The sequence below is a fragment of the Mesoplodon bidens genome, assembly GCF_964165515.1.
Source record: "Mesoplodon bidens genome assembly, chromosome: 4".
In the NCBI taxonomy this organism is placed as follows: domain Eukaryota; kingdom Metazoa; phylum Chordata; class Mammalia; order Artiodactyla; family Ziphiidae; genus Mesoplodon; species Mesoplodon bidens.
The window spans coordinates 29,545,325-29,664,725 of NC_138160.1; the positions used below are offsets into that span (position 1 = coordinate 29,545,325).

Here is a 119,401-nt window from a genome sequence, read left to right on the forward strand (position 1 = left end):
AGGGACAAAGGAGAAGTCACATTCACGTTTATATTATAAAAAGCTTTTACTTTTCCCTTTTCATCGCTCCTCAGTTGCCTGAGCTGATTTAATAGAGCTCAAACACCTGTCTTTGGGGATCCGAATTTGTCTCTGACAACATCTCTATCACTCAGTGCTCCTAGAGCCACATCTTGGTTCTTCATTTAAGAAAGTATTTTTTCATTTCAGTCATTTGTCCAGTGTGTAAATCCTAATAATCAGCCAGTGCCCAAGGTATTAGCAGTGAGCAGTGTTCTGCTGTGGCAGGAGCACACACACACCAGTTAATCCAGTGGCTTGTCCTTGGACTGCTAGGCTTCCTCTCCTTCCTGGCTGCAGCCGCTCTCCCTCAGCTGATTCCCAGAATGCTTTAAGCTTGGCACTCAGGACTGAGGTCTCAGGTTGTGGCCCTGGCTGAAGGCACCTATATTCCATTGACCTTCTCTGCAGTGCTTATGAACTGGTCACCCAGTCGGTCACTGCAGATTTTAGCCCTGTCTGGAGATGGGACTACTGCTGTTCTTGCCCAGAATACTGAATTGACTAAGGCAGCCTCAGAAGAGTTGCTTCCCTTTTCACATATCCAGTTGAAAATGGATTTTCAATATTAACTGTGATAAAAATGAATTATCAGAAAGAAGTGGCCATTCAGACTCCATTTTTGGGTGGCACTAAAATTTTTTAAATTTTACTATTTTGTGAGACCCCAAAGTCTTAACATCTCCAAACTGACAAACCTATATCCAGAAAACAAGAGCACAAAGTATAGCACTGTAAAATAAAATGTTATGGTGTAACCCTCTTGTTTCATTTGAAACTATTTTTAATATTTCCAGTTTTCCTTTATTGACAGTATAAAATTGCTAACTGTCCACTTTCTGAGATTTTGACTGTAAAATGTTTTATGAAATGGTAGTCATAATGAATGGTAGTTATAGTTTTAATATCCTCATACCTGACAAAATAGAAAGTTGTCACCTATTTTCGTTCCAAAAGTTTTAAAATTTTACTATTTTGTGAAATCCCTAAATTTTAAGGAACTACATTGGAAATGTGCAGCACAACACAACTTACTACAAAGTTGCACCCGTGGCAGACTGTAGATGAGAACTAAACTACTTTCTAAGCTCATTAGAAAGTAATGGGAAACAGCAATCTGGATAACAGTCCAATCAAACACCTGATGTTTCTAGCTGACCTAGTTAATAAGGTCATATACAACTTTTACATGCTTTTAAATTAGCTACTGGCCACTGAAATTTGAGGTAGGTAAGGTGGGAAAAAAAAATCTAGCCCAGATCAACTGTCCCACATACAAATTTTAATAAACGTTCATTAGCAAGCATGCAAAGTTTATGCAACCTGTTTCATAAGCTCAGTGAAGCCTTACTTCTCTGTTTCGGCAGTTTACCCACCACTTTCCATGAAAGGTCCACTTAGGGCAAACCTGACAATATTCCAGAGATGGGATTGTCCTAATCCATTCAGTAACAAGCAACCGGAAATCTTTGGACAAAATGGCAGGAAGTAAGACCATTTAGGGGGGGTCAAGCCTTATACACCAGGCCTAAGGGTACAGGCTACAGGCCTCACTAGATTCTTGTATCCTTTCCATGCAAGGATGGGGAACTACTCTGAAATAATTTAGTTCACATATCCTGAATACCTCTAGTTTTACCAATGAGAGCCACTACTATTAGCTATTATACTGATCAATGAGCTATTAATTTCCAAAAGAAAACCTACTTCAAACATTTACTCTGCTAATTACCGAAACTTCTGGCCATGACTAAGACGTGGATGCCAGAAACACCTGTAACAGCCGCCTGTGGCATTTCTGATTAGAGCACGAGCTGTCCACTGCTGGAGTGAGAAACCCACGGTACAGCTGCCAACTGCCTGGCGCAGGGGTGAACGTAGCCTGACACGTGGATAAAAACGCTACTAACACATACTTGGGAAAAGAGAAAATACTATACAATTTCCCTAATTTCTCAGGACCCAACAGCTTTTGTTTCACGTGGGGACAAGGGCCAGCAGTGTGAAGACAGGAAGGGGAGAAGGGAGTCTACACTGTTCTGAAAACCCCTCACCCTAAGCTACATGGAACACCAAATGCTGCCCTTTCAGCAACTGTAACTAATTCTTAGCAGGACTACTCGATAGCACCACAGAAATTCTGTGGCTTCTTGTAAAAATGATTATGTTACAAGACTTATTTTTATTAGAACAATAGAATTTAACAAATCATTTTATTTTTATTGTTTTGAATCATTCATTCTAGGTGGAAACACATCATCATCAAGTAGGGAATAAACGAATTAAAAAATGGAAAAAATAGGGGCTTCCCCGGTGGCGCGGTGGTTGAGAGTCCGCCTGCCGATGCAGGGGACACGGGTTCGTGCCCGGGTCCGGGAAGATCCCACATGCCGCGGAGCGGCTGGGCCCGTGAGCCATGGCCGCTGAGCCTGCGTGTCCGGAGCCTGTGCTCCGCAACGGGAGAGGCCACAACAGGGAGAGGCCCGCATACCGCCAAAAAAAATAATAAATAAAAAAATGGAAAAAATATTACCTACCTATTCCTGGTAAGCACAATTTTACTGGAAAGAATATGAGATAAACTTCAAACAGGCAAAGATAATCTTAAAAATAAGATTACAGTCTTCTATATGTGACACATGAACTGAATTTGTAGTCACCAAAGCATCCTGCTCTGCCTGAGGAAGTGCTCCTCCTAGTGGTCTTTCATAGGAACTTGAACAAAGTTAAACTAGACAAATAGAGCATGCATAAAAAGAAAATTCTTTATTAAGTCACACCTTGATGTCAGAGTGATTTAGAAAGAATTAAATTCATTAGTTTCTGAATTCTAAATAACTCCAGATACGTGCAGCTAAAATAATAGTCTTAAATGTGCAAAAAAGTCTTATTAAGTTGATACATGTTTTAAATTCTTTACAGGTTCAACTTGAAAAAAATACATTAGGTCAAAATAAATTCAAACCGAAATAATGGAATTAAATAGTGACTAATAATCTGAAAGTGGAGGTTCTTTCACCTAACAAATATTATTGCATCCTAGGTACTGTTCTAGGTACTAGACGTGCCAATGAAAAAAAGAACCGCCCTATTTTAAATTTAAAGGAAAACTGTAGTCCTTGAAGTGTTTACTGATTAAATATTTTCATAATTATGTTTTAGACTTGTTTTGATCTTGTGTTTATCCAGACAAAAAATATTTGGACATTTAGTAGATTTAATCATTTCCTTCTCAAACATATACTATACTTTACAAAACTCCAACTTCTTTTGTACCAGCTGGGCACCCTGAGATTGCCTGGAAGATTTATTAGTTATCAGGTACTCACCCTGGACTAGACACCCAGAATTGCACAAATTATACACGTGCCTGGAAGCAGTGCCTACATAATGTTCTGGAGGAGCTTTTCCCTGAAGTGCTTTGCTGAAACACTCTCCGAAGGCCAAAAGTGCCTGGCCACTGAGAGACACTGAGCTGTTTTCACATGGTGCAGAAACTTCATTTTAGTTATATACTTTTTCTAATAGAAAACAAGTTAGATAATTTAGTGTTATATTTTCTTAACCTACATACCACAAAATTATTTCATTGAAAACTACCTAAGAAAGTATAAAATCACTTAATAAATGGTTTTGTACACCTTGGTTTGATTGAGAAACTCTTATAGGCAAACAGAAGGTATCTAATAAGTACTTACTACACTGAACAGTTTTCAGAACAAGATGAAAATCTGTAACTTTTAAGACTATTTTATAGCCTGTTCACAGATGTCTTCAAAATGTACACTTGAAAAATAAATCATATAATTATTCAGACTTGTTTGACGAAGCCTAAATTTCAGAACATTTGTGAAGAAATCACAGTTAAAAGCAGTCACTTTGATGCAATTAAAGACTATTTTTAAAAAAGTATCCTTTAAAACAGTGATTCTCAAACTTGAGCACTTGTCAGAATCTCCTGGGGGGAAGCTTTTTAAACTACAGATTGCCCACCCCCAGAGTTACTGACAAGTTTCCAGGTGATCTAGGCACAACACTCTGAGAACCGTTGCTTTAAGACAGATTAGCCAGAATTCCAACTAGGGAGTGATGCCCGTATGCCATTGCTTTTTCTAACAGTAAATAAATAAAAGAACATTTCAGATATGGCTTCACCAAACTTTAAATTTTTAGACACTTGGAATGCCCTGCTGAAGTAGAATAAAACATAAAACTTACTCATCTTGGCTCATAACGATTCCCATGAGTTCGAAAGACAGAACCACAGGCTAGTCCAGTATTGGATAATCTGTGACTACGTGAAAACATTACTTATAAAATATACAGCAACTATTAGGGGGCAGGGACTTAGCTCCTATCTCTTCCATGCTTCTTCCCCTTAGAAAATCCAATAAGAAATCACAAAGAGTGCTACACTCAGAATGAGAACATGACCAATCATGAATGTGTACATAAATAGCACAGTGGATTGCCATACTTAAGACTAAGATTCAGGAACTTCTTCATCAGGACAGCAGTAATATTCCACAAAACATATTTGTCCATCTTCATTTCTAATCATATACTGTAATGAGAGGAACCCTCGGTTATCTGTTCGAATAGATACCTTACAAGATAGGACTAATGCCTTTGTAGAGGGTTTCAGTAAAGAAATCTTGTATCTGTAGAAAAATAAATAAAAAGCTGTTATTTGGATACACTTAAAGCAGTGCTCATAATTCCAAGTAAAGGACAAAAAATAGCCAAGAACTACCAAGTAGCAAATATAAGAATAAAATCAAATACTTGTCCAATTTGCTAGTATTTTCTCTTCATTTTAAAAATTTCATCCACTATTGCAATCCAAAATCCCCAAGTAAACCCAGCAACCTACTATTTATTTTTCTTAATGCTATACTTTTATCTACACATTGAAAGTTTTAAAAAATTTATTTAATAGAAACGTGGTATTTAACCTCAGCTTCATCACCAGTGGCAACCTCTATATTAAGAACTGACCTGTTGACCTGGGTCTGATTACAGTGAAATGATTCCATTAAATCAGAATCTTTGGGATAGTCAAGGTGGGAGCTTCCTGCATTCCCAAAAGTAGATAACCTATAGTAGAAAATGAGCAACTCGTTTATTCATTGGTCCAACAATAAGCCACATTAGGATCCAAATAAGAAAACACTTCCTTAAGAAGCTCATTCTGGTGAGTGAAACAGGTATGTAAACACTTGTTGACAAGACACTATAACAATTACATAATAAAGATTCCTGTAGGATGCTGTGGGAATACAGGAGAGCTAGCAACTAATACATGGCTTTGAAGAAAGCCAGTCACAAAAGGAATCCATAGAGGTTTGCCTCAATTTCATTACCTGAATTCTACTCTGATACTGTCCTTTCCTCCTCCTGAAATCAGAACCATGTAACAGGAGAGAGCTGGGGAGTGACAGAAGACCCTGGTCTTCATCAGCTGCAAGCCTGGGGTCCTGTTCCCTGTCTCTACTGCCCCACCAAGCAATTAGGGCTTTTCTGTACCCCAGACTGTTCTTCAGGCTGTTTTATGGTTTTCTTTGTTTTTCTTTGTCTACAAACTGCTGATTTGTCTACAAATCAGCAGTTTGTAGACAATTTATGAGTGTTTATATGTTTACTTAATCTGCATGAACGTATTGATCATTTGCTTTGGGGTTAACATGTGGATGGATGAGCACTATATGAGCACAGTGATAAAGACCTAGATGCTGGCTTTCCCCAGGATCCACCTTTTCTCTCTTCTAACATCACCTCTTTCTCTCAGCTATGTTGTCCATGCCCAGCCATGCTGATGGTCCCCAAATCTAAATTTCCAGTCTAGCCTGATCTCCTGAGCTCTAGATCTATATATCCAACTACTCCCTAGTGTCACAGGCTCCTCAAGTTCAACGTATCCAAAAAAAAATATTTCAACTTCCAGATCCCCACCATCAAATAATTTCCTGTATGGGAGATGAAAGATATCATGATCCATCTAGTTACTCATGCTGAGAGATCATTTAGATGGGGAGCCTCTGGAATACTGTTTAAGTGCCTGGAATTTTAATTCATATCACTGCTTAAGTAGGGTTCCACTGATTTCCATTTTGATTAACATTTTAACCAATCTTGAGCCAAATTTTTAACTGCCTAACCTATGAGAAAGGCCTGCAGTTCTTCTAAAGTAGATACAAAAAGAACAATTACACCTCTCATACTATATGTATTTAACTCCTTTACTCTTTAATATTCTGAAATATTTCAAAAGAGAAGACATTTAAATTCTCTCTCTAAATTGATTCTAATCATGAAAAGAGTTTTGCCATTTCACAATCTGTTGGGTCAAAACATGAGAAGCAGCTTGATAGTTTTTGACACTGTATTCCTGATGAAAATTGCCCTCTCTTAGGAAGCTCACCTCTACCATTCCTGCCTAAGTGCTGGTTCCCTAAGTATTTATGTATACTATTTTGGAACTTAATGGCATGTAATTTTGTTCCCTCTGAGCTGTTTCACATATATCCTTGTCACCTTGATTTTAAGCTGTTCCTTCCTGTAGTGCTTAATAAGGCAAATGTGCACACAGTAGGTGATCAATAGATACTTAGAGTGAATGAACCATGTATGGAAAATACCTATTTCCTTTTGCATCCTGTACTAACTTGAAATGAAAGAAAAAGAGATGCCGTATACTACAAACACCTTTTCCAAAAGTTTAAGCCCAATTTTCCTCACAATGCAACCTATCTCCAACAGTTAAGTAGTACAACAATGAAAGGACCACTAGGTTATGAACTAGGAGACTGGGCTACTCTTCTAGAAACCAACACTACCTATGAAGCTTTAAACAGTGAGTTCATCTTTCTGGGTCTTCCTAGTGTCCTGACCTAAAAAAGTATGAAGTAAGAGTAAAAGCTCTCTGAAGTTCTGAAAATTCTAGTAACCTGGATAATAAAAATTCTGCATCCTAAGCAAGTGTGTAAGTAGGGAGATGGAGTAAACTACATTAACTATCACTATACTGCTTTCAAGTACCTGAAATACGGTTTATCTGGAGACATCGTGATCTGTAGGACCTCACTTGTCATATCCAATTCGGAAAACGCTTCACGGAGTCCCTCTGACTGCAGAATAATTTTATTAATGACATTGGTGCTGCAGAAATCAAAATCCAGAGTCTCCTCGGGCTCCTGAGTATTGATTTTACAGACTGTCACCACGCCTCCTTCTTCCAGAAACAGCATCAAAGGGTAACCATAACCTTGGTAACACATCCTAAGTGCAGTTAAAGTCCCTGCAATGGAAACAAACCATACTTGGGGCTTAGCTTTTTACCTCTGGGTTCAGCTTCTCCTCAAATGATGCCTAAAACTCCTCAAGAATATCTTATCCTGTCCATTTCTAGCATATATGTATGTATATCCTTATAAGAAGGGATCACATCTTCCCTGATGATAGCTGTCTGTAGACAATTCCAAAAATAACTGTAAAAAATTGGGAACAAAATGTAATGGAACTCTTTGAAATCGTTTTCCAGGTTGCCAAAAAACACCTCAGAAATAGTTAGCTGATTATATATATACAACTTCAGGATGGAGAATCTATATGGTCCAATACTTCATGTAATAACTGTTGTGGAACAGGCTATGCTATTAGTGAACGTTCAATTTGTGCAACGATGGATTGCTTTGATATTGTCTTACTATAACATCAGTGTATTCACTGTGATAAGGACCCTTCCAACCTTTTCTTTTGGGAGATAGTCTTTACATTTCCTCAAATTTTAAGGTCTAATTGGGAGAAAAAGGATGGTTACTGGTGGTTAGGGTTTTACCTCTGCAAACCACTAGAGAGAAGGAGGAATATGACAGGACACTCCAGTTCCTCTTCCTTACTGGGTGGAGAACCACAGTGAGGAATGGGGGAAGGCAGATGCTTTTATGGAAAACTAGCTGGGGAACACTGCATTAGAAAATATAATTTTAACCAGTTCCAATAATAATGGAATTGTCATTACAAAATTAAAATATATTTTCTAGAAGACCATAACTGAATTTTCCCTAGCAAATATCCAGATTCCTTTCCTATGAAATAAAAAATCATTCTTCTAGGGATTCCTTGTTGTTTTATATCTAGAGCAACCAAATTCACTATTCCTAAAAATATATAAATATTTTAAAGGAAAGCATTTAAGAAAATAAACATAATGTATAAATAGAGATTAAAGAAAAAAGCAAACAAATTTCGAACACAGTAAACTGGGAGTCAGGACAATTGGTATCTATTCTGCCACTAACTGTAATTCTAGACAAGTTAGAAAAAAGCAATTAAAACATATTTCTCAATGTTAAAGATATTTAAGACATGTTCAAAGTCTTCTTTTGATTAGTTCAAATTTAAAATCCTAAAATCTTCATAAATTAAAAAAAAAAGATGAATGTAAATACTTTTGCAAATATGAAAAGAACCGTAAGCACACTTTCTATTAACACTGTGAAAAATCAGAATCCATGATTGTGGCAAATGAAAAATAAATTGGCAGTTAATTTTCTAAACAAATGTTTATATTACTTATATTCTAATAACTTTGCCTGTATTTTTCTAACCATTCTATATAATGCTTTTATGTTATAATGATAATAAAATAGTTCACCTGGCATAGGGCTTGATCCAAAAATAGATAAACAGTCTAAAAGGATGGTTAAATTAATTCGAAAAGTAACAGACTCTTCTTGAACTCTAAACTCTTGAAATATTCCAGCCTATGAAAAAAAGTAAATGTGAAAATGTATATATATTAAAGAATGAGAACTCACATATAAGGTTCTAGATTTCACTTTATATGTTTTTAAAATAACAATATTGTGCTAACCCCATGAAAATAATTTCTGATTATCAATCAAAACATCTTAAACTTTTTCAATTGTGATCCATTAGAATACTGCTACTCAACAGTTGAAAGTGTAACTGATTTCAGTACCGTGAGAAACTTTATGAAAGGTCCTTCATCTAGCTTCTTGGAGCTAAACTATCCTCCACATGACTCTCCCTTGTCTCCATTTTGTGCCCATCAGTTCGGCGAAGGTCATTTGGAAAACAGCCAATTAGATACCGCATGAGTCATACTGGTTTTCAATTTCTTTTGAGGACAGGAACCATGTCTTATTTATCCCTCTGTACCTGAGGTCATAATGTGCACTTAGGTGTTCTAAAAAAATGCTGAATTAAATCTGAAATCCTATCTGAACCATACAAATATTACTTTGTAAGAACAAATAGATTATTACCACTACAAGGAAAAAAATTAATAATAGGAAGGTAGTGCAAAAGAGCATATACTATGGAAACAAATGTTCTGGGTTCTCATCCCAACTATGCCACTTGCCAGCTGCAGGACAGTTGGCAACATAAAACACTCAGAAAAGTGCTCGCCTATAGTTTAGCTTAATATATTTTACACATTATTATTATTAACCATTATCTCTGTAAAACACGATGGGGAAAGAATTTGTTACCAGAAGAGAAAAATAATTCAAATAATGATATTTTGTTCTCTAACTTAAATGATGTCTATTAAGACTCTCGGAATTCACTGAGCTGGGTGAAGAATATCATATGTCACAGGCTTAAAGGTGCCTACTTCCATACCTGAATAAAAGCATTTGCTTGTACACACTTTGCGTTTTCCACTGTAACCTTGATTCCATTTTTAGTAGCGAAACACGTGGCATGTTCTCGGAAATGAATGGCCTTCAAGACAGTGGAGAGATTCCTGACGTTGTCAAGGCTAGCCACTAAGCTGTAATCATTCTCATCTGGGATCTGCTGGGTTAGGAGGGGCATGGTCCACGGCGCATTCGGCCCCGAGGGATGTTCCAGGTGCCAACACCCGCTCCCGCGGGGTCACGAAACACCTGATGAGATGCGACAGATAAAACTCCGCGTCAGTGCTGACGAGGCCCGCGATTTCAACGGGCTCTGAGCCGAGTGCAAGATGTCTAGACGTTGGACTCGGCGGAGCAGGGACTGAACCCCACCTCTCTGCCACTTAACTGTCTCTAACTTGGGGGGAAATTACTGTCTGTAAGCTACGGTTTCGTCGTCCTTACTAAGGAGACAGTAACACACGAAAAGTTAAGAAAGATAAAAATAGGCCAACTAACATGGTCATTCGGGGCCAGCTTCAACCAAACTGGGGCTACGTATCCCCAGGGTCGGTTTTGAGGTGTCCCGCACCTCCAACCTTACTCCTAACAGAACAGGCGATAGAGGGGCGGCCTTGAGTCCTCGGAAGGTCCTCGAAGAGTCCTAGACAGCGCGGCTCACCAGCCCACGGCACCCGCTTACTAGTCTCGGGATCCCGAGCACCCAAACCTTACCTTTGCGCCGGGACAGGACGCAGCTCCCGGAACACTGGGGAAGTGGAGCGTCTCCCGCCACTCTTTTCAGATGGGCCGACCAGCTCGGCCACCGTCACCATAGAGATAGACGAGGCCTAGAGAGCCGAGCGAGCCGTACCACAGAGACGGGAAAGAGGCACCATAGAGCAGGAGGAGGACTGCCGAGCCCGAGCCCCGGGACCATAGAGATGGGAAAGCGGAGCGAGCGGCTGAGCCGGAAGGAAGGCCTAGAGTGAAGGCGGAGAGTAAGATGGCGGTGGCCAAGAGGAAACGGCGTGGAGGCCCGGCGTTTCAGGCGAAAAAGCTAAAAAGAAACGAAAAAGATGCTAAGACGCCTGCTAAGCCGAGCGACGTAGCAGAGGAGGCGGAGGAGGAAGAGAGAGATCGTATTCCAGGCCCGGTTTGCAAGGTTAGAGGAGGCTCTACGGCCGTGGCTTCACGCGCCTTCGTTGGGGCTGCTTACCACATGATGGCTCTGCGGGTTTCCGAGTTGCACGGGTGTTTCGGGAGCTCGGTCCCATGTCTCCCGGCGGGACCCCCTACAGCGTTTACATTTAACCATCGTGCACGTGGCCGCAGTCTTGGAGGCTGCGGGCTGAGCAACAGGGCGGACTTCTGAGCTCTTACCCGGCTCACAGGAAGCGACTTACGGGGACTCAGTTACAGTGTTTGGTCTTCCAGTTACTCCAGTTTTTGTTGTCGTTGGAGGATAGTACTTTTTCCCTAAAGTTGTTTCTCGCTCTCGAGTATATCCCTTCCAGTGATGAATTCCAGTGAATCCCTTCCAGAATTCCACATTCTGCCATAATGAGCTGCGGTCAGTTAGGGATCCTGAAGCTTGTTATGCGGTCGTTTAAAAGTTGCTCTTCTTTGGGACTATGATTTTGACTTGTTTGATCTTTAACTCTCAAGGGGTAACGAAAACTGGAGTAGATAGTATGACCTTTACGTATATTCAACAGAGTTTTAACGTGCCAGGCATGTAAGCTGTTAGGTTTCCCCTGCTTTGGGATTGCAAAACTAGAACATGACCACTTCCTTCTAACATGTTGGAGTTTAGAAGAAAACTAAGAACTCATATGAGTTGATGGTTTTTTTTTATTCAAAAGAAGGCGAACACAAGTTGTTGGACTTAACTTTCAGTCAACTGAGAGCTCTGTAAGCTAGATCAAGATACTGTGGAGACAAGAATTGTGTTTGATTTATTAATTTCTGTCTCCCCCCGCTCCCAAGCGTAAACCTCTTGTCTACCACGTAGTGAGTGATAGATCAGTGACCCTTTGTGGTGGAGTGGCAAGCACTGGGAAAGGAGTTAGCTTTTAGTAATGAAAGCTGAGCTTGACTTCTAGCCCTGATATTAATTATCAGGGACGTTTTGAACTCTTTGCTCACCTGCAAATTAAGAGCAAGGAAATGTGATTTACTGTTTGTGAAGAATAAGCTGGACTTCTTGTAGATTTTCTGTAAATGTTCGCGTTCTCACTCTTCCCTTTAAGAGCTAGAAAGAAATATGATAGTAGCAATGATCTGAGTCACAATATAAAAAATATTTCTGAAGTGCAAGAGATAAAGATTACTTTAGGATAACCAGGTAAGGGATCATGAAGGATTTAGCCTTTGAGCTGGATCCCAAGGTAAGGGCAAAATTCTGATATTCAAAAACGAGAGGGAACAATGTTAGAGGGAGAGAGCGAGAGAGAGAAAAAAACTAATCAAAGGTGTTGAAGTGGACGAAATGCTGACAGTTTAAAAAGTACAGCCAAATTGGCTAAAGTGTAGGGTTTATTTGGGGCAATAGTGAGGTAGAAATATAGATGTATTTTAGAACCCAGTGTTAAAGCTGTGTCATTTTGGACTTTGTTTAGAAAACCTTGGAAGGTAAAGATGTGATTGGAGCATGTAGGCGGTAGTCTGCCTTGTATGTTGGAGGAGCTTCTGGCTGGAAAGACCAGCATTTAGAAGATGTGCAATTGATATGAGATTAAGAATCTGAAGCTTGAAGGCAGTATCACTAGGAGAGGACTAAGTTGTTGCAAAGAGAGATTGGTAGCATTTACTAGTGCTTATGATGTGAGAGAACAAGGGCCAACAGAAGAGTCAAAGCATGGGGGACTGAAAGGATGGTGACATCATCAGAAAAATAAATAGCAAGGAAATTTACCGGATTTTAAGGGTTGGTATTCTAGAGTTGAATTTGAGGTAAGCCAAATACTTGGATTATTAGGGCTAGAAATAGAAAGAGTTCCTTACCTTTCTGTAGAGTTAGTTGCCAGTCAAAGCTGTGAGAATGATTATGAGAACTCTGTCTTGGAGAGATCAGAAATAAAAAAGAGGGCTAAGAAGGAATCTTTAGAGTCAGGAGGAGGAATTGGAGAGATTGAAGAAAAAAAAACAAAAAGAAGGGAAGCCAAGGAGATTTCTGGGTAGCAGCTGGGGTCAATGAGTGCTACAGAGATATTGGATTAAAGGTTAAGGTCAGGATTGTTTGGCTTGCTGCATGGATGCTTAATCTGTAAACAAACAAGATAGACTCACTATGAAATGTTAAAATTCATCTCACTTTTTTTTCTTTAGGGCAAGTGGAAAAATAAGGAACGGATTCTCATCTTTTCTTCCAGAGGAATAAATTTCAGAACAAGACATTTAATGCAAGACTTGAGAATGTTGATGCCTCATTCTAAAGCAGGTACCTTTATATCATATACTTTAAAATTTTGTATTTGTAAACTTGCCTGTTTATATGTTTTCACTTCGAGTCACACTTTGTTCGTTCACCATGTCAGGTAAAGAACCATGACTTCTCAGAAGTGTATGTTCAGTGCCAAGATTTTTCCAATTAATATTTTGTTAGAAATTCTTTGCAAAATTCATTAAACATTCTCTTCACTTTCTTAAACAGATATCCCAACTAGCAAAACATTTCTTAAAGGTCCAGGAATGCGTTCAGTGTAATGTTCTCAGAGGTCATGAGCTGGTTTGTCCTTCTAAATGATTTGGGACTGCCATGTATTGCTTTCTGTATTTTAAAAAAACTTTTTATTAAAAACCTTGATGCGCCAGGAGTAGGATTTCAAGCACCTTCAAGTTGGGACTCAGTCTGGTCCTAAGTGCCAAGCTTTTCTTTTTAGTAATGGGGTATCTTACAGGCAAGTGAAGAACACCTAGTTTGGGCTTTATAACTGTGACAACGCCCTCATGCAGGTGTTTTTGTGCCTGTGTTGGGAGGTGCTTTTGATTTTAATTCTAGGTAATAACTTCGTTCTTTAGTTCTTCAGTGTTTCTCAAACTGAGGTCTGCTGTTAATCTTCAGGCCTCTGAAACTAATGAGAGAATTTTAATTTATGAGCTCTAAATGTGGTTTGTGAGAATTTTCCCATTTTTGAAAGGGATTCATAGAATTCAGGCATGCCTCTTTTTATTGCGCTTCGCTTTATTGCAATTTTTTTCCGTATTTGAAGGTTTGTGGCAACCCTGTGTCGAGTGAGTTTCTTGGTGCCATTTTTTCAGTGGCATTTATTTGCTCACTTTGTGTCTGTGTCACATTTTGGTAATTCTTGCAATATTTCAAACTTTTTCATTGTTAGCATTTTTTAGCACTAAAATATTTTTAAATTAAGGTATGTACATTGTTTTTTTAGACATAATGCTATTGTATACTTAACAGACTACAGTATAGTATAAACGTAACATTTATATGCACTGGGAAACCAAAAAAATTTGTGTGCCTCACTTTATTGCGATATTCGCTTTGTTACGGTAGTCTGGAACTGAACCGGCAGCATCTCTGAGGTATGTCTGTACACAAGTAAGAGACACTGCTTAGAGCTTTATAATTCTTGAGGACTATTTTTAATCACTCATGTTTACATTTCTAAAGAACAAGATTTTTAAAGAGGTCATGTGTTTTCAGGTCTAATTATTTTGAAGATCAATAAAATCTCATTTAAACTGAAGATTATAAAAATACTTAATATTTAATTTCCTAGAAAGTATGTGTGACTTGATTGAAGTAGCTTTGAAATTTTTTGTTTACTTACCTTTTTTTCTTTTTATAGATACTAAAATGGATCGTAAAGATAAGTTATTTGTGATTAACGAGGTAATTTTAGTTAATTTTAATTAAAGTAAAATATTCTAGCAACATTGTATTTAGGAACACAATATTTGGAACACTAGAAATAGTTCATTTAAAAAACAAGTCATTCAGTGACGTTTAAGTTTTGTATAAGATACGCAAATTTTATGAACTTTAATTATCTGCCTTTTAAAGTTTTATAGTACTCGTTGTCTATTTCACACAGTTTAGTGCTTCAGTATATATTATTTCTTGATCATTCTTATATTTGTCTTCTCTCAACAAGCATACTGAAATTTCCTGAGGACAAGGATTATCTCATCCTTCTTTTTCTCATTATGTCTAGTACAGTAGTGCTAAATTCATAGTAGGTACTCATACAAATTATCAACGTAAATAAAATAAAAAGCCCATTAAATATTTTTAAAAACTCATTGAAAAGTATTTTGCCAGTTTTAAAAGTGGTGCATGTGATATTTGCTCTTGAGATATTACAAACTAGTAATATGTTAAATTTTCAAAGTATTGTTGAAGACTGAACTTGGGTTTTTAGAGCAGATTTTCTTTTAAAACTTAGAAGAATTGTTTTAAGTCGATTCTCTTTAGCTATTAGAAAGGCGTTATTTATTTAGCACAAATGTTTGAAATGCTGCTCTATCATGGCATTATTCTATAGACACAGCGTTTTTAAAAATGCCCCTGTCATCGTGGAGCTTACATTCTAATGGGGGAGACAGGCCGTAAACAAGTAGTGTAGTTTCAAGTGAAGATAGGAGAAATAAACAGGATATAGGTTGCCAGCAACTAAAGCTCACAACTTAGTGTGTAGTTGTGTTTATTGTAAGACCAGTAAGGAACAAAAGCATTGGACTAAAGAATTCTTAAACCTCAGGTAGTGTACATGTATTAGTTTTTGAACACTACAATAATATAGGACTTCATTCCTTTTGTATATTTCTCAATTGTGACTTTGTAAATCTTTAAGACGTTGAAGTTTAATTCAACTTGAAATGGGTTTTGTATACTTGCCTTTCACCAGCTCCTTAGTGATTTTACAGAACCAAATCACAGAAATGGTAGTACAGATGAGGAAGAAAAAACAGATTTCTTGAGCTTAAAATCAAAAAGCTAAAGAGTTAAAAATCAAAGTAACCATTATAAAGGATGTTTTTGGTTCTGTAAGGACTGTATTTTTCTACAGTTGGTGAGGCTAATTGTAATGTGCTTTATCCCTGGGGCATTTGTTTTAAATCTTTGTAGTTTGTACACAGGACCATGGTCAGAACAAGAGGTTCCCCAAGGGAGGCCAGTAAAAATGCTAGGCCAGAAAGAGTAGCTGCTTCCACCAAAGAGGTGGGCAGAGCACAGTTTACCTTGGACAGAACACCTAAGAGGAACTTTAAACGTTTCCATGAACAGATTTACCTTGATTTAGATCTTTGTAGCCTATTAACCTGCTTAAGTATTTTTGAAGGCATCTAAATATTCATTGCATTGAATTGCTTTAGATCTTATTTTTATTATCCACTTCATTTTTCTATACTTTGCTCCTTTCAGGTTTGTGAAATGAAAAACTGCAATAAATGTATCTATTTCGAAGCTAAGAAAAAACAAGATCTCTATATGTGGTAAGAGAATGTATTAAATAAGATTAGAGAATATGTGAATATTATTAGCACATTATGGTGTCTTCTAAACTGAAGTGGTAGTAAGCTTTTACTACGTTCTAAATTTTAATTAGTTGAAAAAGCTTTTATATTTTTTAGGCTTTCAAATTCACCTCATGGACCGTCTGCTAAATTCCTTGTTCAAAATAGTAAGTTGACTCAATTTAAAAGTTTTTGTGAGAAAATTGAAAACAATCTTTTGGGATAATCGTGCCAAAGTTATAACTATTTTTGTTGCTGTTGTAATTTTTCTAGTTCATACCCTAGCTGAGCTAAAGATGACTGGAAACTGTTTGAAAGGTTCTCGGCCCCTCTTGTCTTTTGATCCTGTAAGTTTCTCATTTAGTGTATGAGGTCTAATTTTCTTACTGTGCGTGGTTGCTTTTTGGTGGTTGCTTTTTGGTTGTATAAATCAATTTAGTTAATATAAAAACACAAACAATTTTAAACGAAACTAATGTTGTCAAGTAATATGTTCACTCTATTTTTATAGGCTTTTGATGAATTACCACATTTTGCTTTGTTAAAAGAACTCTTAATTCAGGTAAATATCTTTACTAGAAACTATTTTTAGTAAAATATTATAAATGAGTGTCTTCCTTTTAACTTAGCTATCTAAAGCACACATGGTATGTCATAGAATACGGAACTAATGTGTCCTTTTTCCCACTAGATCTTTAGTACACCACGGTATCATCCCAAAAGTCAACCATTTGTGGACCATGTGTTTACGTTCACTATTTTGGATAATAGGATATGGTTTCGGAACTTTCAGGTTAGCTTTAATTAACTTTTAATTATACTTTGAAATAAATTAGGATATATTGCTTTTATAGACATGGAAAATGCAAATGATAAATTCTTTTCTTTTCTTTTCCGTCGCTTTCTTTTCCCCACAGACTTGTAGTAAATAACCTTTATCTCATAACTTAGGTTCATGGCTATCAGCTAATATGGTGTATGGATTTTCTAACAAGCCACTATATATTGAGTAAAATATAAGTTTCTGTTCCAAGAGGTTAGAATCTACCAGGGGTGAGGTGGGGTTTAAGACTTTGAAAAACATAACCCCTGTAGGAAGCATTCAATGAGAACTATTAGATGAGTCATACAGTGGTTCATCCAGGAGGAGAGAGGTGATTCTGGAAATCTGTGGAGAGGTGGAAGAGAGCAGCAAGGCAAAATTTCAGACAGCTTATGAAGTAAACTGGGCTCTTTTCTGCACGTTGTTGTTATATTGGATACTTTGCAGTGTGAGTTAAACATATCCCCTTCTTAGCCCCTGAGGGCAGGCATACCTTAACCAACTATAGTAATATTTGTAGTTCAGAAGTTGTCTCTTAATTCCACAGTCAGTAACCATTCAAAAATAAATTTTGCCAATGTCTTTTTATCTGCCTTTTAATCTAATTTGAATTAAATTTATAAAAACAATTTAGGGGTTGATTTAAATTTTGAAAGGGTGCCCCATAGGGTGCTTTAATCCATTTTGTTATCATGGTTGCAGTTTGTTTGTTTTTATTTATTTATTTATTTATTTATTTATTTATTATTGATTGATTGATTGATTGATGGATTGATTGCGGTCCGCGGGCGTCTCACTGCTGTGGCCTTTCCCGTTGCGGAGCACAGGCTCCGGACGCGCAGGCTCAGCGGCCATGGCTCACGGGCCCAGCCGCTCCGCGGCACGTGGGATCTTCCCGGACTGGGGCACGAACCCGTGTCCCCTGCATCAGCAGGCGGACCCTCAACCACTGCGCCACCAGGGAAGCCCATGGTTGCAGTTTTAAATATTCATTTAACCACAATTTTTCAAGAAGATGCACATTGTGAGAAGCAAGATACAGACCAAATTGAAGTGACTCAATTTTAAAAACACGCTGAAAAAACATTTATATTTTCCTATGACAACTATCTGTAACCAGTAATGTATTTCAGAAAGTATCGATGATTTGGCACTTGTCAAGTTTCACTTCCACCTTAACTTCATTGGTTATCAGTTCTTTTAGGCACATTTGTAATGAGGATATAGCCTGTATACGTTTTAGGAGTAGTATATCCAAACCAAAATGAAATGTTTCCTTTTTATTAAAGATCATAGAAGAAGATGCTGCTCTTGTAGAAATAGGACCCCGTTTTGTCTTAAATCTCATAAAGATTTTCCAGGGAAGTTTTGGAGGACCAACTTTGTATGAAAATCCTCACTACCAGTCACCAAACATGGTAAGCTGTTTTTGTTCAGTGGTCCTTGATGTCCCAGAACTCTTGGGCCAAAATAATTCTGTCAAGTAACTATTCTGTTAACTGTGAAACTGAATTTGGTTTTTGCTGCATACAGTCTTACAAATTGCCTTTTTTTTGATGACACAGGGTGAAGGGAAGTAGGGTTCATAAGTGAATGTCTTTGCCATATATAAAATGTTTATTTTTATTTCAAAAGCACCTTTAATATTTTTTTGTTTCTAGCATCGGCGTGTCATAAGATCCGTCACAGCTGCAAAATACAGAGAGAAACAGCAAGTGAAAGATGTGCAGAAGCTGAGAAAGAAAGAACCAAAGACTATTCTTCCCCATGATCCCACTGCAGATGTTTTTGTTACACCAGCTGAGGAAAAGCCGATAGAAATACAGTGGGTAAAACCAGAGCCAAAAGTCGATTTGAAAGCAAGAAAGAAAAGGATTTATAAAAGGCAAAGGAAAATGAAACAGAAGATGAACAGTGGGAATGCAAAATGAATCGATGGATAACTAGTTTGTTCTCATTTGTTTTATATTTATTTTATGTTCAATGTGTAAGTACTTTTATTGTTCGGGACGACCTTATATCTAATTAGTGTGACATTTAAAAGAGAAAAATTAAGATTTTGTGGCTTCGGGGGGTCGGGTCCTATGTTTTTCTAAATAAAAGATCACCAGAACTCTTCACTTAATTTCTGTTTTTCTTTTCAAAGCTTGTTTGTATTATTAAAAACTTAGCACACTTAAGGTTTAGGCCTGCTCTCTTGGATTAAAATTTTGAGTTTAGCAAAGCTGAAATTCAAACATTTATCAGATCATTATTACATGTAAAACAGCATTAGGCACTTGGAGAGCATACTTTCAGGTGGTAAAGTTGGGGTAGACTGCTAGAAGGGAAAGCATCTTACTGAGGTTTGAGTCCCTGAGTCACAAATCAGTGAGGCCCCAGAAAAGCCAACCTCTCATCTTGTTTTCTTACCTTGAAAAGGTATGCTAAAAATACTTAGGTTTTGGGCTTCCCTGGTGGCGCAGTGGTTGAGAGTCCGCCTGCCGATGCAGGGGACACGGGTTCGTGCCCCGGTCCGGGAAGATCCCACATGCCGCGGAGCGGCTGGGCCCGTGAACCATGGCCGCTGAGCCTGCGCGTCCAGAGCCTGTGCTCCGCAACGGGAGAGGCCACAACGGTGAGAGGCCCGCGTACTGCAAAAACAAAACAAAACAAACAAAAAAAACCTTAGGTTTTGCAAATCAAATGAGTTAATATATGTGTTGAAAGCCTTTTGTAGATTACAAATTTAATTTAGAAGCAGTGCCTGTAAATTACTTATCCAATTAACAGTAAAAGGAAGAAAAACAGGACAGTTGTTAAGAGGGCACCAGAAGATTTGAATTTCTCCTGTTACGAAAGAACTTTACTTGAAGTAAAGAGCACTGGGCTTACCACCCTGGAAGTCGATTAGTAATGGAAAGACAAGATTCTGGGTGCAAGTGGCCAGGGATAGGGGTCATGCATGTGGTGTTTTGTCACCCACTAATTTCATGCTAATCATTTTCTCCTGTCTTTCTGCAGCGTGGTCAGTAATTCCATAGTATTCCACTCTGTCTAAGCAGTCCCTTGTTGGATATTTGAGTATTTCACTTTTATCTTTTTCTGGTATAGATGCTTGCAGCAAACTTTCTATAGAGAGTTTTTACAATATTTGTGGTTTCCTATAAGTAGAACTGTGGTCAAAAATTATGAACCTGTTTCCGTAAATATTGTACCTCACCAGAGGTTAGTGTTCATTTCCTTACACCCTTGCTGAGATAATCTTTGTCAATTTGATAGGTAAAAAATGAATACTGTTTTTTGGCTATGTACTGGGTTTTCTTTTGTGACTAGTCTTTTGTGTGGTAGTTACATGCATTTGTAAGGGCTCTTTTATATAGTGAGGTTTTTCTAGGCATCTTTCCTAGTTTGTCACTTGGGTTTTGATTTTGTCTTTATTTTAGATCTGTGTAGGTAGAATGATCAGTTTTTCCATTTCACTTTTTCCTAATTTTCTGCTAAGAAAGGCCTTCTTGAGTGTATAATTAGGCTACTTTATCTTGAAATGGTCTAAGTTAAGCTACTTACCTTGAAATTTAAGTAAGTCAGAGGTTCACTTGAAATATTCAGTACTTGTATGTGGCTAATGAAAGGCAAGTCTGGTTAAGTGCAGGGGAAAAAAGGCCATTATTTAAGCGATAGAATATAGGCTGAAAATTAGCTGTATATTTCCCTTTCGTAATCATTTATGTGGATAACTCATTTGAATGAGAATTCCTCATCTCCCAAGTCCATGTTCATTTAGAAGTCAGCCTGTTTAGTGAAGATCTTCTTTAGACTGAAATTTATATGCAGTGTAATTGTCTTTAAAGTTTGATACAATGTTATAAGTAAAAATAGATCCCTTTTTCCCTCAGGAGGAAAAAAAGAGGTAGCAAAACCAGATGGAGTTGGAGGAAGAAAAAAGTACTTTGTTTTTTCATTTTTTGTCCAACCCCCCCTTGCCTAATTCCATTCTCAGATGGGGAAAGGTCCTGTTTTTCATTGCACTCAAACTTCTCAATCCCTACCTATTACCAATTTACATTCCAAGACCATATAGTATCTTCCTTCTTTGGAAAAGAGGCAAGTATGAATTTTGAGTAGTGCGTTGGACAGTGTTGTGCCTAGAAACTTGATGAGGTTTAGAGTTGGTTGGTTTTGATTGTGCAGGGGGCAGGGTATTAGGGAAGAAAGGGACAGCTTCCTAAACTTTGGATACCCAACCCTGTACAATAGTTATTTGTTAGCAACAGAGCCAACCCTTCTCTCTAACCGTACGTGGTTGACAAAGACAACCTACATCTAACAACTGATACATGTAAACATTCCACATTACAGTGAAATATTCTGGTGTACTGAGGCATTTAAAAAACTATTTATTTATTTATTTTTGGCTGTGTTGGGTCTTTGTTGCTGTGTGCGGGCTTTCTCTAGTTCCAATGAGCGGGGGCTACTCTTCATTGTGCGTGGGCTTCTCATTGCGGTGGCTTCTCGTTGCAGAGCACGGGCTCTGGAGCGCAGGCTCACTAGTTGTGGCGCACGGGCTTAGTTGCTCCGCAGCATGTGGGATCTTCCCGGATCAGGGCTCGAACCCGTATCCTCTGCATTGGCAGGAGGACTCTTTAACTACTGTGCCACCAGGGAAGTCCTATACTGAGGCATTTTAACGACAATTAGGATAGTATTTTGACACCTTATCAAATTGCTTGCTTGGAACATTGTTCAGATCTTACATCCCATAATACAATGTATCAGTTGGATCAACCAAAACCTATTGGTTAAATACTATTTCTTAACTGCACTTTTTTCTTTTTTTTTTTTTTGGCGGCCCGCTGGTCTTGTGGGATCTTAGTTCCCCTGACCAGGATGGAACCCGGGCCCTTGGCAGTGAAAGCGCCATGTCCTAACCACTGGACTGTAAGGGAATTCCCTTAACTTCATTCTTAAAGTAAACCAATCTTGGAAATGTAGGTTTAGAGGCCAGAAAGTTAGGATTAAAGAGTGATGGATGGGTGGATCAGCACAATTTCATTCACATTGGTGGTAAAACATTTAGTACTATGTTACTTCAAAACGTGTTGATGCTTCCCTCTTAAATTGTTTCAGTTTAAGTCATTTACTCTTATTTCTCATGCACATTGGTCAGGACAAGCAATATTAGAGATCTCATTAAGTGGTAACCGAAGATATCTGAAAAGAGTTAAAAAACCTGGATCCGATCCAACCGAATCCTGCCACTGATTGGTTGGGGAGGCTTGAGCAAACCACTTGCCTGAGTGTCGTCCTCATCTGTAAAAGCGGGGCTCACATTAAAGAACCAGATGTTTTCCAGAATATCATCCCATGAGACTCCTATCTCAGCTCTCAGGTCGGCTGTCAAGTTGGTGTCACTCTTGACTGCCCCCTGTGTCCCTCACAATAACACCCACCGTGGCCCCGCCTCCCTCCCGCCGCGGCTCCGCCTCCCTCCTGCGCGGCTATTTCCGGGACAGGGTCCTCCCCCAGCCCATGGGGAGCCGCGGCCTCCGGCAACGCCCCCTCCGCGCTCCCGCGTGCCGCAACCGGCGCCGCCTTTCGCCGCCGCGCGCCACCGTCGCTGCCGCCGCGCTCTCTGGCTGGCCCGGTGCGGGCGCCGGGCTCCTGCCACAGGATCTGAGAACCACCAGCGCCACCACCACCACTTCGGCCCGGGCCCGGGCACCGGTCCCGCCCCGGGCCCCGGCCTGAGCCCCCCGCCCGGCCGGGCGATGGAGTGTCTCTACGAGGCGCTGGGGGTGCGGCGCGACGCCAGCGAGGAGGAGCTCAAGAAGGCCTATCGGAAGCTGGCTCTGAAATGGCACCCGGGTAACTACTCCGCAACCGCCTTGGCCCCTCGCAGAAGCCTTGGCCCTCGCGACCTTTCTCACCCCTCTCCCTAGGGTAACTCCAGGAACCTAGCTGTGCCCGAAGCTGCCCGCTCGGTAACTCCCCTCGCCCTGGAAATCGGGCCAGCGCCCACCCGGCTCCCGGCTAGGTGGCCCCTGCGCAGTCCTGGCGATGAGCGTCCTCGGCTCCTCTGTGGACGCAGCCCTCCACCCCCAGGCTTCACTCGAGCCCCGAGCACCTCGTCCCTTCCTAGACGCCCCCCACCCCCGGTTCCCGCGTGGCCACTGGCTGGGGAAAGATAAAGTCCTAGAGACTTCCCGGCCCCTCCCACTCCTTCGCAGACGGCCCCGAGCGGGGAGGAGTCGCGAGCTCTTAACCCAGTCCTGCCTCAGGCTTGTCCCTTGCTGGACTCCCCTGCAGCTCGGCTTCCCCGGGCTTCTCGGCGGCCCTTAGCTTCATCAAGGAATCCCAGCTGCTTAAGTGTAATTAAGACAAAGGAGCTAGTGAAATGTCTTCTAAATGGCTATGCCTTTTTTTTTTTTCTCTCTTTTGGTAGGCTGAGTGACCCTGTAGTTCACTTCGGATGTTCTGCAGATTAAGAATTTTGAGTGTCTTCCCTAGTGAAGTTCACGTGTTTACTTAGAAGTATGCTTCCTTTGGATGTTTTATTTGGTTGTAGTCTAGGCCTTTGTGACTGTCTTGAAGTAATTTGATCTTCTAGACTGGGGAACTAAGACAGAATTTGAATCTCAGCTTTTTGAGGTTTATAAGAAGCTTTCGTATTAGTACTAGTCCATAAGCATGTTTCTAGAGTCTCTGAAATGCTAAGATGGAAACCTCAGAGTCTTGTTTGGAAAACATGCCTTACACACACGAAAAGTTAAATACAAATGCAAACAAAATAGCATAGCATATATAATTGGTAGCTGTGTTGATAGAACAACTAATAACTGCCCCAGGAATTCAGGGCAGGGAGTTTTCAGTATGTACTGAAAGGCAGTGAGGCTCCCCCTTGGCAGAGGAGTCTAGCCATTAGCTGTATCCTGGAGGAATGGGATTGAGAGAAGTGAATATAACAGTATGGGAAAGAGCACTGAGTGGCCCAAAGATGGCCTAGGGGACAGTTCGACCGAAGGCAGTGTTTATCGGAAGTCTGAAAATATGGGTTGAGAGAAGAGCTGAAGGAAGGGCTCGGGACCCAAAGTCAGAAGGTAATGTTTATAGTTGATGGAACAGGAGGTATGGGTTTGTTGCTTAAAGTTGTAATGATGACCAACAGAGGAACTAAAAAAAATCTGATGTATATTGGAAGGGAAGAGGTAAATGAGCTAAATGTTCATTAAGAAGTCATTAGCTATATCCAAAATTAATAGGTCCAAAATTAATGTCGAAGCATATTCTTAGAGTAATAGGGGTTACCGTTAGAAACTGAGTTAAGAATTTGTTGACTCTGGGTGGGAAAGGGTGGGAAAGAGGATTACTGCTTGTTACTAAGTGCATATATCATTTTGATGACAGTATTAAAACGTTTTTGAGTAGTAGTTTGAGATTAGATTGTAAAGGGCTTTGAATGTTAGGCGAAGGACTGTGAAATTTGTTTATCCAATAGTGGAGAGTTGAGGCTGGTTTTATTAAGATGTCTTGGGAAGGTGCTATGAAGGCAGCTTAGTAGTATGAGGGGGGGTGGAGACAGAAGTCAGGTAGAGTCCGCCTTGGGCACTGATGGGCCAAAACTAGGCTTGGGGTCAGTGGGAGGGGTAAGGCCTGGGATGAAGAGAAGTTGCAAAAGAAAAATTACCAGATTTGGTGACTAGTTGGAAGTCAGTGCAAAGAAGAAGGCAAATGTTACTAAAATATCAGTTAACTACTTTGAAACCAAATGTGTTAGTAACTAAATGTGAATAGCTTCTTTGAATGTCATCAGAATTCATAACATCCTAAATATCTTGGTTTGAAAATGCCTATACATATGAGGGATAAATACTGTCCCAGGAGATGCATGATTTTGATATGCTTTGCTTTGCTGGCTCATTAATTTGTTAAGTCTGACACTTGTTTAATTTAAGTGTTAAGTCTGACAAATGTTCAATTTCATTCTGTGTGTAAGGTACTGTGTTAGATGTTAGAAGACATATGGGCTGTGCTTCAAAGACTAATATGTACCTCATATAGAAAGGCTGCCCATTTTCATTGTTGAAAAAGAAAGAGATTACTTTTATTTCTGTTATTGAGGAACTGAGAATGATTTCCAGTAGGGTCAATAGCACTGCGTAGTGAGGTCACTCCTTGTGAAAGCCAGGCTTTCAGTAATTCATCTGATGAGTGTTCCCTGAACACCTTACTGTGGAACGAGACAGGAGTGGTCCCTGCCCTGCTGGCCCTGCTGTCTTCTGGGAGACACAGAGGAAAGCAGTCACTTTTCATCCGGTGAGATAAGGGCAGTATGAGGGCAAATACAAGGTGCTTATGAGCACATGTACCAATCTGGACTGGGTTTTCTAGTGGGTGGGATAGATGTGCATCCCTGAAGAAGTGACATCTATGTCGAGACCTAAAGCGGGAACACAGGGAATACAGGAGGTGGAAGGCACGAGAGGGCACGGCAGAGTCTAGGAAGGGAAAGAGGTGAGCCTGCCCAGGTGAGCAGGGGCCCGGTCTTGAAGGTTGTGGTAACCTGCATTAGGCAGGTTGGGTTTTAACCTAAGGGTGTTGGGAAGCCATTGAAGGGTTGGAAGCGGGGGAAATGATAGGTTTGTATTTTTCTAGTATCTCTCTGGCTGTAGTGGGGAGAATGGATTGGAGAGGGCAAGGCTGGAGGTAGGGAGACCAGTAGGTCCAGGGACACTGACATGACTAGGATGACTATAGGACCTGGGGGTGGAGACTGAGTCACGTGCTAAAATCCTCAGTGAGTAGGGGGAGTAGTTGGGAGGCGAGTGGACAGTGAGAAGGAGGGGAAGACGGAGAGATGGCCAAATGGTCTGAATCTCGACGGAATGCTGGTTTGTCCTCAGGGGTGAATAGAGAATCAGTGACCAGGAGGATGTCAGCTTTACCACCAGACCTGCTGTATGACAGCTGTGCTGGAGCCCGAGAGGCCTGTAGGGAAGTGGTGTTCTCAGGGAACCTGGCTTCAGTCAAGGCAGGACTTAAAAGTCACAGTCCATGAAACGTTCTAGAACGTAGTGTAAAAACATTTGGGACAAAGTGGAAGACGGTGTGAATGGATCAAGAGAAAAGCACAGAGGATAGTATGAGAATGCCTTTTAAACTTTAATGACTGGATTTGCACTACCTGTGGCTTTTGCATTTGGCTAATAATTAAGGTGGACTTCCCATTTTTTATGATTGCTTGTTAACTCAATTACAGTCATGTTCAACATCCTAGTCAACCAGTTACAAGTATATTTAAGTGAAATAAAAAGCCATATGACAGATTGAAAAAACTAGTCAAAAAAGAAGCTCCAGCAAGTGATTAGATCTTACTTTCAGATGGTACATTGGTGGGTTTTTAGGTTTAAAAGCTTTAGCTCTTACCAGACTTCTTTGAGGGAGGAAGGAAGGGAGTGGGAAGAAACAGGACAACAAAGTACAGATGAAAAGGGGAAGGCAGCCACCATGTACCACCCCAAACGGCCACCTTTTTTGTCTCATGTCAGGAGATTCAGTTGCTGTCTTTCTCTGCCTTTCTGCTTTAATTTTTTTTTTAATTTCACATCTTCATTGGAGTACAATTGCTTTACAGTGGTGTGTTAGTTTCTGCTGTATGACAAAGTGAATCAGCCATACATATACATATATCCCCGTATCTCCTCCCTCTTGTGTCTCCCTCCCTCCCACCCTCCCTATCCCACCCCTCTAGGTGGTCACAGAGCACCAAGCGGATCTCCCTGTGCTATGCGGCTGCTTCCCACTAGCTAGCTATTTGAACTATGCTTTTTTTTTTGTTTATCTGACCAAAATGTTATTGATGATTTGACGAAGACACAGAAATCATGAGCTGGACTGTCACCCTGGAGGCATATCAGGATTTTGTTCAGCTGCACGTGACAGGAAACTGGCAACTGTGGTCAAAACAAATAGTCATTTTATTTTCTTCATGTAGCAAGAAATCCAGAGGTGGCCCATCTTGGTAGCCCCAGCTGCTTGATGAAGCCACCGAAGACCTGGTCCATCATCCTGACCATAAGACTTGAGTCCTTGCATCAAGTGTAAGCAATTAAGCCTCAAAGAAGTTCATTACTCATGTGGAGGTGAAGAGAGAGGCAGGTGAGCCCCAGTGTAGCAGGTCTCCTCCATGAGGTCCTTGGACTGTGCTCAGCAGCTGTCAGATGAGGCCACACTCACCATCTGAAACGGCAGCAGGGGATCCCAGGCAGCAGTGTGGAGGAGGAAAGATTAAAGCAGGGACAGTGTGTGTGCTGGTTGCCTTTCAAGGAAGTCTTAAAAGCCACCATAGAATACTTTTATAGATTTTATTGACCGGAGCTTAGTCACATGGTCATGCCAAGCTTCAAGGGAGACGGGAAATGGAGTCTTTATTTGGGGGATCAGGTGCCCCCATAAAATCAGGATTCAGTTGTTACCGGAAGAGGGGGATGAACTAGCAGTCTCTGCCTCAGGCCTCATAATCTGCCTGCAGGCAGTATACCTGGGCTTTGGGCAGGACACAGGGGATGAGTTAAAGGCATAAGGTGAGTGCCAGCCAGGCCCATCCCTTTCATCAGGAGAAACAATCTTCTCCTAGGAGCTTCACTTAGTAGATTTGTGTTTGTATCTGATTGGCTAAAACTGGGTCACCTGACAACCCCAAGAAAGTCTGGGGAGGTGAATTTTTTAAGTGTGTATATTACCACTGTGATCAAAATCAGGTTTTGTTAGGAGAAAGAGGGGAATGGATATCGAGTAGGCAACTAGTAGTATTTGCCACAGAGTAGTAATAAAAATCTAAAAGAATTAAATCTAAAATTATCAAAACAGGATACTGGGTGTCCTATGTTTAGAATCTAATTGCAGCAGGGCCACAACAAGATGGAATTTGATAGTATGCATTGGAAATAATGGAAAACCTAGCCACAGTGGCTTAGTAAGTTAAGAATTTATTTTTCTCACCACAAGGAGTTTTGGAGGTAGGTGCCTGCTGGCATTGTTTCAGTGGCTAAGTAATGTCACTGTGAATCTCTTGACTTTTCCTTCATGGTCTCAAGATGGCTGCTGAAGCTCCAGCTCTCATGTCCATGTACAAGACAAAAAGAGGAAGGAAAGAAAATACACTAACAGACTTCTGCTTTCATCTCACTGGTCAGAACTGTGTCACGACCCTTCCTAGCAGCAAGGGAGGCTGGATAAGCCAAAATACTTGCTTACTTTTTAGCTTATCCAGCCTCCACAGTAAAGGCTGCAAGAGAGAAAGGAGGGGGAGGTGTTGGATGATCTAACCTTTAGTATCTCCCACAGAATGGATTGAGTACTATGTTTAAGTTAAAAAAATATTTGTTATACAGTTATATTGGCTTGTCAGTATTTTTTTAAAAAAATATTTATTTATTTATTTAGCTGCATCAGGTCTTAGTTGTGGCAGGAAACTCTTAGTTGCGGCACGCATGTGGGATCTAGGTCCTGACTGGGGATCGAACCCCAGCTTCCTGTATTGGGAGCATGGAGTCTTAACCACTGTGCCACCAAGGAAGTCCCTCTTGTCAGTAATTAATATGAAAAATACTTGAAAGTTTGTCACCTATAAATTCAGTATGACTTACTGTGATATTGTTGCTAAAAGCTAATATAATTAGCCATAGTGATTAGAGTAGAATGTTAAGGGATTAATGAATGGCTCCTTGATGATCACTGTCTTTGACTGCATTTGAAGTAGAGGGTATTATAGTGTGCATAAGAAATGGGAGATTCAGTCCAGAGAAGAGCTAGGCTAGGAGCTGACCCGTGGGCTGCTCTGTGGAAGGGGAGTTAGACCAGCATTGTGTTACTTATACAGCTAGGCTCCTGTGATGGAGTGGTTTTTGTTTCTGTTTCTTACTTTTTTTTTAATTCCAGGGGAGCATGATTCTATATCTAAAGCTTTTTGTGTTAAAGCATCTTAGTAAAAAGAGCTATGGCAAATTGCTGCCCTTGAGAAAGTGTTGTCCGTGTCGGTTGTTGAGCAGAAGGCCGCTTGAAGGACTTGCGACTGTGTAATGGTATCTGAAAAGAGGAGGTAGGGTACCCTTGAGGGCCTTGTTTTAAGACTATTTCTGTCATATTTTTTTTCTTCGAGGCAAATATTGAGTTGTAGCTTAAAGAACATTGACGTACTCCATAGTAGGTTCAAAATATTTTGCTTTCTGAGTGTATTAGTTATCTATTGCTGTGTAACAAATTACCGAAAACTTAGGGTTTAAAAACAACAAACAGCAAATTTTTAGCAAATATTTTCATAATACGGACTCACACAGTTTCTGGGGATCAGAATCAGAATGGTGTCGCTGGGTGGTTTGGCTCAAGCTTTCTCACCAGGTTGAATCACCATTGTCTGGGAAAACTCACTTTCAAGCTCACCCCCACAGTAATGGCGGGCCTCAGTTCCTTGTTGGCTGTGGGCCGGAGGCCTCCATTCTTCACCACGTGGGCTTCTCATGGACCACTGGAGTGTCTATGGCAGCTGGCTACTCCCAGCGATCCAAGACAGAGCGAGCGCCCAAGATGCAAACTGCAGTCTTTCATGATCTAATCTTGGAAGTAATGTCCTGTACCGTCACCACTCCTGCCACCTGCTTTCGGTCACAGAGACCAACCCTGGTGACATGGGAGGGGACTACACAGGGCGTGAATGCCAGGAGGTGGGGGTCCTTGGGGGCCATCTTGGAAGCTGGCTACCACCCTGAGGCAAAGATGCTTTCTGAATTCCACGGTTAAGGAAGCACAACTAAGGGAAAAGTAATTAGTTAGCACATATTTTTTAAACTTTATGAGATTTATTTTGGTATATGCTGGTAAGAAAGAAAACCTTTTGGATGGTGGTAAAGATGGATTAAACATAATCTAGCACTGAATAGTAACAGCCTTTCTATAAATGATTGATTTATGTATTTTACTCCTTCTAGAAATAAAATGTGTAATACTCAGCATTTTCTATTTGTGGATATCCAGGTTGAGTGCTGCTCAGTGACGCACTGAGATTTAGAGAAAAGCATGAAATTTCTACTCAGGTTGACACTTACAACAGATCCTGATTATCAGCTGTCATCCGTTTTCTGTTTTTCCTTAGTTGTTTTTCGTTTTTGTACACTCATCTATTTATGGCATTTCTGATGGAAGAGGTCCCTTTTAGAGTCTGTCCTTTACTTTTTTGATGACTGAATTTCTATGCCTTTATTTTAACAGATAAAAATCTGGATAATGCTGCAGAAGCAGCTGAACAATTTAAACTAATCCAAGCAGCGTATGATGTGCTGAGCGACCCTCAGGAAAGAGCATGGTGAGCATCACGCTGTCCCTCCTTGTGTATCTTGTTGGGAAGAATGATCAACAGAGGGTTTTTTAAAAAATTAATATGTTAAATGGTTTGGGGTGTTTTCTAAAGCACCAGTCACCTATTCATTATATAAAGTGCAGTGTGTTGGTAGGAAGGAACCTTAGAGATGATTACTCCAACTCTGATATTATAAATGATGAAACACAAAGCTTGTCAATCGTAGATAGTTATAATTTTGATACTTATGAAGTGCCTTCTCTTTGAATAAGGTCTTTTTGATGTCTGACAAATTTACTGATGTCAGAAAAGGAAGAATGTTGACTTTTCCTTAAAAAACAGATATAGTGTTTTCATCAAGAATTGTAATATTTTCCCAAGAACTACTTTATATAAGAAATTGAGTTAAACTTCTACATCTATGACAGATTCTTTAACTCATGATGACCTGATCATTTAATGCCACTTCCAAACAAAAATTTCTACGTTTGAAGTTCTGGGTTTCCAGATTCTCAGTGAACTTTTTGCTACAAAGCCCTGACATAACTGTGCAAGATCCCACAGAGCAGGTGGGTGTTCAGTTCACCTGTGCAAGTCTTCTGTGTGATAGCATAGAAGCACGGCCAGCTGTCAAGAGAGAAAGGCTGTAAAGAAAATTCTTTTTTTTTTTTCACTTGGTCAAGATTTATTTCAAGGCCTGAAAACACTGACTAATCGAAAATGGCCCTACTGCAATTTCTTATAATATATAAATAATATAAAACTTAAAAAAATGTAGACACTATCAACTAACTCCTAAACCACACACTATAGGCTTTTCAAAAGCAATAGTTATTTAACAAAATGTAAGGTGACAATATCCAAGAATTTTCACACTTAATGAGGACACAATCTGTTGCAAGCTACTCACACAAACACAAATCTTTTTTACGCTTTCCATGTTTGTTTTTAACTTTGCTTCATAGAACCACTGATAATTGAGGCTTCTTTCAAGTATAGGATTTCTAACATTAAATTACATTTTCGAAGTATTTCTATAAAGAAGAAATGAAAAAGACACATACTACATTATTTGCCATAAATTCATACACCAAAAAGTCAAACAATCCAACTGAATTTATTCCTGCTTCCCCCTTCTCCAACATTAGCTTTAGATGTTCTTCTAAATATTATATAAACAGTTTTGTTAAAATCAGTCCTCTCATTTATGCAGATTAGGGGAAAATGGTTTTATAATGAGTTATCTTTAAAATTCTAGATAACACTCTTTAGCCTTAAATTACATTGTGCACACACAACTACAACAGTTTGCATTTGCTCGGGAACATATAATCACATTAAAAACAAATAACTTTGTAGTTCATAGTTTAGTTGGCTCTTAAATAGTTTCCCTGGGGGGGAAACAAGTACTTTGTGTTGTTTAAGAAACGATATAGATAAATGAAATGCTAGGTGTTCGTTTAAACTTTGAGGAAACCTACAGATGAACTTTTGGGTGTTTTTTCTAAAATGCAAGAGATACGCGCTTAATCGCTGTTCATATAGTGAAGGGATGGGATGGCAGATACAGACGCAGATGAAACTCTACATTTTGTAAATGTAGAGTTGGATATTCTAAATGGAAGAACTGACCCAGTTGTTTACAGGAAACAAAGGTTAAGAGCAATGTTGAAGAATATCTACTCTTAAAAAGAGAGAAGTGTTTTAGAACACAAAAATGAGAACTAGAGATTCGAAAAACACTCATTTTACTGTTTTAAAAGAGAAACAAAAAAATAATAGGGAGAGCGTCTAGACCGATTAGAACGGAGGCAGCTGTAACACAAATGGAACCCAGTGCATTGAGCCCTTAAAGGAAAGGACTGACTAAAATGAGAGTTCACGTGTCTTCATGTCTGTAATAATAAATAAACGTGCAAAATATCAAAAATACAAAGTCTGGATTTTTCCCCTTAGGTTTGTAATACACTGTCAAACCTCTGCTTAATATAGTTACTTTTTTTTTTTTTTTTTTTGCTGTACGCGGGCCTCTCACTGCTGTGGCCTCTCCCGTTGCGGAGCACAGGCTCCGGACACGCAGGCTCAGCGGCCATGGCTTGCGGGCCCAGCCGCTCCGCGGCATGTGGGATCTTCCCGGACCGGGGCGCGAACCCGTGTCCCCTGCATCGGCAGGCGGACTCTCAACCCCTGCGCCACCAGGGAAGCCCCTATAGTTACTTTTATAAGCCTTCTGACTAGCAGAGCATGCTATCCAGGTACATGCATGCTAGAATTTTACCATGAGAGTTCTAGTTCTCATCTCAAGCTAGTGACTTGCCTGTTACCCATATTTATATATATTTCATTCCCATTATAAAACACGGCCTTTCTAGTGGTACATTTTAATCAACATATTACATGAAAAAGAATCTTGATTTTTAAAATGAACTACATTGTACTGTTTAATGCACAGCTGTAGGAAAATGTTTGATTTTTAAAATATAACCAAGATGAGACTGTCGAGTTATGAGCAGTAAAATATTAGAAAACAGTGAATGAATAAATAAGATGCTTTTCCATCAGTGGCCATTCATTATTTTGCTTTTAGGAACCTGGAGGAAATTGTCTTCTTTGAGTTTCAAATGTTCTGATAAATCTAGTCCCTTCTTAGCTTCCTCAGTATCACCTTGAATTGCTGAAATAAGTGAGTCTCAGGAATCAGTTCTTTTCTGGTCTGAGGTAGCGAGAATTTCCCCATAGAAGTCCTCTTTGAAAGTATGCATGATATGAGCTTCCATGGACTTTCTTGTATTCTTGTAATATGGGTTCCATCCTATGCTCACCACCATCTTATGGACGTCTACACTTCCAACACTGGCCCAACCATGATATATGCCCGTGGATGCATCCGGAAGATTATCTACTACTTGTTCAGGGAAGTTAGCTGTAGGGATGCCCAGGTGCTTGGGGCCGCAACTGAAGCCCCGCACCACCTGGCCGCGGCAGATGTACGGCAGGTGCCTCATGACGCCGTCCGTCGGGGCGGTGCCCGGACCCCCCGGACCAGCCGGGGGACACGGGCGGGAGCTCCGCAGGCCGGGTGGGCGGGCGAGCGCACGGGCGTACAATGGGCCGAGCAGCGCGGACGACACGCCTCGGCGAGACCTTCACGCCGCTGACCGAACAGAAGGTGCGGGCGACTCAGAGGCTGCGTCTGGAGGAAAATTATTATTAAATTATCTTTTATATAAAAATCAGAGAATCCTAAATTTTTCTCCTCCTGAGGAATTTGGTGATCTGGCCTTAGAAATGCTTTTGCCTTCCTTTGGAAACTTTGAAATTCTTTCCTGCCTTCCTTTTGCTCTAGCTCTTCTCTAGATCTTAGGTTGTTTTCTTGTCCCAAGGATTCCCTTGTCTTTTTGTTTAAAGGCCCTGCCTATTAACTCTCCTGTCATCTGGAGGCAGTACTGCACAGTGGCGAGGAGCGTGGGCCTTCTGGTGCAGGACACGTGGTTTTGAATTCTAGCTCTACTGCTTGTTGGCTTTATGACTGTGGACAATGTTATGTAATATTGCTGAGCTTCAATTTCCTGTTATATCAAACGAGGGTAATAACTAGCTTTACAGAGCGAGGGGCAGTTGTATGTGTGTGAAGCTCCTAGATTGTTTACATAAACATTAGAAGAGTTTTATTCTGGTCCATGTTGGTAAATTCCCAGATCCCAAATGTGTAATTAGTCTGTGGACCAGGTGATGTCCACTACTGTCTTATATAGTAAGGTCTCTTTCGTGTGAAAGTGCAGCTACCTTTCTGGGAGAGTCATGGACATTCCCTGGCTCATTAAATTCCCCTCTTCGTATTGGCTACTACCGTATACTGCCTGTAATGTACTGGGAGTTGCAGTCATAGTGTTTTTTTTTTGTTTTGTTTTGTTTTGTTTTGTTTTTTGTTTTTGCGGAACGCGGGCCTCTCACTGTTGTGGCCTCTCCCGTTGCGGAGCACAGGCTCCGGACGCGCAGGCTCCGCGGCATGTGGGATCTTCCCGGACCGGGGCACGAACCCGTGTCCCCTGCATCGGCAGGCGGACTCTCAACCATTGCGCCACCAGGGAAGCCCGCAGTCATAGTTTTAATCAGTACTTCTGTGAAAGATTATTAAGTCTTTGCCTGTTGATACTTTTCTTCAGATTGTTTGGCTGTGGGTTGACCACGTTAAAATGTACAATAATTATATTTTGACTGTTTTAGAGTAAGGAATCCTTTTGAATTCTTATTTATTCAGCCTTCACTGATGTCGCTAACTTTTTGTTTAGGTATGATAATCATAGAGAGGCTCTGCTTAAAGGTGGACTTGCTGGAGAGTATCAAGATGACAGCTTAGATTTGCTTCACTATTTCACTGTGACCTGTTACTCTGGTTATGGAGATGATGAAAAGGTAAGAAATGAACTCACTGATAATTTCTTATCAAGCACTTAAGTAAGACTCTCCAATGCAAAGAGAATTCTTAAAATTATTCTACGATAGAAGGTGAAAGAATGTTCATTTTGGAAACTGAAAAACAGAGCCTTCGTATTTAAACTGTCAGCATATAAAGACCTTCAGTTGAAAACTAAATGTACTTGCAGTGACCGAGCTTGGGACTGTAATTCTGTAACATTAAAGTTTTTCATGTTGCATTTTAAAATCTTATTCTATAATTAAACTACAAAAGTGTTAAGAATTTGTGTTTCTGTTACTGTTTTTTAGGGCTTTTATACAGTGTATCGTAATGTTTTTGAAATGATTGCCAAGGAAGAACTAGAATCTTCTTTAGAAGAGGATGTTGAGGATTTCCCAACTTTTGGAGACTCCCAGAGTGACTATGATACGGTAGAAGAAAATTCATTGCCATTTTGTAATTAGCATTTGTCAATGTATCTTTTCCCCATTTCTTTATTTAAAAAAAAAGTGTTCTAGTTCTCGGTCTTTTACTGTGACTCTCTTCCTCTCTTTTTTTTCCTGATCACCTCCCGTCTTTTCACTATTTAGTGATCATGGTCCCATTCCATTAATTTACTCATCAAATTCATTCTGAAGAGTTATTTTGTAAAGCCTTCAAAGGACTGTCTTCTCTGTTGATTAATAGTAAAGTTGTATATTTGAAGAAAGGAGGTTAGATGTTTTGCAGCAGCAATATTTGCTGCCTTACTAAAAAGGAAATCCAAATAAAAATCTAGCATTTTGCCTATTTTCTTTGTCACTAGGTAGTCCATCCTTTCTACGCTTATTGGCAGAGTTTCTGCACTCAGAAGAACTTTGCTTGGAAAGAAGAATATGATACACGACAGGCTTCGAACCACTGGGAGAAACGAGCCATGGAAAAAGAGAACAAAAAGATTCGAGACAAAGCAAGGAAAGAGAAGAATGAGCTTGTCCGTCAGCTGGTAGCTTTCATCCGTAAAAGAGATAGAAGAGTGCAGGCTCATCGAAGACTTGTGGAAGAACAGAACGCAGAGAAGGCGAGGAAAGCCGAAGCAATGAGGCGGCAGCAGAATCTAAAGCAGGCCAGGTACGCGGTGCTGGCTGGACCCTGCCTATAAGTAGGTGCCGGTCATGGGAAGCGTCAGTGGATACCTGACGTGGTGCTTTCATGGGGGGTTTAATCCTCATTCTGCCTTCATCCTTTTCTTTTACGTCCTGGCATTGGACGATGTCTTTTCATCTACTGTGAAAAAATTTTTCTTTTGAGTTGGACGTTTTCCTTCAGAGGCCCTTTATACTTGAGATTCTTTTCAGACTCTTGTAGTGTTTAATAATAACTAATGTTAATCGAATTCTCATTCTGTACAAGGCCCTGTTGTAAGTGCTTTTCTTGCAACAATTCTGTGAAGTAAGTTCTGGTTTTTATCCTTTCTTTTGAGGAAACGAGGCCCAAGATCACATAGCTGATAAATTGCAGAGGTGGGAATTGGACCCTAGAAGTCAGCCCAGTGCCCTGCTTTTAAGTACCACACAATACTCTGTCAGTATACCCTTAGATATTTAGTTCACCTCAGTGCCTTTAAAGTTTTGTTGTTTTGAGTCACCGTAAAGGCATTGTGTCCAGAGCATTACAGCATTCTTTAAAAAACTATTCACTTCTTGAAAGTTCTACCCACCTCATCTTTGAAAAATTAGCACTTTACATGACACGGTTTAAAACCACCTGAAGCCTTTTTTAAAAAAAATAAATTTTATTTATTTATTTATTTTTTGCTGCATTGGGTCTTCGTTGCTGCGCGCAGGCTTTCTCTAGTTGCGGCGAATGGGGGCTACTCTTCGTTGCAGTGTGTGGGCTTCTCATTGCGGTGGCTTCTCTTGTTGCGGAGCATGGGCTCTAGGCCCGTGGGCTCCAATAACTGTGGCTCATGGGCTCTAGAGCGCAGGCTCCGTAATTGTGGCACGCGGACTTAGTTGCTCCGTGGCATGTGGGATCTTCCCGGACCAGGGCTCGAACCTGTGTCCCCTGCGTTGGCAGGGAGATTGTTAACCACTGCGCCACCAGGGAAGTCCCCACCTGAAGACTTTTAGTAAGTTGCGAAGAGTTATATTTTTCAAAACCCACTGTCTAGTGGAGCAATTAAAATCAACCACATAACAGATAACAGATTTAAGTGACTTTGCCTGTTTCAGCCAAGCACAGGTTTTAAGTTTGTAGGCATGGACAATTTGGGAGGAAGAAGCTCTCCAGGGGATGGGTTTTAAGCCCCCAAAATAAATAAAACCAATGCAGAGACTGTGCTGTGTGTGTCTAGACTGGCAGAGCAGTACAAAGAGCAGAGCTGGATGACGGTGGCCGATTTGGAGAAGGAGCTCAGGGAGATGGAGGCGCAGTATGAAAAGGAGTTTGGAGATGGATCAGGTGAAGATGAAGCGGAAGAACAGAAACCCCAAGACGGACAGGATGGTAACTTCCTCCATTCATTAAGAAACTGTAGGAAATAAATGCTTTTGTGCTCAGGGGTTGTGCACTCAGGATGCTCACAGATGTTCGTAAAGGGCTCAGGTGTGAGACAACAACGAACGGGAGGGCAGGTGAAAATCTGGAGACACCTGGGTTCCAGCCGACTGTTGCCAGTTTCATGTTTGTTTGGTTTGTTTGTTTTTAAAATGAGGCTGGAAAACTGGATTTTTATGTGCCATCTCCCAATTTTTAAATATGGCAGATAATTGAAATGAAAAATAATTTGGCATGACCAAGTGAAGGTAGTCTATGGCAGTAGTATAATTGCAGTAATTTCATTAACAAACTCTGTTCTGACCATGTTTTGAACCATTTGGCTGCATAAATATATTGAGAAGTGGGCATATTGTCAGGTGTAACTGGTTATTTTTAAAAAATGCAGTTAAGCAGTAGGTCAAGTTTTAATAGTAACTCTTTCCAGAAGAGCCGATACTGTGCAGGACTCTTATCTGGTATATATAAATTGTCTCATTTCTGACTTGTAGAGGGGCTTCTCTTGGTGTCCTGAAATGTGTCTTTTCTCTTTCTCTATCATTAGAGCACAGGCATGTGACTACCTTAAAAGGAGAGGATTGGGCATTGTTGAGAATAGTGATTGATATACCTGACTTTCTCCACTGTCTCTGGCTGTTCCATGAGAAATAAAAGTAAATGATCTAAACATAGTTTACTTAATTTTCCCTTACTTACAAATGTTGGTTTTCGGACTAATAGCTCAAATGATAAAATGACAGACTTTTATTTATTCCACATGATTAGGAAATGAAATGTTTTCTTAATGAGTTGCAAGTCGTATGTGTGAACGTGCCTTGATAGTTGTGAAGCACTGTGTAAATGTGAGGTGGCATAATTATGTAGAGTTTTACAGTTTATAAGGTGCCTTCACATAGAAGATCTTGCTTGATCCTCACACTGTGGCCCTTATATGTAGGTTTTGCTCATATAGTTATCTCTTTGTTACTGAGAAGCTCTGGCATATGTCTGAGAACATATGAGAACAGTCTTAGATCCAGAGTTTGACTTCAAATCCAGCATTCTTTGTTAACTATTTGAATAATCAAACTATTTGAAAGTGTACACATAATTAGAAAGTATCTTATATGAAACATTGGAGGTATTTTGATCATTTATGATTTCAGTGAGAATGTCCTTCAGAATCATATTACCTTTACTTATTATTAAAAAAAATGTAGAATATAGAAGAGATACCTTGGGTTCTTTATCAGTCCCATAGTAAATCCAAAATGGCAATCAGTTTACTTGTTTATTTCTTCTAAAGATAGAATATGGGATTGTGCAAAGGCTTTCAACTGAGCTTAGATTTTGTGGTCTATATTGATAATTATTCCATTGTAATAAAGCTTCAAGTTTATAAAAGTCTGTAAAGATAATGTTAAACTTTACATGTAATATGCTATTTTATGACCGATCTTTCTAATAATGATGGAATGTCATAAACTAAGCTTATTTAAGCATTGAAGAGTAGATTACAGTTATACATGTGTTCACACCAAATCTTGCTCAAGAGGTAAACTAAAACACCTTTGTTGAAAAAACTGCTTTGTTGTAGAACTATGAAAGTGACATTTGATTTTCTGAACTTAGCTCACACCTAGGACTCTGAGAATTGTTTGAATTTTCTTCTAAGTAGGCTGATGAAAAGAACTTGAAAGGTAAAGTGATCTGTTTGGAAGCCTTCCCTTATAATTCAGTGCTGCTTTTAAAAGGCCAACGCAAATCCCGGTCACATTGTTTTTTTCTTGGTGAGGACGCAACAAATTTTAGTTTCTGATATGTGTGCAACTCTAGATACTTACTGAAGAGATGTTACTTGTTAACATGTTTTAGATTGATGTTCTAATCAAACAGGATTCTTACTGTAGGCTTCCCTCTCATAGGTAAAGATAGTGACGAGGCTGAGGATGCAGAACTTTATGATAGCCTTTATTGCCCAGCATGTGACAAATCTTTCAAGACGGAAAAGGCGTAAGTTTAATATCTTTGAACTCACCTCCTCTTTTGAGGTGAAGTGTAGCACTTTGAAAGTCCTAAAAAAAATGCTTGTAGCAGTTGGTCACTGGCCCTCACCTGTCATCTTGGGGGATATCTTCCCAGCAGGGGAGGAAGAAGGATTTGTACCAGCAGTTAAGCCTGTTGTACTGATTCTCATTCATGTGATGTTCCTGTGTGATAGCTGCTTTTTAAACGTGTACGCTATCTCCAGAAAGAAACGTTGCTTGCTTTGGTGAGGAAGGCAGAGTCACACAGGCAAGGAGGCTAAACTGAGGCTAGTCATCTTTCTCCACGGTTGGTGCAAACTCACTTCCAGCTGTCACGCTCCCGTGCAGACCGTTGCCACCAGCCCGAGAACTTCAGATGTGTCCTGCCTGTAGTATAGTTGCTGAAGTCGAAGGACTTTATCTTAGGGGAACCGTCACGAAGAGAGAAGTATTAAAAAGGATACTATCATAAGGCAGGCGGGGAGGGGCCGGCTAGAATGTGAGAAGAAATGAGAGTAGAATTAGCAAGGGGAAAAGAAGCAAAACACGTGCAGTAAAGAAGGAGGAGGCAAAGGATGGAAATGGAGCTTGGGAGTCCTAAGTGGTATCACTGTGTAACCCCAGGGAAGAGCAATAGCGTAGCCAGAGGAGTGGCGCAAGGTGGGCAGAAACAAGCAAGGAAACAAAAGCAACGATGAAGGAGGCTTTAAAAATAATTTTTGTATTTGGAAAGGACGTCAAACTTACCGACAAGTTGCGTGAATAGACTGTAGAGCGCCCGATTCACCTGTTGCTCACATTTTGCCCCATTTGCACGTGCTCGTTCTCTCTCCACACACACAGACAAGGTTTTTTCTGAATAATCTGAGAGTAAGTTACATACATAGTCTCCTTTACCTCTGAACACTTCAGTATATATTCCTTAAGAATAAGGACATTCTTTTACATAATCACAGCCGTCAACTTCAGGAAATTTATAACGTTGATGTAGTACTTTTATTCCATTTACTGCCTATATTTCGCTTTTGTCAGTTGATCCTGTATTAATGTCCTATGTAGCATTTTCCCAACTTCAATACAGGATCTCGTCTAGGATCATGTATTGCATTTATTTATTTAGTCTCATTTAATCTGGACCAGTTCCCTTTTCTGTGCCATTGACATTTTGGAAGAGAACTGACCTTTAAAATGTTTTTTAAAAATAGAATATTTCTCATTTGGGTGTGTCCATTTCCTCATGATTAGATTCAGGTTGTGCATTCCTAGCTGGAGTACTGTGTAAACATGTGTTGCTCTCAGGGTTTCTATCTGGAAGGACAGAAGTCTGTCTGCCCCTCATTGGTGGTGATCATTTTGATCATCCAGTCAAGGTGTTGTCTTGTTTTTCCACTGTATAGTTAGTATTTTTTCCCTTGCAGCATGTTTAGTATGTGGGGAGACACTTTAAAGCCATGCAAATATCTTTCTCTTCATCAAAGTTTCCTTCCTGGATTTAGCACCCACTGATGATTTCAGCTTGTACCAATCTTCACTATAATCATCTCAAAATGAGACTTTTCCGGTGCCAGTGCTCCTACATCATAAGTCATCATCTGACCTTCTGCTGTACATAAGAACATTTATCTGTCTGTTGTCAGTATGAATTTCACTTCAGTGTTTTAAAATTCATTGTTGCCCTTCTCGTGCTCAAATTTCCCAGATGTGGTTAGTGAGAATTCCTTCAACGTGGCTCCTGTGTCCTTTTGACATGTCCCAGCCATATTTTTGAGCACTTACTCTCTGGCACAAGATGTTCCGATTTCTCTAACGAACCTCGGTCTTAAGGAGAGAACTTTAGTGGGAATGAAAAGTAGGCAACCCCAACTAGAGAAATCCGGATCCGAACAGGATGAGATAAGGTGGTGACACACGTTTTCTACTCTTTAGTTCATGTAACTCTCCTAGCTTAGTGTTGTCAGTCCTGTTTTGTGCGGTGTTATTTCGTTGCCCATGGGGGCACCGAACTAGACCCTGCTTACGGAGTTTCACACAGAAGGATAGAGATGTGTCTTAGTTTACATTTAGGGTAGTGGCAGTGAGAAGGGAGACCCCTCTTGAAAAAAGCAAAAGGAGCTGAACTACTCTTGTGAATTAATCCCACTGCAGTCACTCATACCAGCTTGTTCTTTCAGCACGAGGAATCATGAAAAATCAAAGAAGCATCGGGAAATGGTTGCCTTGTTAAAACAACAGTTGGAGGAGGAGGAAGCAAATTTTTCAGGACCTCAAACTGATGAAAACAGCCTGAATGCCAATTCTGAAGAAGAAATGGAGGATGCACCAAAACAAAAGTACTTCTAAAAATATCACTACACCTACTTAGCACATTAGAGATTGCATTTAAATGCTGTTTTATCTCAAAGAAGTTATTCTGTTATGCTAATATTTTCTGCGTTTCTTCTAGTTAAGAGAACTTTATAGTATTGAAATGGTTAAAGACATGATGTCAGATATAATTTTTATAGACTATGTTATGACTATTAAAAGCGGTTTTATAACTGGGTAATTGATATGCTAACTACTATCAATTGAACCACTGTTCCATTTTTCTAAAATGATAATGTGGATATTTTTCTTTTAATGCTTTATGATATTAAATATGTTTTAATATCTTATTTCTATTTGTATCACTAGTATTTCAGTATTTTTTCTTTCCACTTAGTCAAGTATTTGACGTTTTGATTTATGTTTGTTCTTAGGCTTTCTAAAAAACAGAAGAAAAAGAAACAGAAACCAGCACAGGTATGTTGAAAAAGTTTTATTAACATTTAATATCAGATGTAAAGTTGGAGTGCTCTGGTTTATTCAGTATAATCTGTATTGAGGAGAGGGACTGTCGCTCCCTTATTTCATGTTGATTATAAAACAGATTAAAAGGAGTTGAAAATATTTTGGTTTTTCAGTGCTTTACCTCATCATATATATGTGGTCAATTTACCTAGTTATTGTTGTCTGTGTGTTTAAAAATTTTGCATGTGGAATTCCCATAATACAGATAAGCTGAGGGGACCATATTAAAAAAATATTTGGACACATGTGATGACAAGATTTTTAAATCAGTATAACAGTTCAACTCAGAAATATATGAAAATCTGGGGATTGATCATTGTAATAATGTACATGAAATTTTGGAAAGGGAACATTTGCTTACCCACTCCTGGGCATGGATCTGGAGAAAACTCTAATTTGAAAAGATACATACACCGCAATGTTCATAGAAGCACTGTTTACAATAGCCAAGACATGGAAGCAGCCTAATTGTCCATCAACAGATGAATGGATAAAGAAGGTGCAGTATATATACACAATGAAATATTACTCAGCCATAAAAAGGAGTGAAATAATGCCATTTGCAGCAACATGAATGGACCTAGAGATTACCATATTAAGTGAAGTAAGTCAAAGACAAATATTGTAAAATGCCACCTATTTGTGGAATCAAAAGAAATGATACAAATGAACTTACTTACAAAACAGAAATAGAGTCACAGACATAGAGAACAAACTTATGGTTACCAAAGGGGATAGTGGTGGGGGGGTGAGGCAAATTAGGAGTTTGGGATTAACATGTACACAGTACTATATATAAAACAGATAGCCAACAGGGACCTACTGTATAGCACATATCTTGTAATAACGTAAATGGAAAAGAATCTGAAAAATAATATATATATATGTATAACTGAATCACTTTACTGAACACCTGAAACTAATACAACATTGTAAATTAACTATACTTCATTAAAAAAAAGAAGTGGTTAAAAAAAGGAACATTTGCTTAGAAACTTGTAATGATTGTGACTCTTGAAAAAAAATATTTTTTCAAGTTTAAATATTTCACACTGGGGGGTCCAAACTTAACCTCTTATCTTAAGAATTATTATTAAATGAAAGGGTATTATGTTGTTATATGTATAACACAGTCTTGTGGAGTTTTTGAATCTATAAAAACAAAATGAACTTGCCCATTTTACTAAGGATATTTGGTGGTTCTACAGGGAATGGAATTGATTTCTGTGCTATTTTAATATAATCTAATTGTATTTGCTTATATTAAGTATTAAATGTTAAGTGTAGCTCTTTTTAAAAATTGGAAATGTTTTTAAGAAAACTTAGGTAACACACTAATAATTTTTCATAAATCTTTAGGTTTGGCTTATTTATCCAAATGGCTATAATATGTTTGATAATTTTGTCTTTCATATTCCAAAATAATACATGACACATGAGTTAATCACTATTAAAATTGTGACTTGGAACTTTTTGCCTCAGTTACAAAACCACATAGCAAATTATATGTTCCTTTTATAAAATGACTCATATCATCTTCCACCCAAAGACTCTGTAGTCATTAGTTTAGAACACTTTCTCTCTTCTTGTGTGTCAGAACCACTGGAGTAAAGACAAAATAGAATGGAGAGGGACTTATACCTGATAGGTCCTAAAGGTTGCAACAATAAGCACATGTATTTGTATTCTCTTACCAAGGAAAATGCTTCTGTTTACCAGCCCATTTTTTCCCTCCAAAGCTATATGTATTCCTTGATGATACCTCTTGTTTATGGTTTCTAATTATATCAGGGAGAAAGCCCCAATTCAGATCAAGTTTTATGTAGCACTTTCCCTGGATATTTTCTAAGCTCTTTTTGAAGGGGAAGGTAGTGTGGAGACACGTTCGGGTAGATAAAAGAGCAGGAAGCAGCAGATACTGAGACTCATGAAACTTCAGACTGGGAGTTTTCTGTATTGTCAAAAAAATTTGCATAAGCCGGCAAGGATTGTAAAAGAAAACCCCCAAAACTGAAATTGAATGTAAACAAACAAAACCCCCTTGGTGACAGCAAGGAAGAATTAACGCAAGTTTTGAATGCGGTACTCTGAACACCATCCTTGGGACATGCTCTAAAGACAGAATTAACTCTAAAAGAAGAAATCTTGAGCTTTACTTAGGGGATATTTTGGTGGTATTGGTGTGGTATTTCTGAAACTATTTTATGTGTATTGTAGGATAGAGCAAATATACTAATGTTGTTGGGAGCCAGATTCTCTTGTGGGAGAAGGGAAATACAGGTATCCATTGAGGGAAAGAGAGAGGAAGAACACTCACGTTGGACTGGAATTGGGGGTATCAGTATGAGCTCATGATGTAAAAAAATAAATAATACATGCATGAGCAGTATACACTGAGGGCCCCGAAGCAGTGATACCCAGGAGCAACGAGCATATGTAGTTCACACATCTTTGTTTCTAAATCCCCTTCCCCAGTAAAAGGAGTCAGGGTTTGGTCCTTGGAGAAATGGCTGTTTCTAGGGCTGAGACAGGGAAAATACAAGGTGAGCCTGCATTATCTATGCTAGAAATATAAGGGGTATTCAGAAATTGACGGGGATAAGTCAGAAGTACCCAGGAGTCAGCCTAAGGGCTTGCCGAATATGGGAAAATTTGAGTCATCAAGAAGAATAGTGGTCATAGATTTTTAGACATTGATTTTATTTTAAAAAAAAGTCGTGTGTCTATATTGAGCCTAAAAAAAGAGAGAGTTGGAGAAAGGAAGCAGATGGGAATGCTTCATTCCAAGAACATGAATTAACACAAATGCAAATGGCAGGACTAATAGAAGCAGAAAAATCACTGTTCTGTATCCACCAGTGTAATAAATGGTTCACATAAGAATCATCAGTAGATGCCAGATCCATTGGGTAAGTAGTTATTAGGGAACAGGATATTGACACAATCTCAAAGTAACACTCTGCACATATTAAAAAAAGAAAAAGGTACCTAACAGTAGAAAAATCTGGCAATAGCATCTTAATCACATGATGAAACTTTAATCACTGAAAAGTGGGAACTAACATTTTGCTTCCTGATATAATGTATTGAGGACACAGAATTATCTTTATAATATTCCTGCTAGAAATGTTTAACCTGAATCTAATCACGAGGAAATAATTAAAGTCAAACTATGGGACATGCTACAAAACAGCCATCAAATTGTCAATATCATGAAAGACCAAAAAATGGGGGGGGGTACTTTTCTGGAATAAAGGTGATTAAAGAGATATGACAACTAAATGCAACATTGGTCCTGGATTATATCTACTATAATCCAGGGGTTACAAAAAAGGACATTACTGGAATGTGAATATGGATTGTGTAACAGATAATGTCAGTGTTAAGTTCTTGAGTGTGAAGAGGGAATTGTGGATATGTAGGAGAGTGTTTCTGTTCTTAGGAGATACATGAGATCTACCTGCAGCTTGCTTTCATAGTTGGAGGGTGGGTGCAGAGAGAAGGAACATGGGAAGAAGAGAGGGAGAAAGCAGACATGGCAAAACGTTACCTGAGACAAAAACAAACCAGTTGTATTTAGTGGAGATATGTTAGTCAGGTGTTTTTTCTCTTATCATGCCTGTTTGTTGTTGTTTTCTTTTTTTCTTGACTGTAAAATAGTTGCTCATTGCAGATCATTTGGAAAATACAGAAGAGTATAAATATCATCCCTAATTCTGCCTATAAATATTACTTAATGTTGAATTGAGTTGTAATCAGAGGTTATATATAATTTTCTCTCTACCATTTTTGCTAATATGTTCTATTTTTTCACATAATTGAATCAATATCTTTGGAAACATGATTTTTAAGAGCTCTATAATTTTCCTTCATATATTCAACCCTTCACTTGTTGAATATTTGGATTATTTCCAATTTTCCCTAATTTAATATTTCTGTAATGGGCATTCATGTTCTTAAGTTATTGTCTGCCTCTCCTTTTTATTTCCTGAAGATATCCTCCTACCAGAGTGTACATCACATTACCATTGTTTATTGTAGCTATTTGGCAACATAACATAAAAAGCCAGTAGTATTATAGTATTTATTTTGTAATGGCACACATGTTTTCTTACCTAGAATTATGATGATAATTTCAATGAAAATGGAACTGGAGAAGCAGTAAAGGTTGATCCAGAAGATAACAGCCTAAATCAAGACAGTACCAAAGAATTAGAAGATAGTCCCCAAGAAAATGTCGGTGTTACAGAGACTGTGGAACTGTGTGATGACCCCAAAAGTGAAGCTAAAAGGTAAGTAAGTCGGAGTTGCTTGTTGTTTTCTAATTACTTAATGCTGGTGGTGAGGATGGCTTTTCATCTATCAGATAAAACCCCCTTTCCCGTGATGGACACCATGAGTCAGACGTATCTGTGATTTACACCTACACACATAAGTTTACAGAGGACGGCGTTGGAGGGAGAATGCTAGACAGCGTGCTTAGACATTGCAGCAACATGGCCTGAAGCAGAAAGGAGTCACGCAGACCCAGTTTTTGTTCCCCTTATCCTGCTGAGGTTCTTATTTTGCCCAGGGTCAGTAATCCTTGGCACTTGCCTGAGAACAAGACTGCAGACAAGACTGTGCCCCACTCGCCTGAGTATCGCTGACCAAACCTCCATGCTCGGGCCAGTCATCCTGCATTCAGCCCCAGTGCAGGTCGTCAAGGCATATGTGCACAGCTTGGGGTCCTTGTGCTCTAGAGGCCCAGGAGTCCTGGCACTGCACAGGCCACAGTGGTTGGCCAGGGGAAGGTCTCGCTCAGGGCAGGTGGCAGTCCTTTTCCCCTCCTCTCCTTGTCTGACTTCCTCGCTCCCATCCTCCTCTGTTCCTCTAGAGCGGAATAACTTCTTATTCCTTGAGGAAGGATCTGAACAGTAGGCAGCCGCAGGGTCCTGTCACAGGACCACGAAAACAGAGTTCAAAGGACAGAGTGAGGTGGAAGGCTGAGTTGAAGATGCTCAACGCTGGAGTAACAGTGAGGGCTGTGGGATTTAGGTGCCACAAATGAGGGGAGAAATGCCGTGGAAGCCTAGAGTAGGCCTGGAGCTGTAGGAAAAGGAGAACAAGGAGCTGCATAAATGGGGAACGTGGACGCCTGCCTTTGAAGACTCTGGACAGTGGAAAGCCGGAAGGGGAGGCTACACACTACTCTGATGTGTGGTGTGTGTTCCCATGTTAAACATGAGGAAGCTGAGTCTGGCTTAAATGACTTGCCCCAGAACAAAAGCTGGTAAGTGGAAAAGCCGGCATTTAATCCCATCTGCCTGACGACTTGAAGGACCCAGTTCAGCTAACTCCATGGGGCCCAAGCATCCTGTGAAGGTCCCTTGGAAGCTGCTTGGGTGTATGAGGGATGGGCCAGAAGGTGGGCTCCAGGCCCCTGAGCACCTCCGTCATCTAGAGCCAAAGTATTTTCATTCATTTTCCATAGTACCTCCACGTGGGATTCATCTGGGGGAGGAAAAAGGGTTCTCATTGCTCAAACTCAGACTTTCGCAACTACTAATGAAGTAGCGAAGTTCAGCTTTCTCACTTAATGATGTGAGGAAAAGAGTCAGAGCATTCAAATGACGTCTTCACTGCTGAGGAGTGGCGGGGCTGGGGTAGATAGCCCGCCCTCACCGGCAGGTGTCCAGACCCCCTTTCTGCTGGACCCCTCTGCTGCTGCTCTGCAGTGCGTGGATGCTAGCTACCTAAAACACGTGTGTGTATCTAGGGCACATTTTTTTTTTTCCGTTTTATTGAAATATAGTTAACATACAATGTTATTTTAGTTTCAGGTATACAACATAGTGATTTGACATTTATATACATTACATTACGAATTGATCACCACCACAAGTCTAGGAACCGTCTGTCGCCACACAAAGTTATGGCCGTATTATTGAGTATATTCATATGCTGTACATTATATCCTCTCTAGAGTACTTTTTAAAGATAAGGTCTTAGATATTAGCTTCAGAGATGTAGCTGCTACCTTTCATAATAAGGTAAATTGTTCTTTGGGAATATTATCCTGAATTTTCTGGGATATATTTGTGGCCTATCTGTGATGATATTCTGTAAATTAGTAAATGTTAATCTGTTGCCTTTTATGTCATTGTGTCTTTTTCTTGAGGCTTTCAAACCTGGCTGAATACTGCATAATGCTGTGCTGTACTCCTAATCAGCATCGTGTAACTGTGTAGGCCATTTAACCTAATACAGACTCCTGGGTTCTGCTCGAAGAATGGAATACTCAAGTGCTTGGCAGCATTATAACTCATTGGTTATAACCCATTCCCTCTGTTCTGTAAATTCGGTTGTGCTCAGATTTTACCCTAAGAATTTGGTCAGCACAAATGAGGGAAAAAGTATGAGAGGACTAAGGAAAATGAAAATTCATATAGAAGATTAAGCAGAGGGATGTTCTGGAGCTAAAGCAGAACAGGAGGAAACTGACTATACTGGCTGGCAATTTCTGGGTTATAGAATACAGGGGAGAAAAACCCACAGATCAGCAGAAGGGACATAATCTTAATAACAGAAAATTCTTTACATTTAACAAATGCAATTCTACAAAAAATGCATTACAGTTTTTTTCTCATTTCACTGTGGAACTGATGAAATGTTTGTCATCAACTAGATCAGGTTTAACAAGTTGTGTCTTTGGGGAAGCACACTTAATGTCATAGATTATTTGTGAGTACTACTGGTTGGCCGTGAAGATGGTTTGCTTCAGTAAATGGAGTACTAATTAGCTTTTTTACAAAAATACACCATATAAAAGTTTGAAGCTATTTTAGCATTCTTGTTTTAGCTTGTGTTTCAACTTTTAAGTAAATTCCTTTGTTTTTGTGTCAAATTTGATATCTGATGATCTCTAAAGTTGTTTTTTAAAGCTGTTCATTTGAGATGTGAAAATTAATTTACTTGGCCATTAAAATGAATGAATTAGCCTTTAAAATGCATGTCACTCTTTTGAGTCTTCTTGGGAGCAAGGTGACAGTTAAAAGGGGTACATTATTATTGGATTATACTGAATTCTTTCATTTTTTTCCAGTGTTTCTAAACCCAAAGGAAAGAAAGCCAAAGATACTAAAAAATCTGTCAGAGTACCTGCTGAACCACAGACAGTGGTAGGTCAAAATAATATTGACAGCTCTTCAGTGGACATCGTTGTTTAAACAGTATAATCTAAATTCGAATTCTGAAGACGTAAGTGTGTATTTGGTGAGCCCTTCTGCACCTGCTGCATAGATGTGGGTCCATCAACAGTTTTCCTTGACGAACGTAGAATTTATGTATGTGCCACTGACATTTTTTTCTTTAAAGTAAGCAGAAGCACACTGGACATAACAGATTGTACCGGAACAGTTACTGTTCTGTTTTCCATTCCTCTGAAATCCAAAGCCTTATCCATGTGGTACGTCCTGTTGAATGTCTCAGGACCCTTAAAGTTGATGGTGTTGGTTAATGGAACTCGACTTCCAAGAACAACTGCCTCTGTTGAGCCTGTCTTAGTAGTTGTCCATTGTGTTACAAGGTCTTTATTTTGCAATTGTTTGATATTTAATCTCAACGTGAAAACACTGCTCTCAGATAATAATACTTGCTTTTATTTGTTTTTTTTTGTTTGTTTGTTTGTTTTTCCCTTCTCAGAGAGATGTTCTTATCAGCTGTACAACCTGCCATAGTGAATTTCCATCCCGGAATAAACTTTTTGACCATCTAAAGGCCACAGGGCATGCAAGAGCACCTTCATCATCATCTTTAAACAGTGTAACAGATAGTCGAAGCAAAAAAGAGAAACGTAAAAACAGATAGAAATCCTGCCAGTGCTTTATCTTTTTGATTGTCTCTAGATTTTGACACCAAAAACTGAACTGAAATCATCTCAAGAGTTAAAATTTCAGTCATCTGCAATTTATTGCATTGTGGGAAATTATTTTTATCTTGTTGAAACATTTTTTTGTTTAATATATTTTTTAAACATTTCATTAGTGATTGAATTTGACTTTCGCCATCTGAATTGATTTGAATTTCTCAGAACAGGTAAATATTGTAAAGTATGCATTCTTGAGTTCTCTTGGATCATGTGGACAGAAATGTACAGGGAGAATTAAATTATTTTAACACGTACAAATGCTCCGTTCTGTTTTATTTTGTGAATTTCACATTAAGTGAAAGTATTTTTATATGATAAGCATTTTTGTATGATTCAGTGGTTTTGTGTTTTGTTATGCTTCGTGATCTGTTGAAGACTCAGATCATTTAAAAATCGTCATGGATTTTTTCCACCTGATACCATGATTCCAGTTCTGATTTTAAAACTAGTTCTAAATAACCTGTTGTTGATTACTGCATTTTTTCCCCCTCGAGGACAATGATAAGTAGAAACTAATTGAACATACATGGTTGTTTTTCAAGAATAGTATCTCTTCAAGGTATAATTATATTGATTTAACTTGAGATTTTACTGGTAATTATCAATAAGATATATCTTTTAGTTTTTCACTCTGATTTGGCTCATGGAGATGGAACAAATTAATTTACAGGGTGCGTCCTCCTTAGGCATAGGGAAGCTGAAAAGCGTGATGGATCAAGGTAGCCCGTGGTTCAGAATTTATTCTGACTATTTAACAAGGGATATTCTGCCTTGGGTTTTTCACTATTTTCAGAAGTTTTTTTTTTTTTTTTTTCCATCATTCAGTGGAGAGAAACTTTTTTCCTTTTTTTTTTTTTTTTTTTTTTTTTTTTTTGCGGTACGCAGGCCTCTCACTGCTGCGGCCTCTCCCATTGCAGAGCACAGGCTTCGGATGCGCAGGCTCAGCGGCCATGGCTCACGGGCCCAGCTGCTCCATGGCATGTGGGATCTTCCCGGACCGGGGCACGAACCCGTGACCCCTGCATCAGCAGGCGGACTCTCAACCACTGCGCCACCAGGGAAGCCCCAAGAGAGAAACTTTTTTAATGAAAGATTTTTCACTAGGGCTGATATTTATGCCCTAGACTATCTACTCTGTAGCAAAGATGAATATTAAAAGAAATACAGAGAATCTTTATAAGTGAGTGTGGTCAAGTATATGGATCAGTGATGAGTCGGGTTTTAGGGTGGATTAAATAGGCAATGCTTTTAGTTGGTCTTGAAAGTAACTTTGAACTCACTAGCTTGAAATAAGTACTTGCTGTTCAGTGAATTTATTTCTCTCCTTATATCCTTGATCTTCAAATGAAACAGTCTTCAGTTATGCATAAGTTCTAAAACACAGGGTCCCCGAGGGTGAGGTCTTTTCTGAAAGCTTCATGGATAGTATTGATGATATGGATCATTGTGTGAGATGGACTTGAAAATATGCATTTGTAGCTTAATTTTTAGTTTGTTTCTTTTTCATTTAGATAGATGTTTATTTTCTTTACCTTCTTCCCTTTCTAACTTCTAATGCTAATTCCTCCTAATTGTTTTCCCCCCTTTCTTGGTCCCTTCAGGGGAAATGCCAGCCAGTTTTCTATCTTTGGTCTTTTCCTCCCAGCCTTCATCTGAACACTCACCACCTTCCTCTAATTTGAACTAGATGAATTGGCCATAATTATGAATAGGAATATTAGTCATATTAGTCACATGTTATTTATTGTTCAGTAAAAAATAGGAAGTCATCTTGAAAGGTAGAGAATGTCCTGCAAATGCCCCTCAGATCTTCCTTGCTTTCCCTTGTACCAACCATGCAGGCATATTTAAATTTATTCCTGCTACATGTGAGGATTGATTGGGGTTTCTTGTCACGTTTATTCTCATTGACAAAAGCCATCCATACTTTTTAAGAAATCTTCATCAGTTGTGATTGGAAATTAGATTTCAGTTCTAATCCTGTGGGTGATGCTGATAAGTCATTTAACTTCTCTGAACTTCGCTTTCCTTATCTCTAACACAGTTGTTAGCATAATAATATTGTCTCCATTTATCACACAGGATTATTATGAAGATCAAACAAAATAGTACATATGAAAACGTTTTTTAAATACAAAAGCTTTATACACAATGTTATTGAATTTAGATTAGTTAAATCTTTTTCAGTTAAAATATTTGCAGATAGAACTGTATGTGCTGAATTAAATGCGCTTTAAGTTTTATGGGAATTTCCAATCTACTTTGGAAGAGGAAAACAGAAACATGTTATGCCAAGGGTAAAATGTTATTTTTGGTGGATCACAGACATTCGATTTTGTTTGTCTGAGGCAGAATATTCAAAAATACATGAGCACATATTTTACGTTAATCTCATTCAAGCTCAGTGGTAACTACCACCTTGATTGAAGTTAGCTCAAGTGTAGAAGGTGCATAGCTTGAGGGTTCTGGAAGGAGAGGGTTAGGGGAAGTCCCGTTTATTCCTCCATCATTCATTCAGTGGTACCAAAGCTAGCGTTCTCCATAAAGCCCAGTGAGACTTGCCCTAGTTCAAAATGGGAACAGTATCCTTATCAAAAGCACAGCACTATAGGAAAATAGGACGGCATCAAAATGAAAATTCTGTAGAACAATAGGCAACATAAGTAAAAAGACAAGCCTCAGACTGGGAGAAAATGTTTTGATACATATAACTGACAAAGGATTAGTATCCAGAATACATTAACGGCAAAAGAACCTCCTATAAATCAGTGAGCAATTGTCAGTTATGCATTAATACCAAGCAGTTCTCAAACTTTTTGGTATCAAGACCTCTTTACACTCTCAAAAATTGAGAACCCCGAAGTGGTTTTGTGTATGTAGTTTATATCTACTGATATTTACTCTATTAGAAATGAAAATAGAGGAATTTTTGAAGTATTACCTTATTTAAAATAATACATGTTAAATAACATTTATGGAAAATAACTTTTTTCACAATGAAAGTTTAATGAGAAGAGAGGCATTTGTTTTACATTTCTGAAAATCTCTTTCATGTCTGGCTCAATAGAAGACAGCTGGATTCTGATAGCTGCTTCTTCAATCAGTCTGTTGCTGTATGTTTTGGTTAAAGTATGTGAAGAAAATTGAGCCTCATGTGGATAGGAAATTGGAAAAAGAAGGACCTTGTGGATCTCCCAGGGTCCTCAGACCACACTTAGAACCGCTGCATTAGAAAAATGGATAAAACATATGAACAGAAAAAGCTCGAATAGTCAAAACAGTATGAAAAGGTGATCATTGTCACTGATAATCAGGGAAATATGACTTAGTTGTTTCATGTTTTCAGATTGGCAAAAGGCAAAAAGTCTCACAAGATCAAGTGTTGGTGCGAATGGAGAAATGGGAACAATTGCTTCAATTTGATGGTGGCTATGAGAGTTGAAGACGTATACCCCCTGACCTGACACCTCCAGGGGTATACCTAGAGTCTCACAGTGTCTGCAGAGGCACGGCATGGGCTCTACCTGAGGACTGTCACCCAGGTCCTACTCCGGACCTGCTGAGTGAGAATTTGCAATTAACAAAACTTCTCAGGTGACTCGCATGCTTCTTGCATCTTGAGAAGCAGTGCTCTCAGGAACCCAGGCGCGTGTGGACAAGGAGTCTTAGTGGCTGATCACAGCTGAATTGCTTGTATCTGGGAAAGGTTGGAGATGGACCCTAGATCTCCGTGAACAATAAAGTGGATAAATTGTATAATGGACAATAAGATGGCAAACAAGCAGTTCAAATGAGTGAACTGGATATGTAATACCAATGGGTAGCCTTAAAAAATATTGAATGAAAACAAGCTGTCAGAAGGTGACATGTATGCCACATATATAGTTTTTTAAAGTACTGTTGTTATTTATAGAGAGAAAGTATAGAACCATCAATGGGAAACACATCTCAGAAAAGTAGTTGCCTCTGGAAAGGGAGGGAGAGGGGTGGAATGGGGGCGTGGCAGCAAAGGGGCCTCATCTGAGCCAAGACTTCTAATTAAGATCTGAAGGAAGATGTTAGCATTGATTAATTCTGGGTGGTGGATAATGAGGGTTTATTACTCTACTAACATGTTTTCATGAAGTACTTCAAATATCCAGAGAAATACAAATTAATGTTCCATTTTTTGTTAATAGAAAATACACTTGCACGAAAGGGGAGATAAAGGTTTTCAGGTCTACATTTTATTCCTAGCATATTCCATAAGCTCACTGTGGCAGAGGCTATTACTTGTTTCTCTCAATATTCATTCTCTCCTTCTTCCTTATAATTCTGATTTTTCATTGGGCACAAAGCCACCTAAAATCTTACCTTCCTAGCCTCCCTTGCAGCTAGCAGTCTGTAAGTTCTGGCCAGTGATCTGAGCAACTTCGGGGACATGTCCTTAAAGATGTGGGATGTCCTTATTCCTTCCTCCGCCAGCTTCAATGAACAGGTAATGGTTGGCGCTCTACCCCTGTCTGGGACCATGAATCCTCACAGGGCAGAGAAACGGAAGCCCAGGAGCTTCCATCGTTGACACGTAGAGGGACCCTATAAGCCCGACAACCTCCTTCTGCATTCGAGAGAAATAAAACTCCTGCGTTACTGAAGCCTCTGTTGTTTTGCATTTCCTGTTGCAGGTGACTCACGTCCTGATTGCTTTTTTTTTTTATTGAAGGATAGTTGGTTTATAATGTGTTAATTTCTGCTGTACAGCAAAGCGATTCAGTCATGCATATATATACATTCTTTTTTATATTATTTTCCCTTACGGTTTATCTCAGGGTATTGAATATAGCCAAATCGCTTCTTATTTCACCGTGTGTATTGTTCCCTCCCCATATGAGAGAGAGAGCTTCAACAGTGGCAAGGATGTGGACTCTTAGCTCTGAGAGATCTGGGATCAAGTTACAGTGGCAACGCTAATTATGTGATCTTGGGCAAGTCATTTAAACTCTTTAAGCCTTTTTTATTTTATTTTTTTTCATCTGTAAAATAAGGGTGAAATCAACCTTGCCGAATTGTAAAGGTGAAAACTTAAGTGTGAGCACTGTGCCTGGCACATGATAGGCATTCAGTAGCTATTAGCTTTTACTTATTTTCAATAATCTCTTCTGCTTATACGTTTTCTTGCTTTATTTAACTGTTCACTTTGGTTTCTGAAATCATCTAATGGAATGGTAATTTGCAGAGAAATCCATGATTATATTGATCCTATGGTGTATTTTTTTTTAAGTACTAGTGTATATATTGAAATTCTTTCTGGCTCAAAATTTTTACATGCTACAGCTGAAAATATGCTATTTCACTGTGGTTGTGTGATACCAATGGAAACTGTCTTGACAATCACTGATCCTAATTATATTAGAAGACTCAGTGCATTTGTACAGAGAATTACTTTGCCATTAAAATGAGACAGGGTCCCAACATCACTGATGTCCCTTCGGATACAAAATGCCTTCTGAAAACAGGAAGGGTTCAAATGATCCTTCGCAGTATAAATTATTTGAATGTCACTTAAAGTTTCTAACAGTTTCTAAAACAAAAAGGCCATGGTGTCTCTCCGCATTTAGATAAAATGGTATGTAGTTAATATATCTTCAGGTACTTTTCTTATTTTCAAATTTAATAATAACTCATACTTTTGTGTACGAGGTAACAGTAGTCTCAGCATATATGAAGCAGAGCTTCCAACAGTTCCATCCAATAGTGGAATCCGTCTCTTAGGATGTTCCTGTAACTGTCCAGTCAGGGTTCTCTGCTGGAAATGCCATAGAAGGATGCCTGCCCTGGGGGTAGGGGGACTCCCTGAGTGACGGCAGGATCCTGGGCTGGGGTTCTCTACCTGCTGCTCCAGGGAAGCCCAACAGCTTGATGAGCGCTCTGGTGAGTGAGCTCACACCACTCTCCGCTGGACATCTTTTTAAAAAACCGGTGCTGCGTGCATGTGCTTTTTCTCCAAACTTGAATTGGGTTTTGAAAGCGCAGGCCCAATGCAGATGGCAAATCACTGCAAGGAGATTGAGGAGAAAACTTATCCCAAGTGGGCGGGCCCATCTGCAGGCACTTTTTAGCTGAGCTGTGTGTGTTCTGCGATCTGGGCTCACCTGAGAGAAAGCTGTGCAGCTGGAAAGAGACGTCTTTGGTGCTCTCCACACGCCCTCTGTAGGTGCCTTTAAACCAGGCCCCCTTTGTCTTCCAGAATTCGGTGTCCTCCGGTGGCTGGAGGTGGGCCCAGGGAGATCCAGTCTCTGCTCCCTAATCCCAGCTGCTCTTCCTGGGGCCTTGCCAGCCCTATTGCCCAAGGACCCTGCCCACCTCAGGTCCTGGATAACTGAATCCTCAGAACAGCAACAGTTTGAGAATCAAGGTAGGCATGCGAGGGAGCCTTTTGAGGTTGCCTGAAAACCAAAAGACAGAGATGGTATTTCCTCCACTTATACAGGAGATCAGTGTGGAGAGAGTATGGGTCTTGAAGTTAGATTCACATAGGTTCAAATCCCAGCTCCAAAGTTATGAGCTTGTTAACTAGGATATATCACACCAAAGCTTTGAGCCTGTTGCCTTTAAATGGGGATGGTAATATCCATGTCATGCGTTAGTGGTTAAGATAAGAAACTCTCACATACAAAGAGCCCAGCAGAATGCTTGCTGCACGAAGGCTTGCCCCAAATAATGCCACTCACTATTAAATCCTGGTTCCCATTCTATTTTGTTCCCTTTCCCCGTGAAGTACCCCAAGGGACATGGGTTTACTTGCCCAGCTCTTCACCCAGTTCCCCCTGTGCAGAGTGTTTTCCTTGCACTCACACTGGGCCCACCTGGATCACCCAGGATAATCTCCTCAAGACCCTTCATCACTCTGCAAAGGCCTTTTTGCCACGTGAGGAAACGTTCATGGGTTTCAGGGATGAGAAGGTAGACATCTGGGGGCAGGAGGTGCACACGCTGCCGACCACGGGGTCCCCCCACTCGAGGCGTTGTCGTAGAGACCGAAGTGACGGCGCCGGTGGAACGCGGCGCTCTGCCCGCTGCACAGCTGCCCTGCAGGTCTCGGGGCTTCAGGTAGACTGGGAACTTCTTGAGGGCGGAGAGCGGCTTGTCCTCCTTTCTGTCCTCTGTCATACTTAGCATAGTGCTGGAGCCACAGCACGGCCTCAGCAAGCCGCTTGTCAGGTTTTTTTTTTCCTTTTTCTTTTTTGCGGTACGCGGGCCTCTCACTGTTGTGGCCTCTCCCGTTGCGGAGCACAGGCTCCGGACGCGCAGGCTCAGTGGCCATGGCTCACGGGCCCAGCCGTTCCGTGGCACGTGGGATCCTCCGAGACCGGGGCACGAACCCGTGTCCCCTGCATCGGCAGGCGGACTCTCAACTACTGCGCCACCAGGAAAGCCCTTGTCGGGTATTTTAAGTGCAGAATCCTAGAGTGGCTCCGCTTGCAGGTGGGTCGGTTCCACAGTCACGGTCACTCAGCGGAGCCGGGTCCTGGCTGTGCTCGCTCAACACGGGCATCCAGTGAGCGTGCCCTGTCTCCGTCAACGGAAGACAGACCCTCACTCACTCTATACACACTTGGTGAGAAGTTGAACCACAAAGACCTCCTGAATATTCAAACTACGAGGTTCGTGGGAAGCCAGCGTTCTCCCTCAGGCTCGGGATGGAACACAGTTTCCTCCATCAGTGTTGGCATGACCCTTCTAAAGCAAAATCAGGCAGCTTTGAGATGACGGAAGCATCCAATTTGGTTTTCTTTTAAAGGAAATTTGAAATTTACCAGCTTCCTAATACTCTCCTCAAACTCTCTTCTACTTTACAGGAGACAGATTCGGGATCCAAAAGAAATGCTTATGGATGAGTTCTAGAAAAAAATAAAGATAAATGAAAAATAGATGACTTGCATTAAAAATGTAACTGGAACAAAATAGAATAGGGAAAACATGACTCAACCACAAGACATGGAAATGAAGTGGGGATTAGCGTTGACGGCAACATCCACGTGAGACTGGGTGAAGAGGAATGTCCGCTGCCCTTAGGACGAGGTCCTGCTCTGCCCACCCTGTGCTCAGTTCTGGGTGCTGCACCTAAAGAAGGCACCTTGGGCAGGAGCACTGAAAGTGGCAATGTCAGGAATAGTTGAAAGGTTTGGGAACACTGATTCTAGAATATAATGGAAATTAATTAAAATACTTAGCAATATTTAGCTGGAGAAATGACATCCCGAGGGAGTCAAACTAGGAGTCTGTTTTGTTCTCTGCATCCCACCCGTCTGAAACCTCTCCTCCTCTCCGCTTTTCCAACTCCTACCCTTCCTTCAAGTCATACTTGAAGTGTAGGCGCACCCCTCGGATTCTTGGGACCTGGGGGAGGAGAACAAACGGACACCCACACACCGTATGTTGAAATGTTTCAAAATTATATCAAGCTGACAAACGATTGAGTTAAATATGCTTTACCCTCCTACACTGGTCATTATGACTTATAAGCATCCAAAAGGCCGGGTTCAAACTTTCAGTTCTCAGATACCTTGCATTTCCTACCAGAATGTGGTAGCATGGAAAGCCTGACCTCTGACCTCTCCTCGCCCTTTCTTCCCATGCTCAGCTCCATCCTGCCTCGTGTGTGTCCATGTAGCTATCCTAGCTCTCGTGTCCAAGCATCTAAACTCCTGCAATCAGCTGCACCAGGAGACCAAGGTAGGCCCTGCACTTGAGCTTGGAGCCATTTGGGGGCAGGGGCTTCTGGAATTCTGGGGTCTGTGGATTCCTTACTCCCTGGAGAAGGGCCTGGCCAAAGGAAAGCCAGAATGGGACCCCTGTAAAACTGGGGGCCCAGAGCAGGGGGCCCTATTACCTGAGCCTTCAAGCAATGTTATTTAAGTGACTCCTTTTCCATGAAGCTTTCCCAATATCTCCTCTCCTTTCCCAATATCTTCCTCTGACCTCCTTGACCATTTGATACTTACTATATGCTGCCACAAGAACAAAACAATGGAACTTTTGGAAGGATACACCCCATTCCTTACTGCTGGGGGCCAGCTCTGGAATCACTCTGTACTGGAGGCAAGAGGCAAACAGAAATACTTAGTGAAGGCTGCTATCTGTTTTGACCCCATGATCTATTTTCAATGGAAACTTCAGCTTCTTAGACCCCGGGTCTTATTTTCTTTAAAATTTAATTAACTGCAAGTTTAATTCTTTATCATCCTATCAGTATTAGCACAGCCATACTTCAGGAGAGAATGCAGTCAGGCCTTCCCCCAAAGTAATCACCTTATGGGGGAGGGGGCCCTAATAATATCATTATACATTTTTTAAATGAATGTATTTTGGAATTGACTTATTGGAATTTTAGGAATTGATTCATGACCCCTATGGAAGCCTTAATGTCTAAAGTTTTACTATTTTTAATGCACTGTAATGTTATTAAGCAAAATTTCCCCTTCAGCTTAATCATTTATCATTTGTGTCTGAGGTTTAACTTATGTGCCATCAACACTTCATTACAGGATGAAGTTCCGTGAGACTCACTTTCCAATTTCTTACATCATTAGCGCCACTCCAGCATCCTTAGTCACTTAGGAGTGCGCCTGTTTGCCAGGAGTCTGCAAAGCCCCGAAGCCACACAGCTCAGACTCTTTTGAGAACTCACTCACTTCCACTCTGTTTCCAGGAAAGAATATATAGAAGCCCTCTTACTGTGCCATGCTGCTGCTTTACAATTTCAGAGAGTAGCAAAATGCTAGAGCGGATAGGGACCTTCGAGCTTATCTATCTAGTTCAACCTACTCGTTTTACAGATGAGAGAGTTTGCTTTGTTCCTTTCCTTGTTCCAAGAAGGATTGCGACCAAACGTCTGGTATTAAGAAACCCATACGTGAAGAAAAGGCATGAGTTCTCTGTGCTACAGTGAACATTTTTCTCACCCAGGTATGGAGAAGTGAGGCCTATTTGCTTTAATGCAACCAAATCTCTCTATCATTCCATTCATTTATGCATTCTAAATCTCTCTATTAATCCTTCACTCTGTCTTCATTGGAAGGAATGTTCTCATACATGGATATATTCTTAAAAGTTTTTTGAAAATTGTTGTGAAATTTACCACGTTAACTATTTTTAAGTGTACAGTAGCATTAAGCACACTCACAATGTTGCATAGCTATCACCACTGGCCCATTTTCAGAACTTTTCATCATCCCCAACAGAAACTTTTTACCTATGAAACAATAATTTCCCATTCCCTCCTACCCGCAACTCTTGGCAATATTTTTCCTTTGTGACTGGCTTGTTTCAGTTAGCCATGTTTTCAAGGGTCATCCATATTACAGCATGTATCAGAATTTTCTTCCTTTTCAAGACAGAATACCATTCCATTGTGTCCATACACCACATTTTGTTTATTCATTCATTCAATGATAACATCTGAGTTGTTTCCATCTTTTGGCTATTATAAATTATACTGCTATGAACATGGTTGTGCAAATATCTGTTTGAATTCCTGCTTTTAATTCTTTTGGATCTATACCCTGAAGTGGAATTGCTGAATCATGGGGTAATCCTGTGTTTAACTTTTTGGGGAACTGCCATACTGTTTTCCATAATGGAAAACATTCCCACCAGCAATGCACAAGAGTTCCAATCTCTACATATCCTTACCAACACTTGTTATTTTCTGGTGTTTTTGTTTTTTGTTCTTTTATATAATAGCCATCCTAATGGGTATAAGTGGTATCTCACTATGGTTTTGATTAGTAATTCCATAACGGATAGTGATGTTGAGCATTTTTTCATGTGCTTATTGGCCATTTGTATTTCATCTTTGGAGAAATGTCTATTTAAATCTTTTGCCCACTTTTGAATTGAGTTGTTTTGTGGTTGTTGAATTGTAAGTGTTCTTTTTAATAGATTCTGGAAATTTAGCCCTTATCAGATATATGATTTTGCAAACACATTATCCCATTCTGTGGGCTATCTTTTCACTTTCTTGGTAGTGCCCTTTGATGCACAAAAGTTTTTAATTTTGAATAGACCCAATTTTACCTATTTTTTACTTTTCTTGCCTTATCTAAGAAATCATTGCCAAAACTGATATCATGAAGATTTGTACCTATGTTTTCTTCTAAGGGTTTTATAGTTTTATCTCTTAGGTTTAAGTCTTTAACTCATTTTGAGTTAATTATTGTATATGTTGCAAAGGCAGGCTCCAACTTCATTCTTTTGCATGTGGATAACCAGTTTTCCCAACATCATTTGTTGAAAAGATTATCCTTTCTCCATTGAGTGACCTTGGCACCCTTGTCAAAAATTAACTGACCATATATGCAAGGGTTTATCTTCGGCTCTCTATTTTATTCTTTTGGGCTACATGTCTGTCTTTCTGCTAGAACCACACTGCTTTGATTACTGTAGCTTTTGTAGTAAGTTTTGGAATTAGGAAATCTTAGTTCTCCAACTTTGTTCTTCTTTTTCAAATATATTCTTTTTAAATTGCATACTTAGACAGCATGCATTGCTGAAAGATATTTTCAAGAGTGGCAAAATCAGAATCTTTAAAACTTTAATACAGAAACTAAACTGTTTTCTTTCCTTTCTTTGCTGCACTAAACAGGCTAACTGACAATACATCTTGCTTCCTTGTTCAAAAACCCACCTCCTCTCCCCACAATCTCTCTGGAAGTGTTAGAGGAGTAAGGGAGGAGTTGATTCTGCTTGAAGAAGCAGGAGAAGAGGTGAATAGGTAGAGGAAGGCAATGCTCCTGAGAAGAAAACGAGCTCCCTGCTAAACAGAGGATGGAGGGTAGGATATTGCTAAAAAGAAGGAAGCAGAGGGTTTACTGGAGATGGCTCCCAGGGTCTAGGAGTAACTCCAGGGAAGTTACCAAGAATAAAGAGGACCCTCCTGCCCAGGTTGGTGGAATTGGCACAGGACCACCGAGGAGCATCGGTCAGGCCCCTGTGCCAGGTTCTGGTGTGTGGCAGTGCTGAGTGGAACTAGTTGAAGACCAGCTCAGCCAGAACAGTGGTTTCTAATGACACTTCTGCTAAAGTTCACTCACTACATCGATGTTCCCCATACCCAGTACCATCACAGGAAGAAAAATATTCCTAAAAATGTTTTATTTCTGGCATAATTTTCACTCTCTCCTCCTACCTCCTTGCTTTTTAAAAGTTTGCATCAAGTGGCAATCAGTGATGCCTGCAATCTGGGACTTTTGCTGGAGCAGAGAAAGAGTTAGATAACAGGAACAGCCAGCTGCTTAACTCCTCCTAAGTGAGGATGAGGTAATGACTTTCAGGCTGGGCAATGAGACAAGAAAGGGAACGGAGCAATAAGTAAGGCAAGGAAGGCCCAAAGTGTGCCAAGGGCCAGCAATGAAACTCCCAATCAGCCATGACAGCCAGGTCCGGGCAGTTAGAGGAGGCAAGAAAGCTGTAATCAGGGGGAATGGGACAGCAAAAAAGGATAGCAGGGAGGCAAGCAAGAATCAGAAGTTTGGTTAAGACTGGCTTGGGGGAGTGGGGAAATTACTGGCACCAGGCATCTACGGCAAGAAGGTAGTTGGCTCAATCCATACCTCCTGAGGCCAGGAGAGCATATGTGCTCCAGGGGGAGGAAGAGAACGCAGTAGGTACCCAGGGAACATGTTCAAAGAGCTGCTGACAATGTGAATCTGTAGGCCAGAAGGAGGTTGCCCTGGAGATGTGCTTGGGAATCATCAGCATCTAGATAGTAAAGCCATCATGGATAATGGATGAAATCACCCAGATAAAGTATATGGAGAGGGGAAAAAAAGAGGTCAAGATAAAAATCCTGTGGGTACACCAGCATTAAGGAGCAAACTAAACAAAAACCAATGTATGAGAATGAAAAGGACTAAAGAGGTAGTATGAGGGACTTCCCTGGTGGGCCAGTGGTTAAGACTTCACCTTTCAATGCAGGGGGTGCAGGTTCGACCCCTGGTAGGGGAGCTGAGATCCTACATGCCTCGTGGTCAAAAAACCAAAACATAAAACAGAAGCAATATTGTAACAAATTCAATAAAGACTTAAAAACAAAAATGGCCCACATCAAAAAAAAATCTTAAAAAATAAAGAGATAGTACAAGATTGGAAGACCATGGTGCCATTAAAAAAAATAGGAGAGGAAGATGACCAGTCTCAGATGCCACAGAGATGCTAAGTGAGGTGAGGGCTGAATTTGGCAGTTAGAAGGTTATATTAGTCAGGATTTTTCAGAGAAACAGAACCAATAGGAGCCATATATCTATATCTATATCTATATATAGATAGATAGATATAGATAGATAGATATACAGGTATATATAGAGAGAGCTATGTATATAATGATATACATATGTGTATAAAGTGTATAATGATGTGCACAGCTATGTAGATGGAAATAGTTATATATCAATATCTACATATCCATATGTTATCTATATCTATATTTATTATAAGGTATTGGCTCATGTGACTATGCAGACAGAAGTGCCCTGGTCTGTTGTCTGCAAGCTGGAGACCCAGGAGAGCCAGTGGTGTAGTTTGAAGACCCAAGAGCCTCAGGGACTGCTGGTGTAGATTTCACTGGGGGTCTGAATGCCTGACAACCAGGGATGCTGAGGGCAGAGGAGATGGATGTCCCAGCTCAAGCAGTCAGCTAGAGAGGGCGAATCCAATCTTTCTCCACCTTTTTGTTCTATTCAAGTCTTTAGCACATTGTGTGATGCCCACTTACCTTGGGCAGGCCATCTGCTTTACTCAATCCACCAATCCAGATGCTAATCTCTTCCAGGAACCCCCTCACAGGCACATCCAGAAATAACGTTAATAAGATATCTGGGCACCCCATGATCCAGTCAAGTTGCCACATAAAATTAACCATCACAGGAGTTGTAGGTCACTTTTGCAAGAATAGGTTCACAGAAGCCAGCCTGAGGAGTACTGAGGGAGTGGCAGTGAGGCAGTGGCGTGGCAGTGCCCCAAGGATTTTTTTTAGAAGCATCACTTTTAGGAAAAGGATATATATTTGAAAGAAGTTTTTTTGTTTTTTGTTTTTTTAATGGAGGGAGAGGCATGTGTTTAGTCTGAGAGGAAGAAGAAAGAAGAAAATAGAAACTGAAAATCCAGAAGAGAATGAACAATTCAAGCTGTAAGATCCTGGAGAATATGTGTGTGCTAGGGGGAAGGTTTATGTAAAATAATAACCTGACCATGAATGTGATTATCAGCTCTGTGAAGGATGAGGAAGAAGTAGCAGGTGAAGAAGCCTGAGGGCTCTGGGAGGAGAGAACACAGTGCAGCAGCCCTGAGATAGGCAGTGGATGGGGGGCGGCTGGAGGGCAGCATGACAGGCGTGCAGAAGCCAGGGAAAGGTGAAGGGCCACCAGGCCAGGACGCAAGCCAGAGACAGGCCTGAGGGAAGGCATCAAACAGGTATTAAGCAGGAGAGTGATATGATCAGAATCCTTGCTGGATAGTTTCAATGCTCTTCTGATAAACAACAGTCACTTATTGAGAGTGAGAAGAGCAGGGGTGTGAACTGGGGGTCTGAGGAGAGTGCATAGAAGTGCAGCCCCCTTGGAGGATGAATAAGAGACTCCTGGGAGCCCTCTCCATTACACCTTCAGATATTACGACCTCACAATTCATCCAAGAGTGGTTTCCTTTTCTTTCTAAAATTACCTCTGGTACTTTATTACCAAAATCTAAATATATATATAATTTCTAAATACAGATTTCTTTATATATTATAAGTCTCTAATTATATATACGTTTCTAAATATATATTATGTATTTCTAAATATATATAATTTATATTTCTGAATACACACATATGCATGTCAGATGACTAAATTTTTTTTAACATCTTTATTGAAGTATAATTGCTTTACAATGGTATGTTAGTTTCTGCTGTATAACAAAGTGAATCAGCTATACATGTACATACATCCCCAAATCTCATCCCTCTTGCGTCTCCCTCCCACCCTCCCTATCCTACCCCTCCAGGCGGTCACAAAGCACCGACCTGATCTCCCTGTGCTATGTGGCTGCTTCCCACTAGCTATCTATTTTACATTTGGTAGTGTACACATGTCCATGCCACTCTCTCACTTCATACCAGCTTACTCTTCCCCCTCCCTGTGTCCTCAAGTCCATTCTCTACGTCTGTGTCTTTATTCCTGTCCTGCCCCTAGGTTCTTCAGAACCTTTTTTTTTTTTTTTTTTTAGTTTCTGTATATCTGTTAGCATACGGTATTTGTTTTTTTCTTTCTGACTTCACTCTAACAGTCTCTAGGTCCATCCACCTTGCTACAAATAACTCAGTTTCATTTCCTTTTATGGCTGAGTAATATTCCATTGTATATATGTGCCACATCTTCTTTATCCATTCATATGTCAATGGACACTTAGGTTGCTTCCATGTTCTGGCTATTGTAAATAGACCTGCAATCAACATTGTGGTACATGACTCTTTTTGAATTATGGTTTTATCAGGGTATATGCCCAATAGTGGGATTGCTGGGTCGTACGGTAGTTCTATTTTTAGTTTTTTAAGGAACCTCCATACTGTTCTCCATAGTGGCTGTATCAATTTACATTCCCACCAACCTTGTAGGAGGGTTCCCTTTTCTCCACACCCTCTCCAGCATTTATTGTTTGTAGACTTTTTGATAATGGCCATTCTGGCTGGTGTGAGGTAATACCACATTGCAGTTTTGATTTGCATTTCTCTAATGATTAGTGATGTTGAGCATCTTTTCATGTGTTGTTGGCAATCTGTACATCTTCTTTGGAGAAATGTCTATTTAGGTCTTCTGCCCATTTTTAGATTGGGTTGTTTGTTTTTTTTAATATTGAGCTGCATGAGCTGTTTATATATTTTGGAGATTAATCCTTTGTCCGTTGATTCATTTGCAAATACTTTCTCCCATTCTGAGGGTTGTCTTTTTGTCTTGTTTATGGTTTCCTTTGCTGTGCAAAAGCTTTGGAGATTCATTAGATCCCATTTGTTTATTTTTGTTTTCATTTCCATTACTCTAGGAGCGGGATCAAAAAAGATCTTGCTTTGATTTATGTCAAAGGGTGTTCTTCCTATGTTTTCCTCTAAGAGTTTTATAGTGTCTGGTCTTACATTTAGGTCTCTAATCCATTTTGAGTTTATTTTTGTGTACGGTGTTAGGGAGTGTTCTAATTTCATTCTTTTACATGTAGCTTTCCATATTTCCCAGCACCAGTTATTGAAGAGACTGTCTTTTCTCCATTGTATATCCTTGCCTCTTTTGCTGTAGATTAGTTGACCATAGGTGAGTGGGTTAACCTCTGGGCTTTCTATCTTGTTCCATTGATCTATATTTCTGTTTTTGTGCCAGTACCATATTGTCTTGATTACTGTAGCTTTATACTATAGTCTGAAGTCAGGGAGCCTGATTCCTCCAGCTCCGTTTTTTTCCCTCAAGATTGCTTTGACTATCCGGGGTCTTTTATGTTTCCATACAAATTGTGAAATTTTTTGTTCTAGTTCTGTGAAAAATGCCATTTGTAGTTTGATAGGGATTGCATTGAATCTGTAGATTGCTTTGGGTAGTAGAGACAGTTTCATAATGTTGATTCTTCCAATCCAAGAACATGGTAAATCTCTCCGTCTGTTTGTATCACCTTTAATTTCTTTCATCAGTGTCTTATAGTTTTCTGCATACAGGTCTTCTGTCTCCTTAGGTAGGTTTATTCCTAGGTATTTTATTCTTTTTGTTGCAGTGGTAAATGGGAGTGTTTCCTTAATTTCTCTTTCAGATTTTTCATCATTAGTGTATAGGAATGCAAGAGATTTCTGTGCATTAATTTTGTATCCTGCTGCTTTACCAAATTCATTGATTAGCTCTAGTAGTTTTCTGGTAGCACCTTTGGGATTATGTATGTATAGTATCACATCATCCGCAAACAGTGAGTTTTACTTCTTCTCTTCCAATTTGGATTTCATTTATTTCTTTTTCTTCTCTGATTGCTGTGGCTAAAAATTGCAAAACTATGTTGAATAATAGTGGTGAGAGTGGACAACCTTGTCTTGTTCCTGATCTTAGAAGAAATGGTTTCAGTTTTTCACCACTGAGAATGATGTTGGCTGTGGGTTTGTCATATATGTCCTTTATTATGTTGAGGAAAGTTCCCTTTATGCCTACTTTCTGTAGGGTTTTTATCATAATGGGTATTGATTTTGTTGAAAGCTTTTTCTGCATCTACTGAGATGATCTTATGGTTTTTCCCCTTCAGTTCGTTAATATGGTATATCACATTGATTGATTTGCGTATATTGAAGAATCCTTGCATTCCTGGGATAAACGCCACTTGATCATGGTGTATGATCCTTTTAATGTGCTGTTGGATTCTGTTTGCTAGTATTATGTGGAGGATTTTTGCATCTGTGTTCATCAATGATATTGACCTGTAGTTTTCTTTGTTTGTGACACCTTTGTCTGGTTTTGGTATCAGGGTGATAATGGCCTCATAGAATGAGTTTAGGAAGGTTCCTCCCTCTCCTATATTTTGGAAGATTTTGAGAAGGATAGGTGTTAGCTCTCTTCTAAATGTTTGATGGAATTCACCTGTGAATCCATCTGGTCCTGGGCTTTTGTTTGTTGGAAGATTTTTAATCACAGTTTCAACTTCAGTGCTTGTGATTGGTCTGTTTATATGTTCTATTTCTTCCTGGTTCAGTCTCAGGAGGTTGTGCTTTTCTAAGAATTTGTCCATTTCTTCCAGGTTGTCCATTTTATTGGCATATAGTAGCTTGTTGTAATCTTTTATGATCCTTTGTATTTCTGCAGTGTCAGTTGTTACTTCCCCTTTTTCATTTCTAATTCTATTGATTTGAGTCTTCTCCCTTTTTTTCTTGATGAGTCTGGCTAATGGTTTATCAATTTTGTTTATCTTCTCAAAGAACCAACTTTTAGTTTTATTGATCTTTGCTATCATTTCCTTCAGTTCTTTTTCATTTATTTCTGATCTGATCTTTATGATTTCTTTCCTTCTGTTAACTTTGGGGTTTTTCTGTTGTTCTTTCTCTAATTGTTTAGGTGTAAGATTAGGTTGTTTATCTGAGATGTTTCTTCTTTCTTGAGGTAGGACTGTATTGTTATAAACTTCCCTCTTAGAACTGCTTTTGCTCTATCCCATAGGTTTTGGGTCAGCATGTTTTCATTGCCATTTGTTTCTAGGTATTTTCTGATTTTCTGATTGATTTCTTCAGTGATTTCTTGATTATTCAGTAGTGTATTGTTTAGCCTCCATGTTTTTGTATTTTTTACAGATTTTTTTTCCTGTAATTGATATCTAGTCTCATAGCATTGTGGTCAGAAAAGATACTTGATACAATTTCAATTTTCTTAAATTTACTGAGGATTCATTTGTGACCCAAGGTATGATCTATCCTGGGAATGTTCTATGAGCACTTGAGAAGTAAGTGTAATCTACTGTTTTGGATAGAATATCCTATAAATATCAATTAAGTCCATCTTGTTTAAAATATCATTTAAAGTTTGTGTTACCTTATTTATTTTCATTTTGGATGATCTGTCCGTTGGTGAAAGTGGGTTGTTAAAGTCTCCTACCATGATTGTGTTACTGTCGATTTCCCCTTTTATGGCTGTTAGCATTTGCCTTATATATTAAGGCTCTTCTATATTAGGTGCATAAATATTTACAATTTTTATATCTTCTTCTTGGATTGATCCCTTGATCATTATGTAGTGTCCTTCTTTGTCTCTTGTAATAGTCTTTATTTTAAAGTCTATTTTGTCTGATATGAGAATTGCTACTCCAACTTTCTTTTGATTTCCATTTGCATGGAGTATCTTTTTCCGTCCCCTCACTTTCAGAGTGTATGTATTTGTAGGTCTGAAGTGGGTCTCTTGTGACAGCATATGTACGGGTCTTGTTTTTGTATCCATTCAGCCAGTCTACGTCTTTTGGTTGAAGCATTTAATCCACTTACATTTAAGGTAGTTGTCGATATGTATGTTCCTATTACCATTTTCTTAATTGTCTTGGGTTTGTTATTGTAAGTCTTTTCCTTCTCTTATGTTTCCTGCCTAGAGAAGTTCCTTTAGCATTTGTTGTAGAGCTGGTTTGGTGGTGCTGAATTCTCTTAGCTTTTGCTTATCTGTAAAGTTTTTAATTCCTCCATCGAATCTGAATGAAATCCTTGCTTGGTAGAGTAATCTTGGTTGCAGGTTGTTCCCTTTCATCACTTTAAATAGGTCTTGCCACTCCCTTCTGGCTTGCAGAGTTTCTGCTGAAAGATCTGGTGTTAACCTTATGGAGATTCCCTTGTATATTATTTGTTGCTTTTCCCTTTCTGCTTTTAATGTTTTTTCTTTGTATTTAACTTTTGATAGTTTGATTAACATGTGTCTTGGCGTGTTTCTTCTTGGATTTATCCTGTATGGGACTCTCTGTGCTCCCTGGACTTGATTGACTATTTCCTTACACATATTAGGAAGGTTTTCAAGTATAATCTCTTCAAATATTTTCTCAGTCCCTTTCTTTTTCTCTTCTTCTTCTGGGACCCCTATAATTTGAATGTTGGTGTGTTTAATGTTGTCCCAGAAGTCTCTGAGATTGTCCTTAATTCTTTTCATTCTTTTTTCTTTATTCTGCTCTGCAGTAGTTATTTCCACTATTTTATCTTCCAGGTCACTTATCCATTCTTCTGCCTCAGTTATTCTGCTACTGATTCCTTCTAGAGAATTTTTAATTTCATTTATAGTGTTGTTCATCATTGTTTGTTTGCTGTTTAGTTTTCTAGGTCTTTGTTAAACGTTTCTTGTATTTTCTCCATTCTATTTCCAAGATTTTGGATCATCTTTACTATCATTACTCTGAATTCTTTTTCAGGTAGACTGCCTATTTCCTCTTCATTTGTTTGATCTGTTGGGTTTTTCCCTTGCTCCTTCATCTGCTCTGTGTTTCTCTGTCTTCTCATTTTGCTTCACTTACTGTGTTTGGGGTCTCCGTTTCGCAGGCTGCAGGTTTGTAGTTCCCGTTGTTTTTGGTGTCTGCTCCCAGTGGGTAACATTGGTTCAGTGGGTTGTGTAGGCTTCCTGGTGGAGGGGACTGCTGGCTGTGTTCTGGTGGATGAGCCTGGATCTTGTCTTTCTGGTGGGCAGGACCATGTCTGTTGGTGTGTTTTGGGGCGTCTGTGAACTTATTATGATTTTAGGCAACCTCTCTGCTAATGGGTGAGGTTGTATTCCTGTCTTGTTAGTTGTTTGGCATGGGGTGTCCAGCACTGTAGCTTGCTGGTCGTTGAGTGGAGCTGGGTCTTAGCGTTGAGATGGAGATCTCTGGGAGAGCTTATGCCGTTTGACATTACATGGGGCTGGGAGGTGTTTGGTGGACCAATGTCCTGAACTCGGCTCTCCCACCTCAGAGGCTCAGGCCTGACACCCGGCCAGAGCACCAACACTCTGTCAACAACACGGCTGCAAACACAGAGTCACTTCCAATCTCAGCTCCCAGATGGCTAACTTTTTATTTCAGATGGGTAATTGCTGCCTTAAGCTGTTGGTGGCTCTGTGCCACCTATGGATAAAGTGCATACAGCACCATCAGGAGTTAGTCTTTGACTTTCAGTGAGGGATACTGTGTTAGGCCTCATGTATATGAGGATGGAGAAGACAAGGTCAACTTGCCAGGAGTTTAGAGTTTGGTTAGGAGATAAGATGTATCCACAGGAATCAACATTATCCCAAGATGGTGAGAGCCAAGTGCAACTAAGGAAGTTCTGTATCAAAAGGAAAGTGACATTAACGAAAGAGTTAATATTAATTGAGCAGCTGTCAGTGTACTTGCTTATTTAAATCCTCCCAAGGGATCCATGGGATTATATTATCCTCTTTTTTGGACCCAAGGAAGCTTCAGCTCAGAGAGGTTAATTTGCCCAAAACAAATCAGGTGGAGAGCTTGTGCAGGCTCCCTCTGTTGCACGTTGTGTTTTCATTAGTTGCTGTCTGCAATGACACCCCCAACCAGTTCTTGATTAAATTGTGTTTCTGACGTCTCTCTATGTTCTGCATCCTGGATTACTGGCACAATGCCTCTGGTTCTGCCAGCACTCCCTACGTCTGTCACCAGTCAGACCAAGCTGAACTACCTTTATCTGAACTAAACCTAAAGGTATTGACATAATTGAGCCTTTGGTTCTGTGTCTTCATTCTTGCTAAGTTAGGTGGCCCTTTTGTTTTTGTTGAGATACTTTGTGGTGTTTTGTTCTAGTATTCCTGTTTTTAATGGGCAAAGCTGCACCATTTTTACTGTTTGTGCCTCAGTTGGAAATGAGGCTTCAGCTTTAGTTAACCCGAGCAATCTGCTGCTGCTCTGACCAGAGTCTTCAAACCTACCTTTGAAACTTGACTGTGATGCTCTGGAATTAAGTGATGATGAAGTGGACAATGTTGATGAGATTTGAGTGGGATTTAAAGGTGGAAGAAGGATCAAGTCCTCCCATAGTTTAGAGATACCTTTTGAGGTTACTTTGAATTACTGGAAAGTTAAAAACTACACTGATGGAAAAGATGGAGCTTTAAAATACAAATAAGAGCATAGTTTATTACTGTATTACCAATTTATCAGTGTTATTTTACATCTCTTTATAATTATTATTATTAATGGTATAATCAAAGTTTGATGTGTGTTTTTTTTTAATTACTCCCTCCTGAGTGGATTGTCATTTCAAGGGTTTTTAAACAGTTGCCAACATTTTAATATTATATTCTCATTACATGATAACTATCAATATGTTTCTTGTGTGGAAAAAGTTTCCGTGAGCTGAGTGTTCATTATCTTCACTTCAGGCAGTTTCAACAAGAAAGGAAATAAAAAAGAGCTTGGCAAGCATATGGGCTTCTTGTCTTATGTAAGCTGGCTTACATCCCACCTCCTGTGGGTAGAGCAGAAAATGGAAGGGCAAGAAATGGTGGTGCTAAACTCCTACCCATGGTTCCAGATGGAAAAGAGTAGGAATCCATCATGTTTATAAACTAGTGAAAGAAATGAATACATGCTCCAAGGCCACAATGTTTGCCCTTTCTGCTCCATACCTCCGATGGCTTACACATTTTATGCTCTTCAAGAAAGAGGAGCAATTTATCCTGGTCAAAGCACTTAGATAGAGTTATACAAACTTCATAGTCAAGAAATGAGACCTAGGACCGGGCTACATTTCAGAATTCCATTGCTGGCTTTTACTCTACAAAGATTCCAGAAGGTGGGAGACTAACAGGGTGTACTCCTAGATGTACACGAGATCCTGTAGGACTCAGGAAGCCACAAGGAATATGTTCTATGAATTTATCTGAACAGTTAAATCCCTCAGCCTCCTTCGTCCAGGAGAGGGTGTCCTGGCAGGGATCTTAGTCTAAGCATGAAAACTTTTTTTGTTTTTATTTTGTTTTAAATTTGTATTTTGTTGTTTTCCCTTCATATTTTATTAAATTTCTAAACGGTTATCATAAATATTATTTTCAATGTTTCCCTGTTTTTCTTTTTTTTAATTTATTTATTTGGTTGCACCGAGTCTTAGTTGCAGCAGGCATACTCCTTAGTTGTGGCACATGTGCTCCTTAGTTGTGACCAGCGGGCTCCTTAGTTGTGGTATGTGAACTCTTAGTTGCAGCATGCATGTGGGATCTAGTTCCCTGACCAGGGATCTAACCTGGGCCCCCTGCACTGGGAGTGTGGAGTCTTAGGCACTGAGCCACCAGGGAAATCCCTCCCCCTTTTTCTTTATCTTGAAAGGAAAGAAATACTGAAAATGGGAAGGCCTTGAAGAATAACAAAGAAGTGTTGGCTTTCTTGTCCAATCTCCCTGATCCCATAATTTTCACTCACAAAAAGAGCAGAAGAACTTATCAGGTAGAGTGAATTATAGGAGCTAAGAACCAATATACATGACATGAAAGGAACAAAGGGAGTAAAGCATGAAAACTTGGTCTGGGCCCAAGTTGTGAAGGCTCTTGAATGTCATAATAGTTGGAATTTGGACTTTGTTCCATGAGTAATAGGGAGCCCTCAAAGCCTTCAAAAGATGAGAGATGTGATCATACTTATCCTTTAATTAACTGACTTTGGAATCAGTGTAGAGAATGGATTAGGAAGGCGTCCGGAATACCAGTTAGGAGGTGGTTGAAATAGTTCAGGAAAGAAGATGACGGCACAAATTAAGGCAGTTTTGGTATAAATGAGCCATATTGGAAAAATTATGTTGGAGAAAATATTTATGAGACTTAGTCAGATGAAAGGCAAAAAGGTAACTTGGAGAAAAATAATGCCCTAAATGATGAGCCTGAGACAAAAGTCTCATTAATCAAGAAGGAATTCATTGTAGGAGAGAAATTTAGTGTGTTTTGTGTTAGAAATGTTGAATTTGAAGTGTCCTTGTGACATCCAAATGAAAGTGTCCAGACAGTTAGAACCTTGGAGTTGGGGTTCAGCAAAAAGGTTGAGACTGAAGATGAATATTTGCAAGTCATCAGTATAGTCAAGATAGGGGAAATCTCCTAAGTGGATGAGCTTGCCCATAGGGAGAGAGTCTAGCATGGAGGAAGAGATGGCCCAGGACAGAACCCTGTCATGGAGGAGTTGCCAGGGGAGACGAAGAAGGTGCCATCTGAGATAAAAGGACCACATTGCAGAAGCCGAGGGAATCAACTCAAGAAGGAGCAGTTGTTTAGAAAGAACATTCCAAGGAAACGTTAAGTTTTGGCCATAAGGAAGTCACTGGTGGCCTTTTGAGAAGGCAGTTGTCAAGGAACGAGGGGCCAGAATGGGGTCTTAGTTGTTGAGGCATGAACGGGAAGCAAGGAAGCATACAGGAGCACAAAGGCTGCTCTTGGGAGACTCTGTAGTGAAGGAAAGAAGGGAAATGTGGCTTGAAAGGAAGAAATTGCTATTTGCATAGTTCTATAGTTTGCAAGCACTTTTCCATCTGTTAGGCTACTTGATTCCCAGGACAACTCAGGAGGTAGGAAGGGCAAGTACTGATCTGACGGGGAACAAAATGAGGTTAAAAAGAGATTAAAGATCTTGCCCAAGGTCATCTGTAGCAAATAAATGGGAGAACTGAGTTTAGAATTCAGGTTATTTGGCTCATAATACAATCATCTTTCCACTGCGCCCAAACAGAGCATTTCTAAAGTGTTTGCTCTATTTGGATATTGGATACTAGAGGGCATTAAGCTCCTTCTCACAGGGGTTTTGGTCTTATCTGGGGGGCAATGGGGGGCCACCGGAAGGTTTTGTGCAAGAGAAGGACATGTTTAAGTCAATGCCCGAGGGAGACAAATCTGGCAGTGAGGTGTAGGTTATCTTAGTGGAACAGACACCTCAGGGGTGAATCATTAGAACGTGGCTTCAAACTGGGACACAGCTTAAATAAACATCAAATTACATGCTGAGAAAGTTACTTCCCATTCAGTTCTGTGGATCTTCTTCTGTTTGTGTTAAGGAGAGGGACTCAGCTTGCCAGTATCTTTTTTTTTTCTTTACATCTTTATTGGCGTATAATTGCTTTACAATGGTGTGTTAGTTTCTGCTTTATAACAAAGTGGATCAGTTATACATATGTTCCCATATCTCTTCCCTCTTGCCAGTATCTTTTTACACCCCTCAAACACTCTGTAAGCTCTTTTTCCCCCCCTAAACTCCCTTTTGAACAAAGAGAGAACAAGCCTCATGCTGAGAATGTCTTCAAGAAACTGTATTTTGCTAGACCTGAATTACATCGCTTTGTGTTCACTCTATTTTATGAGCACTTTCCAGTTGTGACAAGTAGTACTGATTTCTCATCAATTATAATGATAGAAACATTACTATCAAATACATCTAAGTAAAAAAAGTCAGATTAAGGAAAAAGATTAAGTCAATTATAAGACAAATAGTGCATACATATGGGAAAGAAGCAATATGAATGTGCATTCTAATGACTATAAAGTTTGGGAACTTCTGGTCTTGGAGACTATTATAATAGGAGCAACGAGAATTTAGTCCAGGGTGGGATGATGGCAGTGGAAACAAAGGAGGCTCTGATACACATTTTAGGGGAGTTAAAGGAGAGGACAGTTATCTACGTGGGGTATTTTCTGCATCATTTCCCAGGATGCTTATGGCTGCAATAAGAGAAAACTTAAATGAAAAAGGCTTGTGCGATGCATTGAATTTATTTTCTCATATAACAAGAAGCCCCAAGGTAAGGGGGCTCCAGGATTGGTTAAATCAGTGGCCCATTGACATCACTAAGGACTCAGCTTCGCTCCAACTTCCAACCTCAGCAAATAAGCTTTGTTCTCAGGACCGCAAAGTGGCTGACGGTGGTTGGAGCAGTCCTATCGTGACATCTGATGCTTCAATGCAAGATGAACACATCTCTTCCGGAGATGAAGAGCAGAGGGTGAAGAAATCTTTTCCTGAAGGCACCTCCACCAAAAGATTTTCCTGCAGGAATCATGTCCCATATCAGGTGTCCATTCACCACAAAGGAGAATAAAATTAGCATAACTAATCTAGAATAATTAGGATTTATTCTCTGAGCTAGGGATACAGATCCTTTCCTGAGGGGTGGCTTTCTCAAGGTAACAGGGGCTCCGTTAACAAATATGGCTGGTAGGCAGTCAACCATTTACAACTTATACCAGTGGTTCTGAAATTTCTCAAATTAACCCTTGAACATAAGTGGGAAGTTCTTGAGGCTCGTGGCTCTTTATTTTCAAAAAATTATTTGTCTTGGCTCTCCAAGTGTTGGATTAAGGCAGAACGGAATACTTCCACTGCAAAATCAACTTCTGGTTTAGTGATGCACATGGAGGGTGCGATGCGGAATGTCTGAGGAGATAAAGGAAAATAGAGCAACGGATCATCATAGAATCAACTACGACTTCAAGGAAATGCACTAGATTAAGAATCGAACACCTTGTTTTCATGACATTCCTTATATTTCCCTCAAGGGTTCGTCTCCTCCCTCCCCCGTGCTGTATCCAGGCCATTCATCCTCTAGTCTCAAAAATTCTGGTACCATCCGCTCGGCCCCATTTCCTTTTTGTCACCTGCTGACCTCCTGGTCCTTCCACCACCTCCACTGAGGTCTTAAGCCTCTATCTACCCTCCGTTTCTGCCATCACCGAGGTTGCTTTCTGTGTCCCTGTGTGCAGCCCAACAAACTAGCGTCTCAGTTTCTTGATCGCCACAACTCCAGGAACCTTCATCTGCATCCACTCACACCCCAGGCCAGCACCACGAGCCTCCTCTTCACTAGGGATCCTTCAATTTCTGATTCCCACTGCATCTGCCCTTCCCATGAAAACTTCAGTCTCCTCCTCCCTCCATGATCTTCAGGTCTGTCACCCCGCTCAGATCTCGTCCTCCTTTTCTTACCCAGCTTGGAGCACAGGGTTGAGGATATGAACCCCTCTCTCACCTGCCCCCTCAGTTTGCTTGCCTTCCTACCCTTCCGCTGCTGCACACACACACAGCAAAGTCCCCGGTCCGATCAAAGCTATAATAGAACTGCTTTGCTCCAACATAGAGAGCTGAGAAGTGGTAAAGAAAATCACACCGCTTGGTGGACAGACACCACAAGGAATGCAGGGTCCTACTTCTGTTGGTATCCTAAATGTTCAGGTCCTCTCTCCTTTGCCATTCTAATTTCCATTCCTCTCAATTTCCTCACTCAATTCCTACACCCCTCACTCTGTTTCATAGACAATCTTGCCTCATGCTTCTCAGAAGCTGTCAAGCAAGACCTTTCTATAAACTTGCTTGCTCCCACGTGCATTCTTATATCCTAGCCTGAAGGTTCAAGGAACAAACTATCTACGATTCGACTCCAAATTTTCTTCCTGTGCCTTTGGCCCTTGCTTCTCCCATCACCTTCCCTCCAGGCAACATCCCTGCATTCTCTTGCATCTTCACCTTGTCCTCAACTTCCCCTCAGCCTATAAACAAGCAGGCTTACAGCTCTCATAATCTAAATCCAAACCACACATAAAACCACAGATAAAAATGTGTTGACCCTCCTGGTCTCTTCCAGCTACCATACAAATACTATCCTTCCTTTCATCAAACTTGTAAAAATAAAAGGACTGGTTGATGCTATTGGCCATTATCTTCCACTCTGCCTTCCCTCTGTTCACATCTCAACTCATTGCAGCCTGGTTTCTGTCCCATCAACCTTCTGACCCCACCCTGGCTAAAGCTGCCAGTGAGGTGCTCAGTGCGGAATCCGACGGGCACGTTCCAGCCCTTATCCTTTCTGGACTTCTCTTCTGCATTTGGCACTTCTGTCGCTCCCCCTTCCAGAACCTCCCCACTCTCTGGCTTCCATGACTCCACACCCTCCTAGCTCTCCTCACAGCTCTCCACCCGTTTTGTGTCTCCATCTGCATACCTCTTATTCCACCTGCCCTTTAAAAGTTGACGTGACCCAGGTGTCTATCCTCATCTCTCTGCATTTCGCGTCTAGACTCCCTTCCCAGGAGATTTCCTCCTCTCCCCACTTCTATGCTGACGACCCCCAAATCGTGTTCCTCACCTCGATTCTTTCCTCTGAGCTACAGACTTGTCTATAGATAGAAGGAGAACAAGTTCAAAGCTGCACTCATCCCTTTATACCCAAGTCCTGGGCATTTCACTGCCAGATTGCTCTCTGGATGTCTGCTCTATCCCTACGGCTGCTATTCAAGTTCGGACAGCATCATGAGCCTCCACCTGGACTCCCGGCCTCCAGTCTCGACCCCTTGGGTTTACTCTCCTCTGAGGACAGATTCAGAAATCAGACTGCCTGCATTTGGATCCTGGTTCTGCCACTTACTAACTGTGTGACTCGGGCAATTTACTTAGCCTCTCTGTGCCTCTTTTGCTTCATCTGTAAAATAAGGATAAGAGTACTTATTTCATAGGCGTGTTGAGAGCATTAAATGAGTCAACATATGCAAAGCATTTAGAACAGTGTATCCTATCCCTTCGTATGGTTATCGGCAAGCTTACTAGATTGTATTATCATTTTCTGTTTAAGTCTTTCTCCTCTGCCAGTTCCATGGAGGGAGGGACAGACCTTATTTCTCATGGTAGCTCTAGTATCTGGCTGCCGAGGACTCAAGTGTGTGCCGGATGACTAAGGACTAACTAAGCAAGTAAACCATGAATTGTTTTCTGTCTTTATAAGTAGCCTGTCTTAGGATTTTGAATCATTAACTTACTCTGTCTGATTCATATAGAAAAATATCTGGGACCAGGACTAGAAAAAAGTCAGCATTTCCCAGCAAAAGCGCTCATTCTGGTTTTGTTTGCTGTGGTTTGGTTTGGGCTGGAAGAGCTTTCAGTCTGTTTGTTCACAGGCTGAGGGGAAGTTGAAAACAACTGCAGAAACAAGAGAACACAGACCTGTTTCCCTAAGTGGAGGGAGTGTGGAGGGTCAAGAGCATGGAGAGACATCTCATTCTCTAACCTTTAGGGAAGGAGGTGGGAAAAGGCTCGGGGGACGGATGAGCTTCTATAGGGATCTTGCCTGATAGTTTCCATTTTCTCCGAGAAGCACCAGGCGAGGGTGTTCGCTGAAGTTAAGTGAGAGGCAGCAGTGAAGCAGGGAAACTAGGAAGAATGACGCATGTTTCAAACGGGAGAGAAGGGGGCTTCCCTGGTGACGCAGTGGTTGAGAGTCCGGCTGCCGATTCAGGGGACACGGGTTCGTGCCCCGGTCTGGGAAGATCCCACATGTCGTGGAGCAGCTGGGCCTGTGAGCCATGGCCGCTGGGCCTGCGCGTCCGGAGCCTGTGCTCCGCAACGGGAGAGGCCACAACAGTGAGAGGCCCACGTACCGCAAAAAAAAAAAAAAAAAGACAAACAAAAAAACAGGAGAAAAGGATGCCAAATGCCAAGAACAAGTTAGGGAAGGAGTAGGAGTGACCCTACATCTTAAATCTCGGCCCCGGAGCGAATCCCTCTCTCCTGCTGGTGTGAGGGATGGAGGGGCAGCTCACTTTACAGTAGCAGCCCATGCCCACGGCAGGGCCACACCAGGGTCCCGACTGTGGGGCTTGTACTTGGCTTTCCCAGGAAGGGGGCAGGGAGAGCTTGTTCTCTGCCTCTGCCAGCCTGAGAGTGAAGGGCACTGGGAGTGGCTGATTTTGAGTGCTGCATTCGGGACCTGGCCAGGCTGCCAGCACATGACGTTGCTCCTGGCCACAGCGGCCACTAATGCTTAGCAGGCTTGCGGATCACAGAGTCAGAGCCCAGGGCGGAGTTTAAAAAGACTAGGATTGCGCTTTCAGAGGTTAGAACTAATTCACACGTGAGACAAACTGGGTACGCAGGACTGTTATGACACTATTATGACCTGTCGTGTAAGTCCTCTGCTTTGTCTGTGCAGCTTTTTCTGCCTCCTTAGACTGTCCTCTGTGTATATTCCCCGCCGAGCCGTGGTAACCAAACCATTTCACACAGCGCCCTCTAGTGGCCCGAGGGCTTCACTGTCCCTTTCTTTTGTAAAACGTCTGAGCACTAAGCCTAGAGGAAGCGGAACTGGGTCCCCTAGCATAGGGGTGAAGAAAAGGGGCCAGCACTGGGACCTCAGGGAGGTGCCTACCTAAAGTGATAGGTAAAGGCCAGCCTTCTTGTTACCTGAGAAAAAGTGCCACCCCTGCCAATCAGAAGCCCCATGCGTTTGCAGTCCTGGTGGATTTGATTTACTTCTTCACGGGGAAGAGGCTGACGGCTCGTCTGTAAATACATTTTAAACATATTTGGCATTTGAATGATTCAAGACATTATTTCTAAGAGGAATACAAAGCAACTCAAGCAATCAATGCTCTTCTCTCCCTCTCAACCTCTCTCCCCCTGTAATTGAATAAAGCTATTAATTGCTGAATTGGATTTCTTTCTGGGGGGGGTGTTATTGAAAATATTTGTTTTTATCCCAGTTCATCCTAAATTCCCAAAGACAAGATGAAGCTGAATGCAGACCGTCGGTGAATCTTGACTCTGCAGTTGGTTACCCTGGGAGCTTGGTTCTTTAATAGCCGTATTTGGAGTTTGCTTTATTTATGTGGAAATTGTCCTCAGCTCTTCACTTTGTTTTGTCCATGTAAAAAATTCATTTCCAAGTCCAGGAAATGGCTCTGAAGTTGCACAAGGGCATAAACGGTCCAAGCTTTCTCTGGGCCATAGTATGGCCTGGGCAACTGGGGTGGGTCTGTTTGTCCTCATCTTCCCTGCTTGTGGAATTTGGTCTTTCTCACCCAAGACTTAATCCTCCAGGGTCAGGAAAGGTAAGCTCTCTGGAGCCTAGAGGCTGTTTCAGGTCACTTGGCAACTGAAGGTGGTCGCTTCCTGTGGGCCCAGGTATTCCAGTACCCTTTTGATGACACTGGGCTGGGGACTTCTGAGTCTGGGAGCACAAATGCTCCAACTTAGTCAAGTCTGTTGTGAAGCATTAAAATAAAGAAAATACTATTCAGACTTTCCCACTACTAGATAATGGAGGACCAGGATGGGGAAAAGACCAGCATTTCCTCATTGATCCTAAAATGTCATCCTGCTTGCCCCTGATGTTCTCATGAGGAAAGACTAGAACACGACAATATAATTTAGGGCTAAACTGTGAAAGCTGGAAAGAAGTCAAATATGGTTTGGGGGATGAGAAGTCAGAGGTCAGAAAGGGACAGTTGGGTTGGTGGGCCTTGGTGGCTATCAAGGGTCTGGAGAGGTGGACTTTGTTTGACTTTAGCCTGGTCTGGGCCAGCACCATCCCTGCTCCTTTGTCCATTTTATTACCCCCTGGGCTCAACTGCTATGACTAATTGAACATCTTGTAGGCATTCCGAAGAGAAAAGCACAGTCAGAAAAGCTAATGAGGCAAAGCCACAGGACAGCCTGCCTGGGCCCTGTGCTCGAGTCTAAGTCCCAATCACTCCATAATCAAATGTTAGTAACTAACCTCTTCTCAGGGATGTAATGTAGCTTCATGTTTATTTATTTATTTATTTATTTATTTTTTGCCTTTTTTGAGGGATAAGTCTTCATTTAAACAATTATAAAAGTAATGCAGGGTTATTGGGGAAAACTCCTGAAAGCGATATGGAATTGCACTAAGTAAAAATGAAACGTTTCCCCTTCTCCAATCCTACTCCTAGGGATACCGCCTGTTGGTAATTTAGTGGGAACTAGACACTTTTTCTATGCATATACATACATTTAAATGCATATTTTAAAGAAGTCATACTTTATAATGTTCTGCAATTTGCTTTGAACAATTTACAATGTATCCCTAACATCTTTCCATGTCAGTGTATTTGGACCTAGTCTTCTTTTTTTTTTAAATTTTATTTAGTTATTTTATTTCTTTTTGGCTGTGTTGGGTCTTAGTTGCAGCACTCAGGATCTTTCATTAAGTCTCCCGGGCTCTTCGTTGTGGAGCACGACTTCTCTCTAGTTGTGGCTTGGGGGTTTTCTCTCTGTAGTTGTGGTGCGCGGGCTCCAGAGTGCATGCGCTCTGTAGTTTGTGGCATGCAGGCTCTCTAGTTGAGATGTGCAAGCTCAGTAGTTGTGGCGCATGGGCTTAGCTGCCCTGCAGCATGTGAGATCTTAGTTCCCTGACCAGGGATCGAACCTGTGTCCTCTGCATTGTAAGGCGAATTCTTTACCACTGGACCACCAAGGAAGTCCCTGGACCTAGTCTTCTTAAAGATTACCTAGTATTTTGTTGTTTGTTGGTAGAGAAATTTGTTTAATCTCTTATTTTTGGACATTTATGTTATTTTCAATTTTTGTTTATGATCATAAGGAATGCTGCAAACATCCCCACTCATTTATATCTTTACACACTTCTGTGAATATTTCTTTAGGACACATCACTCTAAGAGAAATGGCTAGGTCAAAATGTATACATTTAAAATTTTGATAGCTACAGACAAATTTCTGTCCAAAGGGCTGTATCCAATTCACATCCTTACTAACTGCTCATGGGAGTTTTGATTCTGGGTTATACTGTATAGCATTAAAGCCAAGTTCTGAGCTGTTTTAATTACATGAATGTGGTCTGAAGTGTTGCAGGGGAACAATCAACAAACATGGATAAAGCACTCACTGTCTGTGTATTTCCTGACCTCAAAAGTGTACAGTTTATTTAGGAAAAGAAGGTATTTATACGTGGAAACCGAGTCAACAAATAGATGATTTGAAAGAGCCTTTCAAAGGAGTTCTTTAGACAGTGAGTGTGAGAGAGATTCTCTGAAGGCTGCAGCCCCGTCTATGGGAGAAGCAAAGGCAAGCTGCAAGAGGAGATGTGGTGAAGAGTTGGATCTTGAAAAGGCCTAGGATTCTCATAGCTAGAGACAGAGAGGAGAGGACTGTATTCCATGCTTAGGGAAAAGTTTGAGCGATCTTTGGATGTAGGAAAGTGAACGGTATTGAGGGGACAATGAATAGAATTAAGGAATGGAGAAGCTCTTTCAGAGCCCATGCTTAAAACTACTGAAGATGTGAAACAATTCTACTCCAATAAAGTTGTAAAAAAAAAAAAAAAACTACTGAAGGGCAGAGGGAAGAGAAAAAGAGCTCATTCTATGCATACTATTTTATAGCTTGCTTAATTTTTTCCATAATACAGTTTGCACATCTTTCCATGTCACATAAGTTTCTATGCCATGTAGTATGGACGTACCATCCTTTAGCTTGTTCTGTATCAATGGGATTCTGATGTTTTACCACGACAGCTCAAGCTCTGAAGAGCCTCTCTGTTCACACGTCTCGGAGTACACAGAAGTTAGCTGTGGATTAGTGAGAAAGGGACGAATGCCTCCTCTTTCATTGGGCTTTCTTTGGTGGAGTCTGGGCTTTGAGGCATCTAGGTATTCTCGAGGGACCTCTTGTGGGGGGGAACTGGGATGGACTCTTCTGAGCATTAAAACAGCCCCTGATGGAGCCCCAAGCTGAAGGTAAGTATGTTACGGCCTGTGAGCCAGGGGGCCTAGTCTCACGTTACTCTTATTTTCCTGCTGTCTTCCCTCAGCTTTCAAATCTGGTTCAAACGTTCCTGCTTTTCACTGGCTCTGCTGTGTGGTATGAATGGGAGAGCGTTATATCCATGGTCTAGTCTGAATATTGAGAGAACTGAACACGGTCCTTTTAAACTAGGGGGGTGTGATGAGAGCAAACAGCAAGAAGTCACCCACGGATAAGAATTAGGGTGAAGGGGCTGGTCTGACTATTCCTTCCTGTGCCAAGATTCCCCGGCTGTCCCTCCCCTCAGAGGATCTAGATTTTGCGTTTATGGAGGATTGGGCCAATTTCCTACTGACACGGACCCTAGGGGCAGCAGTGACAACAGAGGGAAAGATTTGAGAAACACGGCAAAGGAAGAATCAATAAACCTTGACGTTAGAAATAAGGAGAGGGAAGGAGTCACAGATTATCTTGTGGTTTTGAGGCTAGGGAATTGGGAGAACAGTGGAGGGTGAAAAACAGACACAGTGACCTTGGGAAGAATCACTGGCTTAAGGGAAATGCTAAGTTCAATTGTCATATCGAGTTTGAGGTCACCTGGCAGTAGGTCATCAGAAAGTCACATTCCGCCCTTGTTACTTGGGAAATTGAAGTCCATTCACAAACAAACAAACAAACAAACGCAAAACCCTATAAATCTTTAACATCCTCACCCCAAACCAACACCACAACCTTCTCCTGGCCCTTCCCCCTTACTTCCACCAACTCTCTGTTCCCCTGTCCCTCCCCCAATAATTTCGTCCCTTCCTTATATTTCTCATTCAAAATATTCAGTCATTACCATTGCTCTTTGCCTTGTCTGGCAAGAATAACATCAGCTCCCTTTTGCAAATGCTCTTCCGCACTCTAGGACTCTCGATGACCAGCTAGCCTGTCCTTCATACTCAACACTCCCGACTCATCGCTAATGAGCTTTGCTGAGTCTTGCTGTCCTTGTGTGCTCTCTTCCTGAGAATGAATCAGCTTGTAGCTGAGGCTTCCTACTTTAACTCTTGCTGCCCCCAAGAAGCTGCAGAGAGAACAGCAGATCACAACCTACCTTATCCTTCACCATCTCTATTCCTATCATGAGGCCTTTGCCTCGGACGTCTCCAACGATTTCAAATTCATCCCTCAGCTTAGCAAACTTCAGTAACATATAGGTGCCAACTTCCTGGCTGTTTTCTTGTAGATTTTCTTCTTTAATCACCTGTTGAGAGAAAGCCCCAAATGACATTGCCTTAAAAAAGTTTTAAGAACTACCATATGACCCAGCAATCCCATTACTGGGCATATACCCTGAGAAAACCATAATTCAAAAAGAGTCATGTACCAAAATGTTCATTGCAGCTCTATTTACTATAGCCAGGAGATGGAAACAACCTAAGTGTCCATCATCAGATGAATGGATAAAGAAGATGTGGCACATATATACAATGGAATATTACTCAGCCATAAAAGGAAACGAAATTGAGTTATTTGTAATGAGGTGGATGGACCTAGAGTCTGTCATACAGAGTGAAGTAAGTCAGAAAGAGAAAAAGACAAATACTGTATGCTAACACATATATATGGAATCTAAGGAAAAAAATGCCATGAAGAACCTGGGGTAAGACAGGAATAAAGACACAGACCTACTAGAGAATGGACTTGAGGATATGGGGAGGGGGAAGGGTAAGCTGTGACAAAGCGAGAGAGAGGCATGGACATATATATACTACCAAACGTAAAATAGATAGCTAGTGGGAAGCAGCTGCATAGCACAGGGAGATCAGCTCGGTGCTTTGTGACCACCTAGAGGGGTGGGATAGGGAGGGTGGGAGGGAGGGAGACGCAGGAGGGAAGAGATATGGGAACATATGTATATGTATAACTGATTCGCTTTGTTATAAAGCAGAAACTAACACACCATTGTAAAGCAATTATACTCCAGTAAAGATGTTAAAAAAAAAAAGTTTTGAAACGGACTGAGAAACATGGAGAAATAAATGTATGTGACCCTCTTTACAAAAACTTGACCAGACATGGAACCCAAAGTCTAGTATGGCCATAACTTGTCTTACAAAAAGATCTGCTGTAGGGAGAAAAAAATTCTTGGTAGAGGGAATGCTTCCCCCTACCCTCCTCATCTTCAGGGGTGGGTAAAAATTTAGCAAAAAATAAAAGAGATGTCTCGGTGTTGAGCTCTTTGTGGGCCCAGAGTCAGGGCACCTGAGATATATATTCAATAAAAGGATTTTCACCTACTTCCACCCATAGCAGAGACCTGTGATTCCTGACCAAACACAAGCAGTATACTACATTTATAACCAGCTGATAATAATTGCATGACTCCAGGCATAACCTGATGTTTTTAAGACCTACTTGTTCACCTAAATCCTCTCTATCTGCTAAATTGGTTGAGGTGACGCAGGACTTCAAAAATGTAATCTGGCAATGTCTACAGAATGAAATAAATGACACATCCTACCTACACTTTCTCATTTTGAGATTTAATCATATTTGAAGATACTTTTTAATTTTCAAGGGCAGCTTTTACTTACTTATTTTTATTGAAAAATAGTTTTAAATTTATTTTTTTTTGAATAAGTGAATCATGTGCCTCATTCAAACATCAGAAAGTACAGAAGCATAGAGTAGAATGAGCCTCACTGATCCCTGTTCCCCAGCCACCAAGTTTCCTCCCCCACAAACAACCATTGTTATTAATTTCTTGGACATTCTTCCAGAAATAGGTTACACTTTTAAGCAAACGTTATTATACACATAAGCAAGGGCATTTAAAAAATCTTTTCAAGAGATGAGACCCCAGGCAAAATCAATGGCCTGGAGCTGAACCACAGCTGAATCACCTTGTTGGAATTGCATAGAACTCACTTGCTCTTTACTCTTTTAATTTATGTCAGTACAACAAAAATAAGGAAGCATATACAAGACAGGACCAAAATTAAACTGAAATCAAGGATAGCCATTGGTAACTATCCATAAAATACCACTCAAATGACAAAGAAATTTCAGTGCTACCAGCTAGCTAGGGAAATTCTTTTTTTTTTTTTTTTTTTTTTTTTGCGGTATGTGGGCCTCTCACTGTTGTGGCCTCTCCCGTTGCGGAGCACAGGCTCCGGACGCGCAGGCTCAGCGGCCATGGCTCATGGGCCCAGCCGCTCTGTGACATGTGGGATCTTCCCAGACCGGGGCACGAACCCGTATCCCCTGCATCGGCAGGCGGACTCTCAACCACTGCACCACCAGGGAAGCCCTAGGGAAATTCTTATATTTCCCATGTGTGTGAGGTTTATTACATATTATTTCATATCCAATACTTGAAGCACTCACAGTAGATCTTAAAAAGGGGGACTGGCCAGAATAATAACTGGAAATCTAACTTAAATTCATGGACTAGGAATTAACTCTTCACTTTAATCATGAAATGTGATAGAGTTCTGATAATGTGTGTGTAGTTTTGAAGTAGTCGTTTGGTGAAATGAGTGATGTTGATGCGGTTGCTGGAAAGTACCTCAAGCACCGATGATCCAATGGCGCAGGCCATGGGGTTCCCTCCGAAGGTATTGAAGTGAAGCAGGCGTTTAGCCAAAGACTTGGCAATCTCTGGAGGGGGTGGAGAATAAAAGTGGATAAAGGGTGACACATTCCTATCTGTAATCTCCCATCATGCATTTGGATTATATTTACCTTCATGTTGTATATGTATATGTAATATATTTCATGGCATCCAATTCATTCTTCACTCACCAGATAGTGGATGTTATGGTTGGAATTGTGTCGCTTCCCTCCTCCGCCCCAATTCATACGTGGAAGCCCTAACCCCCAATGTGACTGTAATTGAAGGCAGGGCCTTTAGGGAGGTAATTAAGGTCATAAGGGTGGGGCCCTAATCCAATAGAATTGGTATTCTCCTGAGAAGAAGAGACATCAGAGCCCTTTCTAGCTGTGGAAAAGGACATGTGAGGACACAGCAAGAAGGTGTTCATCTGCAAGAGAGATCTCACCCCAAACCAATGCTGCTCATACCTTGATCTTGGATTTCAGCCTCTAGAGCTGTGAGAGAATAAGCCCAAGCTGACTAATACAATGAATAAGGAAAAATTGCTTATTTATTCAATGAGAAGTTTAATAATAAAAATCTTTAATGTGTTGTATGAATTGAAAAGTACTTTAAAACTTGATTTATGGGAACTTACATGGAACCTTCATTAGCTAAGCCTATTTTCCATATTCCACTCTTGGGACTAAGAAGGAAATATTTTTTTAAAAAATCTCATATCAAGGATTTCATAATATAATTTCAAGATTGTTTCAGGGTTAGTATATATTCGGTTCATTATACTTCACCTTCTACATCCACATTTTAGTACCTTTCTTCATTCAGTAAAAACACTGAGATATTACAAGGCACTTAATTATCCTTTGGAGCCTCTCAAGTATGCTTACTATTGGTTGGAAAAACAAATGAAATAATTTTAAGATTTTCAACACTAAATGGTTCATAAAATTCTTTTCTGTAAAACCTCACTAAAATGGGAAATACAGTTAATTCTAATGTTCATTTTATAGAATGTTATAGCTAAGTGAGATTGTATTGTCTTTAGCTGTTTTGTTGATGGTAAACAGAGAAAACTATCACCTGGACCTTGAGTCTATAGCTTATTGGTGTGGCAAAACTAGGTCAGGGTGTCCTTCAAGAATATGATTCCCTTGGAAACTTCAGTACTGGCTTTAGGTTGTTTAGCAAGGATCTCTTGTGTTGGTTTTGTTTTTGTGGCACGTTTGCCTAGACCTTGTCAGTAGAGTAGAAACCTGCATTTCACTGTGGGTCTGGGAGAATTAGTCTTTTCTACAGCAAGAGCAAAAAGGGCTGTTTTTCTTCCATCTCTTCCACCATCTGGCAGCCAGTTTCCCTTTTTCATTGCTTGGGAATCCTATCACTGTCTCTAGCCCACACAAGGTCCAATACACATGTTTTCTACCATGGCTGATGCAGGAGACCCAGAAGCAGACACAAACTGCCTGTAGTTCCTACCTGGAGTTGTCACAACTGCTGCCATGGGAAAGCCATTCCCAATCCCTTTAGCCATGGTGACAATATCCGGCAGGACACCATGCGTTTGGAAGCCCCAGAAGTGAGAACCCAACCTTCCAAATCCTGTCTGCACCTGTGAAAACAAGTCCCAAATCACCATCCTCATACTATTATGGAGAAAGCGCTTATTCTGCGCCCGACCTTTTAGGCACCAAAAGCCAGTTACTAGCATTGTGGGATTCTAGACATGGTTTTTAACTCCTCTGAATCCATGTTAACTTTGTTGAGTGGAAACAATAGCAATACATCACAGGGCTGCTGTGAGGGTCATATACATAATGCATGTGAAAAAGGTGATTGTGATTAGCAATCCTTGATAAGGATCTCCTGTGTGTAAGGCTGCGTCTACCCCAGGCTAGATGAAGCAGGAGTTACAGTTAGCAAATTGGCGCTGGCGTGCCCACCACCCAGCCCAGACAGGCTGGTCGTCCTCTTCCCTGTGATTTCTTTTTCCTCTTGAGAATTAGCCATGAGGAGGACCCAGCTGAGTCAGTTAAGTCAGGATGGAACTAAGTTGAACTTAGTTGTTTTATGCATGCTGTTTCCTCTTTCTAGAAAGCCCTCTCCCCGCTTCTTCATCTCACTATCTCCTCTTCTCCTTCAAAACACAGTTTCATCATTATTCGGGATAGGAAGATTCTCCTGAGCCGCACTAGGGCCCCTACTCAACACACCTAAGCTGCCGTCAGAACCTCTCACCTTGGACTATTATCACCAGCATACACGTATCTAATTTTTCTCTTTATCCACAATACCTAGCAGAGTGCCTGATAAAAGTAGACAGTGTTTGTAGAATGGATAAAAAAGTGGTGGAAGTGCCTAAGTGAATAAAGCCACACCAATATTTCCATGCAAATTTTCGCCAGAGCCTTTTTGGTGAAGGTTCCTTGATCTCCTTCTGGTTCTCAGTCTCCTGGGCTGTCTGTCTATCTGTCTCTCTACACATACACACATTGCAGGTCTGGGGTAGAGGTGTGGACACTTGAAGCTGATTCTGAAATGCACTTGAAAGAGCAAGGGTCCTTCTCAGGCTTCCTGATTATTTTCTTGCTCTCTCCAGGGTGCTGCTGCAAAGGCAGATGTTGGGGGTTACAATTAGACAAGAGCAAACAACATAGGAGAAGAGCTTAGACGTGGGAGTCAGACAGATGTGGGCTCGAATCCTGGGTCTCCGACTTCCTAGTTATGGGCCTCTGGACAAGCTGACGAATTTGCCCAAATGAGATAACGTAGGAAGAGTTCATGGCAAATCCATCCATTTTGCCTTTCTGCCTATCTTAATTTTTCACTTCATCTATCAAAGTACCATCAATAAATGGTGAAAGATCAGACTGCTTGGACAACACATGAAATTACGTAGGACCATAAACCATGTTTAGCCACCTAAGAAGTATCAGTTCCACAGAATCGTTTAGTTGAACAGAGATGATTCATTCTAAGGTTCATAAACTCAAATGTCTTCAGGGATGAGGAGCATATCGTCTTGAGAGAAGCAGGCTGGGTCTACATCAGTGAGTGGGGATGGAACTATGGGCATGCACACCCTGCCTAAAAGCAGTGAATTTAAAATTTAAACCCAGCCCATACCAGACAAGCAAAGACTGAGTGCCCATTGTGGTCCCAGCAGTGGCCTATTTTTATTCAAATTCCATATTCTTCATTTTAAAGAAGAGAAAGCCAAGGTGAGCTGATTAAGAAGACATGTAAGATCACGGAGTGGCAGCACTGGCCCCACACTCAGAATTTTCTTCTGCTCCCTCATTTTCTGCTATCTTTGTCTTTCTACACTGCTGTTCTGTCATTCTTTTTCTTTTTTTTTTTTAATACAGCGGTTCTAATTAGTCATCAATTTTATACACATCAGTGTATACATGTCAATCCCAATCGCCCAATTCAGCACACCACCACTCCCACTCCCGCCCCTTTCCCGGCTTGGTGTCCATACGTTTGTTCTCTACATCTGTGTCTCAATTTCTGCCCTGAAAACCAGTTCATCTGTACCATTTTTCTAGGTTCCACATATATGCGTTAATATACGATATTTGTTTTTCTCTTTCTGACTTGCTTCACTCTGTATGGCAGTCTCTAGAAGCATCCATGTCTCAACAAATGACCCAATTTCGTTCCTTTTTATGGCTGAGTAATATTCCACTGTATATATATATACCACATCTTCTTTATCCATTCATCTGTTGATGGGCATTTAGGTTGCTTCCATGACCTGGCTATTGTAAATAGTGCTGCAATGAACATTGGGGAGCGTGTGTCTTCTATTTATTTATTTAATTTTTTTTGCAGTACGCAGGCCTCTCACTGTTGTGGCCTCTCCCATTGCGGAGCACAGGCTCCGGATGTGCAGGCTCAGTGGCCATGGCTCATGGACCCAGCCGCTCCGCAGCATGTGGGATCTTCCTGTACCAGAGCACGAACCCACGTCCCCTGCATCAGCAGGCAGACTCTCAACCACTGCACCACCAGGGAAGCCCACATGTGTCTTTTTGAATTACGGTTTTCTCTGGATATGTGTCCAGTAGTGGGATTGCTGGATCATGTGGTAATTCTATTTTCAGTTTTTTAAGGAAACTCCATACTGTTTTCCATAGTGACTGTATCAATTTACATTCCCACCAACAGTGCAAGAGGGTTCCCTTTTCTCCACACCGTCTCCAGCATTTGTTGTTTGTAGATTTTCTGATGATGCCCATTCTAACTGGTGTAAGGTGATACCTCATTGTAGTTTTGATTTGCATTTCTCTAATAATTAGTGATGTTGAGCAGCTTTTCATGTGCTTCTTGGCCATCTGTATGTCTTCTTTGGAGAAATGTCTGTTTAGATCCTCTGCCCATTTTTGGATTGGGTTGTTTGTTTTTTTTGATATTGAGCTGCATGAGCTGTTTATATATTTTGGAGTTTAATCCTTTGTTTGTTGATTCGTTTGCAAATATTTTCTCCCATTCTGAGGGTTGTCTTTTTGTCTTGTTTATGGTTTCCTTTGCTGTGCAAAAGCTTTGAAGTTTCATTAGGTTCCATTTGTTTAATTTTGTTTTTATTTCAATTACTCTAGGAGGTGGATCAAAAAAGATCTTGCTGCGATTTATGTCAAAGAGTGTTCTTCCTATGTTTTCCTCTAAGAGTTTTATAGTGTCTGGTCTTACATTTAGGTCTCTAATCCATTTTGAATTTATTTTTGTGTATGGTATTAGGGAGTGTTCTAATTTCATTCTTTTACATGTAGCTGTCCAGTTTTCCCAGCACCACTTATTGAAGAGACTGTCTTTTCTCCATTGTATATCCTTGCCTCCTTTGTGATAGATTAATTGAGCATAGGTGCGTGTGTTTATCTCTGGCTTTCTATCCTGTTCCATTGATCTATGTTTCTGTTTTTGTGCCAGTGCCATAATGTCTTGATTACTGTAGCTTTATAATATAGTCTGAAATCAGGGAGTCTGATTCCTCCAGCTCCATTTTTTTCCCTCAAGCCTGCTTTGGCTATTCGGGGTCTTTTGTGTCTCCATACAAATTTTAAGATATTTTGTTCTACTTCCGTAAAAAATGTCATTGGTAATTTGATAGGGATTGCATTGAATCTGGAGATTGCTTTGGGTTGTATAGTCATTTTCACAATTGATTCTTCCAATCCAAGAACATGGTATATGTCGCCATCTGTTGGCATCATCTTTAATTTCTTTCATCAGCGTCTTATAGTTTTCTGTATACAGGTCTTTTGTCTCCCTAGGTAGGTTTATTCCTAGGTATTTTATTCTTTTTTGCAATGGTAAATGGGAGTGTTTCCTTAATTTATCTTTCAGATTTATCATCATTAGTGTATAGGAATGCAAGAGATTTCTGTGCATTAATTTTGTATCCTGCAACTTTACCAAATTCATTGATTAGCTCTAGTAGTTTTCTGGTGGCATCTTTAGGATTCTCTATGTATAGTATCATGTCATCTGCAAACAGTGACAGTTTTACTTCCTGTTTTCTAATTTGTATTCCTTTTATTTCTTTTTCTTCTCTGATTGCCGTGGCTAGGACTTCCAAAACTATGTTGAATAATAGTGGTGAGAGTGGATATCCTTGTCTTGTTCCTGATCCTAGAGGAAATGCTTTCAGTTTTTCACCATTGAGAATGATGTTTGCTGTGGGTTTGTCATATATCGCCTTTATTATGTTGAGGTAGGTTCCCTCTATGCACACTTTCTGGAGAAAAGCGTAAACTTCAATTTGGATGTTTAAGTTCTGCTGTACTTGATTAAATGGACAAACTAATCCAATAACAAACTAACCAGTCAACTAGCCAAAGCTTCATTAACTTATACCCACGTCTTGGAATCCCCAGAGTAGATGCTTTCTGCCTGGACCACAGAGGAGGGTTTAAAGAAGTTTCTCTTTGTGCTTTTCCTGTCCTGGCTGCACTGAATCTCACCATGACCACTCACTTCATCTGCGATGCACACGCCTCCCCGCTCACGCACCAGCTCGAAGGCTTCCTTTAGAAACCCCTTTGGGTACTGGACAACGCCATTCACCCCCTGCAAAAGACCAAACCAAGAAGACTTAGAGTAACAGCACAGCCCTTGAAAGTACTAAAAGGGAATTGAAGATGGATCATGATCAATATTAGCATTAGTGATACTAGCAATTTTTAAAACAGTCTCTAGAACTGTTTCAACTATGGGTGAAAAGAGGGGCCATTACTTTTATGCCATGCCTGCTGAAAAAGGATGCAAGCATATTCTTTCCTGAGAGTAGAGAAAAAGTAGATTAAGGTGATTTAGTAAGATTATAGAAAGGCTCCCCCTGACAGTGTGGGTGATAAAGAACTAAAAATTGCTGGGGTTTTCTATTTTTACAGATTTAGGGATTCAATAGTTTCATCTATCTCTCTGTTCAGTCTGGGAGTGCAGGAGATGGTTTTTTCAAAGGTCAACTGAAAACCAGCACCCCCCCCCCTTTTTTAAGGGGACCAATGCAATGAATTAAGTTTGGAGAGGGACACAGCAGTGGTCACTTAAATAATTTGGAATTCTCTAGAATGTATGAGTTAAAAATCTGATAATTTAGAACTGAGCTCAATTAATGTTTGGTTAATACACTCACTTGAATTGGCTCTGCAAAAAATCCAGCAATTGATTTGGCTACAGAAGTGCTCAGAGTATCTTTGAATTGTTCAATATATTGGTCTTTAGCTTGGCAGCAGTCTGCAACAAACAAACAACAACAGAAAACACAGCATTTGAAGATGTGAGAATGGCATCCAGAAGAATGGGGGGAAAACAGACAAAAAGAAAACAGGACAGTAAATTGAATAGAGTCCTTCAAGATACAGTAAACCAGGATATGAGGATATAGGTTTCTGAATGTTCTGAACATTCTGTCAGAATGACTCATACTTTGTTTCGAGCAGCAAGACTAGCATAGCCACAAAAGCATAAACAAACCACTTCAGTTGTTTCCATCTGGAGAAGCAACGCTCCAAAACATCATTGAGTCTGGTATAGATAGCTGTTTTACCTAAGGATACTGATCCTCTCAACAGTGTAGATTTAATTCAAATGTAAGTGCTGTGTGGATTTAATCTATTTGGAAATAACTATGTTTACCTTTCATTGCTACTTAATCTGATGTACAATTTTAAAGCTACAAAGTATCTCAGTCTTTATGGTTAATAAATATGTTTATATAGCAATCAGAATTCAGTCTAAAGAGGAATGTACTACAGTCAGGTAACTTTCATCCACTATAGCAAGGCAGAGGAAGCTTTCTCCTCTGGAATACCAAAGGTCCCAGATCAAGTACATCCATATATGACTGAACCTTCAGAATTTTTATCCACACCTGTAATTTGGTTCTAAACAGCATCACATAGTCTCTGAATCTAAACCCACATCCACGGACAGCAGAAGAGATGCAGAGAGAGAGGTGGGTGTGATGGGGAGTTTCTGCTGAAAGCAGTCTGGGAGGCAAGTCACCATCTACCATCATGATGCTTGCTTAGAGGCATGGATGCGATCCTGTCTCCTTAAGGCTAGAGATAAGGAATGGAAACCTTCAGTTATCATCTTCAAAAGTGAACCATAAATATATTTTATATTGAATACTTCAGCTCTTCATTAAAAAGTGGGAAAAACATGACCTGGCCCCTAACATACTTTGAGGCTACATGCGATGTTTGGGAAAGCTTGCTTGACAGAGTTAACTGATCTTTAGTTAGTTGGAATTGAGGGTTGGGGGTTTGAAGAAGGAAGTAATGAAATGAATAGCAAACCCAGAAAGTACATTTTTTAGCATCACTTATGTTGTATGATGGGTAGGATATAGTAGACAAATAAATCTGTGCCCCTAGAGGTTGAAATTTCCTATTATTATTAAGAAAGGAAGAGAAAACAACCTTGGATGACCCTAAAGGATGAATTAGACATATGTTCAAAGGATATAATTTGGGAATTTAGTAAGATCATTTGTAACTAGAGAAATCAAAGGGTGGAGCAAAATCAACCCTAATGGCTTAAATTTGGACAAAACCAAACCATGGAGAAGGTTTTGTTTGAACCTGCGCTAGACCTTTCATAATTCCCCCCCACCCCCAACTGCCCATAAATTCAGTGATGAGAGGTCATCGACTGTCATTGGCTTTTTCCTTCATTTCGCATTTACTTCATTGGCTCATTGCTGTGACTTCAGGTCAAGTCGCCTCTGAGAGACTTGGTGCAGTAGTGTCACCATGACAACATCAAGCAAGTGGAGAGGGGATGCTCTCCTGGATGCTATCCAAGCAACGGAGTAGAGAGGGAAGAGTTTTCATTTTAGCTGGTGGTAAAGAGAGAGTTAAGCTGAGTGAGACGCCAAGAAAGAGCAATTTTTTAAGAAAAAGGAAACTTGTCTTGCAAAAGGAGAAAGAGAAATGACATGATCGGTACCAGGTTTGGAACATTGTGGGGTAGTGGGTTGAGAGGTGCTTTTCATCACAAGTTACATCTGAAATTCAGGGACTGGAATGACCAATGGGAAAGAAAATATCCTGAGGAGCGGGTGGAGGAAGGGAATGAGATCTACCACATAAATATCTATATTAGGCTCAAAAATGGATGCCTATGTGGGGAATGATGACATACTTCTGAGGTGAAAATAAAGCCGCCAACCAAGACTGGCACCTGGATGTGCCCACTGAATGAACTCTAAGAGGAATGGAGAACTGGAACCTTCTATACTCAGAATAATTCACACGTTGGGATGCATTTATAAACATATATGAATATGTCTTTTTAAAGCAAATACCAAACTCTTCTCAGGCCCTAACAGCACCAGAGGAGGCTGAAGTCCCTTTTTGTTTAAAGATATGATATCAGTCTTGTCTCTTGAAGATATGCGTTAAGAAAACAGCTGACTTCAGATGTGCCAAAGATCACAGTTCCGAGAAGCAGAAATGTCTGCCTGTCACTATCATTTAACATCTAGAGGCCACTAGAGAGATGACTCTGGGCCTCTGGTATATTCCAGTTGGCCTTGGTAGAGAAGGCCTCAGAGCGGGAGGGACACAGGGCTGGGAGGGAAGAAAGTGACCATGTCCTGAGGGCTTCTGCCGCTGAAGCTCTGCGCTGGTGCTTTTGACGTCTGTGAGGTTCATCCAGCTGACCTTAGTTGTTGGTGCCACGTGGATATGAGATACAGGCATGGCTGTACCTGGCATCGCTATTGTCTGCCTGCCTCTACAAAAGCTCTCTTCCTTGGTCTCTTGAAGGTCTGGGATGAGGGGCCATGGGGGCAGGTATTGCCAACTCCATTTCATAGATGAGAAACGGAAGCAAAAGATGGAACTTTTGCTTGCAGCTTAGCCACGGTAGGGCTGAAAGTCCAACCCAGGGCTCCTGACTTCATGTGTCTCTTCAATCCTGGCCAGCAGAGCAGGAATTATTTTTAAGCCTGGGTTCCTCCTGCTGGCATATCGATGTGAACAAGGGTGGTCATGGCTGGGGAGCACTGGCTTTGAGGGCAGAAGAATTGGGGTCAAGTCCTAGCTCTCGGCCTCCTAGGTGTAGACGTGTTTCTTCCTCTTTAAAATGGAGAGTGTGAAAGACAGCTTTAAACTTCCCCATGGTTTTAAGTTCTGTGACTATAACATCTTGTTCTAAAGCTCATTCTTTCATTCTCCTACCTCCATATTGCCATTATCCCATCTGAATTTTAAGATGACTGTAAATTTTCTTCCTTTCGAAGCTCATTTTTAAGGCTTCCAGTTACATTCTTCGTCTCAGCCCAGTGACACCCTGTTCCATTAAAGATCTCTCAGCTGGAGCGTTTAGTGATTTCCTTCAGCACTGCTTAGGGGCAGCTGTCCAAAGGGTCCTGCACTGAGATGACAAGTGCGAGGTGGGGCTTGCTGATGAGCAAAGAACAAATGCTGTCTCCATGCCTCCTCTGTCTCCTGTGAAGAAGAGGTAAAGAATGTAATAGCAATGTGTTTGATGAATAGTGGCTTTCCTTGTGAGGACGCCTTTACAACTTTGGAAGAGATGTCAGCAGTCTTCAGGAATGGTCTTCTGTTTTGACAAAGGCTCTCATTTTGGCTGGTATTCTGAGTCCCTGGGGAACTTCCTGATTGGAGTTTTGAGATTTCTAAGTGTTCCTTCCCCTTTCCCCTTCTCCCATTGGGAACTGGCCAATAATCCCTCAAAAAAACCTTGTTTTCTTTTAGAATTGGTAGCAGAGCTATTGCTGGGAGAGCTAAGAGAGCGCCTTTAGTGAAACACCAGGTGATAGTCTGTTTTTGGCTTAGCACTGATAGCATGAGATGCTGAGATGCGTCTCCTAACAGGAGATGGATGCTCTGATGGTATAGTGGTCATAGGCATAAGAGGTGTTAGTTCAGTGAGGGGTGATTTCCTAGTTGTATTTGCCTTGGCTTTCCCTTTCCCACTTTTTCGAATCTGTTCACCCAGGAATGGTTCTGCCTCTCTCCACATTCCTTACCCCTCCTGACCTTCCACCATGTGCCTCCCCCCCTGCCCAGCTGGACCTGGTGCACAGCTGCATTTCCTAATTGTTTGCACTGGAGAATCTCGGCAGTGGCTTCCTCCCCAAGGGCCACAGAAAACATCCGGGCACATCGTCTGCAAATGACAAAAGAGGGAGTTTAGCAAGATGTGAACACAAGACAGCCAATGGGGCAACCTATGGTACCAGTTAAGGCAAGAGGGCTTCTTAATTTGATACTAAGATTCCTCCTTTACTCTTCTCCCACTTAGGACAAAAACCTAATATTCTGCTTTGAAGAGATAATTTTTTTTTTTTTTTTTTTTTTGGAAATCAATTAGGAGGGCACTCTACAAAGCAAACTGATTTCAATGTCAGCCTGGAAACAATTTGCTCAAGAATTTGGTCGGTAAGGGCATCTGAAAGAATAAGAATAATTAGGTATCTGATTCTGATGCTGAAAATGTGGAAACAGTGAGTGAGAACAGAAGGTGAGTACAGGGACAACTCTATGGAAATTTTATGCATTCAAGGCTCTGGGAAGTTATTTCCGTGCATTTATTTGCAGTTTACTTGATTTTATTTAAAAGCAAAACAAAATTTTAAAAAATCTCTGTCATTAATTATTACTCAGACTCTGAAGGTCTTTCTAAGAAACATTTCCCTTAAATGGTCTTTAATTTGATTAAGTCAAATTGAGCCCCTGATTAATTATAGTTATATAATATAAGCTAATTTGTATTAGTTTCTAGTCCTAATACCTGGAAAATCTGATAAATGATTCCATACACCCAGGAGTTTTTAGAGAAATATGACAAATATCTCAAAACTTACTGATTGGCAGCCCATCCCACTGGGGAGTTCCATTTTGTAGAACCCTACATTTGTCAAGCCAAGTGTGTAAGGACTACATCCATGGTAGGCTCCTCTGCAGACAGAAAACAGTGGGAGGACTGGGTTAAGTTTACTTTTCTATGATCACTGGCATGTGGAACACTGGGTAGGACAAAAAAGAAAGTCCATGTTGGCTATTCAGGCTATGGCTCCTTACCATAAGCAGAGATGAAAGTGGGCCCAGTGTCATATGGCAAAGTCATGAGCTTCTGGGGGTGCAGACCAATCATTCACTATTTGGCATAGGTCATAGTCAAAGTCATACCTTTTTCTTAACTTTTATTTTTTTATTTTTAATTTTTATTTTATATTGGAGCATAGTTGATGAAAAACGTTGTGTGTTAGTTTCTATACCATATCTTTAAAGTTAAAAAGCTGTCATGTCACCTTCTTTTTAATTCCATAGGAGAATCTATGACAAAACTGGGACTCCAAACTCTTGGTTACCTTGGTCAGAGACCCCTACCTTGGATCAGGCCAATTTGGATGGTGTTATCCAGACATAAAATTCATTTGACTGAACCTACCCTAAAATCTAAAATTAGAATAACACCCTGGGAAAGCCCCTCTCCTGCTCTAGGCTATATTTTAAAGATAAACATTTAATATTGGGGTGAGTCAATGTTCCAAGGTGTGGTTACCTGAAAGAAATGATATCTGTGTTATTTGAGTGTGCTCTGGCCATCAGCATGGCTAGGTCATTGGCTTCTGAGCCACTGTTCATCAGGAAAATGACCTGGAGAAAAAAAAAAAGACACATGGTCATGAGACACTTGATTACCCAATTCATTCGAAATTGTTAAAGACAGTGTATCCCAGCCTCTGATTATTAAGGAGAGTTCCCTTCGTACCAGCAGTCCCATCATTGAATTACTATATTAATTCTACAGCTATTCACTGAGAATCTGCTAAGCACTAGAGATACAAAAATGACTATGGGATTGTCAGAGTTGTGAAATATTCCAGATTTTCATTGGTTTTACCTGATGCTCTGCAGAGTGCTAAGATGGAGAGACTTGCTGAGACATACAGTGGTTAGTGGCTGAGGGGATCTGAGGACCAGGTCTCTTGGTTCTTGAACCTGAACTGCCCCACCTCATTCTGAAGGCTTGAGACAAGGCAGGCTCTCAGAGGAGCCTGTTCAGTGTTCGTGAATGTTAAAACAAACGAGCAACAAACAAAAAAGTGCAGCTCATCTTGGTTGAAAGAAAGGGGAGAACTGAAGGGTACTAGATCCTCCAGGCTCGGGGACTGGGAGGCCAGGGCTGTGGCCCTGCGGGCTTCCTCGCCTCTACTCATCCATGAGTGTGCCTGCCCTGAACTGAGGTTGCAGCTCTTGCAACTTCCTCCATCTCTTGTAGATAACATAGTAAATATGGTACCTAAATAATACAAGAAGATGATCATAATAGCTAACACCAGGTATGGCACACTGTTCTAAATATGTATTAACTCATTGAATCCCGAAATGCAAACCTTGGCGAACATTTTAACATCTCAGTTCAGTTAAAAAATCCAATCATTTCAGATGCAGAAAAACATCTCATTTAGCAAAAATATCAAAGTGCATCTCAGACCAAACGAAATTAATGGTATATTAATTTTCTAAAGAAATGGCCCTACTCTTTGTTAAAGAAGAATGGTTAACCAGCAAGGACCTACTGTGTAGCACAGGGAACTCTGCTCAATATTATGTAACAACTAAATGGAAAAAGAATTTGAAAAAGAATAGACACATGGTTATGTATAACTGAATCACTTCGCTGGACGCCTGAAACTAACACAACATTGTTAAGCAACGCTACTCCACTATAAAATAAAAAGTTAAAAAAAAAAAGAAGAAATGCCAATGACTTTGCAGAGGGGCTGTGGAGCAAAGAGATGAAAACTTCCCGAGGAACACAGAGGAGAGTGTCAGGAAGCCTGGGGCTCCCGCTAAGTGATTTCTGCAAAGATGTGGTGGTGAGGAGAGTGACCAAGGAGAGGCAGATGTTTGGAACTGATGAAGTGAACATCGGCTGGTTTCACCAGTAATTCATCAATTCCTTTCTTCTCCTAGAGTGCTTTCCAATATGGCCACTTGCGCACTCATTTCGGATGTTCAAAGCACAGACCAGATTCCCACCCATACTCTCATTTCCTAGGCTAGCTTCCCTGGGATCATGAGACTCCTATCCCTTTGAACTGGAAGCATCGGACCTTCAGAGGTTCAGGAAGAAGCGCTGAAAGCTTCTCTGCATATTCGTGGATCGGAGGGTGGAAGAAGACGGCACTTGTGTGCCATAGGCGGCCAAGCTGCTTTTGTGCCACTGCGTTTACTTTCCTGGATAAACAGAAGAGCAGAGTTACCCACAGTGCCAGCGGGCATGTCCCTCCCAACACAACACAGGCCATTGAACTCAAACCCACAGCTATTTCTCAAAGAGTTTCAAGAGGCTGATTTCATCCCCACACAAGAAAGAGCTTCTCTAACCACCAGAGGTATCTGACAATGGGATGTGTTGCCTCAAAATGTAATGAATTCCTCACCAAGAGAAGTGTTCAAAAGGAGACTTATGTGCTGGGGATTTTAAAAGAGAAATTCCTAGTATAGAAAGAAGTTGAACTTACAATCTCTTCTAACTAGATTTTCTTATTAACTACACTTTGAACAGTTTGGAAAATAGAGACAACTAGAAGTAAGCCTGAGTGTCTTCCTATTTTATTCTAAAGAATTATAGATCCATCAAGCACATGTTTACAAGATCAACAGTTTTTCCTTTAAAGAAGATTCCAACATTTGGGTCTTAGTAGTGGTCAGCGTTGATGAACACTGACTGTGTAACCACATTCTGTGAAGGATCTGAAGGTTCACGTTGAAGGGCAGTAGGAACTACGGGTAGACAGGTAGGTGGGACCTGACTTGGAATGCTTCGAAAAGACAGGCCAAGGTGTTTGAACTTGATCTAAAGGAGAGCAATTGCCAAAGTCTGTTACACACTAATTCTGTTTTTATTAATCACTGGCATACCAAAAAAAAAATCATCAGTTCAGTGGTTAAACAATTTTGAGAAATACCAGATCAGATTTCTTTACGGCAGGACTTGTCAGTACCTTTAATAGGCTAATGTGCACTGTGTCTCCTCAGGAGGAAGATAGAGTTTAAAGTGTTTCCCAACCTTATTTTCTAATGGGATCCTTTACCAGTGAACCTCTCCTGTGATCAGTGTCCCACAGAACTCACTTTGGAAAATTGTGGAGTATCAATAAACTCCAAAATAGAAGAGACACTTGACAAGAGCATTGTTTAGCAAAGTAAACCTGAGAACCACAAGAAGGTAGAATGGAGGGGTAAGACTGGTAGTGCTGAGGCCAGCTGGGAGGGCATGGTAGCTTTCCAGGTGTGGGAGGAGCAGAGCTCCTAGGAGACTGGGGCTACTGGGAATTAGTGAGAGGGGTTACTAGAAGAGGCATTTCAGCAGAGGGAAAACTAGACCTCGGTGTCAGGTTGGTTATACGGAATGAAAGGCAGAAAAGAGTCAAAGATGACTTCAATATTCTTGCCTGTAATATTGGGGAAATCCCAGGATTGGTTGAGAAACACAGTCGGTTGTCTTAACTACCCAGCTCCTAGCAAGGACTTTTGCAGAGGAGGTGGCTCATATGTGCTCCTAGAATAAATGAATGTGTGAATAGAAAGAGTTTTGTGGAAAGCATGGTGGATTTGGTCTTGGCAATGTCGAATTTCAGCCGATGGTGGAATATCATGGTCAGGGGTGTCCTGGAGGCTATGGGAAATATGGGGCATCTTACAGCCCACTTTAGGTGTCTTAGAGCTATTATCATAACTTCGTGAGAGGCCAAGGCTGAAGAGTTGGGTGAGGCTGCTGAAAATGTAGGAACTAAATGAGCAGACGTGGGGAGATGAGGTGGACCAATTCTATGGGGGAAATGATAAGAGATGAAGGGAGTATAGAGAGAAGAGCAGAGGGCTCAGGAAAGAGCCCGAGACACCCAGAGTTAAGGGGTCAGAGGCACAAGCTGAAAGATCAGGGGGAGATCAGGAGAAGCACCAAGGGCATGAGAGCCAGTGGGAGTTGTTGATTCACAAGCACAATGTTGCATGTTATTGGGAGGATTCAATGTGAATGTTTAAATGTGTTCTCTACTTCATTTTTGTTTACTTACTTTATGCATGTTTGTCCTATGTTTTAAGCTGCATCTGAAATTTATTTTGCATGCTCCTCAGGACCTGGTATGTGACTAGTGCCTCCTGAAGATGGAAACAGGAAGGAAAAGGCTATGGGAGGAATGGGTGAGAGCTGGACCTGGAGGTTTAACTCCCTCCTCACGGGTGCTTGTGGAGAAGACCTTTTGCCCTTGTTTCCACAGAAGGGCCTGAACCTACACAATTTATTTAGACTCGCTGCTTTATTTTTGTCCCACGTACTATGAGTTTTATTGGTCAGATTATTAAAGGCAAGCCAGAATAGACCTTAAAATTAGATGGCTCCACCCAAACCAAAAGGACAACAGAAGGACCTGCCCAGGGCATCTGTGTGTGCGGACTGATAATCAAGGTCACAGAAAATCTCAAGATTAATGGAGCCATCCATTGCCGGTGTAAATTTCCAGCTCTGGTTACATCTTTCTCTTATCATCTTTTCTTTCCTCCTTCATGGCTCAAAGTTGATGAAGAAGAGCTAGAAGTGATTTCTCATCTCTCATTATCTCCCACCTGCCACCTGCTCTGTGTTCTCTGAGAACCACTGGCCTTTCCCTTGTTGTTTGCCTTTTCCTCAGTGCATTCCCTCTCTTTGGAAAGCTGTAGTTACTGAGGAGACACATACTCACAGCCACACTCCAATCACATGGTACAGACCTCACTGCATGTGCCATGAGGATGACAAAATCTTGAATTGTCAAGAAAAGGTAAAGGACAACGTTAAGATTATTTTTGTTACCCAGGAAATAACAGGGAGCATCACGTTAGTTGTAAACCAGAATGCACCTAAGGAGAAAGAATTTTTAATTGAGGTCCTTTTTTTTTAACATCTTTATTGGAGCATAATTGCTTTACAATGGGGTGATAGTTTCTGCTTTATATCAAAGTGAATCAGCTATACATATACATATATCCCCATATCTCCTCCCTCTTGCATCTCCCTCCCACCCTCCCTATCCCGCCCCTCTAGGTGGTCACAAAGCACCGAGCTGATCTCCCTGTACTATGCAGCTGCTTCCCACTAGCTATCCATTTTACATTTGGTAGTGTATATATGTCCATGCCACTTCATCTCGGCTTACCCTTCCCCCTCCCCGTGTCCTCAAGTCCATTCTGCACGTCTGCATCTTTATTCCTGTCCTGCCCCTAGGTTCTTCAGAACCATTATTATTATTATTATTTTTTAGGTTCCTTGTATATGTGTTAGTGTACGGTATTTGTTTTTCTCTTTCTGACTTACTTCACTCTGTATGACAGTCTCTAGGTCCATCCACCTCACTATAAATAACTAAAAGTTTGTTTCTTTTTATGGCTGAGTAATATTCCATTGTATATATGTGCCACATCTTCTTTATCCATTCATCTGTCGATGGACACATAGATTGCTTCCATGTCCTGGCTATTGTAAATAGAGCTGCAGTGAACATTGTAGTGCATGACTCCTTTTGAATTATGGTTTTCTCAGGGTATATGCCCAGTAGTGGGATTGCTGGGTCGTATGGTAGCTCTATTTTTAGTTTTTTAGGAACCTCCATACTGTTCTCCATAGTGGCTGTATCAATTTACATTCGCACCAACCGTGTAGGAGGGTTCCCTTTTCTCCACACCCTTTCTAGCATTTATTGTTGTAGATTTTTTGATGATGGCCATTCTGACTGGTATGAGGTGATACCTTATTGTAGTTTTGACTTGCATTTCTATAATGATTAGTGATGTTGAGCATCCTTTCATGTGTTTGTTGGCAATCTGTATATCTTCTCTGGAGAAATGTCTATTTAGGTCTTCTATTTTTGGTTTGGGTTGTTTGTTGTTTTGGTATTGAGCTGCATGAGCTGCTTATAAATTTTGGAGAGTAATCCTTTGTCAGTTGCTGCATTTGCAAATATTTACTCCCATTCTGAGGGTTGTCTTTTCGTCTTGTTTATGGTTTCCTTTGCTGTGCAAGAGCTTTTAAGTTTCATTATGTCCCATTTTTTTATTTTTGGTTTTATTTCCATTTCTCTAGGAGGTGGGTCAAAAAGGATCTTGCTGTGGTTTATGTCATGCAGTGCTCCGCCTATGTTTTCCTCTAAGAGTTTTGCAGTGTCTGGCCTTATATTTAGGTCTTTAATCCATTTAGAGTTTATTTTTGTGTATGGTGTTAGGGAGTGTTCTAATTTCATTCTTTTACATGTAGCTGTCCAGTTTTCCCAGTACTATTTATTGAAGAGGCTGTCTTTTCTCCATTGATTCCGACCTGGATTCCTTTTATTTCTTTTTCTTCTCTGATTGCTGTGGCTAAAACTTCCAAAACTATGTTGAATAAAAGTGGTGAGAGTGGGCAACCTTGTCTTGCTCCTGATCTTCGTGGAAATAGTTTCAGTTTTTCACTGTTGAGAACTACATTGGCCGTGGGTTTGTCATATATAGCCTTTATTATGTTGAGGAACTTTCCCTCTATGCCTACTTTCCAGGGGGTTTTCTATCATAAATGGGTGTTGAATTTTGTCAAAACCTTTTTCTGCATCTAATGAGATGATCATATGGTTTCTCTCCTTCAATTTCTTTGTATGGTATATCACATTGATTGATTTGCATATATTGAAGAATCCTTGCATTCCTGGGATAAACCCCACTTGATCATGGTGTATGATCACTGTAAGGTGCTGTTGGATTCTGTTTGCTAGTATTTTGTTGAGGATTTTTGCATCTATGGTCATCAGTGATATTGGCCTGTAGTTTTCATTGTTTGTGACATCTTTGTCTGGTTTTGGTATCAGGGTGATGGTGGCCTCGTAGAATGAGTTTGAGAGTGTTCCTCCCTCTGGTCTATTGTGGAAGAGTTTGAGAAGGATAGGTGTTAGCTCTTCTCTAGATGTTTCATAGAATTTGCCTGTGAAGCCATCTGGTCCTGGGCTTTTGTTTGTTGGAAGATTTTTAGTCACAGTTTCAATTTCAGTGCTTGTGATTGGTCTGTTTATACATTCTATTTCTTCCTGGTTCAGTCTCGGGAGGTTGTGCTTTTCTAAAAATTTGTCCATTACTTCCAGGTTGTCCATTTTATTGTCATATAGTTGCTTGTAGTAATCTCTCATGATCCTTTGTACTTCTGCAGTGTCAGTTGTTACTTCTCCTTTTTCATTTGTAATTCTATTGATTTGAGTCTTCTCCCTTTTTTTCTTGATGAGTCTGGCTAATGGTTTATCAATTTTATCTTCTCAAAGAACCAGCTTTTAGTTTTGTTGATCTTTGCTAGCATGTCCTTCATTTCTTTTTCATTTATTTTGGTCTGATCTTTATGATTTCTTTCCTTCTGCTAACTTTGGAGTTTTTTTGCTCTTCTTTCTCTAATTGCTTTAGGTGTAAGTTTAGGTTGTTTATTTGAGATGTGTCTTGTTTCTTGAGGTAGGATTGTATTGCTATAAAATTCCCTCTTAGAAGTGCCTTTGCTGCATCCCATAGGTTTTGGGACATCATGTTTTCATTGCCATTTGCTTCTAGGTATTTTTTGATTTCCTGTTTGATTTCTTCAGTGACCTCTTGGTTATTTAGTAGTGTATTGTTTAGCGTCCATGTGCTTGTATTTTTTAGAGATTTTATCCTCTAATTGATATCTAGTCTCATTGCATTGTGGTTGGAAAAGATACTTGATATGATTTCAATTTTCTTAAATTTACCAAGGCTTGATTTGTGACCTAAGATATGGTCTATCCTGGAGATTGTTCTCAGGCACTTGAGAAAAATGTGTATTCTCTTGTTTTCAGATGGAATGTCCTATAAATATCAATTAAGTCCATCTTTTTAAATGTGTCACTTAAAGCTTGTGTTTCCGTATTTATTTTCATTTTGGATGCTCTGTCCATTGGTGAAAGTGGGGTATTAAAATCCTCTACTGTGATTGTGTTACTGTCGATTTCCCCTGTTATGGCTGTGAGCATTTGCCTTATGTATTGAGGTGCTCTTATGTTTGGTGCATAAATATTTACAATTGTTATATCTTCTTCTTGGATTGATCCCTTGATCATTATGTAGTGTCCTTATTGTCTCTTGTAATAGTCTTTATTTTAAAGTCTCTTTTATCAGATATGAGTATTGCTACTCCAGGTTTCTTTTGATATCCATTTGCATGGAATATCTTTTTCCATCCCCTCACTTTCAGTCTGTATGTGTCCCTAGGTCTGAAGTGGGTCTCTTGTAGACAGCACATATACAGGTCTTGTTTTTGTATCCATTCAGCCAGTCTATGTGTTGTGGTTGGAGCATTTAATCCATTTACATTTAAGGTAGTTATTGATATGTATGTTCCTATTACCATTTTCTTAATTGTTTTGGGTTTGTTATTATAAGTCTTTTCCTTCTCTTGTGTTTCCTGCCTAGAGAAGTTCCTTTAGCATTTGTTGTAGAGCTGGTTTGGTGGTGCTGAATTCTCTTAGCTTTTGCTTGTCTGTAAAGATTTTAATTTCTCCATTGAAACGGAATGAGATCCTTGCTGGGTAGAGTAATCTTGGTTGTAGATTTTTCCCTTTCATGTCTTTAAATATGTCCTGCTGCTCCCTTCTGGCTTGCAGTTTCTGCTGAAAGATCAGTTGTTAACCTTATGGGGATTCCCTTGTATGTTATTTGTTGCTTTTCCCTTGCTGTTTTTAATATTTTTTGTTTGTATTTAACTTTTGATAGTTTGATTAATATGTGTCTTGGTGTGTTTCTCCATGGATTTATCCTGTATGGGACTCTCTGCACTTCCTGGACTTGACTGACTATTTCCCTTCCCATATTAGGGACGTTTTCAACTATAATCTCCTCAAGTATTTTCTCAGTCCCTTTTTTTTTTCTCTTCTTCTGGGACCCCTATAATTCGAATGTTGGTTTGTTTAATGTTGTCCCAGAGGTTTCTAAGACTGTCCTCAATTCTTTTCATTCTTTTTTCTTTATTCTGGTCTGTGATAGTTATTTCTCCTATTTTATCTTCTAGGTCACTTATCTGTTCTTCTGCCTCAGTTATTCCACTCTTTATTCCTTCTAGAGAATTTTAAATTTAATTTATTGTGTTGTTCATCATTGTTTGTTTGCTCTTTAATTCTTCTAGGTCCTTGGTAAATGTGCCTTTTATTTTCTCCATTCTATTTCCAAGATTTTGGATCATCTTTACTATCATTACTCTGAATTCTTTTTCAGTTAGAGTGCCTATTTCCTCTGCATTTGTTTGGACAGGTAGGTTTTTACCTTGCTCCTTCATCTGCTGTGTATTTCTCTGTCTTCTCATTTTGCTTAAGTTACTGTGTTTGGGCTCTCCTTTTCACAGGCTGCAGGTTCATAGTTCCTGTTATTTTTGGTGTCTGCCCTCAGTGGCTAAGGTTGGTTCAGTGGGTTGTGGAGGCTTCCTACACAACCACGTGGAGGGGACGACTGGTGTCTGTGTTCTGGTGAATGAGACTGGATCTTGTCTTTCTGGTGGGCAGGACCACGTCTGGTGGTGTGTTTTGGGGTGTCCATGAGCTTATTATGATTTTAGGCAGCTTCTTTGCTAATGCATCGGTTTGTGTTCCTGTCTTGCTAGTTGTTTGGCATGGGGTATCCGGCACTGTACCTTGCTGGTCATTGAGTGGAGTGGGGTCTTAGAGTTGAGATGGAGATCAGTGGGAGAGTTTTTGCCTTTTGACATTACGTGGAGCCGGGAGGTCTCTGGTGGACCAGTGTCCTTTACTCAGCTCTCCCACCTCATAGGCTCAGGCCTGACACCTGGCAGGAGCACCAAGACCCTGTCCACCATATGGCTCAGAAGAAAGTGGAGAAAAAAATAGAAAGAAAGAAGGAAATAAAATAAAATAAAGTTACTAAAATAAAAAATAAAAAATTATTAAAAATTAAAAAATTAAAAACAAAGAAAGAAGAGAGCAACCAAATCAATAAACAAATCTACCAATGATAATAAGCTCTAAATACTAAACTAAGATAACATAAAACCAGAAACAAATTAGATGCAGAAAGCAAACCCCAAGTCTAGAGTTGCTCCTAAAGTCCACCTCCTCAATTTGGGATGATTTGTTGTTTATTCAGGTATTCCACAGATGCAGGGTATATCAAGTTGACTGTGGAGATTTAATCCGCTGCTCCTGAGGCTGCTGGGAGAGATTTCCCTTTCTCATCTTTGCTCGCACAGCTCCCGGGGATCAGCTTTGGATTTGGACTCGCCTCTGCGTTTAGGTCGCCTGAGGGCATCTGTTCTTCGCTCAGACAGGACGGGGTTAAAGGAGCAGCTGATTTGGGGGCTCTGGCTCACTCAGGCTGTGGGGAGGGAGGGGTATGGATGCGGGGCGAGCCTGCGGCGGCAGAGGCCGGTGTGATGTTGTACCAGCCTGAGGTGCGCCGTGCGTTCTCCTGGGGAAGTTGTCCCTGGATCCCGGGACCCTGGCAGTGGCGGGCCGCACAGGCTCCCGGGAGGGGAGGTGTGGATAGTGACCTGTGCTCGCACACAGGCTTCTTGTTGGCGGCAGCAACGGCCTTAGCGTCTCATGCCCGTCTCCGCGCTGATGGCCGTGGCTCACGTCTGTCTCTGGAGCTCCTTTAAGCAGCGCACTTAATCCCCTCTCCTTGCGCACCAGGAAAGAAAGAGGCAAGAAAAAGTCTGTTGCCTCTTTGGCAGCTCCAGACTTTCCCCCGGACTTCCTCCCGGCCAGCCGTGGCGCACTAGCCCCTTCAGGCTGTGTTCACGCAGCCAACCCCAGTCCTCTCCCTGGGATCCGACCGAAGCCCAAGCCTCAGCTCCCAGCCCCCGCCCGCCCCGGCGGGTGAGCAGACAAGCCTCTCAGGCTGGTGAGTGCTGGTCGGCACCGATTCTCTGTGCGGGAATCTCTCCGCTTTGCCCTCCGCACCCCTGTGGCTGTGCTCTCCTCCGTGGCTCCGAAGCTCCCCTCTCCCCGCCCCCCCCGCGCCCCTCCCCCCCGCCCCCCCCCCCCCCGCCCGTCTCCACCAGCGAAGGGGCTTCCTAGTGTGTGGAATCCTTTCCTCCTTCGCAGGTCCCATCCCTATTCTTTTATCCCTGTTTTTTCTTTTTTTCTTTTGCCCTACCCAGGTACGTGGGGAGTTTCTTGCCTTTTGGGAAGTCTGAGGTCTTCTGCCAGCGTTCAGTAGGTGTTCTGTAGGAGTTGTTCTACATGTAGATGTATTTTTGTTTTTTGTGTGGGGAGGAGGGTGATCTCCACGTCTTACTCCTCCGCCATCTTGAAGGTCCCCCCTTAACTGAGGTTCTGAATCATGAACATGATCATTAGCCTGTTTTCCGTATATTTTTCTGGAGTGAAAATCCCAGAATTTTAAGGATACTCACGGGTGACAGTGACCAACACTGACAGTGACAATCCCAGAAAAGAAATCCAGGTATCTGTTTCCTTCATAATCAAAGAGCCACTCCATGTGCCCCTGGTGGAGCAACAAGGGCTCTGAGAAATAGGCTGTCAGCACAGGAGAAAGATGTTGCTTGTGGATCTCCAGGACTCGATTATAGGCAAGGGACTGTAGGTAGGCAAGATTCAAGTGTTTAGCATCTTCCTTATCCCCACATTGCTTACACCGTCACTAGCAGGTCCACATAGCAGTGCCTGGCCTCCCCACCAACCCGGCACAGGGCTGCTGCCCTTGCTCACCAGGGCAGCTATTTGCCCAGTGACCTCCTTGCAGGACACACACCCAGGTCCTTCCTCTCAGGTGGAGCAAATTATTCATGTGGCCCTTTAATCCCTTTCTAGATCAAACATGGAGAAGGGGGATGGAATTTTCTACCTCTCAATAGAAAACCTTGGCTTTGGGTTAATTCTAGCTGTGAAAAAAAGTAAAAGACTTTGGAAGTAAATGTCTGAAGTAATGTGTTTTTTTCCCTCTGTAGTTTTTTTTTTTTTTTTTGAGAATAAAAGAATGGGGCTTCCCTGGTGGTGCAGTGGTTGGGAGTCCACCTGCCGATGCAGGGGACACGGGTTCGTGCCCCAGTCTGGGAAGATCCCACATGCCGTGGAGCGGCTGGGCCCGTGAGCCACGGCCACTGAGCCTGTGCGTCCAGAGCCTGTGCTCCGCAACGGGAGAGGCCACAACAGTGAGAGGCCCGCGTACTGCAAAAAAAAAAAAAAAAAAAAAAAAGAATGAAGGGCTTCCCTGGTGGTGCAGTGGTTGAGAGTCTGCCTGCCAATGCAGGGGACACGGGATCGTGCCCCGGTCTGGGAAGATCCCACATGCCGCGGAGCGGCTGGGCCCGTGAGCCATGGCCGCTGAGCCTGCACGTCCGGAGCCTGTGCTCCACAACGGGAGAGGCCACAACAGTGAGAGGCCTGCGTACCACAAAAAAAAAAAAAGAATGAAGTGCTTGTGGTGTTTATGTCTTTAATTACAAAGCCTCTGTCCTATAGTTCTCTTCTCTGTGGGTCCCTCCTGACTCTATTAATTCTACAATTTCTAACTTATGAATATTATGTAGGATGAAGGGGTGTTGGGGAGAGAGGGAGACAGAGACACAGAGAGGGAGAGAGAGAATGAGTCCAATATTTATTAGCCTGAGAGCAAAATAGCCTTCATATTTGTGACCTATGTATTTCTTTGTGTGTGTACATCTATGCCTACATCACTGTGACACATATATTGTCATGGACAGTCTCTTCCTTGTATTCTCTGTCTCCTTCTGTTTTGTCTCTCCATCTCTGCCTCTGTCTGTCTCTGTCTCACACACACCCCAACTCATGCAATGCCACTGAATGGGGTAAAAGAGTTCAGATGCTCCCAGTGGCTTAAGGGATAGGACATCTGAGATGGATGGCTCAGTGGCAGGCAGGGCCATCTGTGGTTCCTTCTTGAGGAAGCAACTATGTGAGGCCTCCCAAGAAGAACCACCTTGTTGGGATATTCCTAAAGCTCTTACTCTCACCTGGTATCTTTCAGGTGTGAAGTCACACGGAGGCATGCTGGGCTTTGTATGAAGACTGAGCTTGGTTACAGATGTCCAGAAAGCACCTACTGAAAGTGAAGTGAGTTAGTGTCCTCAGCTGAACATCACACAAGAGCGTTCGTAAGAATCATCTATAGTTACCTGAATCAAAGTTCTGAGAACTTTTGTTTATTTCTTATTTAAATCAGCCTTTGGATTTAAAACTGAGGTATCTTTTTTTTTTTACAGCTCAGAAAGAGTTTTACTCACAAGGCAGCCAAGCGAGGAGACTGGAGGACAAGTCTCAGAACTGCCTCCCCAGTTGGGATATTTATGGAATAAGCAGGGTGGTCTTAGATGTGGGGAAAGGTAATTGGAGGTAGGGAAGAAGGTGAGGTAATTGGTGCCCTGTGCAGGTGCATCTCAGTTACGAAGTCTGCATATTCAAAACGGAGGCGCCGAGCGGGACGGATGGTGGAGTTTTCCAGCCTCTGACATCACCAGGCCAGTGAGCGCAGGCCCCAAACTGAAGTATCTTAATAATGAATTTTCTTAAACAACAAGGTCCTAATGTACTGCACAGGGAACTATATTCAACATCCTGTGATAAACCATAATGGAAAAGAATATGTAAAAGAATATATGTGTATAACTGAGTCACTGCTGTACAGCAGAAGTTAATACAACATTGTAAGTCAACTATGCTTCAATAAAATTAAAAATTAAAATTAAAAATAATGAATTTTCTGGAGAAAAAAAGAGAGCTCCTCTCAAATCTAGTCAGGAAAGGCACAGAGGGTACTGGGGGAAGTCATGGTTTCTCCCACCTGGGTCCCTCACAAACTTGGGAAGTTCCTCTCTCTGCTGCCTGTATGGACTGTAATTCTCTGTTCGGTTCAAACTTCTGCCAGGGCTGGGGGTTGCAGGAGTCCATTCTCTGTCCATAGAGGTGCTTTCTAAGCTTTGACCTTCCTAGTCCCTGAATCCCAGTGCCTAGCCCAGTTCCCAGTACTGGGTTGGCTCCAATAAACAAAGAACAAATGGCTTTTGACTATTCTTGTAGGGGATGAGGAGAGAGAGGTGCTAGGCCATGTACTATAATAATAAATACATGCAAGGAGATCCGGAAGACAAAACCTTCCTGTAAAACACAACTTGAAGTTCATGAAAACACAAGACCATGGCAAAGAAAAGATAAGCTGAGCCAGAGGAATCATTAAATATTTGAAGCTAGAAGGAAGCTTAGTTTTTTTGGGCGGGGTGTCAAAATGCTCATTTTATAGATGTAGAAACCAGCCTAAAGTGGTAAGTTGATTTGTTTAAGATCACCAAGCTAGTTAGCTGCAGAACAAGAACAAAACTCCCAGTTTCTGACTCCCAGTCTGGTACCATTTCGTTCATTCACTGGCCACCTCCAGCCTCCTCTGCCAGCACAGATTTTGACCCCTCCATAGCAGTGGGATGGAATAATAGAATCAGAGAACATCGGAGCTGGAAGAGTTATCTAGAAACTTTATAAGTACTCTTAGAAGAGAATGCTGCTAATTTTGAGGATTCAAGGTCAGTATCGAGAAAATTTTACAGGTGGAGAGAGCTGAGGAAATGATGTCTCTTGTTCAGCATGAAGGTTTGAATCCATGGATGTAATGTTGGTGTTTTGTGTGGCTATAAAGTCACCCTCCTGAGAAACACAATGAACAATTGTGTTTTTAAATGAATCTGGAAAGTAATGACACTGACTCTGTTTCTTTCAGAAAAAGCTCATCCACTTTTCTGCTCTAAATAATCACGAATGTCGTTAATTTGCTCTTACTTTAAAAGCAAGTGGCTTTTGGCTATCCATACATAGAAATGACCCAAAAAATAATAGCTAAGTTTTCTGAGAATTTCACCTTCTCAAAAGCTTTTCATTGTGTCTCTCTACATTAGTTACTGTTCTGATATGGGGGAAAAATTCTGAGTGTTTCTAAGAATTCTAATTCTCTTCACTCCTGCAGTCTCATTTTCCTATCTGCAAAATTGGAGTTACCCATTGAGGAGGCTGAAAGGTCTCTTGACTCCAAAGTTACAGGAAATTATGAAAGTAGTCTGGAGGGGGAAGAAAGAGAGTTGGAAAAATTTGATAAAGAAAAGCTTGAATTTTAAATGGTCAAGTAGGTATATTCATTCATTCATTTGTTTGTTCACCAAACTGATAGGAATATGATGGCTGAATGAATGCCCAAAATGAAATACATAAAATTCTGCTCTTAGGAAGGAAGGAAGGATGGAAGGAAGGAAGATTAGCAAGCAAGTAGGAAAAATAACAAGTCAGTAAGTGAAATAAGTCTAGATTACATCTCACACTTGTATGTGGAATCCAAAAAATGAAACAAATGAATGACTATAACAAAACAGAAACAGACTCACAGATATAGAGAACAAACTAGCGGTTACCAGTGGGGAGAGGGATGAGGGGGAGGGACAAGGTAGGGGTAGGGCATGAAGAGGTACAACTACTATGTATAAAATAAATAAGGTACGAGGATGTATTGTACAGCACAGGGCATAAAGCCAGTATTTCATACTAACTTTAAATGGAGTATTATCTATAAAAATATTGAATCACTATGTTGCACACTTGAAATTAATATAGTATTGTCAATCAACTGTACTTTGATAAAAAAAGGAAAGAAGTCTAGACAACATCTTCGAACAGCTGAAAACCTCTCTCGCTCAACAACCCAAACTCAAAAACAACAGTACATATAATAGTTGATTGACAAAAAGAAAGAACATGCTTCCGTTTTCATTATTTGCTGGAAGAAATTCAAACCTAAACATGTTGATAGTTGCCTGCATTCTTTATTCAAAATAGCCTATGTTTTGAGGATGACATAGAGTTGAGGGTTGATAAAGCTTCTCTTGGGCTCCTGGACATTGTGTGCGTGCATCTGTGCACCTGCCTGTTTGCACGCCTGGGGCCCGGGAGTGTGGGGCTAGTGGTGGTGGCGAGAAGATAGCACCAAGGGGGTCGGGGAAGGGAGAACTGAAATGTGGGTTCATAAAACTGAATCCCACGTCTATTTCGGCATAGAAATTTTTTTTATCTCTCTTTTATCATTTTGGCTGGTCTGATGTTGCCTTTTTAAGCCTAATGCTGAACATGGATGACAACTAATGATTTTCATTAAATTCATCAACTTCCATTCAATTCATCTGAACAACTCAAGACATTTAAAGACGGCATTTGGGGTGGGGAGGGGGAGGAATAAATTAGGAGCATAGGATTAATAGATACACATCACTATATGTAAAATAGCTACACAACAGGGATTTACTGTATAGCACAGGGAACTGTATTCAATATCTTGTAATAATCTGTAATGGAAAAGAATCTGAAAAAAGGATACATGTATAACTGAATCACTTTGCTGTACATCTGAAACTTATACAATATTGTAAACCAACTCTACTTCAAATAAAAAGATGGTTCGGTTTGGAGACCACCACCACTCTTGACAACTGGGTAACTAGATTTAATTTTCCGGCTGCCTAATTCTCACCAACAGAGTTCCACTAAAGACAAGTCACCTTAGCTCTGTGTTCTTTCTGCCAAATCATAGTATCAAAAAGTGAAAACCTGTTGGGCAAGGTAAGTGAGAGAAATCCGTTTTTGTAGACATTTGAAAATTCTAGGGGAAATTCTCTTTGTAATGACGAAGATTTTTCTAAAATCCACAACCAGCTTTCAACACAGGGTGGGTATTTATTAAGAGCCTGTGACTCTTTCAAATAAAAAAAAAGGTTATAAAATATTTGAAAATACACAATGGGCATACTTGGTAGAACATTAAGGGAATTTATTAAAGTGCTAACGATGCCTTATTTCTGCATAGCATATTAGGTCACTTTAAAAAAGCTTGTCACTTTGGGTATCTCATCAGATACTCGGGCTAGCCAGCGAGTTAGGAGAGGAAGATTTTATCACTCACCTTAGAGCTGAGGCCGTGATTAAACGTGAGGTGTTCGCAGTTTTGAGGTTCCACCCTCACCCCCCCATGGGGCTGAGGGCCTGAGGCCACCTCCTTTCTCCCTTCATAAGCTGTCCCACAGTCTGCAGGATGTTACGGAAGATGCTCATCCTTGATTGAACTGTGTGCTCTAAGTGACCGGATAATAATACCAGCTGCCTGTCTCCCGCCAGGGAAGCCAAGGGAAGGGCGTGAGACCTCTGAAGGTCTCATATCTGAATCAGATGTCCCTGCTTCTGAAGTCTTTTTTTTTTGCGGTACTTGGGCCTCTCACTGTTGTGGCCTCTCCCGTTGCGGAGCAAAGGCTCCGGACGCGCAGGCTCAGCGGCCATGGCTCACGGGCCCAGCCGCTCCGTGGCATGTGGGATCTTCCCGGACCGGGGCACGAACCCGTGTCCCCTGCATCGGCAGGCAGACTCTCAACCACTGCGCCACCAGGGAAGCCCTTGGATCTGAAGTCTTGAGCAAAGGACCTGGATGGAGGGACTAGCTGGAGGTCCTCATTAGAGCCATGATGTGCTTCCGAGGCTGTTCCTGCCTGGAGTTCCTGCTGTTTCCACGGGGCTTTCCCTGGTAACTTTGCACCTCCAGTCCTGCCCACCTCCTCAGCTTCCTATTGAATCTTATAGCCCCTCCCACCTTCCCTCTGTATCCTTCCAATAAATGTCCTTTTCCCTAAGTAAACCAGGGCCAGTTGCCATTGTTCACCAGCAAGAGCTCTGCCTGATTCCCAGGCAGGTGGCTCCATCCTTCCTTTGGTATTTTTGGGAGCAGGCCTTTTCTGAGCCCCTCCTGGCCCTCTGCTGGGCTTAGGTCAGTCCACAGATGGCAGCAAGGATGGCCTGGAGGGGCAGGCGGGACACCTACCCTTAGGGCTAATTTGAATGTTTTTCTTAGAAAAGTCTTTGCAGGAGGCTTGGGAAGTTTTTCAGGTGGAAATGGGTGTTATTTGCAATCCACTTGCCCTCCTGTGCACCCCTCCTTGTGGGAGAGAAGGCAGGTGATAGCAAAATGGTATGTTTGAGCATACACTCCACCTGCCTAGACATGTTATAAATTTAATAATCTTTAGCTAATTAGTAAGAAAGAAGGCATAGCTGAGATATTTTCTCCATTCTTTTATCCTGAAAACAAATTGCTCCTGTAACTTTGTGGACATAGTGGGCCCAAAGTGATTGTGCCTCTCAAACAGAGGTAAGGCTGAACATTGTATGCACACATATATCACATAATATACATGCAGGTGTTCTACAAGGATTGTGACATACTCTTTATCTTGGCTGTACCATGCGGCATGTGCGATCTCAGTTCCCCAACCAGGGATTGAACCCTCGCCCCCTGCAGTGGAAGCTCGGAGTCCTAACCACTGGGCTGCCAGGCAAGTCCTGTGACACATTTTTATTTTTGCATATCTGACAGCTTTTTTTTTTTTTTTTTTTTTTGCGGTACGCGGGCCTCTCACTGTTGTGGCCTCTCCCGTTGTGGAGCACAAGCTCCGGGCACGTAGGCTCAGCGGCCATGGCTCACGGGCCCAGCCGCTCCGTGGCATGTGGGATCTTCCCGGACCGGGGCACGAACCCGTGTCCCCTGCATCGGCAGGCGGACTCTCAATCACGGCGCCACCAGGGAAGCCCCTAACAGCTTTTAACGCCAGGTGATCTTCCTGTCTAACATGGCCCCTGCCTCCCCCTCTGCCCATTTTATTTTTCTATTGCCTCACCATGATTTGGCTTGATTTACAGCATGTATCTCGACTGGATTTCATTTTTTGCATATTTACCTGTTTATTTGTTTATGCTCAGTCTCCCCCACTGAGGTACGTAAGGGCTGAGATTTTGTTTTGCTCAGGTGTGTGGTAGGTGCTCACATACTTATTGCCTAATGTCTATTTGCACCCCGCAGATTCTTAAGAAGGGTGTGTTCAGTGAGTGTGTGTTTGGATGAACAAACAAGCAGGCAGGTATTTAGGACTAGTAGGTAAGAAAGTAGAAGCCAAGTCCCAAAGGTTTTGGAAAGACCAGGTAAAATGTATGACATCCATGTCTACGTGTGCTGGGTTTGCAAGGTTACTTTTCCCTGGTAGTGCCCTTGGTGGAGCCACGTGAAGGGGTCCTCAGTGAGCTGATCAAGATCTCTAGGCACGGAGCCTCACCTGCCATTTCCCGGCCCCTGCTCCCACCATCAATCCAGCTCCACAACCCTCAGGGCAGGGGTAGGAAAGGGGAAGATGCAGCAGAGAGGGCATTTTCTCTTACTTTGTCAACAACCGGTACCTTTAGGGTAGCATCCTCTTTACTGAGCATAAGACTCTGGGTATAATTCTAGCTCCTTCTCAGGAAATGTTGGAGTTAAATAGTGTTCTGGCAAAAGACCCATGACTGGGGGAAAAGACAAATCCAAAAGGGTGGGTAAGAAAGGGCCTGGTGGAATCGCTCTGACTTTGGAGCGAGACAGACCTGGCTTTGAACCCCAAGTTGTCACTTCTATGTTTCTGCCTTTGACCAAATTTCTTAATTATCCTTTATTCTTCTGTCTCCTCATCTGTGAAATGGGATAATAGTACTCCCTAAGAAGTTTGGTTGAAGATGAGAGGAGATAATGCATTTAAAGCATCAGATATGTATTACGTTTCAAAGAATTCCAAGTGTTAAGGGGGAAAAAAGCAAATGGAAGAGGAAGGAAGGAGATAGGAAAAGGAAAGATGAGGAGAGAATGAAGATAAAATTGATCATGATGGGCAATGGAAAAGGGTCCCCTGTGTTTGTTCGGGGCCTGTGGGGCACAGGGTCCCACTATGACACATCAGTGTGCAAATGCCTACTTATGCTCGAGTTTGCAGCAGGGAAATTGGTGAGGAGGTGGTAGGCTCCTAGTGAAACAAGATAGATGTGAAAAATCAGGAACACAAGGCACATGAAGCCACCACCAGACCTGGCTACCCCAGGTCTGTTCCTGCTGGAGAAAGAGGAGAGTCTGAGTGGAAGAAGAGGGCTCAGGGTCTAGACCTGGCTTCAGTGACTTTGGGTAAATGACTACACTTCTCTGAGGCTGTTTCCTTGTTAGTAATTGAGGGGGTGGTACCACTTTCTGGAGGCCAGGAGGAAATTTGTGTGGATGCTTTTATGTTTTTTAAAATAGTTATCCTCAAGCATCTGTATACTACAGTTAATACTTTATTATTTTGAATTGCTTTCTTTTTCTTTCTCCTTTATGTTACTGCGACTGTTTTTATTTTGAAATTGTGTATAGTTAGGTTTTATTATCCATGAATTTCATTTCAAGATGAAAGGAAACATTACAAAATATTGGACAGGAGAAGGGGGCACTGGGTCTGACAAGGTGAAGTCTAGCTCACAGGTCTTAGTGGACTTGTCTCTAAGACCCTATCCGGGTCTAACATTCCAGAATTCCAGGCAACAGGCTCCGGAGCTCAGCCCTTCCCCTCTCGCTGACCCTCTGCTGACCCACGTCCCTCTGGTTTCCACTCACCTTTGGGGGAGGGGCGTGTCTTGGGAGTCCTGGGAGTTGAGGTCTCCAGGTACAAAGCTCTCAGCAAATGTCTCCAGGCTAGAGTCATCTCTCCCAGTCAGGAAGCAAATCCCCGTGGAAGCAGGTCTGAGGAAGGGCTCCACTGCTCACTGACCAGCTGGACTTTGAGGTTAGGACGGAAGGGGAGGAGCTCCCCAGGGGAGTCCCGGAGGGGTTACTGCTTCCACTTCCGGCGGGTCCCAAGGAGAGAGAAAGAGAAAGGGAGTGGGAGAGAGGGAAGGAGGGAGGGAGGGAGAGAGAAAGAGAAAGGGAGTGGGAAAGAGGGAAGGAGGGAGGGAGGGAGAGAGAGAAAAGAGAAGGCAGGCAGGCAGGCACAGCAAGGGTCTTCTGGCTATTTTGCTAGTTTTATGTCCCATCGGGACCTCATCAGGATGAGAGTCTCTCTGTGGAAGGGTGGGGATGAGCCTGTGGGAGGGGTCAGGATATAGTTGCAGGGGTCAGAGACTTAGAAAGGAGAGGAGTGAAAAAGAGGGAGAGAAGGAAGATATCCATGAATTAAATGGGTAAAGACACTGGTTTTCGTACTGGGGGTCTTGAAGGAAGACAAGAGGGATAATGGGGAAGGAGGTAGTCCATGGGAAAGGAGAAGGGCACCAAGAAGCTAGGGATGGCTCTGGACAGCTGCGTATCCCCTTAGGTATCTGAATAGGGCAAGAAGGTGAGAGCTGAGGAGTTAGGGTGCTTTATTTTTA

At 41.1% G+C, this 119,401-nt stretch overlaps 4 protein-coding genes and 1 pseudogene across 8 annotated transcripts; 2 read left to right on the plus strand and 3 right to left on the minus strand.

The window, feature by feature from the left end:
• Positions 1-1,322: 1,322 nt before the first annotated feature.
• Positions 1,323-10,530, minus strand: RAD1 (RAD1 checkpoint DNA exonuclease). Its single transcript, XM_081230583.1, has 6 exons — positions 10,443-10,530; positions 9,712-9,977; positions 8,717-8,825; positions 7,099-7,357; positions 5,059-5,157; positions 1,323-4,721 (listed from the first exon to the last, which is right to left on the minus strand). The coding sequence occupies exons 2-6, from the start codon at positions 9,904-9,906 to the stop codon at positions 4,544-4,546; spliced, it is 840 nt and encodes a 279-aa protein (XP_081086709.1). The 5' UTR covers positions 9,907-9,977; positions 10,443-10,530; the 3' UTR covers positions 1,323-4,543.
• Positions 10,531-10,701: 171 nt separating this feature from the next.
• Positions 10,702-19,130, plus strand: BRIX1 (biogenesis of ribosomes BRX1). Its single transcript, XM_081230582.1, has 10 exons — positions 10,702-10,872; positions 13,038-13,149; positions 14,519-14,562; positions 16,096-16,166; positions 16,305-16,354; positions 16,461-16,534; positions 16,699-16,749; positions 16,879-16,980; positions 18,300-18,428; positions 18,672-19,130. Exons 1-10 carry the CDS (start codon positions 10,714-10,716, stop codon positions 18,939-18,941), a joined length of 1,062 nt encoding a protein of 353 aa, XP_081086708.1. The 5' UTR covers positions 10,702-10,713; the 3' UTR covers positions 18,942-19,130.
• Positions 19,131-22,582: 3,452 nt separating this feature from the next.
• On the plus strand, positions 22,583-53,834 carry DNAJC21 (DnaJ heat shock protein family (Hsp40) member C21). 3 transcript variants are annotated; one of them, XR_014015764.1, is made up of 13 exons: positions 22,597-22,857; positions 30,256-30,349; positions 34,636-34,759; positions 35,072-35,194; positions 35,569-35,873; positions 37,099-37,250; positions 39,206-39,293; positions 41,479-41,637; positions 42,046-42,088; positions 46,256-46,428; positions 49,221-49,296; positions 49,820-50,212; positions 53,392-53,834. XR_014015764.1 is itself a non-coding variant. In XM_081233377.1 (12 exons), exons 1-12 carry the CDS (start codon positions 22,761-22,763, stop codon positions 49,982-49,984), a joined length of 1,599 nt encoding a protein of 532 aa, XP_081089503.1. In that variant the 5' UTR covers positions 22,584-22,760; the 3' UTR covers positions 49,985-50,303. The 3 variants fall into 3 exon arrangements, 2 of the variants coding, with proteins under 2 accessions (XP_081089504.1, XP_081089503.1); XM_081233377.1 differs by lacking the exon at positions 53,392-53,834 and having other exon boundaries at positions 22,584-22,857; positions 49,820-50,303; XM_081233378.1 differs by lacking the exons at positions 49,221-49,296; positions 53,392-53,834 and having other exon boundaries at positions 22,583-22,857; positions 49,820-50,303.
• On the minus strand, positions 32,902-33,348 carry LOC308616456 (riboflavin kinase-like; annotated as a pseudogene). Its single transcript has one exon. The product of its transcript is annotated as a riboflavin kinase-like (transcript).
• Positions 53,835-74,958: 21,124 nt separating the features above from the next.
• AGXT2 (alanine--glyoxylate aminotransferase 2) lies at positions 74,959-118,786 on the minus strand. 2 transcript variants are annotated; one of them, XM_081231949.1, is made up of 14 exons: positions 118,650-118,786; positions 111,148-111,233; positions 109,567-109,751; positions 100,256-100,379; positions 98,698-98,792; positions 97,997-98,090; positions 97,206-97,299; positions 93,290-93,390; positions 92,629-92,721; positions 88,129-88,261; positions 86,605-86,696; positions 84,148-84,297; positions 79,728-79,826; positions 74,959-75,935 (listed from the first exon to the last, which is right to left on the minus strand). In XM_081231949.1, exons 1-14 carry the CDS (start codon positions 118,735-118,737, stop codon positions 75,828-75,830), a joined length of 1,542 nt encoding a protein of 513 aa, XP_081088075.1. In that variant the 5' UTR covers positions 118,738-118,786; the 3' UTR covers positions 74,959-75,827. The 2 variants fall into 2 exon arrangements, with proteins under 2 accessions (XP_081088075.1, XP_081088074.1); XM_081231948.1 differs by having other exon boundaries at positions 111,148-111,236.
• Positions 118,787-119,401: the final 615 nt, after the last annotated feature.

Bases quoted from the DNA above. Each gene is read 5' to 3' on its own strand.
- DNAJC21 (XM_081233377.1), top strand. From the start codon at position 22,761: ATGGAGTGTCTCTACGAGGCGCTGGGGGTGCGGCGCGACGCCAGCGAG. The intron at 35,874-37,098 runs GTACGCGGTGCT...GTGTGTGTCTAG, and splicing joins CAGAATCTAAAGCAGGCCAG to ACTGGCAGAGCAGTACAAAG. The intron at 41,638-42,045 runs GTACTTCTAAAA...GTTTGTTCTTAG, and splicing joins GAGGATGCACCAAAACAAAA to GCTTTCTAAAAAACAGAAGA.
- BRIX1 (XM_081230582.1), top strand. From the start codon at position 10,714: ATGGCGGTGGCCAAGAGGAAACGGCGTGGAGGCCCGGCGTTTCAGGCG. The intron at 10,873-13,037 runs GTTAGAGGAGGC...TTTTTTCTTTAG, and splicing joins TTCCAGGCCCGGTTTGCAAG to GGCAAGTGGAAAAATAAGGA. The intron at 16,167-16,304 runs GTAAGAGAATGT...TATATTTTTTAG, and splicing joins AAACAAGATCTCTATATGTG to GCTTTCAAATTCACCTCATG.
- RAD1 (XM_081230583.1), bottom strand. From the start codon at position 9,906: ATGCCCCTCCTAACCCAGCAGATCCCAGATGAGAATGATTACAGCTTA. The intron at 8,826-9,711 runs GTATGGAAGTAG...TTTTTTTCATAG, and splicing joins AAGCAAATGCTTTTATTCAG to GCTGGAATATTTCAAGAGTT. The intron at 7,358-8,716 runs GTGAACTATTTT...TTTCCATTGCAG, and splicing joins TGGATCAAGCCCTATGCCAG to GGACTTTAACTGCACTTAGG.
- AGXT2 (XM_081231948.1), bottom strand. From the start codon at position 118,737: ATGACTCTAGCCTGGAGACATTTGCTGAGAGCTTTGTACCTGGAGACC. The intron at 109,752-111,147 runs GTGAGAGTAAGA...GCCTACCTACAG, and splicing joins TCACACCTGAAAGATACCAG to TCCCTTGCCTATAATCGAGT. The intron at 88,262-92,628 runs GTGAGTGGTCAT...TTGTTTTCACAG, and splicing joins GCGTGTGCATCGCAGATGAA to GTGCAGACAGGATTTGGAAG.